Source organism: Phalangium opilio, unplaced genomic scaffold, assembly GCF_054372755.1.
Source record: "Phalangium opilio isolate 3A_F unplaced genomic scaffold, DU_Popi_V2 ptg000064l_1, whole genome shotgun sequence".
Taxonomy (NCBI): domain Eukaryota; kingdom Metazoa; phylum Arthropoda; class Arachnida; order Opiliones; family Phalangiidae; genus Phalangium; species Phalangium opilio.
In genome coordinates, this window is record NW_028324181.1 from 160,574 (window position 1) to 280,401 (window position 119,828).

Sequence of the window (119,828 nt, forward strand, 5' to 3'; positions counted from 1 at the left end):
GTATAAACTTAACTTAACTTGACTGTTGTAAACTTAATTGATTTATTAACTTGATTATTAAATAAATAAAATAATGGCCTACTCGGCGTTAGATAAGTGGCAATAAGTCGCAAGATGACTTGGTCCAATTAGCTAGCTGAACTTATATCTTATCTTAAACATGCAGGTCGCCTCGAACATCTGAGGATGAGGAGGATGATTCAACATTTAATAAAAGGGAAACCAGTCAAAGGAAGATCTGTTTGCTTCTACGGAAGACGATGGCGACACGCTAGCACCGCCAGAAACAGATGATCCATTGGGTAATTTTAACCGGATTCTTCGTCTTGAAGAAGAAAAGGAGGAAGAAGATACTGATACAAGAAAGAGAGCGGCCGCCTCTTCAGTATTGGGATTTTCTCCCTATCAACTATTCCCTCATAAGAGTATTCCTGCCCCTAAGGGAACATCAACTCCCTCAAATTTCCCTCCTCAAACTGGGATTGATTCCCTTGTTCGTCCCAAATCAGCGTCTGAAAGAGATAAGCCTAAAGTTAGTTTTTCATCCACATTACCTAATCCAAGAGTTAGAACTATCGGAACCCAAATTTTTCCGTCTCGACAAATCCCTCAATTGGGACCAGCCACTACCGACGAGGAATTAAGATCCTTTATATTACCCTTACTCCAAACCTTGGCTGATTATTCAACCACACAGCCTAATGCCGTAGCCCAGAATGTACCAATAAATAAAGCTATAGCTACTAGTTTGGATAAGTTAGTTAGGGATCTACCCTCATTAATAACTAGAAGTACAATTCCTCAGACGGGAAAAGTCCCTATTGAACCGCCAGAAAGGTTACCTTTTATGGGATCTTCTAGCGATAACGCCTCAGAGTTTTTAGCTGCTTTTGAAGAATATGCCAAATTTCACAAGCTATCTAATGAAGACAGGTTAGCGGCATTACCTCTCCTATTAAGAGGGCATGCCTTGTATTGGTACAGGGATTTAATCCGTCAATATGACGATATTTGTAATGCAAACCCTGCCCATCCTCATTTGGCTTGGAAAACATTTAAGAGACACTTAAAGGCTCAGTTTAGAGACTCCGAAGCTGACTTTAAGCTTAAAATAGAGATTTCCCATAGGAGTCAGAAAGATAAGGAGTCGGTAGAGGGTTTTTTCGGGGAAGTTATGAAGTTAAATTTAGGGATGACCCATCCTCTTTCCGAAAAGGATTTAGTTCCTATTATTAAAAGTAATCTGAAAGATGAACTTAGAACTCCCCTCCTTTTCTTGCAATTTACCACTATGGAACAGTTAAGGAATTCCTGTAAAACAATTGAAAAGGATATCGAAGTTAGGAAAAAGAATGCTGAAAAAAGGGAAAAGAGGAGATCACCCCCTAAACCTAAGGTTACAGCTGAGTTCTCGTGCCCAGCTAATAAGGGCTCCGTCCATAGTCAGTGTTCCCCCGGGCATTGTCAAAGCCCTTACAATCCTCCTACTTCTCCTAGATGGGAATGTCCCTTACAACCTTTAGACTCTAGAACCAAAGCTAGGGCTAACAACTCCAATAGAGTTCAAAGATCCTATACTAGATATAATAATCAGAGATCAAAATCTCCTGGTCGTCAATTGGCCTTGTCCTACACCTCTACACGTACTATCACTTGTTATAGTTGTCAGGAACCAGGTCATCTTGCACCCGACTGTCCAAACAAAATGATTAGCAAGTCGGGGGAAGCTCAGACGGGAGAGGTCCCTCGTGGTCCCTCTCCCGGTGCCCAATAAATTCCCCTACCAAGAAGCGTGTCCCGATCCCCCTGAGGATTGAATCCGTCAGGAAGGGGTCAGTTTATAAAAGGGTTACCATTCCCGTTACTTTTGAACACGCGACAGCTCACGCAGGGCTCCCAGCGAACCTATAATACCTATAAATACCTACATTTCTGAAATTAACCTATAAAAACCTATAATTTTAATTTTTATCCTATAATACCTATATTTTTGGTATTTTGGTTAAAATTCATTAAAGCTGCTGAATAAAAAATCCTCTACTCGAATTACTTGTTGAAATGACGCGGTCAAGTGAAGTTTCGCCTCCTCCGTAAATGGGGTGTTATTACTTCTTTTTGATTCAAGGTTACGTCGTCTGCTTTAGCGCGGGTAAAGACGGAGGACTCGTAGTCTTGTCTCGTACAGTATTAACGGAACGTTAACACGAAGGAGGCGTGCGCGGTCGTTCGTTGGGCACGCTGTTAATCCTAGGTTCTGTTTACCGAGGCTTGGACCGTAAGGTATGTGAATAATAATGACGAATTTTCGTGTTACTCTTTCGTTCTAGTTTCTGCATGTTTACATTAAACTTATTTAATTCATTGTTATAGCGTAGTCATAACAAGATGCCAAAAAACAAGTCGAAATTTTGTGAATCTTGGTTAGAAAGGAAGATTGGAAATGAAACAATTGGCGAGAGGTGTAGCCGCAGGAAGGATTCAGATTATTGCGCGTATTGCAAAATATGTAAAACAGACTTCTCAATTCTGAATCAGGGAGTCGATCAGCTCTATCAACATTCCTATGGGAAGAAACATATTAAAAAACTAGAAGAATTGAAAGGACTACAAAAAATTGAGCTTTCAAGCGATAAAGGTCTGCCAAAAATGTCGTTAAACATTGTTAGTCGCAAAGATGAATCTACAAAAGCCGAGATCCTTTGGGTGTTTAAAATAGTCGCCCAAGACTGGTCATTTTCATCTTGTGATGGAATAGCACCATTATTCTCAACTATGTTTAACTCAGTATCAGAATTATTTAGCCTTAGTTCTTCCAAAGTTAGCTATCTTATTACTGACGCTATCGGACCATACTTCCATAAAAATATGATTAAGGATGTCAACGATTCGCCAAATAGGTTTTTTACACTTCATTATGATAAAAACAAATTCCCAAAACAATAAGGAATTAATGATTGACTTAAGGTACTGGTCTTCCCGAGAAAACGAGGTTTCCCTGCGCCATTTACAAACGTTTTTCATGGGTCACGCTAAAGGAGTAGATTTGGCGGGGAAAATTATGGAATGTATAGATTCCAATGATTTGCAGATCAGAAATTTGCTAGCCCTTGGAAGTGACGGACCGAACGTGAATAAAACTGTTTGGAGGATTGTAAATGGCAAAGTGTTGGAAAGTAGGAGTTCTAAAATTGGATTATTGGATATTGGAAGTTGCAGCCTCCACACTCTTAGTAATGCGTTAAACAAAGGGTTGGATGAACATGGAAGAAGTGTGTCAGATTTGGCAACATCTATATTTTATTGGTTTTCTCAATCTTCTGCCAGAGAAGAGGACTTTAGAACCTGCCAAGAACGCGTCTCTGTACCTTTACACAGGTTTATCAAACATGTTGAGACGAGATGGTTAACGCTTCAACCAGCAGCAGAGAGACTGTATGAACAATTTCCGGCTTTACAGGAATATTTTCTGAAATTCCTATTAAAACCAGAACACAAATTAAGCGAAAACCAGAAGTATTTAAAGATCTGTTCCCAACTGAAGAAGCCCAATATGAAAGTCGAAATTTGCTTTGTCATCTCTGCTTGCGAATTGTTTACACGCCATTGCTAATTTTGCAAAAAAGGAACCAGTAGTTCACCTTTTGTACGAGGAGTTAAGGGATCTGATAATTGTAATATTGACCAGATTCATCAAAACTTCCGTAATTGAGAAAAGCAAAAATGCTCTCCACAAAATTAGCTTAACAGATGATCAAAGAATTTTTTTACCAACACCTGAAATCGGACCAAAGGCAACTCAACACCTCGAAAAAGTAAAAGATGGTGAAAGAAAGCTATTTCTGATCTCATCCAAAAAATGTTATTTGAAAATTACTGACTACCTGATAAAGAACACGCCAATTTCAAAAGCGATTCTTCGAAATTTAAGATTTTTGAAACCAGCCGAAATAAATAATCCCGTAAGCCTTGAGAGATGCCAAAAAATGGCTCAAGCCTTGCCATTTGAAGCAGATGTGAAATTCGCCTCTAATCTAGTTGACGAGTGGAAATGCTTCAATTAGAGAAAATAAAGTTGACGAATCTCAAAGAGTCGATCATTTCTGGCGAGAAGTGGGAAAAATTGAATCAAGCATGGGACACAAAAAACATCTTAACATAATGAAAGTAGTTCAAGCTTCATTATGTATTCCACACGGAAATTCAGAAGGGGATTTTCGGAATCTCAAAGATGCCTCACTGCGGATAGAACAAATATGTCTTTGGCGACCATAAACGCTTGTCTCACGATTAAGGATGGTATACGGCCATACAGAAGAGCGCTACACCTTTACCCCGTTACGAAAGAATTGATAATGAGTGCTAGAATTGTCCATTCCACATATCAAGATAGGCTCGAAAAACAAAAACAGGAAGAAGAAAAAAGAAAAAGAAAAATCGCTGAGGAAGAAAAAGAAGCAAATAAACAGCAACTGAGCGAAAGCAGATACAAAAGAAGAAAGAAGAAATTACAGATTTGGTTTCAAAAGTAAACAGTCTTAAGGAATCCAAGGTTAAAGAAGAAGAAGCTAGCGATGGTCTGTTTAATGAAGCCAATGCTAAGCTTAAAAATGCTATAAAAATTAAAGATATGACCGCAATCAAAGTAGCCCAAGCCATGTTTGAAGCGTGTGGATCACAACGTACCAAGGAAAAAGAAATTTCTAAAGAAATAAAGGTTGAAGAGAAGAAACTCGAAAAACGTCAACTCTCTGTTATTGATTATTTCAATTCTGCCAAGAAGCAAAAAATGTGATAATTATCCCTTCCTAATATGTGATATTTTAAGTGGTATGTAGTCAGGTTTTAACTCCATAAATTAAAGTGCAAAGTATTCACTAGTCCAACGTTCCTGACTTAGAATAATAGTTCCTATTATTTTTACTTATACCAGGAGTTCATAATAACCCCCCTTCGGGGGGGAAGTATGAAACTGGCCATAGAGCTAATGGTAAAAATCGCGAACAACAATATTCTGTCGTTGCGCATAGAAAGGATTAGCCTGTTTATGGACATACAACCTTACAGTATATCGTAGTGGTATCTATGCTCCTTGGTTTTCGTTCCAAAACTTCCGTTGGCTGGGATCTCCGTCGAAAAGAAAATGGCGATATGGTGGACGTAGAAACACGTTGCAATTCTTATATTAAAGATACTGGGAATAAATTTGTCCAAACCGTTTTAATTTAACCACGGGATTCTCACTCTCACATATCACAACAAAACATCATTGACGATCGTTTAAATGCTTTGTAGAAAACTAGAAACCCCGACTAAAAGCCAACTCTTTAGCCAAGGCTTAATTTCCACCTCGCCGACAAAAGCAGACGTGAGCCATTTTCGCTCCCAGAATCACAAGATAAAAATAGTGCTAAACCGGAAGTGTGTAAGTTAATGCGCGTGGGCGCTAAAAAATGGGGTAACTATTTCTTTGGGAGTTAAGCGGTGTATGAATCCGCTGAGCTTTACGGCGAAACTTTGTTGTTACGGGCTTTTTAACCAGTTTCGTACTTCCCCGTTATTATGAACTCCTGCTTATACTAAAATGTTCTGGCAAAAAGTCCCAGAATTGTAAAACATTAAGAAATGATACAAAATGAATATTTAACTAAGATGGATATGACTCATATTATTTATAAATCCCATATTTCCGTGTTTTAACTATATACATTAATAATTTTGAACATATAAACACCTATAAATTTATAATTTTGAACCTATAAAAAACCTATAAATTTATAATTTTGAACCTATAAAAAAACCTATAAATTTAACATTTTGAACCTATAAAAAACCTATAAATTTACAATTTTGAACCTATAATACCTATATTTTTTTGGGGTTATTGGCTGGGAGCCCTGCATTACGGCTCTAATTTGTCTTCAAAATTGGTGGAATCGCTGAATACGTCAATTTATGTACTAAACAGTTCCTATTTTTTAATAAAACATTCAATTGAAATGAAATCTGAAAAATAAATATCAAGAAATTTGAAAATTTTAACCAATAAGCCTCGAAATAATTAAAATAATTGTGGAAAATGTGATTTCAATAATTTTGACGTTTATTTGAAATAACGTACACAGAATAAAATCACAAAAATGGATTAAATTAAGAAAAAATAAGCGAGGCTGTTTTTCAATACTGTCATTGATGTTATTTAAATTTGTGAAAATTAGCAAACATTTATTTTGATGCAATTCTATAGTCATTGATTTTTAATGACAAAATGTTCAGTAAAAATTGCTCTTGCATTTAGTTCCTTTCACAATTTCTAGACTTCATCGTCCGTCGCATGTTGTTTGCAATTGTTGCAATTAAGCTTGGAAGGAATTTAAAAGGTATTCTTTACAAATATCTCTGGCATCTGTTTAAAATATTAAAAAGTGTTTTCCATTTCTTCTTTCAAACTATTCTTCATACTATATTCTTCATTTATGGTTAGTTTTGATACTGTTTCTAATCAATCATTTCGGAATGTTTTCTCTTCTAGCAGCAATACCCGAATAACTTCTTTCGATTGAAACCAAGCATTGTTTATGTTAAGTGTCTGAGTACCTTTTGTAGCCATTGTAGTGACTGTTTGCGTAGCTTTACATTCGGTGCCAATTTTCGCTGTTTCAATACTAATTCTATCCATGCAGGGTGTCATGACTTTATCTACAAGCGCAGGGTTACCTTCAGTTGGTTTTGATTTAATTGCTGTTTCTCTTTCATTATCATCAGAAGCTTGAACATGTACTAGATTTATATCGTCATGTACTGTTAGTAGAATTTTAGAATTTGAGCTCTCTTCAAGCTCGTTATGTAAAATTGTTCCAAGAATTGGTACTGAATGTGGTTTAAGTAACATCCTTTTTCTCCCTTTAGTAACAATAACATCGTCGTCACTAAAATGTTTTGAACAAATAACGGAAACTTTGTTCGGTTTCCACTTTTTACCACGATTTGTAGCCAGAATCCACTTTTCAGTAAGATCACCATTACCTTTATGTTGGGAAAAACTTAGCCAAATACCCCAGTCGCCCAAAAAGGCACTTTTTGTTAAGGTTTACAATACCTTTCGGAAATAAATGTAAACTGTAAGAACCATCTTGGGCTAGATTGTCACTACAACTTGAACATCCAAGAATGACGCATCGTTTATTGTATGGCATTGTAAATAGATTCTGAACACATGCTTATTACTTGCAACAGGTAGTTTAGTAAAGAAATTACTTAAAACGACTAAACTTATATTAAGATCAAGAATAAGGTTACAAACAGGACATTAATGCCGAAATTATACTATTTGTCGTCCCTTCTAAGAGAGAGCCTGAACATGTTTTTCCTAGAGATGTCGCTTGAAACAGAACAAACTTGCTATACCGCCACTTTTAAAATTATTATGTGATTGTTTCCTGCAATTTATGGCGTTATCCGAGAAAAAAATAAAGGAATATTGCAAATATAACTGTTGTTCTTTGAATTATCTTATTTTTTTTTTTGCTTTAAAACCACGGAGAAAGGTCTATAAATGTAGAAACTAAGTTTACCGTATTGCCCGGTTTCATTAGCAGCGTTCAGCTAGGTTTATCATAAAGGCGCATTGGGTTACGGTTCCGTATAAAAATTACAATTCGGCATTAAACCGAGATTTTGGTTGTGATTGCTGAACGCACTTACTCTTTTAAAACATTGCGTCGAGAAGAAGTAAGCGAATTTAGCTTTATACTTATTGTCATGGAATATGATTTTAAATGGAAAATTTTTAACAAATAGAATTTATTTTGCCTTTAATTACATTATTAGTAGCCTTTCAAGCACCAACAGCTTATTTCGAATGTTGTTTATTTAATAAGAACTGCTACTTCATGGAGTAAATTTTTATAAGTTTATTTAAAGTTTAAAATTTTACAAATTTGGGAGCTTTCGGACCGCGGTCCTTCCTCAGCCAGTTTTTAAAATGAACTAAAATAATTTAATTTTACGAGTAACCACTTTTTATTTTTTTACATAGGTTGAAGGTGACATTGCCCCCTTTTTTATATCGTTTTTTTATATCATTTTTTATTTAAGTTAAATCCTCCCCACCCGCTTATGTTTACCGAACCTTGATCTAAGTTTAAATTTCCTCTATCTTTAATATATACTGATTCTTTAAAACATCGTTTGTACCAATTAGTTTCCTGGCATAAAACCCTAGTTAAATCCCAATCAATTTGATGGTCGTTGTTTTGTTTTATATGGGTCGCCAGTCCATTGGTTTCGTCATATTTTTTACAGCATATTTATGTTCTGTTTGTCTTTTCTTTAGTTGTCGTTTTGTTTGTCCTATGTATTTTTTATCACATTTACATCTAATTTCATATATTATACCTGTTTTTCTTCATTTCATCTATTCTAGGTTTATTTTTAATTAATTCTGATTTTAATGTGTTCGTTGTTTTGTTAACTAAGGTAATAGTGTGTTTTTTTAATTGTCTGTTTGTCTTTTCAGATATTCCTTTAACATAGGGTAATGATATAATGTGTTCTGGTTTTTTCTTGGTTTTAATATTCTCGACATCATGATTGTTAAATATTTGATCAATTAAGTGGTTCGGGTATCCACTATTTATAAATTGTTCTTTGAACTTATTTTTATCGCTAAGTGGTTTATCTGATAAATATTCTATTCGTTTTTTAAATGTTTTTACAATGCCTATTTTTATTTTTTCGTTATGGGATGATCTAAAATTTAAAAATGATTTTGCATGCGTAGGTTTTTGGTACATAGAACATACAAATTCTTTGTTATCATGTTTTATCAAAACATCCAAAAAACGTAAACTTTTATTTATTTCCCCTTCAAATGTGAATTGAATATTCTTCTGCGTTTTGTTAGCTATTTCTAATAATCTATCTATTCTAAAGGTTTTTTTCTTAATTAGAAAAACATCATCCATGAATCTTCTCCAAAATTTTAACAGTTTATATTTTCACTTTGAAATCTTTTTAACGTCTTTTTTCAAAATATATCCCTTAAGCCTCGGTTCATGAACGCTGCTTTCTTTCATGGCTGCAGCTAAGGCTTAGGGGAAGTAGAAAGAAGGCAGAATATTAAAATTACGATACAGGCCCGTAATTAAGATAAATAAGGTTACAAGACTGTTAAAATTAATAAGTCTTAAGATTATTCCAGTGCAACCTTTTTCTTCCCTGTTTTTCAATCCCGTTAATATTTTTTACTATTAAAATCAGCTTCCATGAATGTGAAAATAGTCCGTGAGTGAAAGAAAGATTAGTACCAGAACAATAAATGTCTTTATTTCAAATTATAGTTAAGAAAATGGATAAACTATTTTATATATCGGAAAACTGTAATGTTAAGGTGCACCATGTGCACCTGAACACCAATGGACGTGAGGAAGGCGGAGGAGGGGGCGGTATTTCAACGGGGGCAATGGGGCCCCCTGGAAGTCGTGGGGGCCGCGGAGGCCACGTAGGCCGTGGCGGTCGTGTTGGCCATAGCGGTCGCAACGCCAGGGGCCGGCGTTGCAATAATTGCGATCGCTATGGCCACTTGGCGCTTGTGTCCCATTCGACCGAATCCCAATCGACCGAACGCGTTTCCCATTCAACCGAAAACAGCCCAAATGTGCGGTTTGGGGAAAATATATATCAAAATTTAAAAAGCAAACGTTTTCACTTTTTTTAAGGCTTTTTTTTCCTACAGTTTTCGTTGTATATATATATTGATGTTTGAAACGTAAAATTTAACTTTAAGAGTGATTGATAACTGAGAGAATTGCTAATAAAGGCGGCTTTCTTTACATTAATAATGGCTACTTGTTTCAATTGAATAAGAAAAAGGATAAAACTAGTTACTATAATTGTAGAAATCCCTCCTGTAAGGTTCGAATAATAGAAGTAACCTAACCTAACCAAACCAAACCAAACCAAACCTAACCTAACCTAACCTAACCTAACCAAACCTGACCAAACCTAACCTAAACCTAACCCTAACCTAACCTAACCAAACCTGACCAAACCAAACCAAACCAAACCAAACCTAACCTAACCAAACCTGACCTAACCTAACCTAACCTAACCTAACCTGACCAAACCAAACCAAAACCTAACCTAACCTAACCTAACCTAACCTAACCAAACCTGACCTAACCAAACCTAACCTAACCTAACCAAACCAAACCAAACCAAACCAAAACCTAACCAAACCTAACCTAACCAAACCAAACCAAACCTGACCAAACCAAACCTAACCTAACCTGACCAAACCAAACCTAACCTAACCTAACCTAACCAAACCTGACCAAACCTAACCTAACCTAAACCTAACCTAACCAAACCTAACCTAAACCTAACCTAACCAAACCTGACCAAAGCAAACCAAACCAAACCTAACCTAACCTAACCAAACCTAACATAACAGTAATGTTTTGGAAAAGGCATATTATTTGAGAAGTCAATGAAGCTAAACATGAACATTTCGGAAAAGGCGTACCATAGTAAAATGATTTGTAAAATATTACTAACCTAACATAACAGTAAAGTTTTGAAAAAGGCATATAATTTGAGAAGTCAATGAAGGTATAAAACATCAATATTTTGGAAAAGGCGTAACATTGTTAAATGATTTATAAAATATTACTAACCTAACTTAACCAAACCAAACCTAACCAAACATAACAGTAATGTTTTGGAAAAGGCATATTATTTGAGAAGTCAATGAAGCTAAACATAAATATTTTAGAAAAGGCGTAGAATAGTTAAATGACTTATAAAATATTATTAGCCTAACCTAATCTAACCTAACTTACAATTTCCTTCTCTGGGTTTGAACCCGAGCCTCTGAATTAAAAGCCTGATATTCTACCATGCTGCTGCGGTGATTCGAAATCCTCACAGACATTTAATTAACTAATTCTTTCAAATAAATTCCCATTCAGCAGAAACCCGCCATTGGGCTGGAAATTTAAATATATTCTCCATAAAAAACCAAAAAGAGGTTTCGGTCGAATGGGATTCGGTCCAATGGGATAATACCCCACTTGGCACGCGACTGTTGGAGCCGCGTTCGTGGTATAAAACTCGTTTGATACTTAAATGTCAAAATGTACAAAGTATTATTCAATTCTGTTGAAAGGGGTCCAAGATGGCCAACAAACTCCGTTGGCGGAGGTTCCGCGTGGGGAGGCGCCTACCCCACCTCAGGGCGCTGAAGTGCAGCCCCCCCCCCAGCCTCAAGGCGCTGGGGAGGAGCCGGTGGAGGAGGATATCTCCTTGGACGAGCCAGTGGACGAGGATGGCTCCGGGGACGACATGTCCCTGGATGAACTGGAGGCCAAGATAAATTCGTAAGCTTTATGTCCCAAAAAGAGTGGTAGGACCAAATAACAGTGGGTTGGTTTGCTTCAGATACAATTATGATTCGAAATCATTCTTTGAGATTTTGCTGTCCAGACCACTTTTTACAAATTATAATTTAAAATTAATATTAATTAAAAAGCAATATAACCGAAATTTCTAAACTCGCCCCACATGGCCATAAAAACCTTGGTAAAAACTACTCTATAGAACCTTAGGTTCATTCATACTTTATTATAATAACTGAATAAATAACTAAAGACTAAACTAAATATCGACTAGTATTTAGTACAAATTAAAGAAATTAATAATTACTTGCAAAGATGAACTCCAATTTCAGGGTCAAAGCCCTACGCTCGAGCGAACTACAGCATCGTAGTAGTGCAGAATGACTGACTTATAATTATAAGCAGTCTACCCTTATATAGTTAGGGAAAGGTCAAAGGTAACACAGGGTGTTAATCCTCTATATAAATCCTACACCCCTGGATTAGAAACTCGGGAGGTAACTAAACTATTACAGAAGGTTACAATAAATTAGTATTTATTAAATTCAGTCATAAACAGCGGCAAAAATGTCATAAAACATCTTCGACTCAAAATCGTCAATAGAGCCAACTGTACTTTGGTTCTCTCACCCTTTTTCGTATACCCTGTATAGCAGGTTTACTGTTTTCTCTTCTGGGAGGGAGGTTCAATTCTTTAAAAATATTTTGGATGTGATAACAATTAACTAATGGGCTAGTGTCTATCTCAAAGAATAAAATTTGCAGCTATTTATATCTCTTGCTGCTATAAAATTGCCTGCTGACTCGCGACATTGACATTAACCCTTTAGAAATACTTATCACAACTAAAACAATTACAGAATTGGACCTTCATCATTATAATTTAAGTCACAATTTTAATCCATTTCCTTACAGGATTGGCATTAACCATAAAATTTAATTTTTTTTTGTAAATAATTTCTTTTTTTTTTTCAAGTGTTATTTTTTTAAGTGATAATTTTTATTTTAAACTATAATTTTTTGTAATATTATAAATTATTTAAACTATATTTTTTCCTAATTACAATTGTTTAAAATTATTATTTTTTTTATTAGAAAAATGTTCTAATTTAATTTTTACCAAATTTTTTCATCAATAATTTTCTTAAAATAAAACAGTTATTTAAAAAAAGAGTCGATGTTTTTTCTCGCATAATCCCTGTGTATTTTATATGGTAATGTTGAAAGAACTGCGCTAATGTAAACAGCTGCAGTGTTCAAAACAAAATGAACTTTCTGGCAGTTCTCCCTCAGAATTCCGTTGTTGAAATTTTGATATGGTGAGAATATCATCCTTGATTTTTCACATTTAACTTTCTTTGAGCTTTACCGTAGGATTTCGATTTCAATTTTTCACACGGTGAATACACTACCGTTGATTAAATACCAATAATTAAATCAAGTACCTAAACAATACATAGCAATTTTGACGAATTAACAAACGGCAATCTGTAGCGTGGAATATCAAACAACGTAACCCTCCGTTTCTAACGTGGCTACATCGAGAGAATCTGTGATGTAAACATGAAAATTATTTGACTAATTAAATTACATAACGACCCTGTCATGAATTAAGTATAATCACTGTTGGTAACAAATAGTTTATGAAATGATAACGTAACATCACTCCGACTGGTTCAAACCAAATGATGTGGTCCTCTACGTTGGTTTAAAATTCAGAAATTATGTCACACGCCTTCACAATTTGTAAAGTTTTAGCTAGATTAACAAATATTGAAATCCTCATGTGGGCATGTTGAATTAACTACAGTAACGTAAACAACACTGTTTTAACTGTGGCAGCGAAAACACATTGTCATCTTTCCTCTGGCATTTTCAAGTTGCATTCTTCCCAGGGTGAAAACACTATACTGTAAATTGTTCTATGCATTAAAAATTTTGACAAATATGCCATTTTTACTTCAAATTTGAAGCGCCATTGAACATAACTACAATGTAAAATCTAGGGTTAGGATATGTTTCTAGTATGAAACGAAGCAGACTATAGAGAATTTCCCAAAACAGTGCTGGAAAGAGGAAAGACATTGTAAAGACCATATTACAGCGGCTAACTAAAATACAACTTAAGCCTTGCCCGTAAAGAACGTCGAAAAACTTACTTTAAATGATATTAAAACCTCTATTAACTGTAATTATTTACCTGAATTACTTTTCTAGACTAAAATTCGACCTGAGAACGAAGTAATTCTTATTAAGGATGCTATAGTTAATTGGGAAATACGTATAAAGGTGTTCAAGCTCGGATGAAATACCAAAGTAATTTGTTAGCGTCTACTGCTAAGAAATTAGGAAAATCAGCAAGAAAATCAACATTAGAAATTTATCAACGTAACTTGTTAGTACGCACAAACTTAAGACCTTCTAGTTGTCAACGAGAAGGAAATCAAGAAATAGGTTTAAGCGCGCTTTAAGGTTAGGCTGACTTCTGACCCAAAAGTAATCTTTTGATGTACTTTGTTAATTAGTTAAAGTACAATACTTAGACTTCATTAATTAAAAATCGAAACAAGTAAGTTTCCGATTTAATAAATGCTTGTTAATTTAGAAGTATTCCGAAAACTAACTTCGCTATAGTTTTTCCGTATGGCCGGCTTCAATTGCCTTAAAAAACCGAAAATTTTTATTGCTTTTTCTATGGGACGCTAACCCTAAAAACAGTGAATTTTCCTTTAACATTACGGAAGGGTGTCATGTCATATCTACAAGGGCCTACCGGCCCTGTAGAATTTCAAAGACAAATCATTGGAGTAAACAATGAAGTAGGTAATATGATTAGGTGAGTAATTAACAATAGTTTTTAACAGGGGGTAAACGAAACATTAATGATTATAGGCACGCGACAAAAAGTGCTGATAAATGTAAACTCCATGCTCAAGAACAATATCAACAGTTGTAATTTGAAAACCGGGCCCTAGGCCTAGCAGTGAACATAAAGTACTATTTTCCGCCGCAGAAATGCCACGCCCCGACACAGTGAAAGCAAAGAAATGGAATTTTCTTAATGAATGATTGCGTAATAATGGTGTTTCGTAAGTTTTTGCTTTGAGGGCATAAGACTGCGAGATGGGTTGTTGGCGTTTCCAAGCAAATACCAACATCAATAATTAAAATATCGGTGGCCGTATTGAGAACCAAGTCAGGTTTGAACGTCATCCACACACCAGAAGATGAACAGACAGCGTTAAAAACCGGTTCACGAAGTTTTGTGATCTGAGGGTCAACGATCGAATTGGTCAAGAAAGTAAGCATTTTATTTTGCCGTTCAATACGTTTGTCTAAGACGGAAGAGCATTGCTGAGAGATGTGGCTCAATGATTCAGTGCGGCCACAGCCAGCCCGACAAGACCGATCGCCCTTGTTGGCGGGCATCCCGCGACAAGCAAGAAGATTAAGCCTAAGTTCAAGTTTCTTAAGATGCATGCGCGCATCCACGATCTGAGCGCGATTACCCAGCTAGTGGTTAGAAACTGAGCCGTTGCTTTGGTTGAGGCCGGAGCCATACACCGTAGCCACAAAAGAAGCCAAAAACTCCGACTTCAGGCTAGACTTCGTGACACCAGTGGAACCCAAAATTGAATTGCAATGTCCAACTGAGCAGTCACGAAGCCAGACCCAAGGACCTCACGGATGAGGGGAGAGGGGTTGGTCTTCAATGCGGTAAGTCGGTTAATGGCATTTAACCCCCTTAAAAATTCCCTTCAATGGCATTTAAGGGAATGTTAGACATGAAGTTGAGAAGCCCGAGTCCACCTTCTTTAGCCGAGGTATAAAAGAAACCAGTTGGTGTGTAGTGAGGGAGACGTAAGATCTGTTTGCAAAATTCGCGAACAGTAGCATCGAGCCTCTAAAGGAGACCCTTAGTTAGTCGAGATAATTTTAAAATATGTGAATAACGGGAGAGTACAAAAATGCGCAACATCACGATTTTCTGTTGAAGTTTAAGACAACTTCTACCAAGTAGGTCCAGGTCGTGCTTGAGGTTAGCCAACTTAGGCGAGTTTTTCCCATTGTGTCCAAAATGGATTCCGAGATATTTGAGAAAGTCGCCGGCCGACACAGCTCGTAAAGCACCACCCCGGATCGTGAACGGGGCAGAGGCCGTAGGAACAAGTTTACCTGTTTTCCCGATTTTCCGTAACACCAGAGAAGAACATTTCTCGACATTGACTCGCAAGCCACGCGCTTCAAAGAACGTAGTGGTGGAATCGAGTAGAGAGCGCATCCCGAACTCGGATTCAGGAACAAGGAACAAGTCGTCAGCAAATGCAAGGACGTTGAGACGATGATGACCGACCGGGATACCGATATCCGCTGGTAGAGAGTCTAAGAGTGGCGATAGCGGATCACCTTGTTTAACGCCGCGCGTCATTAGAAATGGGCCGCAGCAAAGTGACCCGCACGAGATGCTCGTCGATGATTGCGCGTACGTATTGAGAATGTAGGTAATGGAACTCGGTTCAAGTGATAAGCCGGACAGCGCACGCGAAAGGGCATGGTGACCGACCGTATCGAAGGCCTTGGCAAGGCCAATCGAGACTACCGAAAGTGTCCGACGCCGCTTCTTAGAAGCATTAATCTCGAAATCCAATTACAACGTATTCGCCATGGCTCCATCTGTTGAGATAAAGGCCTGTTGAGATGGGTTGAGATTCAGCGAAGCACGAAGACGACTGGCCAAAATATATTGGAATAGGCGCACTAGTAGGAACAAGATAGTTATAGGTCGTCATTTCATAGCTTGTGAAAGATCGCCCGATTTGGGTATGAGAACCGTGCGGCACTGTTTTAAGGGAAATGGCAAATCCTTCAAAAAGAAGAAAACATTGAAGATGAACGCGAGGTCAGTGACGCGGAACGAGCGAATATCACGGAGGGATAACTGATCGGAACCCGGGGACGTCGATGACTGGCGCGAAAGTGCAAGCGATAATTCAGCGTCTAGAACCGGAAACTAAGTACCCGTTTTAAGAGTCTTCGGAGTAAACGACGCGGCATCCATCGGGGATGTCGACGAAAACAACGCGCCGAACGTAGACGCAATATCCGATTTGCTGGGAGTTAAACTAGACGCGTCACGGGGCTCTAAAATGAGCTTCGAAAGCTTCTTTTTCTTAAGTTTGTACAGCGATTGATGTTGGGCGAACCGACGCCACTTTTGGGTACGTGCGTTGCTATTAGTGATGGGTGGACGTGCCATGGAATTAGGTTTCCGTGGGAAACGGCTGGCGAGAAGGGAACTAAGGTCGTCCAGGACGGACGAATCGCCAGCTAATACAGAGACTCCAATAGCAAGGAGATCGGCAGGAGTTGAGTCGTCAGCCACATAGGACTCGAAGAACCCGATAAACTGTGCCACTAAAGGCAAACCGGTAACAACGCTAGGATCCTCAGAAAATGCAGCAACAGCTTCAGCTGTAACAGGAGATGAAGTACATCTAGAAGAATCTGGGTTAGGGTTAGGCAGAGGCGTAGTCTGTAATTCCTGAACAATAGCTTTGTACGACACCTCGCGTCGTTTCGCCTTAATGGCAGTTATTGGTCGCGAAGAAAACTTACACGATAGTCTTTGATTGACATTGTTAGTCTCGACCGGGAGAGATACTTCAAAGGCGGCTAAAGCACTAAAGCCCGTGTCTCATCTTCATGCCAGAAGCGATGGGTCGCGGAACGTTGATTCGCCAACGCGTATTCAGTAGGGTGCCACGAATGTTTGTGCACACCGAGACCGCGGAGTGTAGGGAAGGTAAAAGAACACTAGGCACAAGCGTATGACGCAGCGATGACATCGGGCGGAGAGATGGCCGTTAGGATCAACTTAGCGGTGGCCAAAGACGAAGAGCACGAGCGAGCATGCATCGAAACTCCGAAGATACTAGTGAATGTTTTGAGACATGCGCGACATCAGTAGAGTAACGACGCGGGGGCAATGCCGTGAGACAGCACATGAGTGCGCCTTTACTTATAGTCTACAAATTCCAGAGAGCACGACGGTTACGACGAGACCCCCACGAGAGGGTATACAAAGGAGACAGCTTTGGTGGAAAAATTTGAGGCAGCCATAATGGTTGACGCCAATAAGATAAGCGCGAGCGGTATTGCCGGACTTGACGAGTATATACATGGGTCTTACTGTCACTTGTCTCATGGTCAATTGCAAAAGAGGTCTTGTAACGGTGGTTATGCTCTTTGCAGTTGAAGCATTGAGGGTCGTCATTAGAGTGACAATTAGCGTATGAATGAGCTTCCCCACAATAGCCGCAAACAGGGCGGGAGTTTTGGGCAACGAGCGCGTGAGTGGCCGTAATCTTGGCAATTAAAACAGCGACGCATATTAAGAGAGTAATAGTTACTCCCGCCGTTTACACGCGCTTGGTTGAATTTCTTCACTTTGACATTCAGAGCACTGAGCAGAAATCACATTGCGTCAACACCGATCAACGGCCATCGCAATGCTTTGTTTTAATTAGAAAGTCGGATTCCCCTGGTCCGTGCCAGTTCTGAGTTGGCTGTTAGTTGCCGACCGAAACGGTCGCACCAGGCACGAGACCCAGCACGCCGCGCAGCTGAAATATTCCAAGGGAAGGCCCCAACGCTGGTCCGGGCTCAACCAAACCGTTACAGGTCGGTCTCGCCCAGTCCCGGTGCAGTGCCAGACCCGCTTCAGACCTCAGCCCGATCGGCTCAGCCCTCAGAGCCAATCCTTGTCCCGAAGTTACGGATCGGTTTTTGCGACTTCTCTTACCTACATTCTTCTATCGACTAGAGGCTGTTCACCTTGGAGACCTGCTACGGATATGGGCACGGTCCGGCACGAAATTCACTACCTCTCACTCGGATTTTTTAGGGCCGACGGGAGCGCTCCGGACACCGAAAGAGTCTACAAATTCCAGAGAGCACGACGGACACGACGACCCCCCCCCCATGAGAGAGTATACAAAGGAGACAGGTTTGGTGCAAAAATTTGAAGCAGCCATAATGGTTGACTCTAATAAGACACGCGCGAGCGGTATTGCCGGACTTGACGAGTATATACATGGGTCTTACTGTCACTTGTCTCATGGTCAATTGCGAAAGAGCTCTTGTAACGGTGGTTATGCTCTTTGCAGTTGAAACATTGAGAGTCGTCATTAGAGTCACAATTAGCGTATGAATGAGCTTCCCCACAATAGCCACAAACAGGGCGGAAGCTTGGGCAACGAGCGCGTGAGTGGCCGTAATCTTGGCAATTTGAAACAGCGACGCATATTAAGAGAGTAATACTTAATCCCGCCGTTTACACGCGCTTGGTTGAATTTCTTTACTTTGACATTCAGAGCACTGGGCAGAAATCACATTGCGTCAACACCGATCAACGGCCATCGCAATGATTTGTTTTAATTAGACAGTCGGATTCCCCTGGTCCGTGCCAGTGCTGAGATGGCTGTTAGTTGCCGACCGAAACGGTCGCGCCAGGCACGAGACCCAGCACGCCGGCTATGAATAAAGCCCTTTTTGCTCATGTCTATTTTAAACTTTAATCACAGATTTCGCTTACCATTTTACAAGCATAATAAACACTACTGAAGGACGCAAATATATCTGTGGTCGGTAACAGTGACCAATATAGCAATTTGCCTAATTAATCGGTTTGAACTTTATTTGCACATTTCTATTTGTTAATTTGAAATGTTGCGAGAAATTTGGATGGAATATAAGTAGATATCTCTTTCAGTAGATAATTTTTGATGTTGATATTTAAGATTCATGGAGTTAAAACAAGTTGGGAAAACCAAAATATTACCTCTCCGAGTCAAGACGACTACTTACAAATTTATTTACCCAGATATGGAAATGTTTCTTAAGTTAAAATTTATGAAATATTAAAGCAGTGTACAAAGCATAGCAAATATACTGTAAATCAGACGACATTTTACATCCAATAATGATATACTTGTGCACATTAAAATCATCCGATGGGGGAAAAACGGGAAATGAAGAGATAAAACTTTGGAGGGATATTACCTTTACGTGTTTGTAAAGGCCCAATTTTCTACTCCTTAACTGTATGCCCTCTATGTTCAAAGCCATATTCACAACAGGGTTGCCATGTAAACACTATCCTCTCGTTTCATCTCAACGATTTTCTTAGTTTGTCAACATGACTGTTAACGTTACATAACACCAAAGCTTATTTGTGGCTACACACACTGAAAGTAAATGCGTACCATAAAAAGCATGAAAACATGAAGCTATTATCCGATTACGATCAGACCTTTCACTGGTCTGGGCTGCGTTCAGCAGAGCTCACCAAAAAAGACAGCGGATTTTGGAAATGTTTACCGGTGAGGTCTGTCGTCATAGCTTTTCTCCGGTCATCGGCGATTTATAAATGACGCTAGCGCAATAAAGCGTGCAAGGTACCAAGGTTTAACAAAAATTGTATGATAACATATTTATAGAGATAGATAACAACTTTTATAATTAAAATTAGAAACTAACATATCTCTTAAAATTCTCGCGTGATCAACTGGTTTCACGCCAATTAAATAGCTATAGTCCCATAGAGCTATTTGTATTAATTCCTCCATGGTTTTTTCGCCAAGCTGAGAACTACGCGTTTTACGTCACGTCAATCAAAAAGCCGACTATTTTCTTTGAAGACCGCGCTAGCTCAGCGCGAACCACCGTGACGTCAAAATGTAGGACACTGCTATCAACGCTGGGCTCTGCTGAACGCGGCCCAGATTTCCACCATGATTATAAAATCTAAGCCTAATTATTTAAAAGTGTATTTAACTTTCGGCTCACTCTGAACCGTTAATGTCTCTGCATTACAGAAACGAAAACCATACCCAAGCGTTTACTTTTTGGTTCACTAGGCCTATTGACAAATAAAAGTTCATTCGACCAACATAGTAGCGTTGTGCTTGTATTCACTTTAGAAAGGATTATGCTATAAAGAGATGTAGTATAGCTTAAGTAATATATAAACATCCATTTTAAATAATAATATTAAAAACAATCTTTGGAATATCAAAATGAAATAGAGCTTTAAAGCTACAAAAGTACTAAATGCATCATAATTACGAAAAATATTTCCACATATTCACTTTATATTAAGGATAAAGGGAATATTATGGTTCTGTAGGATTTCTTTACACATCAAAACAAAACGAACTTCTAACGCAGCGCACTACTGTAACAACGGACGGACACACACAGACAAAAACATAGACTGCTTTTTAACTCTTTCCGTATTAATTTTGAATTGAGAAACAAGATTATCTTAAATATTAAAATAAATATAATTAATATTTAATATTTTCTTCGTTAGTTATTCGCCTTATTGAACGTTACATCGTTTTTAAAAAGAACAATTAAACATTCTTGAGAGACTTGACCAATATTGGCGTTTGAAATGAAGCATACGCCGGTTGCTTCGCTTTACTCAAATAGGTAGTATATAAGGGTGTCGAACTACAGCTAAAAGCAAGAACAACCGCAATTGCGAAAACCTATCGTGGACAACCCACCCTAGGGAGGCTAGACGTTTCTCGCAACCCTAGCTGATCGCCGCGAATGTCTTAAACCCAACGATGACGATGGAGTAGAAGCCAGGTGTGCAGACTGGTGTCCATGTGGGATGGACAAAAACAAAGACCAGAAGATGGTGGTGTAGAAGCCAGGTGTACAGACTGGTGTCCATGTGGGATGGACAAAAACAAAGACCAGAAGAAGGTGGTGTAGAAGCCAGATGTACAGACTGGTGTCCATGTGGGATGGACAATGACCAGAAGATGGTGGTGTTAGAAGCCAGTATGTACAGACTGGTGTCCAAGTGGAATGGACCAAAACAAAGACCAGAAGATGGTGGTGATTAGAAGCCAGTATGTACAGACTGGTGTCCAAGTGGGATGGACAAAGACCAGAAGATGGTGGTGATTAGAAGCCAGTATGTACAGACTGGTGTCCAAGTGGAATGGACGTAGACCAGAAGATGGTGGTGATTAGAAGCCAGTAAGTACAGACTGGTGTCCGTGTGGGGTGGACAAAGACCAGAAGATGGTGGTGTGAGAACTCAAGTAGAGGAGCCATTTCCGAACCTGTGAAAGCAGTTCGGAAATGGCGAACACGTTTGCTCCGATTTGGAAACTGCGAACGCGGTCACGTGGGTGTAACAACAGACACACACACAAACACACACACAAACAAACAGACACACACGATCGTTACAGAACCTCTCCGTGACATACGTCACTCGGAGAGGTAAAAACTGCTATCTCGACGCGCAGCACGATTAGATGCATTAAAATGCAAAAACAACACACTGACCTACCGCATACATTTTTAGTAAATAACATTTCTCACTACAGCTGTTTTCGGGGCTGACAGACGGCGATAAAGAAAAAGCCTTCGGAGTCCGGCCCCTTAAAGGGGGTAGTTTCGAGGGAACGAAATTCAAATGCAAGGCGCGTCCCTTGAATTCGTAAATACCGACGTTTAACGCAATTATAACATTGAAAACTTATACAATTAAGTTAATTTTAAGAAAACAAAGCACTACTTTCAAAGTCTAAACGACGATAAGAGAAGGCGAAGTAACGGCAAAAATAAATAGGGGAAAGTGTCGGACTCTCTCCTTCGTCTGTGACATGCATTTGGAGGGGTGAATGCATACTCGAGAAATCTGTTTCATCCCCCTCGCCTATTCACCATGTACCTAAGATAATTTGTGATATTGCGCGTGAAGAAATAGTGCGGTTTTTTTAACATTACCTGCTTTTGACTGAGGCTAAAAGTGGCCACTGCAGTTTATCGTCACAATTTAATTTGATGATGTACATGATTGCTTTATATTTAGTTTGCTAATATTGATGTTATTTACTAATATTAAAACGTTTTAACTCAGGGCCTAAGTTTAAACGAAATTCTAAAGGATTTTAGCGATGAGTTTTTTTTTGAATTAAATGATGATTTCAAGAACATCTGCGGCATTTTAAATTTAATTTCGGCTTGCTAACGTTTTAAACAAACTTCAACCTGGTTCAAACGAGAAAATAACGCTAAAGAAAATAGAACAGAGCGCGGAGTTCCGAGGTTGTGACTCTTCCTTGAGATAAGCCTATGCCAAATTCTCCGGTTTGGTGGCGTACGAGCGTTATTTTCGGGAAAAATGACATCATCAACTACAAATCTGATTGGCTGATACCATTTTAAACACCTCTCACGCGCTTGAGCGTCTCGAAATGCATGTCAAGCTAAGGCAAAGGCAGGAAAATATGGCAGTCCGACACTTTCCCCTTTTTATTTTTGGTAACGGGCAACGAGAGGCAAACATTTTTTTAAATGGCAAAAATTAACGGTAATCCAAAGGCTTAGCGCAATTTCACCGCCTTAAAAAAAGTGCCAAGTTTAGAAATAGATTGTGGGACAATAAAAAGGTGGAAAATTATGATATTAGGCTTATATTAAAGCTTGAAACCTACTTTATATTATATTTAAAATCCATCCATAAGCAAATCCTCAAAAAATATGAAAATGACAACGAAAAAGGACAAACTTTCAAATTTTTAACCCCTTAAAAAAATGGCGGCCGCAAACGGGGTGAAAAAGGCGAAAAGAGCTATCCAAATGACGATTTGGCCGGCCATTTGGCTTGCCAAATGTTTGGATAGGGTTTGAACCAAATGAAAAGGGATTTGGAGTTACAGAATACCGATTAGTGTCATTTGGGGATGAATCGACCCCAAATACAAATCATTTGGATTAGGAACGATCCAAATGCAGTTAGAGAATAGGGTCCCAGGCCTTAAAGTCGTCTTCTAGCTCAGTGGGAAGATTTACATCCCATCCTAAACTCCCAAACTTTTTGCAACAGCATCTTAGCGCGTATAGTGAACGGGCCCAAAAGTCCAATAGGATCAAAAGTTTGCGAAACCATGCTTAAGGTGTGGCGTCTTGTTTGCTTTAGGGCACCTGCCGCTTTTATTAAGTTTTTCGCTTGGCTCTATAACCCCGATATTCTCTTTCACCCACAAGAATCTTACAGCGTCTTTGTCATTTTTGTTTAAGGTAACTTGCAAGTATGCTTGCTTAATATACGCGAAAATCGCAATTTCATTTTTTCAAAATCTCAGTAGTAAGAGAAGAAGATCGGGATTGAGGTATGGGCCGGGCGCGAAAGGCAGTTTGTAGTATGGGAGGATCTATCTAGTACCGTTCTTAGTTTGGGGGTAGAGACGTTTTCTCTTATCACCCCTTGATGGGGCATGTAAGAGGTTCCAGGTTTATTTAAGTCTTTCTCATTTTATGGGACAATTTTTACAATCAGATTTTCTAATTGGTCGTTTATGACGTTTTTGTATTCCCTATAGTACACGGGATCTTTTTGAAACTTTCTTATCAGCCCCATTAATCTTTTTTGGGCAACGTTTTTGTTGTCATGGAGCCGTTCTTTATCCACCTTCCATGGAAACTTTACCTCATACCTTCAATTTTTGGACTCTATATCTTTCAGAAAGGTTTCTACAGTGGCGTCGTTCAAATTTTCTGTGACTTCCTTACTGTTTATACCTATTCCTTCTAGTTCTCAGAATTTTTTACTGTCGCGCTTAATTCCTTTATCCCAGCAAATGTTACTACCCCCGACGCCACTTCGTTATTTCCTGATTTCGTGGGTCCCTGCAATGCCCATCCAAAGGTGGTTTCCATAGCGACCATAGAGGGGCCTAATCTCTCTAGGTTTGTGGTACAAATTGTGCAATACAAATCCCCTAAACGCTAACGAAATAGACCATCAAACAGCCCGCGTTGATGAGCCTTTAACTGATATTTTTCACCTCGAACTGTTGGCAATTAAAAGTGCCATTGAGTGGTTAATAACAAATTCCGTCGCCTCGGCAGTAATTGATACAAACAGTCTGTCCTCTCTGATGGCTTTGCATAGTCATAGCCATAAAAATCGCATAGCTAACATTATTAAAACAGCCCTTCGTGACCTAGGCGACGTCACACTTTCTTGGCTGAAAGCGCACCAAGGCACGCTGGGAAACGAACGGGTGGATTTCCTAGCCTAGGAAGCTACTACCAATGCTGGTCAGTCCATAAACTTCCTACCAACGAAAACATCGACTAAGCGACTTTTACAGGACGAGTCCAAAGGTATTTGGCAAAGGCGGTGGACAACATCAACCACAGGACGACACACCTTTGCCATTTTAATACAGTCTCTCTCACACAAGAGCAGCCAGATTACTATAAGTCACAACTGCTTACGGGTCATGGCAAAAGTTAGCACCTACCTCGGTGGTGCTATCATTAGGAACCGTAACCCCTGGCATGAGTTTGTTGCTCGAAACAGGGGTATAAAAACTCTAAATAATGTCCCTATCTACTCCTCAATAAACAATCTTACAACGTTGCTTAACACCTTTCTCGGACATGCCTCTCTTCTATCTGGTGACTTTATTGCAAAAAATCACTTTGGGGCTCACCTCACGATGACAGCCGTGGAGACGCTGTTGTCGACTTTCTACTAACTAATGATTTATACGTCGCTAACCACAGCTCCTCCCCTGCAACATTTTCCACTTCTAACGGCAGCAGCTGGATAGGTGTTACTCTCGTTTCCGATGATTTACTGTCGCGACTTCATGCAATGCAGGTTTTAGATGACTTGGACAGTCTGAGTGACCATCGGTATTTTACTTTTGAGCTTACCTCTCAACATCGAGCAACTCAGTCTCTCTCATACCTATAATACGACCAACGCTGACTGGATCATTTCACTCTGAAGGCAGCTGAGTGTCTTACAGTTTTAAAGCCGCCTAATTTTACTGGAGCCGACGTTGAACCTTTTGCCCGGAAACTAACAGCTCACATCAAAGCTACTTGTGACGCTACTCTGAAAACAAAGAAATTCCACAGACATCAAGCTGTCCCATGGTGAAATACGGAACTTACCATCTTCCGGAAAAAGGTTCGGGCATGCCGACGTCGGTTTCAAGCCTCTCGGACTGTTCGGTCCCGTCAGCGCTACGGCATCATTTATAGAGAACAACTATCTAAGTACAAACGTTGTATCACTAAGGTGAAACAAGACTCATGGGCAACCTACTGCTCATCTGTGCCAGTCAGTAATCCATTCTCGCTTCCCTACAAGCTTGCCTGCAAGAAATATCGACCAAATCCTAAAATAGCATCCGTTTTTTTACCGGATGGTTCACGCACTTCATCGGTACAAGAAACGTACGACACCATTTTGAACACTCTATTCCCTGCGGGAGACCCAACAACAGACACCGCCACGCACTCCCTTATCCGCCATGCTTTTACCACACCTCCGACTACACCAGATGGTGTAGACGTTACCTGAATTACAGGAGGTTCTCGATCACTTCCCTATTGGGAAGGCCCCTGGTCTCGATGGCTTGACCATCGAAATTATACGTCGTCTATACAGTATCAGACCAGAAGTCTTCTTGGTTTTGTTTAACGCTTGTTTGGAACATCACTGTTTTCCCCGCGTCTGGAAAAAAGCAAAACTTCTACTAATTAACAAGCCAGGTAAACCTGAAACACTAAGCACGTCTTACCGACCACTCAGTCTCATGCCAATACTAGGGAAAGTTCTTGACAAACTAATCACAAATCTTTTGTACCATTTTCTGCATGTACATAGCCCATTTCATCGAAATCAATACGGTTTTCGTCACGATCAATCAACGACAGCGGCCCCTAATAAAGCAGTTAGCAAAATTAAAATCAATAGGGCTTCGCACGTCTATTATTTCCACCGACATTACTGGCGCCTTTGATTGCGTCTGAATTCCTGGCATTTTAGAGGCTCTCAAGCGGCGTCAATGCCCAAAAAACTTATACTGTATCTTTGGTTCCTTTCTTCAGGACAAGGAAGCCGTCCTTATAGACTCTACCATTAACATTACGCGCAACATATGACGAGGATGTCCGCATGGTTCTTGCTGCGGTCCACTCTTGTGGAACTTGGTAATTGATGGTGCTTTAAACATTCAATTTCCAGACGGCTCCGAGGTCCAGGCTTTTGCGGATGATATCCTCTCTTTGGTCTGGGCTAACAGTCGTTCCAAACTAGAAAACAAGGGCTATACCATTCTTGCTCACTTAAGCGCATGGGCACTTGATTTCAAATTGACCTTTTCAACGAACAAGACACAAGTACTTACTTACCTTCGCTCTACTCATTTCAAAAGGAAACCGCATACGCCTCGATACCCGATCTTTAAGCTAAATGGAGAATCTCTAAAGCACAATACTGAACTCAAATACCTGGCGTAATTCTTGACGTACATACATACAAGACGTTTAACTCGAAAAATTAACATTGAAATTATGTATTTGCTTAATACTGACAGAGAATATGTCGAACTGTCCTTTTAAAAGATTGCAAGATCTCTGCATCCTGTTAATAGGGATTAGGCTTGAGCTGTTTACATAGAATGTATCAGAGTTGATTCGTAAAAGTCGGGGAACATTAAAATTTAATTTTTCCAGTAGGGAGGGTATTGGCATTAAATTATGTAACAATTTCAAAATAAATTTGAAATCAGTGAGTAAACACAGACTTTTTATAGTAGGGAGTCCAAGGAGATTAAGGACACCTTCATAGTTATATTCTAAATTTTTAAGATAATTTCGAAAACAGTACTCAACAAATTTTTTTTGAACTCCCTCTATTTTAGCGAGAAGGTAGGCGATACAACCCCCCCCCCCAAGCAATCCAGCCAAATGTTACTCGCGATCGGACCAGACTTAGAAATAGGAGCCGAAAATGCGAAAGAGAATTCAATTTCTTAGTTAACTTGTATGAAACCGCGAGTGTTCGCCGGCAACGGTTTACACAGAAGTGAATATGTTCATAAAAATAAAGTCTGTGGTCAAACTGTACGCCCAGATCTTTAATAAGATCTTTTCGAGGAATTTTGTTTGAATCGATGAAGTAATTCGTGATCACTTTTCGGCAAATGCGTCTCGTGTAGGTCACATGGACTGATTTGACTGGATTTATTGGCAAGTTATTCTTAGAGCACCAAAGTGCTAACGAATCAAGGTCCTGTTGCAATAGTGCACTATCCGATTTACAATTTATACTCTTGCATATTTTTTTATCATCGGCGAATTGGAAAAGCTTGGAATGATGTACGGCAAATTGCAAATCAAAAATGTAAACATTGAACAGAAGTGGGCCCAATGATGACCCACATTATATTATACATTATTAATATAATTATTATACAGTATTAATATAATTATTATACAGTACGGGACCCGCTAAGTACGCCACCGTCGCGCTTCCGAAGATATCCGCTGATGACCTGAGGACAGTCCGCTCCTGCAAGAAGGTAAATAATTTACGAATAGAACAAAACGAATAATATTAATAGTAAAAAATAAACGAACAAAATAGTTATTTTTTCTTACGTAAAAAATCGGGCATCGTAAACGCGTCGTTAAGTTTTTTATTTTTGCGTCGCTCGTCAACGTTATCAGTTGCTCTTTGGTGTCCGTGGAAGCTAGTTGCTCCGTGTTAACTTCGCGCTTAATTTAATTTTAAATACTTACCCGTGACCAAGGCCCGTTTTACGGGACCCGCTAAGTACGCCACCGTCGCGCTTCCGAAGATATCCGCTGATGACCTGAGGAAGTTCAAGTGCCAAGAACAAGTTTTGGACCCTTCTTGGTTTTTTATTATCAGGTATTCATTTAACAATCTGACCACTCTATAGCAACTATATCCCTTTTTAAATTTGGGATCTTTTACTACATTTACGCGATTGCAATACCTAAATTAAATTGTAAATATAACTAAAAAATGGCGCCAAGTAAGGATCATTGCCACAAGTGTCAAAATCCATTCTATGGACAAGAACACTACGTACCTTGTCGGGTTTGTCTAGGTAGGGTTCACGGTAAATGTCTTAATGTTACGCGCGAAGAGGGTAGAGCTTTCTGGGATGGAGTAGACAGAGCAACAAGCAAACACGTGTGCTCTGTGTGTAAATCACAAAGAAACCAAGATTCACTGATCTCAAGTCCTCTTCCAAGTAAAGCTACTCAAAACAACGCTCAGAAATTATGCATAAGGGATCAGGATTTGGATCTGGCCTCAAATTATAACCAAAATGAACTGACAAGGAGTGCCGAAGACGTAGGACCGACGGATAAGGAAGTCGGAACTAAAACGAAAACTCAAAAAACTAACTGAACCACACTGAACTCTATCAAGTCTTTTATCTCAACGGAAACTAAACAGATGCAGAAAGATATGTCAGAATACATTGCTTCAGTTATGTCTGAACATTCCAGGAAGTCCTTGGCAAGTAACGATAAGCACACCGAAGTCATAAAAGGCTTTATGGAGGAACAATCAAAGGAAATTAAATCCTTGGTGGCAACATTGGATGTATTCGCAACGCAACTAAAAGTCCTTAAAGCGGAGCATATAAGGCTGGCGACGATTTCGATGGACTCTCGGAAGTGGGACGACGTCATGCGGGAGATTCATTCGTTACAAGCCGAACACGTAAACCTTTCAGCACTGTCGACAGAGGCTATATGTGCGATATCGGTAAACACAAAGAAATTGGGCAATATGGCCACTGAAATGCAGTCGTTAAAGGTTGAACATTCGAGGATTAGCAGTCTGTCAGTGGATATTCTTCAAGAAGTAAATGGACTTACTCAAGATGGTCAGACATCCCCTATGGCTTGCATAGTTCAAGAAGTAGAGGAGCGTAATGCTAACATTCAAAGCAAGAATCCAACATGGGTCGCGGTCACAAAACGAAAGAAGAAAAGCCATGGAAAGACCAGTATAGCGAATCCTAACAAAGGTGCTAAAATGAGCAAAAGACAGGAACCTGTCATAGTAGGATGTTTTGCTGGCGCTCCTTTCAAAGCAGCAGAAAAGGAGAAAATTACAGTCCTACGGAAAAAAGCAGTGTTTGTAACACGTTTCGAGCCCGCACTGTCTAGTGTAGACCTTAAAGAATGGCTCCTCGACAGACATGGTTTCAAGACAATTAAAGTTCTGAAATTCAAATCAAGGCATCATAAATTTTCGTCATTCTACATATCTTCCTCACACGTTGAATTTAACCGCCTTTTGGATGGCGCCACATGGCCGAGTAATATACATGTCAAGCAATTCCGCGGTAACCTTTACAATAATCAAATCGACCCAGAAAACGATGGAACAAGACCAACAAATAGAGCTTTTGCAGAAGACCAATTTGAAAGAAGCCAAAGCCAAGTAGAATCTTCCTCTTTTTCCAACGAGAATTCCACCACTGAAAATTGCGTTGGTGTATACGATACGTAAATAATGAAATAGTGTTGGAAATGTCCTGAAATCGACTGCGCCGTACTGTAACTCAAATTGATGACCAGTAATTCTTTAAAGGACAAACTCCTAATTAAATACCAGAATGCAAGAGGTTTAAGAACCAAATTAGATGCCCTACAATCTGGTCTATTAACCACGGAAGCAGACATTGTCTGTATCACGGAGACATGGCTGTCACCGGCTTTCTTCAACGCGGACTTTATACCTAAGACCTTTACCTGTTTTAGGGCAGATAGACCTCAGGACTCTGAACGCGCTAGAGGGGGTGGCTCATTAATTGCTATAAACAATGAACTAAACCCTATAAGACGGAATGATTTAGAATTAATAAGGGAATGCGTGTGGGTTGAAATAGCTGTAAATAGACGTTCCACATTACTAATAGGTAACCATTACTTCTCTCCGACTGCTCCGCAAAATGAAGTTATAAATTACCTTGAGGAACTATCTACAAAACTTAAGCTGCTAAATAAAGAGTTCCTCATCGTTGGCGATTTCAATTTGCCAGGGGTGAATTGGGAAATAGCGGATATCAGCGGATGTACTCCTGCTAGGAGGCTCTTAGCTGGGGCTGTAGTCGACTTTGCCAGCGATCTAGGGCTTTCACAAATTAATACGTACGCCAATATCAAGAGTAATATATTGGATTTAGTACGTACCAGAAGTAACTCGGCAAACGTTACGAAGGACAATACCTGTCTTACCACTATTGATAATTTCCACCCACCAGTTGTAATATCACTAATAAGGGAAACTACTAAGGAGTCAAGTCCATCGAACAAAATCCATATCTTTCCACAATACAACTTCAAAAAAGGTAACTACAAAGAGCTATATCGCCAACTGCGAAACGCCAATTGGTCCTATTTTGATTCTATTTCAAACGTTGATAATGCGGTGGAGGTATTTTCTCGGATGGTTAAAAATTGCATGGACTTATATATCCCTCAAATGGGAAATAACAATAACCGTAAATCTTCAAAATTTCCAATATGGTTTTCATGGGAATTAAAAAAAGCATTAACCAGCAAGCACTATTACCATCGGAAAATGAAGAAACGTAATAACACGGTCGATGTAGCTAAATTTAAAGAACTTCGGAGAAAATGCCAAACACTACTTGCAAGGGACAGAAAATTATATGGACAATCAGTAGTTGAAGATATTACTAAAAACTCCTCGAAACTTTGGGAATATACGCAAACAAGGCTAAAACCAAAGATGGATGATATATTACTGGACCATAACAACACTCTTGTATCAAATACCGAAGAAATTGCCGAACTTTTCAGAGCAAAATTTACTGAACCGCTACAAACCAAAAATATTAATACCATTCTTACGGATTTCCCTTTCCAAAACGCGAATAGCTTTTGCACGCTTACAATCCCGGGAGTAGCAGTAAACGCAGCTATTAAAAGACTTAAACCTAAAAAATTGACCGGTATAGACTTTTTCCCTTCACATATAATAAAAGGGTGTAACGAGATCTTAGCCCCGGTCCTAAGCAAAATCTTTAACCTATCTTTGAAGCTGGGTGAATTCCCAACGATGTGGAAAACATCCATTGTGGTTCCTGTGCACAAAAAAGGATACGTAGGCGATATAGGGAACTATAGACCAATATCGCTCATCCCTATTTTCTCCAAAGTCTTTGAAATGGTTTTAAATGACGCACTCTATAATTGGATCAGACAGTTTTTGGTCGACAGCCATCATGGATTTTGTAAAGCAAGATCCATTGTTACGAACTTACTCACATTTATGAACCATTCCGCTCCCATCGTGGCAAACCAGGGACAAGTAGACTGCGTATTGTTGGACTATTCAAAGGCGTTTGATCGCATGAATCATACAATCCTGCTATCGAAGCTGGAACACTACGGACTCGGTGGGCCTTTGCTCAAGTTATTAAAATCATACCTGCAAGATAGACGATGTGTGCTAAAAATAAACTCTAAAATAACAAAAGTTCAATATGAAACAAACATAGGAGTCCCGCAAGGCTCTGCTCTTGGTCCATTACTTTTCACAATTTTTATTAACGATCTACCTGCCCGTATACAAAATAAATCAGAATTAGCCACCTTTGCTGATGATAATACGTTGTTTCGCATCATAAAATCTGCTAGTGATTGCGAGCTTCTAAACCAAGATCTTAAAAAAATAGGCGTCTGGAGCGAAAGCAATGGATTACCATTAAATGCCACCAAGAGTAAAGTGGTCTCGTTTACCCGAAAAAATAACTGGATTAGGTACAATTACTGTATAAATGGGGTCTCTATTCCCAGGGAAAGTTCTACTTCTGATTTGGGTGTAATTATGGATCAAAAACTCCATTTTAAACTTCAAGTATCTAACATTAAAAACAAGTGTCTTAAAAGTCTCTACGCTATACTTAAAATAGCTAGAAATCTAAAATCGGCAAGGGTCTTTAAATTGTTATATTTTTCAATAATAAGATCAAAAATAGAATTCGCCTGTCAAGTTTGGTCAGGATGCAGTAATTACCTGATAGTTGTTGTAGAACGCATCCAGCGTAAATTTATACAGTTGTTATATGAAAAGTTTTTAAAAAGAGGTTACTATGACTATACAATAATTCTTAAAAACCAAAATCTACTAACTATTAAAAACAGATTTACCTATATGGATGTAAGTTTCTTGAACAAACTCATAACTTTTAAAATAGACTGTAAAATTCTGTTGAACCAAGTGCGGTTTCAAATTCCACATAAAAACCTTCGGCATGACATAACATTTTACATAGATAAAACTAATAAAACAATGCTAAATCCCATTAGTAGAATTCAAAACAAGATTAATATTAATTGCTACGCTTTTAAAGAATTTGACTTATTTGAACAGAGCCAAGTTCGCTTCAAAACTCTTTTTAAATATTGTGAAGAACTGTGACATAGGCGATTTGCTATAAGATATTTAATTCGAATCATAATGGTATCTATCGGATTTTAAGCATAATTGTCTGTTAAATTTTAGATGTGGATTTTAAATTTTAACTCTTTAAGTTTTAATTATATATTATAAATTTTAAGTGGGTAGGGAATTTATTGTATTTAACTGTAGGTAACAATGTAAAGCATTAATATATATTATATAATCCTGTATTACTGTAAAAAGTGGCTATGTCATGTTGTGGTCCAGGATTCAAAAATAAAATTCAATTCAATTCAATTATACATTATTAATATAATTATTATTCATTATTAATATAATTATTATACATTATTAATATAATTATTCAATTCAATTCAATTCAATACCAGTTTATTGTCTCTGCTATACAACATGCCGTTGGCACTTTCCATAGTACAACAGAGGTTTTATATTAGTTTTAAATTGTGTCACAATAAAAATATATAAGTAAAGTTTTAAAAACAATATACTTATGAAATAAAAGATAAAATTTATGAGTTGATGAAATGGGTAAGGCTTTGCACTTTAGCGCTCTGTCTTATTCTTTATACATTTGCTTTTGCGCATTTGAAAGTAAGTAAGTTTCTATGATAAGGATTCGTTACTTTCTATCATTGTCATTAAATTGATTGTTTAGGAATAATCTGGTTTTAGAATTTTGGAAAATATCGATATTATTACTGATTTTATTATAAGTACTTTGAGCCCTATTTAGCGGATTTATTCTATTGTCTTTTGCAATGAAGAATGTGTCTTTTACTCTTGTATTTTTGGAGTTGACCTTGAAATATATATATTTTACTAGTTCGGATGTGTCTGTTCTGTAATGTATGATGCTGTGTAGAAAAGATAGGTCGTTATATTTTAACCTGTTAGAAATGGACAATATTTTTTGATCTGCTAACACTCTTTCATACTGGTATTTTGGTTTCTTAAGGAAGTATTTGTTAAGCAACTCCACGTATTTTCTTTGCAGACGTTCCAATTGAGCTATGCTAGTACTTGAGCATCCTCCCCAGATACTACAGCAGTATTCTATTTTTGGCCTGACTATTGCCTTATAAAGGTTAGAAAAGACGTGCATACTGTTCAGATTTCTCGCTATAGCCAGAACACCGTAAAGCCTTCTCTTGCAATCGGATATTACATGTCCTATTTGTTCCTGGAAGAATAGTTTGCTGTCCATCCAGATTCCAAGATCCTTTGAGAGGTTTGTCCTAGTTATTTCCTTGTTATTTATTTGATAGTTATAAGAGATATTATTTGTTTTCCTGGTAAAGGAAGTTATGAACGTCTTTGCAGCGTTAAGTGGCATTTCGTTTGATAGACCCCATGCTCTGATTCGCTCTAGCTCTATTTCCAGTTCCTTACAATCGTTTGTAGAATTTATTTCTTTAAATGCCTTGTTGTCGTCAGCAAAAGCCTTTAACTTTACAGTCTTTGTTGTTGAATTATAAAGGTCGTTCATAAATATTAAAAACAACAGCGGGCCTAACGATGATCCTTGCGGAACTCCCCTGACTGTATTATAGTTAATACGGGTGAGTTGACCGTTGACTTTGATGTAATTCCTCCGTTCATTTAGGTAACTCTGGAGTAGTTTTAACACTGATCCTCCCATGCCGTAATTACCTAGCTTTTCAAACAATAGCTCATGGTTCATGCGATCGAACGCTTTTGATAGATCCATGAATACGCAGTTAATTTGCTTCTGTTGAGTGATCCGCGGTGCCACATAGTTCATAAAAGAGCTTAAGTTTGTTAGGGTTGACCTCCCTTTTCTAAATCCATGCTGATCTTCTGAGCTGTAACGTTTAAACCAGCTGCTGATGTGTTTATGGAGGACCATGTCAAATATCTTTGCAAATGTTGAAATGAGCGTAATTGGCCTATAATTATTGGCGTCGCATTTGGTTCCTTTTTTGTGTATAGGAATTATAATTGATGTTTTCCAGGTACTAGGGAAGGTGCAGCTTTTCAGAGACAGATTGATGATATGTAGCAATAAAGGTATAAATATATCTCTACATCCTTTCACTATGAAACTTGGAATTTCATCTGGGCCAGTGGATTTTTTCGGTTTAAGTTTTTTTATTGCTTCATATACGTCTTCAGCCTTGACTTCCAGATGCGTAAAGGGCTCAGCTGCCGGTTTGGAGGGATCCACCAAGTTCTTTTACACAGGACCTGTTGACTTGGGTTTCCCGTTGCCGAGGTTTGGAGTCCGGGCCTCCAATGTTTGTAAATAAGTCGCGGAAGATTTTGGCAATGTCCTCGCTGTGTGTGATGTAATCACCGCTTTCATCCAGCAAAATTGTTCGCTCTTCGGTTTTCTTTTCAAACCTGCAGTTCACATAATCCCAAAGCTTGGCCGGCTTGTCACGTAATTCTGTAATGATACTTTTGCTCCTTTTGTCCCTGTCTTGTCTAAGTAATCTTTGTGCTTCTTTACGCTTCGCTTTAAACTTTTCCATGTCCGCAGTTGCTCTGGATCTTTTATATTTCATGTGCTTGTATTTCTTCTTTGACCGAGTGCTGTAGGATGGACACAGCCATGTTTACATCTGTCGAGCTCAACAGAGTGGACCAGTCTCTATTTGATAGTCTTCTATACAGGTTTTCGTAGTCTCCACGCTAGTAATTTAATATTTGTTTCTGTGCGCTTGTGCTGGGATGTTGATTTTCTATATAGGCTTTAATTTGCAATGGTGGATGATAGTGGTCAATCGGGAGCAAAAAGCTTTGGTCGTTAGAAGTTACAATGTCTATGTTTCTAGTTAATATAAGATCCAGTGTGTTTCCTGAGCGGTTTTGGTATCTATTCATTTGTTGCATGTTTAATGCGCAGATGAATTCCATTACCGTTTCAGCTTTCGGCTTGACCATACCATTACAGTTGTTGAATGTCTGTGATTTCTAGTTGACACCGGGTAGGTTAAAGTCTCCCATCATGAGAATATTTGCTTTGCTCCCCGCTAACTTTGCTAGCAATTTGGCGAAATAATTCTTGTAGCACTCATGATTTAGGCTCGGAGCAAAATAATGGTTGCCAATTAGAGTGTTGGTTCCAGTGCCCCCTACTATTTCAATCCAGACACATTCCTCTGTTAGTTCTAGGTCCGTTCTTCTGGTTATTTTCAGAGTTTTGCTTCCTATGATCATTGCACCACCTCCTCTATTGCTGAGATTCTCGTTCTCTTTGCGATCCGCTCTAAAAGCTACCATATTATTAGGAATGAAGTCCGCACTAAAGTGTGTACTGTTTAGGAATGTTTCTGTGAGACATATGATGTCAGTCTCGCATTCCAATAGATTGGCATAGAGGGTGTTAAGCTTGGTCCTCAGCCCTCTGACATTCTGATATTTAATATTCACATATTGTCTGAATCGTTTCTCCATTATGGTAAGCAGAATATCTTTGATATCTATGTTCTGTATGTTCTGTGTTTCGGCTTCTATTGTATGTCGACATCGTCTTCGTGTACCACCGAATCAGTAGTGTCTGCAGATTTCCTTGTGTCGTTAAGGATAGCAATCAGCCCAGGGCATTTTTTATTGTTATTGACCTCCTCCGACTTTTTCGGAGTTGTTTCGTCCAATATTTTGTCTCTGGCTCCATCGTACTTCCTGTTTTGGCGTAACCATCCCTTATATACCGAATAAACAGAGTTTACCGGCCAGGATTCTGGATTGTTGAGGAGCTCAAATTCGCTGCTTCCCACCGCAACGTGATAGGAGGCATATGTTGGAAAGCGAGTTTTCAGTCTAGTAACGATTACAGTTTTTAAGTCATATTCGTCCACTAGCCAGTTTTTAAATTCTTGTGTTGTGAGAGCCGGGTCTATGCGTGAAACAAAGAACGCCTTTTTCCTGATTATTTTCGTATTTTCAGGGAGGGCCCTCACTATGGTAGATTCCTTTTTCCCAGTGGTTATGACTTTAGTCTTCTTTGGGCGATTGTTTTTAGGCATCTGGTTGTTACTGGATTTTGGCTGATTACTAGATTTTGACAATAGATCTTTGGAGGCGGCTTCCTTGTAAGTTAGCATTGGAGATGTGTTGTTCCCTTCAGATAAGGCTTCTTCTACTTTCATGTCAATGAGGCTCATTTGCCCCGTTATGACAGAATTTTGAGTTTTCAGTTCCTTGAGTTCAGCCATTACGCCATCTAGTTTACCATTAACTTCTGGATGCACAATTAGCAAGGGGTCTTTAGGAGATGAACCGTTGTCCAGTGATCCTTTTATACCCTTGAGACTTGTGGATATGGATTTGTTTTGCAACTTTAAATCCGAAACTTCGCAGCCAATAGTTTGCAGTGCATCCATGATTAAATTTTGTTTATCCGTGGTTGGTTGATCTGGTCGAGTCTCGAATGCACGATCCCTCAGTTCCTCTATTTTCTTTACAAGTTTTGGGTATTGCACACGGACAACGGATCCAAGATCTTTTGTCGTATTTTTATGAAACTCATTTTCGTCATTATGCTTCGCAAGTGAGCTCTCCCTCATACCTTCGAGTTCTGCCTTAATTTCAATGTTCTGTTCTGTGATAACTGCAACCTCCTTTCTCAATGAGCAGATTATCTCGATACTCTGGTTGTTTTCTTGGTCCAGTTGTGTGTTAGGAGTAGGCTTAAGTTTAGGATCATTGATTGTTGTAGGTGTAGTAATTGTCTGCCTAAGAAGCGTAACTTCCTCCATCAGCTGTTTATGTTCAATTTCCATAGCTTTGAATCCCAGAAGAAGATCCTTCATAGTTCTATTTTGGTCACATAATGCGTCACTTAGGCATTCCGGAATGAACTTAGTAAGAAAACTAACTACTGCTTTACCCGCGGGTTTAAGATCTGTTTTTTCCTTAAGTGTTTTACCAGAAGTTTTGTTGATTATATGTGTTCTTGTTTTGGAGTTATTGAAGGAGAGCGATGGCGTTCTTAGGTTACTTATTGGAATTTTCTTTATGTGCTTATGGCTCATGGACCCTTGAGTAGGTCCACTTAAGAGCGTAGTCTGTGCTGTGCTGTTTGGACTCAGGTTAGGTTCTGAGGCAGTCACAGTACCCGATAGAGATGTGTCGCAATAGCCACAAATAAAGTCACTGTAATCTACATATACGTGCTCAAGGCAGCCTGTATGAACCCTAAAGACACACTTTGTACATTTTATACTTTCCTGTCTTATCGTTACAAATTGGGCAAGAATGTTTATATGGAGCCATACTATTATTCATTACCAGAAAGAATGCTTAGAATTTTGAATTTTGCTATACCAATCGAAAAACTAAAGAGGGTCCAAAACTTAAAAAAAAAAAAAAAAAGTTTAAAATTTGATAGACTGATAATCTAACCGTAGTCCGCGGATTCGAAAGAATGACTGATAAGGTTTTAAAATTTAATCGCGACTTTAAAAAAATCAAATGTTTTTTAACCCTATCTCGGTGTATACACGTGGCGGAATAAGTTTTTAATTTATTTTTTTTTAATTTTTAAACTTTCCTTCCCTAAGTTTAAACCGGTAACTGTTCTTGCTTTGAGAGGTAAGTAATTGAAATGTTGACTTATCTTCTTTTATTCCAGGTGCTTCCAGGACAAGGCAGGATACGTTGGCAGTTTGCGCGGCACGGAACCCGTAGAGTGGGCCTTGGTCACAGGTAAGAGTACTTTAAAACTCCAGGTATAACTTTAAAATTTGATAGACTGATAATCTAACCGTAGTCCGCGGATTCGAAAGAATGACTGATAAGGTTTTAAAATTTAATCGCGACTTTAAAAAATCAAATGTTTTTTAACCCTATCTCGGTGTATACACGTGGCGGAATAAGTTTTTAATTTATTTTTTTTTTTAATTTTTAAACTTTCCTTCCCTAAGTTTAAACCGGTAACTGTTCTTGCTTTGAGAGGTAAGTAATTGAAATGTTGACTTATCTTCTTTTATTCCAGGTGCTTCCAGGACAAGGCAGGATACGTTGGCAGTTTGCGCGGCACGGAACCCGTAGAGTGGGCCTTGGTCACAGGTAAGAGTACTTTAAAACTCCAGGTATAACTTTTTATTATACATTATTAATATAATTATTATACATTATTAATATAATTATTATACATTATGTCAAGAACTATCGCCCTATCTCACTCCTATGCACGTTGGCCAAATTGTTCGACATGGTCGTTCACACTAAATTGCAGGCATGGTTCCGTTTCTTCCCTAATGATTGCCAACACGGCTTTCTGCCGGGAAGAAGTGTGGACACAAATTTATCTGCCTTTATGGATTTTGTGGCCCCTGTTGTTGAAGACCGTGGTCAGGTCGACGTGGTATACCTTGATCTGGCCAAGGCCTTCGACCGCGTCTCCCACTCCTTTCTCTTGGAAAAGATGCAACTCTTAGGAGTAAGCACTAGCTTGCTGGGTTGGTTTCGTTCCTATCTTTCTGATAGAGTTAATATAATTAAAATCAATGGCGATGTCTCTTCAGTTTCTTATTCTGTACATTGTGGTGTGCCGCAAGGCTCCTCTCTGGGGCCGTTGTTGTTTAATATTTATATTTATGATTTGCAATACTCGATAAAACACTCTACACTCATAGCTTTTGCCGACGATCACAAAATCTGTAAAAATATTGTCTCTAGGGTAGACTGTACAAAATTACAGGATGATTTAAATGCCGTTGCATCTTGGTGCATTAATAATAACCTACCAATAAACCCTTCAAAATCGGTCCATGTGACTTTTACGCGACGAGTTTGTAGAGATTCGCTCCACCTACTCCATTGCCCAGTCAACCATTCCCCAACGAATACTCGTAACAGACCTTGGTGTAACATTTGACCGTGCCCTTCTATTTCGAGAGCACATAACTAACACAGTTAATCGCTGTCGGCGAACTCTAGGAGTTGCTCTAAAAATCTGCCGACCCTTAAGGTCTTTAAAACACTTCCGGTTACTATACCTCACATTAGTTCGTTCTAAGGCTCTATATGGTTGCCTGGCCTGGAGTGGGTGTAGTCTGCATCTTAGAAAACGGATCGAAGGCATACAGAGAAAGTTCATTTTTTATGCTCATATCTTTTTCCTAAGACACATGGAATACAAATACGAAATACTATTGGATCACTTGAACATCCGTAGTCTACATTATTTAATGGAAATTATAGATATTAGATTTTTGCATAAACTTATCCACAACAAACTTTCTGTAAATGATTTATTAAGCAGGCTGTACTTCTTAGTGCCACATGCAATAAGAAAAACTACCACATTTTATGTACCTATAAAACACTTAAATCCTATTATACGAATGCAACAAAATTATAATCGTCACTGCACAACAATTGATATATTTTGTGAACATATTGGAAAAATTCGTTAAGTTCCGTTAAATTTAAAGAATATTCCTATGTCAATCTGTTTAATCTTAATCGTTTAGACCCCAACCATTTGTAAATTTACTTTGATTTTATGTACTATACTTATCGCAATGTGCGTAATCTCGTGAACTACGTAAGTAGTTTTTTTTATGCACAATAAACAAACTTTTCATTTCATTTCATTATACATTATTAATATAATTATTATACATTATTAATATAATTATTATACATTATTAATATAATTATTATACATTATTAATATAATTATTATACATTATTAATATAATTATTATACATTATTAATATAATTATTATACATTATTAATATAATTATTATACATTATTAATATAATTATTATACATTATTAATATAATTATTATACATTATTAATATAATTATTATACATTATTAATATAATTATTATACATTATTAATATAATTATTATACATTATTAATATAATTATTATACATTATTAATATAATTATTATACATTATTAATATTATTACTGTTATTAACGTTATTAATATCATTAATAATAATAAATAAAGATTTAATTGAATTATTAATATTAATAAATTATATTTTATTTTATTTTCATTTAACCAGGTCTTGCCAAATAAGCAAGAGGGCGACAAAACGCTTGAAACCTTTTTAGCACGAGAAATAGATGGCATCCTCCAAATAATCGAATTAGTTAAAGCAATGAGGAGGGACATAATTTTAAACAACATAAACTTAGAGGATGCTGCCACTGTGGCCCTACCAACAGTAACCGGGCAGAAATTCAGTTTCCTTTTTGGGCCTCAGTGGATGTCCACTCTCCGACTATTGGACGATCGCCAATACATGAATTCAATAGAGAAAGGGCCACAAGCTCCAAGAGGACGTGGTGGGAGGGGCCGAGGAAGGGGCCGAATGGGCCATTACGGCTTTGCCCCATACTAAAATAAAAAATTTGTTTATGGAATGAATAAAATATAAAAAAGTTGAAGTCAGTCATCATGGTGTCTTATCAAATCCTACATTTTCATGATGGACTATAAAAGATTATTATTTTTACACGCATAATCTTTTAGATTTAACTTTACACATTTATAATAAATCTAAATATAATACGATTCCTTCCAATTCAACTAATAGGTATCAATAATAACATTTCACACTCAAGGAAATTGCTGTATGTTGAAGGGCAATAAAGATTAAGTAAAATTCAAATGTTGTGGGCCCCATTTATTTGAGAATAGTTGCTCGCAATTAACTTCAAATCGCGTTTAAATTATTCAGCGCAATCTCATATGTATATGTACTAACTTTGATTGAATTCCATCCAAAATTAAGTTAAATGAAAGCGTTTTGGTAAAATAATGTCTCCGATGTACCCAGGTTATGAAAATTCAAAAGTTGTAGGCACCATATATTTGAGAATAATTGCTCGCAATTAAATTTAAATCGCGTTTAAATTAATCAGCGCAATCATTAATGTGTATGTATCAACTTATTTTGAATTCCATCCAAAATTAAGTTAAATGAAAGCGTTTTGGTAAAAGAGTGTCTTGTAGGCACCCAGGTTATGTAAAATTCAAACGTTATAGGCACATATGTTTGAGAATAATTGCTCGCAATTAACTTTAAATCGCGTTAAAATGAATCAGCCCAATCTCAAATGTATATGAACCAACTTATTTTGAATTCCATCCAAAATTAAGTTAAATGAAAGTGTTTTGGTAAAATAGTGTCTCGTAGGCACCCAAAGCCTCTTAAAGGTGTTCGTACTACCTCATTGCCAGTTGATTTGAAGGTAAAAAAACCACTATTTGAAACCCACAAATGATTTTTAAGCAGTAAATAATGGTTTATTTTTAGGTGTTAATTGCATTGTGGTTTTAGGCACGACGATCGTACTAGCAGCTAGATGTGGTTCAAAACATTTCCTCGGTGTTAGCCAGTCTAGCGTGAGTCGTTGCATACGAGATGTAACGACAGCGATCAACGGGGCACTTGTACATAAGTACATCAACTTCCCGTGACTGAAGTGCAAAACGCGGCCAAAAATGCGTTTTCAGGAGGAATGCAACTTTCCCGGAACCATAGGCGCAATCGATTGCACCCACGTTGCAATCGTTCCACCACCGAACAACAACCCAGACTTTCCGGAATACATTTTTGTAAACCGAAAGTCTTACCAATCGTTGAATGTTCAATTGGTGTGCAACTATGACTTGCTGATTCTATCAGCAAATACCAACTTTGCGGGTTCGTGCCACGACTCCCACATCTACCGGTCGACAGCTGTGCAGGAGTCTTACCTCAATGGCTCTTTAAACGACTCTTGGCTAACCCGTACGAAAATGTTCTATGATCTTTCCATAAAATTATATAGAATTCAATAGAGTACTTAAGGGTCTCTATTCAAATTGATATTTCTACAGGCTTATCTATAAAATTTCTATATCTTCATTTTATAGAATTTTTATAAAACATGCTTTTTTCTGTAAGAGTTATGTTAACATTCTATAAACATATTTTATAGAAATTTTATAAATTCAAATATATATATTTTTCATCAACTTCCTATAAGTGTTATATTAATATTCTATAAACGCATTTTATAGACATTTTCTAAATTTTTTTCGTGAGCTTCATATAAGAGTTATGCAAGTTTTCTATAAAAGTATTTTATAGAAATTTTATAAATTATTTTATCATATTCTTCAACAACTTTCTATATTTTATTTGCTAATTTTCTATAAAAGCTTTCTCAGAAAATCCTGTAAAGGCGTTTCAATCGTGATTCCACTGCTTTCTACAGTACCGTAATAGAAAGGCTGTACAATGTATAAATTGTACAATTTATACGTTTTCTTAACATTTATTTATCATATGATTTACTTTTCTATAAACTAAGCGTTACGATCGACACTTTCCATGCCGATTTAAAAATAATGAATTACAGCGTGTCATAGTAATTCGTAAAACGTATATTTTATTTTATTTAGTTTATATTTAACAATAGGACATTTGGTTAGATGTGTAATTTCATTAATCACATTCAATGACATTTGGAAGTTCTGCGACAATTCCTTTCCCTGCAATATCAGACAAAATTACGATTTTTTCGACAACATTAGTTACTGGCCTTGCCATTAATTGATTTATTTCTTTGACTGAAATTAACCTTTTCCCTAACATATGCCGGCAGTAGATTTAACAAGTGTCTTCACTATGACCAAAAATAAACTTTACTTGTATGTACATAGTCGGATTATCTGTTCGAATTCGCAAGACAGAACTTCGTAAAATCCTTTTATAATTCCTAAAACGTCTTTCAAATTAAAAACAAGAACTCCGGCAAAGCGCTTAACCCTGACGCAGACCTTAAACCAAAACGAGAGCTTCAAGCAGCCGTAGAGGTTCAAGCAGCCGGAGAGGTTCAAGCGGCCGGAGAGGTTCAAGCGGCCGGAGAGGTTCAAGCGGCCGGAGAGGTTCAAGCAGCCGGAGAGCTTCAAGCAGCCGGAGAGCTTCAAGCAGCCGGAGAGCTTCAAGCAGCCCAAGAGTTTCAACCAGCTCAAGACCTTAACCCTGACAAGGAGCTTAAAGCAGCCCGAGAGAGTAACACGGAACAAGACAAGAATAAGAGATAATGAGTAAATGTAGGTCAATATTTGAAGCCTAGTATTACGTATTAATTACGGTGATGTAAAAGACATTGCATGTCGTAATGAGTGAAATTTAATTTTAAAAACTCTTTTCATGTTAAAAAAATGTTAAATATTACAAAACAAATACATTTAATAATAAAGGAAATTTAAAACAAGTTTCATATTGGAACAAAATTAATAGTTAGAAACCCTTGAAATTTTTTTATTATTAAAATATTAATTTTAATAATATTCTGAAAAAGTTACATATTCTCAGAAAGCTAAACATTTTGATAAAAAAAGTAAACATCTTTAAAGAAAGTTAGATATGTTGAAAAAAGTTTAATATACATAGATTTAAAATAAAAGTATTACTAGTTTCAATAATGTTAAAGTTTGATATTTTTAAAAGCTATATTTTTTGAAAAAAAATCATATATTTAAAATAAATTTTTGATATTTCGAATAAAAAGTTTGATACTTAAAAACAATTTTCATATTCTAAAAAAATAAGTTTGATATTTAAGAAAATTTTTTTACTATACATTGATTTGAGATAATAGTATTATTAAATTCAATAATGGTAAAGTTATGTAAAAATGTTTTATATTTTGAAAAAACTAGTTTGATATATTTAAAAAAAATTGTTTGTTATTTTTAAAATAGTTTGAAATTTAAGAAAAATATTGATCTTTTGATATTTTTAATAACAATTTTGATATTTAAAAAAAATGTAAAGTATTATTAATTTCAATAACATTAAGTGTTATCTCAAAACTATTTTTCACAAAGACATTAAGAATTATCAAATTTGTTTTAAAACAAAAAAGTACAAAAATATGCATCAGAAAACATTACGCCAAGCGCGTTCTTTGAATGGTTCTAAAATTTTCATTTAAAATTTCATTTCAAGTTCCTATTTTCATATTGTTTGTCATAAGGCGTAGTTCCTTTAAAGAATCCTAAGATATTGTTATTAATGTCAAAAAAAAATTCAAAATATCTTATATTTTTGTTTATTAATTGCCAAAACGAAAGTTTTATTAAAGAAAAAAACCCAAGTTTCCATTGCAAGTTTTTTGTTTTTTTGCGGTTTTTATTTCACAATTATTTTAGTCCTGAAGGAGAAATCCTACGGATTGTAAAGTTAAAGATACGTTTCTCTTAATTTTTCCAGCCTCCATCGTCGTAGCCGAGGGTTTTTAGTTACTTTAATTAGAGAATTAATAGGATAGTATTTTACTGAATGGGCTTCCGCCTATCTTATATTGTTTAAGTAATTAATCTTTCAAAGTGAAATAAGTTTTTGAATAGCCAGGCTTATTCCAGTAGCTTGGGGGTCGATTAGAAGCGGGCTAACATATTGTACTAAATTTGTAACTTGAATGTTTAATTACGATAACGGAGATAGAACTATTAAACCTAAGCGCTTTTCGTATTTTATTTTTAAAACGAAAAAGTGTTTTATTAATAAATTCCAATGGGTTTTTTATACATGGCGCAGTAATGTTTTCAAAATTTCAAAATTTTCGTTGGCTTTTATGACGTCACCGCGCTTGCACGTTTGTTCTCAAAGCGGGACAAAGGAGGGTGTGGCTTTTATCTTTAGCTTTCTCTTTTATCCGTATGTTATTAGAATTATAATTAACTCTAGCGTAACTAATTACAATTTTTATATTTATATTTATATTTATATTTATAGCGCCGATTTTGGAACCGTAAAGACTCAGGACTAAGCTGCCGGGGTATTTCGAATACCTCGAAAGATGGTTAAGTTATATTTACCACCCGGGTCAAACTAGGATTAATTACTAATGTTTAATTAATTTCAATGTTAATTACGGCTAGAAAAAGAGTTAATCGAGATCCGGGTAAACTAAAACGTCGCCTGGTATGTTCGTCAACGCGTGTTTCTGCCCTTAATATACGAGAAGACGACTGATTCGGAAACCGCCATCGATATCGGATAAGACGTTGGACGTCTAAGCCAAGGTTCGCGGCTTCGAATTTAGCAAGTAAGTGAATAAATCTTACTATTAATATAAAAAAAACGTCTTGGTTTGTACCAAGGCCGAAAAGAACAAACGATATGTGTGAGGTTTATCATTTGACTGAAGTTTCATATATTGCAATTTTTTTAAATTGTTATTATTCCTTTAATCCGTAATCAATATTTAATTCAATCAACTGATTTTACTGTTAATCGATCTATTCCCTCTAAATTAATTTAAAAAGTAACATATCTACGCTTTTTCAAGAATAATTCCATTTTCCGAAAACATTTTATCATGAAATTAATTATTTTGAAGGGAGTAAGTGTTGAGAAATCAATATTGAAAATTTGAAATATTATACTAAGTGTCTAAAAAGAGCAAACGGACTTTGATGTAACTCGAAAGTAAAATGTAAATATTTAATAATAGACTTATATATAGTTGTCGCGAATTTATACATTTAACTTCGAAATACTACATTTCTTTGTCGCGACCCCAATGGCAGCATCGCCCTTGTGTTTTAGTTCCTCTGTATGTAATTTCCAAAATGGTGTAAACACTAACACCATTTCATCTGAAAATCGAATTCGATGTTTCGCTCATGTTTTGAACATTGTCGTCCAGGATTTACTTACATTTTTGAGGTCGGTTGCCACTCATGAGAGTGAATACGATTCAAATTTAACGCAACCAAACGAATCTGCTGAAACGACCACAATAACTATTGGTTCAGCAGTGACTAAAGTAAATGAGTTTGTACCCAAATAAACTTAAAGTACTTAATGGTTGCGCGTTTAACAGTAGTAGTGACGGAGGACTCGTAGTCTTGTCTCGTACAGTATTAACGGAACGTTAACGCGATGGAGGCGTGCGCGGTCGTTCGTTGGGCACGCTGTTAAGCCTAGGTTCTGTTTACCGAGGCTTGGACCGTAAGGTATGTGAATAATAATGACGAATTTTCGTGTTACTCTTTCGTTCTAGTTTCTGCATGTTTACATTAAACTTTTTTATGAAATGAAACTGGAGTTTAATGTGCATAAAAAAGTTACAAAATAACTCACGAGATTATACACAGACGGAAATAATTCAAAATATACAAGAAATTAATTTCAGAGTAACATACAATATTAAGCAGAATTAATCAAATTTATACAGAATTATATATATTAAGCAGAATTAATCAAATTTATACAGAATTATATATATTAAGCAGAATTATTTAAAATTATACAGAATTTTAAAAAATTAATCAAAAATAAATAAAAATATACTGAATTAATACAAAATATGCAAAAGCCTGCATATACATTGAATTAAGGAAAAGCTGAATGTATTAGTAAAGTTAAGAATTAAATGTTAATATTGATTTAAAAACTCGAGACGGATAAGGCGCTTGGTATCTTGCAGGGTGTCAGAGAAAATGTCAATTACGTTATTAAATTTATTGCATGTAATTTGCATTCTAACTAATGGGTTGATACTATTTCGTTTTATGTAGAAAATGGCAGGGCTACGCAAATTTTTGTGAGTTGAAAACTGAAGTGTCATTAATAGATCAGATAGGGGAATTATGTTATGTAATAATTTAAAGAGAAAGGTAAAATCGTCCATACTAACATAATCAGAAATTTTTAGAATATCAAGAATGGATAACAATGAAGTATAATAATTCATTGTTGTAGCGTAATCATAACAAGATGCCTAAAAACAAGTCGAAATTTTGTGAATCTTGGCTAGAAAGGAAGATTGGAAATGAAACAATTGGCGAGTGGTGTAGCCGCAGCAAGGATTTAGATTATTGCGCGTATTGCAAAATATGTAAAACAGACTTTTCAATTCTGAATCAGGGAGTCAATCAGCTCTATCAACATTCCTATGGGAAGAAACATATTTAAAAACTAGAAGAATTGAAAGGACTACAAAAAATTGAACTTTCAAGCGATAAAGGTCTGCCAAAAATGTCGTTAAACATTGTTAGTCGCAAAGATGAATCTACAAAAGCCGAGATCCTTTGGGTGTTTAAAATAGTCGCCCAAGACTGGTCATTTTCATCTTGTGATGGAATAGCACCATTATTCTCAACTATGTTTAACTCAGTACCAGAAGGATTTAGCCTTAGTTCTTCCAAAGTGACGCTATCGGACCATACTTCCATAAAAATATGATTAAGGATGTCAACGATTCGCCTAATAGGTTTTTACACTTCATTATGATGAAACAACAAATTCCCAAAACAATAAGGAATTAATGATTGACTTAAGGTACTGGTCTTCCCGAGAAAACGAGGTCTCCCTGCGCCATTTACAAACGTTTTTCATGGGTCACGCTAAAGGAGTAGATTTGGCGGGAAAAATTATGGAATGTATAGATTCCAATGATTTGCAGATCAGAAATTTGCTAGCCCTCGGAAGTGACGGACCGAACGTGAATAAAACTGTTTGGAGGATTGTAAATGGCAAAGTGTTGGAAAGTAGGAGTTCTAAAATTGGATTATTGGATATTGGAAGTTGCAGCCTCCACACTCTTAGTAATGCGTTAAACAAAGGGTTGGATGAACATGGAAGAAGTGTGTCAGATTTGGCAATATCTATATTTTATTGGTTTTCTCAATCTTCTGCCAGAGAAGAGGACTTTAGAACCTGGCAAGAACGCGTCTCTGTACCTTTACACAAGTTTATCAGACATGTTGAGACGAGATGGTTAACGCTTCAACCAGCAGCAGAGAGACTGTATGAACAATTTCCGGCTTTACAGGAATATTTTCTGAGGGTCCTAATAAAACCAGAACACAAATTAAGCGAAAACCAGAAGTATTTAAAGATTTGTTCCTAACTGAAGAAGCCCACTATGAAAGCCGAAATTTGCTTTGTCATCTCTGCTTGCGAATTGTTTACACGCCCATTGCTAATTTTCCAAAAAAAGGAACCAGTAGTTCACCTTTTGTACGAGGAGTTAAGGGATCTGATAATTGTAATATTGACCAGATTCATCAAAACTTCCGTAATTGAAAAAAGCAAAAATGCTCTCCACAAAATTAGCTTAACAGATGATCAAACAATTTTTTTACCAACACCTGAAATCGGACCAAAGGCAACTCAACACCTTGAAAAAGTAAAAGATGGTGAAAGAAAGCTATTTCTGATCTCATCCAAAAAATGTTATTTGAAAATGACTGACTACCTGATAAAAAACAAGCCAATTTCAAAAGCGATTCTTCGAAATTTAAGATTTTTGAAACCAACCGAAATAAATAATCCCGTAAGCCTTGAGAGATGCCAAAAAATGGCTCAAGCCTTGCCATTTGAAGCAGATGTGAAATTCGCCTCTAATCTAGTTGACGAGTGGAAAATGCTTCAATTAGAGAAAATAAAAGTTGACGAATCTCAAAGAGTCGATCATTTCTGGCGAGAAGTGGGAAAAATTGAATCAAGCATTAGACACAAAAAATATCATAACATAATGAAAGTAGCTCAAGCTTCATTATGTATTCCACACGGAAATTCAGATGTTGAAAGGGGATTTTCGGAATCTCAAAGATGCCTCACTGCGGATAGAACAAATATGTCTTTGGCGACCATAAACGCTTATCTCACGATTAAGGATGGTATACGGCCATACAGAAGAGCGCTACACCTTTACCCCGTTACGAAAAAATTGATAATGAGTGCTAGAATTGCCCATTCCACATATCAAGATAGGCTCGAAAAACAAAAACAGGAAGAAGAAAAAAGAAAAATCGCTGAGGAAGAAAAAGAAGCAAATAAACAGCAACTGAGCGAAAAGCAGTTACAAAAGAAGAAAGAAGAAATTACAGATTTGGTTTCAAAAGTAAACAGTCTTAAGGAATCCAAGGTTAAAGAAGAAGAAGCTAGCGATGGTCTGTTTAATGAAGCCAATGCTAAGCTTAAAAATGCTATAAAAATTAAAGATATGACCGCAATCAAAGTAGCCCAAGCCATGTTTGAAGCGTGTGGATCACAACGTACCAAGGAAAAAGAAATTTCTAAAGAAATAAAGGTTGAAGAGAAGAAACTCGAAAAACGTCAACTCTCTGTTATTGATTATTTCAATTCTGCCAAGAAGCAAAAAATGTGATAATTATCCCTTCCTAATATGTGATATTTTAAGTGGTATGTAGTCAGGTTTTAACTCCATAAAAAATTAAAGTGCAAAGTATTCACTAGTCCAACGTTCCTGACTTAGAATAATAGTTCCTATTATTTTTACTTATACTAAAATGTTCTGGCAAAAAGTCCCAGAATAGCCCTTTTCGCATGTCGGAGGGTAAAAGTGGGGGAAAATGCGAGGCGCATGCGTGTTAGTAACAACGTGGATAAAATAGCAGACTACGGTCTTAGCCTCCGCCGATTTCCTCATTATTTTAGAGGCATCAACTTTGCCATTAAATCTGATCATTTTTGATACGTTTTCTTGATTTTTTTCTTATAAATTTGGAAAATAAGTGTAATAAAATTCATTTAAGCCAGTGGTTTTTTTAGTTAGTTCAATTTTGTAGGATTGTTCAATTATTTTTCTCATATGATTCTTAAGCCTTTGCACTATGCCTGGATGCTGTGTTGTGATAGTGGGTGGGATTCAAGAATCAGTCGTATAAAGTAAAGAAAGATGGTAAAACAGTGGAAATTTAATTTCACAGAATTGTTGTGAAAAGGAGAACGAGTTATAAATCGAAAATGTTGGAACTCCAAAGACGGGGATATGTAACATGAATTCCGTTAGTGGGTACCGGAGCCTGGTCGGGAATCGGCGGCCCTCGCGGGGAAAGCGCTCTTTTTTTGCGGGGTTGCTCTCGTGGTTTTGCCCGGCCCTGCTTGGTTACCGACATTATTTATGAAGCCGACACTAAGCCTTGGTTATTAAGGGAAATATTTTCGATATTATCATTTTTTAAAGCTAAAATGTGCATGTGTTTTCGCCAGTAGGATTTAAATACAATTCCCATATTTTTACAAACTTCTTTAAGTTCCAATATTTTTAGTTTATCATAGTTTAGATTCAAATTTACTCCGTTATCTACAATCCCAGCTATTTCTCCGTAGGCCGATGGCGTCGTCTGCTATTTTATCCACGACGCACGACAAGCGCATGCGCGCATAAATTTGCGAAAAGGTCTATTGTAAAGCATTAAGAAATGATACAAAATAAATATTTAACTAAGATGGATATGACTCATATTATTTATAAATCCCATATTTCCGTGTTTTAACTATATGCATTAATAATTTTGAACATATAAAACACTTATAAATTTACAATTTTGAACCTATAAAAAACCTATAAATTTACAATTTTGAACCTATAAAAAACCTATAAATTTATAATTTTGAACCTATAAAAAAACCTATAAATTTACAATTTTGAACCTATAAAAAACCTATAAATTTACAATTTTGAACCTATAATACCTATATTTTTTGGGGTTATTGGCTGGGAGCCCTGCATTACGGCTCTAATTTGTCTTCAAAATTGGTGGAATCGCTGAATACGTCAATTTATGTACTAAACAGTTCCTATTTATTAATAAAACATTCAATTGAAATGAAATCTGAAAAATAAATATCACTTGTGTTTACTACCAAAGTCATTCATATATTTTACAGTACGCATGGACTCTGTCTGTATGTAACTGCTTTATCACCTGTTTAGGAATACTAAACCAGTTTTGATAATTATATCAAATTGACAACAGATAACGAGCACTGATAATAGGATCTCGGTTTATAGGCGGTTGTAGATAAACAAATTAATCAGTTTATGTAACCGACTTTCATATGTTTTGAGGTTTGTATAGCGGTTACGTGCAAAACAGATATAAGTTAGAAGCACTATGTCTGTTTAAGTTACAAATCATTTTATTATAATAAAGTGCCCTCGTCATTAACTAGTGTTTATGACCAGCATTTCATAATCCATTGCAACTTATTTTCAAATAATCACCATCTTTCTTCGGGAGCTATAAAGTCTGTCAAACGAAAGAAGAGCCCTGAGAAATTTGTCCAAATTGGTGTCGCTACCATCGACCCCATAGTACTTTATCAACTTGTTTTGTTTTGTCAATAGTCGTCTGTAAAATAGTCTGCTATATACAGATACTTTAACTTATGTCATTAAAATATATTGCAATGCTAGTTCAACAAAGATAAAACTGGTGTCTTGTCGTTAATTTTGTTTTATATTCTTTAATACTCGATGATCGTAAAAAACCATGAAACATAAACGTATTAAATATATATTGCAAAATGTATTGGTTCTATTGCGATTAAGCCTATCTGTATATAGCAGACTATATTACAGACGACTATTGACAAAACAAAACAAGTTGATAAAGTACTATGGGGTCGATGGTGGCGACACCAATTTGGACAAATTTCTCAGGGCTCTTCTTTCGTTTGACAGACTATATAAATTTATCACTCTGGTGAACATTAACAAGATGACCCAGTGATATTACACTTTTTCCCGCCCTCTAGTGACAATAATTAGTATTACTTTATTCATCATAAGATGCCCCCGTCTAATTTAGAATTTTCGGGTTTTATTCATGGTTTAATCGATCAAGTAATCAAATTACATTAACCTAATCATTAGGTTACTTATATAGTTTGATGTTTTTATTTAATTGGAACAGTGAGTGTTTGCAATCAATAAGCGAGACACAAATTTCATCCGTTTACGTTTACAGGCCGTCCCGCACAGTTTATGAAGCCCTTTCTGATAATACTCAGAAGTTTTCCCAACTTTTTCTAATCAAGGAGGGAAAAATTTAAAAGCACTACTTCGTTTATCTGATCATTTGTTTCGTTGTGAAACTTTCCGTAAGTCTTAAATTGGTAAGGTTGACAAATAAGACATTTTAAAATTTGATATTGCTCATTCATTGTAGAAGCCAAACTAGGCCCTGAAACTGTTTTAAGGGAATTTTTCCCTGAAGAGGTTGTAGTCGTTTACCACAAAGTATCCGCGAAATATCCTAATTGGCTAAGTATATCATGATGATGTAATAAAATATAATTATTTGTACAATTTTGACGCCTCTTAGAAAATATAAGAGGTTCCAAATATTCCGCCAGAAAACTCTGAAGAGCATTCGACATTACCAAAAGCACTACTTCGTTTATCTGATCATTTGTTTCGTGGTGAAACTTGTCCGTAAGTCTTACGTTGTTAAGGTTGACGAATAAGACATTTTAAAATTAGATATTGCTCTTTCGTTGTAGAAGCGAAACTAGGCCCTCAAACTGCTTTGAGGCAATCTTAAAACCCATTTCTTTTTTGCTTCTACTGGTCCTTTATTCTACCACCTAAATAAACTTCATCGTTGGTCAAAAAGACCATATGATTTTGGAAACCCTCTTTTTACTATCCCTTTTCTTTTACATAAAGAGAATTAAGACTTATTTCGGGACCATCATTCTTGACTTCACTTAACTCGAGTTAGGAACTAAATTTTATCGGTTTCTATGTCACTAAAAAATGGATCGAAACGGAGAAACTCACTTTTGCACCGCTGGACCAGATTGGTAAGTAATAATACCTTTATTGCGATTTTGTTAAATTTTTATTCTCTCTCTCTCTCTTAGTTATTTGCACGGAGTTGATACTCCATTTTCCCGCTCACCTTTTCACGAATTAGAAACTTTATTTCCTTTAAACGGCTTCCCTTCTCCACCATCACCATCATCAGCCGTTGACGAAAACAACGTTATTTTCACTTTAACGCCTTGGGTTAATGGACCCGGACAAACCCTCGAAACTTTAAACTGCCATTCTGTCATGTATGTATTAATTTTTTTTATTTCATAAATCGAAATTACAATCACATGCGCGTCCTCACATCAATCACGCGCTCTAAAATGTTTAAATAATTTTTCATCTAGTGTCATAGCCCAGTTTTAGACGTATCTCTCCGGTTCGAGACCATTTATCAACGACGAAGAATATGTAGAATCGCTTTTGTCGCAATTAAACCGCCTTATAGATCATAACAAGGTCAATAACAACCAAAAGTAAGAATTATTTTTTTTCTATTATAGTTTAGAAACCTTTTTCATGCTATAACGTGTTTTCTCTAAATTCTTTTTTATCAGTCAATTTGCTAACAATTGTAAAGGCTTCGCGTAAGTTTCACATATATATTTTTCCCGCCTCTGGATTTAATATTGGTTCCTAGTTTATTTCTTATTTTCCCGATTAGCGCACAATTGGAAATGATCCAGTTACGCGGCTTCCGCGCCAGGATGCAAATATTACATATTACAAATAAACATTCGTCAAACCATTCGCCATGGCCAGCTTGACGAATGTTTATTTGAAGGCCTCTTTTGCATCCTGGCGCATTGCATTAAAAATATTAGTTTTTTAATGCCACTTTTTATTAAAAACAAAATATTAGTTTTAAAATTTTTAATGTGTTGGTTCATAAAAAAATGTTAAAATTGCTTGTTTTTTAAAAAAAAGAAAATAAAAACACTTTAAATTTGTAAATTGCGCTTTTACTTCACATTTTAGACTTACATTCCTTGTAAATTGCGCTTTTACTTCACATTTTAGACTTACATTCCTTGTAAATTGCGCTTTTACTTCACATTTTAGACTTACATCCCTTTGTAAATTGCGCTTTTACTTCACATTTTAGACTTACATTCCTTTAAAGTTTATAACCGTATGGTACAGTTTCGAATTTATCAGGTAAAATTCTTACTTTATCTAATATTATCCTGTATACTTTAGTTTCATCGTGAGATACTACAATATGATTTGGTAATCTTCTAATTTGTTTCGGAATACGTATTTTAAAATCAGTAGTTTCATTTTCTTCAATTTCTACGCCCAATAAGGCTTTTAGATTTTTTTATATTTATAATTTTTTTCGAATTAGTGTCTAACCTAAATCCTTTTACTTTAGTAATATTATATTTTTTCCCAGAGTCAGGATCAAATATTGTCATGCTATAATTTTTAGGGCCACCGCTTACGAATAGTTGGCAATATGCTCCCTTGCCAAAACATTCTAATTCACTTTTAAGGTGGAAGTTCCCGATTATACTCCAAAAAAGAGTAAACTAGTTCCCATTTTATTTCAAAAGCAAAGAAGCTATCGACAAACTGTTTTCTCGATAATTTTTAGTGAAACCTTATCTTGTTCCCAATATAAAATTGAGAGTTGGACTTGCTTCAGTTAATTAATTAAAATTATTTTATTAACTATAATAAAATGAAGCTCAGTTCCCGTTTAACTTCGTTTCCAGTGAACCAATTTTCAAAATTTAAATTTCAGATAATCTAGCCTAAATACATTCGTTTCTTGCAACAAAAACCATAAATTTGTATTTAATACTTAATTAGTTATTAACGAAAAACCACTTTTTTGTGATGAAATAATAGGTGGCACCATGGTCGCGATTTTATATTTTGGTTTAGGAATATTTTTTGGGGCGTGGACTTTGGTCCAGGACCAACCCCACCCTGTTATAGACCCTCGCTGGTGTTGCCTGTCAGTGAAAGGGTACCAAAGACCTTTTTCTTGAAAGGAAAAAAGAATAGGCCAAACCGAGACCTTTCCCGGTTTGCCGTATTCTTTTCCACTGAAAAGAGATATGGTTTGAAGTTTCCCCCCTCAAATAGAAGAAGTTCGGGTGTTCGCCGTTAACTTAAAACGTCGCTGACTCCAAAATGACGTCAAGAAAATAAAAAATAGGAGTAGTTTCAAGATCAGTGGCACCGTTCGGACCCCATTCCCAATTACGAAACCCCTTACCACCCCAGACTAATGGGTCCGCGCCCCGCGGCACAAGAAAAATTCATTGACAGGTCGTAAAAGCTATTGCCGTCTCTGTATGTTTAGCCTGCATACATGCTTTTGCTATATTGAGATAGCAGTTCTATGGGGTATTTATCATTCCTTCGTATCATAAACCCGCGATGACTCTTTTCTTAGTCCAAGAGCGAAAAATGTTCAAAATATCGCAAAATACCTAGCAGAAAAACACTTCTAGGCCTACGACAAAAATTCTAGACCCACACATTCCGAAAAATAATCCGTCGTACATCACGAAAAACTGAAACTAAAGAGTAGACGCCTCTAAAATCACACTAACTGGCGTGAAATAACAGCACTGGGTAGCCTAATTGCGGCTCGAATAATACATATTATATTAATCACATTACTGAACCTTGCTCAAAATCAATTTACGGTCTACAACTTATAATAAAGATTTCTAGCTTTTCCGATCAGAATATCAATTATTTTTTTTCGTTTGAATTTATTTCTAAAGAGGTTTCAATTGCTCTATCCTCTAAACATGTTCACTCAGACGTTAGTGTCCCCTACAGTAATTTAGCGTCTCGTAAAAAAAAAGAAAGAAAAATTCTTCAAACTTTGAGGGAGGATAGATACCGATTCGACTGATGGTAGTGAAGGTTCCGGGACAAAAGGTCGCGGCGCCTTGAAAGCTCTATTTTTATTAGCCTTCTCTCAAACTAATTTCTTCAAAAAAGTGAACTGCGAGGACTCCCCAATAAAGAGAAGCTAGCTTCTTCGCCCACTCTTCGTTCCTGAACTTGCATCTGTCAGCGAGAGCTTTTTCCAAGGGGCCAGTCGCTCAGCTTATTCGGTATAAAATACTGTACACTTTACTTCTTATCTTTAAAACCGCTGCCCTTTGCAGTGCTAAAATAATTACGCGTAAACCGTACAAAGATTTTGAAAGTTAATAGCCCCATTTAGGAGAAACTAACGTATCCCCCTTCCAATATATTGTTATCACCCTTCCAATATATTGTTATCACCCTTCCAATATATTGTTATCACCCTTCCTAGGAAAAGGCCGGGGGTGAAAAGGTTAGAGTTGTACAACTTAGAATAAAACTTTTGAATGTCTTTACACTCTTCCGGTGTCACACATGCCACACGTCTTTAGACAGAGCAAATCAAGAAAATATCGGTTACGAGAAAAGTGTAATTTTAGTTTAAATTTTCAAATTTCAAGCTTAGCTATAATTTTATATACTATTTAAGTCTCCCTTCCTAATTACAGCGGTGATATAGCGTAGGTAAACGTAGTAATGGCTAGGTTTAGCAAAACGCGTTACCCATCAAAACCTCTGTCACGTAAAAAAAAATTGAGACTGAACAGAATGAAGAAGCTGTAAGTAAAATAATAAAATTTAGGATGTGCACTAATAACATAATATTAATTATTAATATTTTCCTTGACCCAGTGATGCTGAAACTAGTACATTATCAGCGGAAAATGCTGAAATGCCTGAAATTAGCGCTCTTGGTCTCACATCAGTGGAATCGGAAGAGGTAGCTTTAAAAAATATTGAATCAACACCAAAGTCGAGGAGGGAAAATAGTGATGAAACAATTACAAACACTTGGTTTGAAGACCAAATAAAAAATAACTCCAGCGAAAATGAATCTTCATTTCTACCATTGATAAACGAGCAGTCCACTCCAGTTTGTCGTAATATTGAAGCGCGATCAAATGAATTATCAGGAAATAGGATTGTTGATATAAAATGGCTGATTAAAGAAATTCGCGAACTTGAAAAACATGATTGCAAATTTTCAAGTAACGGAAAGTTTGAATTTCACAAGGAAAAAAGAAACGGCCTCATAACGGACCTAATTTTTAAATGCGACTGTTGCAAGGACGAGAAAATGGTTACGTCATTTCCAAAGGTCGCAGTTGAAACAGAAGTCAACAAACCGCTGACTCTGAACCATCAGGCTGTCTGGGCTATGCCAATATGGATGAGGTCTTCTCTGTTATGGGCATTCAAAATATGAGCAAGCAAGCATATTTTAAAAAGGAGAGAGAGATTGGAGATGTAAGTACATGTTCTATCTCTTTGAAAGTCGTTCTATCACTTTCTAAATAGGGGGTAAAAATCAGTGTCAAGTGTAGTGGATAAAGCTTTATGTTATTATTTTAGTTCTGGACCACGTCATTGAGAGGTTAACGGTAATAGTTAGTATAGGGCGCTGTAGGTTAGCTGTGGCATAGGGGCTAGCCACCACCCCTCTATGCATTGTAAATGGACCCACCTGTAAACAAGCCACAGGCTTAGTGTGGATATCCCTTCATAGACAAAAAGCTTAGAAAAAAAAATGGCACTTGCAGGAAAAATGGAAAAAGAGCTGGCCACACAAAATGGTGACATAAAAGATGGCATTCCTTACATTAGCGTTATAGTGGATGGTGGATGGTCACATCGAAGCCACGGACATCGATACACTGCTAAAAACGGAGTTGCGTGTATAATTGGGGCGAAAACCAAAAAATTATTGTATATCGGGGTGAGGAACAAATATTGTTGTATTTGCGCCATGTCCAAGCGCGGAGAAAAAGTAAGGGAACACCGTTGCTTCCTGAACTGGACCGGTTCGTCGCCAGCTATGGAATCGGATATACTAGTAGAAGGTTTTAGCGAAAGTGTAAAAATGCACGGCCTGCAATATAGAACAATTATAGGAGACGGAGATTCCTCCGTGTACTCGGAGTTACGAGCAATGGTGGATTATGGTGTACATATTGACAAAAGCGAGTGCGCTAATCACGTGGTTAAAAACTATAGATCAAAACTTTACCTAATAAGCAAAACGAACAAAAATTCTCTTTCCAAAGCTCGGGTCGTAAAAATTGGAAAAGCTGTGAGAGCTGCTATTTCCCACGTGGCGACAGAAATGGACGAGGAACTATCTAAAGTTGAAGACGCGAGCACCAGAAGCCAAAACTTAATAAATATCCACAAAAAATACGCCGAGAGGTTGAGACGAGATATTCGTAATGTTCCCAGTCATACCTTTGGGCGACATTCGAATTGCCGAGATTATTTTTGCGACAAATCGGGACCCGATCACACTAATTTACTGACGAAAACCCTAGAAATGAAGTTAGGCGAAGCATCTCAGCGAACTCAAAATTTGGCTTCCTCTCTTCTTACCAATGAAACAAACAATCTCGCTGAAAACTATATGTCACTCGTGGCTAAGGCTGTGGGAGGCAAGCAAGTGTGTTATAGTAGGAGAAACTCATACCCTACCAGATGCACGGCAGCCGGGCTTCAACAAAGTTTAGGGCGATCCTGGCACGTAAAATTATTGCGGGCTTACTCCAATGAGACACCTAGCATTGCTATCAAAAAACACGCTCGAAAATCGGAGAATCAGAAAAAATACAAAAGAACTTCGCTTTCGAAACGTTTCGAAGAAGCGAAACTGTTTGAATCTGAAACCAGAGATTCGGCAAGTTATGGAGAAAATTCGAGGAAGCCAGACATAACCCCAGATGAATTTGAAAGAAGAAAGGAAGAAATTTTAAAGGGTTTGCAAGTGGACCTTATTGAGCAAGACGCTACACAAAAACGAACTGTAAATCAAGCTCAAAGTGAAGAGTGGCACCTTCAACGGGCCAAGAGAATAACGGCTTCAAATTTCGGTACCATAGCCAAAAGAAAAGCCAAGACCGGCTATGGAAAATTAGTAAAGAGCCTCCTTTACCCGAAGATGTTTTCCAATGTGGCATGCGCATACGGTAAAGAAAAAGAAGACCAGGCTTTTACCGAATACAAAACTAAAAAAGAAGCCGAAGGGGTGAAAGTAGAAAAGGCCGGGTTCTTCATAGATACCGAGCATGGATTCTTGGGCGCCTCTCCCGATGGACTTGTTGGCGATGATGGAATTATTGAAATTAAATGTCCATATAGCGCCAGGTTTATAAATCCATTGGAAGCCCCTGACAAAATTAAAAACTTCTGCTCAAAGCTGGTGAACGGAACTCTAGTCCTAAAGAGGAATCACGATTACTTTTATCAGATTCAAGGTCAGCTTTTCATAACTAGTCGAAACTATTGCGACTTCATCATTTGGACTCCAAAAGGTGCCGTGATAGAGAGAATTTTAAGAGACCCGGTTTTTTGGAGAAAAGCTTTCGTAAAACTTGAAAGATTTTTTTATTTATGTATGCTGCCCGAATTAGCGGACCCGCGTTATCTACGCTCAATGCCAATAAGGGAACCTGCTGTTTCTAGCATTCCCGTAATTAAAAGCCCGAAAAGAAAAAGACAAACTAATAATAAAGACAAGACAAATGCCAAGCTTCGGAAGTAAACCACAAGAAATAAAATTGGCATTGTGGTTTCTGATTCTTGAAACCTCGTTTTTGATTGATTAAATTTATCAAACTGACTTGTTATGTCAAAGAACATTATACTTATACTACAATGCATTTAGGACACTTATCTTATTTTGTTTTACGTTTCTTGAATAAATTTGAAACTCTGTTGGATGCACGAAACCAAGAGTGCTTTTCCAGAAAATCTATTTCAATGTTCAATTTTTCTAAACTCGGTTCCAACCGGAATTGAATTGCACTACTTTCTTTCCTTTGAGATTTTACATTATGTATTCACAGGCCTCAGCTTTTCAAGTTCCCTCAATTCCTACATCAAGCGAGTATAGCAAAAGCCACAGGAAAAACTCGAGTTGGACAATTTTTACACACCCTGCCCTGTCTGACAAAGGATAGTTCTATTTGTATTTGCAATACCCCTGAAGCATAATGCTTTTCTAAGCCTAAAATTAGTCAATCGCTTCAGGCGTAGAGTGAGAGTCACTCTCATCCCCAGACCCCATGTTTTCAATTACGAGGAATGGATAGTAGGATAGACATCATAGTATTATATTATTTTTCCAAGATAACCTGGTATTTACCCTTACATTCCTTTCGTCAAAGCGAGATTTTCTTGGTAGTTAGTAAAAGCTATAGCAACTTAACAGGGAGAGACCACGCCTTTTTTAAGACTTCTCCCAATGAAAGGTGACAATGTTAAATTTATAAATAGACTCGAGACACTTTTACAGATCATTGGTTTGAAAAAGGACGGTACTTTTCATAATTATTTGCATTTATAATGAGCATTCCGGTGGCCCTCCAGCGCCATCTAGTTTTCAAAAACGCCCGATTTAAAGTGCGACCTTCCACCTTAAGTTGTCCCAAATACTCTCACGTATGTAATAAAGGGTCTCCGTTAGTAATGAGTCAGTTTCGCAATAGTAGACGGGGCAACACTTCAAATTCAAAAATGTCGGGTATATTCTCGAGTAATATTTTGGGGTGACCTAACACGGTCGGCGGATCCGTGTTTTTTTACGCTCTCGTCTTTTTTTTTGGTGGGGATATTATTTAAAGATATAAATGAAGACCATGATATAAAGTGCAAAGTTATTTATTTTCTTTAAAAGTATAGGTTTTAATATTAAAGATACATTTTCAATTTTCATTTTAAAATGTATTTGATTTATTCTAAAATAATTTCTTCTATCTTCCTAAGGAAGAAGATAAATTTTAATATTATTTTTAAATCTTACGCAAGGCATTAAGTTGTTCTTTGATATACAAAGCGTTAAGTTGTTTTCTAACGTAGAGTTCCAAAACTAATCTTTCGAGATCTTTAGTTTTAACTTTAAAGGTATGATAAAGTTCTTCGGTTTTTTCCATGGGTTTTTCAGGTGTTTCTTCCTCGGTTTTAATGTCGTTATTTATATTTCTGGTGTATGTTTCTGTTTCATCAAAACTGAAGGGTATATTTTTTGTCAGGCGTCCTCTAATAAAGTTGCATTTGGGGAAATGTTTTAAATGTTCTTCGTAGGGATTATCATCGGGTTTCCATGCTAATAATATTCCATCGCATTCGAAGCACTGTACTAGATCGTCGGTATGTAGGGAATAAAATCCTGCTCTGCTTAAATTTTTTATATAGTTTCCGTCTTGAGGCCAGGAGTTAAAAGTACGATATCTTTGCAGCTCTGAGTATGATGAGGAATGAAAATGATTATGGAAATATCCGATTTATACCTCTGCCAAACATTCCCCCCTTTTTTTACATCCCCTCTCACATTCCAAACATTCCTACCCCCCTCCACATTCCTTAATATATGCAATAAAAGAAAATAGTATTAAAAAAGGTGACGCATTTAATTTTTAAAAATACAAAAGAGAATACAAAGAGTATTTTTTAACAAAAAGATTAAGTTATTCTTTACGGGCGCGTTTCAACATGTTTGTCACAATGATGTCATTTTTCAAACCATCTCGTCCAAACTGCTTCATGAATGATTTGTGGCTCTTTCTTTTTGTTCTCTGTATTATATAAGCAATACAATATAGTTCGCATGTCGAACTTGACAAGTTTTGTAGTCTTGTTTTTGTTAAACGACCATTATCTAGAATTTCTTTTAACAAATTCTTTAATCGAGGGGAGAAAGGTCCCTAAAGCCAATGAGTCAAAATAATAACCACGTCTGTTGCCATCAAAGTAGACGCTGACCCAGTGAGATCCGTCTTTGTAGTGATTGTCTAAATTTATTATAATGGACGAAGGAAACTTGTCAATTTCTTTGGGTAATAAATCACTTGGATAAACCATTATGAAATGTGGCGTGAATGTTAGAAATCGTGTTATCTGTTAGGCATTCATTATATCTCTTAACAAACGATTGACACGTTTCTATTTTTATCTATTTGTAACAAAGCCTGGAATTTGGATAGTACGATGCAGCTTATTGTAGTGGGCGTGGGTTTTTCAAAACCTAATTCTAATACGCATGCCAATGTTAGTGTACCAAGCTCTCATGTGACTGTGAACACTAGGCCTATAACAAGTACCACGTTAGTGTTAGGACAACAGCCTGTGGCTACCGCAAGCAGTTATCCTTCCACAAATCCTTTTGTTAAAATATCACCTATTTCGAACAGTTCCTCAGTGTTAGGCCAACCGACATCTTCTGGTCCTTCATACTTTGTTCCTCAAGGAACTTTACCAGTAGTGGGTCAGGGTTCCGTAGCTTCCTATGGACCTTTAAATTCAACCCCTATTAATCCATTTTTTCCTGTTCCGGCACCCGATCCATCGTATGCCAGGTTAAGTGCTAGACTTACCGAATTAACGGATTTAGTATATACGTATGTAGCTTCTAACGCCACTAACAATTTGAGTGCTACTGCAGCTTCAACTATGTCACAAGGTGTTAGGGTAATAAAACCTGATTTTAGATTCAACGGTAATTGTGCAGAGGCTGCCAATTTCCTGTATCAATTGGATGGTTTTCAATTGCTACATTCATTAAACGACATTGATCTTTTACGATTAATGCCTACTTTAATGGTAGATGGAGCACGTGTATGGTATCGGCAGGAGAAGATGGAGGAGGAAATGTCATTACTTAATTTTAAGTTAAGATTTCAGGCTTACTTCATGTCCGAAGATAAACAACGGTTTATGAGGACTGAGTTAGTCACTACAAAACAAGGTCAGGACGAAAGTGTCGCTCAGTTTATTGAACGCGTGCAAAATATGAATTTTGCCTTACGTAATCCTTACGGGGAGTTGGAATTACTTCCCTTATTGGAGAAAAACTTAGATCCTGACATTAGTGTGTACTTACAAAGAAATTACAACACCATTTCTGAGTTAAGCTTACATGCGCAGACTGTAGAATCACGAAACAGGGCTCGTCAGGCCAAAGTAAAATCTAGTTCGTCCAAAAGTGATAGTTCACATAGTATGTCCGCCACGTCTAGTAGCTCTAGACTGGTATGTCACAAATGTGGGAAAGCGGGACATATCCGACCTAATTGTCCGCACTTTAAGAGAGAAAAACCATCTTCCCCTTCTAAAACCAAGGCACCGCAACCTAGTAAGAAGAAAATGGGAAACTAGATAGCAAGGAGGATAGCAGAGGGTCCCCTTCTTGCGGTTTCAAAATCCCTCCTAATTCTTATATCCTAGCTTCTTCTAGCGTTAACCCTCAGACTAATTTATCATTTACCTTGCCGTTAAAATTTCCCCATACTAGACTTATACTAGCTAGAGTAGACCAGGGACCCTATTCTCTAACTACATTTGGATCGTTCCTAATCCAAATGATTTGGATTTGGGGTCGGCTCATCCCCAAATGACACTAATCCGTATTCTGTAACTCCAAATCCCTTTTCATTTGGTTCAAACCCTATCCAAACATTTGGCAAGCCAAATGGCCGGCCAAATCGTCATTTGGATAGCTCTTTTCGCCTTTTTCACCCCGTTTGTGGCCGCCATTTTTTTTAAGGGGAAAAAATTTGAGAGTGGGTTCTTTTTCGTGGTCATTTTCATATTTTTGAGGATTTGCTGATGGATGAATTTTAAATATAATATAAAGTAGGTTTCAAGCTTAAATATAAGCCTAATATCATAATTTTCCACCTTTTTATTGTCCCACAATCTATTTCTACACTTGGCACTTTTTTTAAGGCGGTGAAATTGCGCTAAGCCTTGGCTTACTGTTAATTTTTGCCATTTAAATGTTTGCCTCTCGTTGCCCGTTACTTCGCCTTCTCTTATCGTCGTGTTTTTAAAGTTTAGACTTTGAAAGTAGTGCTTTGTTTTCTTAAATTTAACTTAATTGTATAAGATTTCAATATTATAATTGCGTTAAACGTCGGTATTTACGATGTTAAGTCTCTGTCGCGTTTCTTAGGCTTTACGGGATGGCATAGTAGGTTTGTACCCCATTATGCGGAGATAGTAGCTCCCTTATACCGTCTTAAGCGTAAGAACATCCAATGGGTCTGGAGTGAGCAATGTGAAGAAGCCTTCTTAAAATTAAAAGCCGCTATAGTACATGCGAATGAGCATCCTGTTTACCATTATGATCCCAGTAAACATACGTACCTAACCACAGATGCTAGCAATATTGGTTTGGGCGCTATGCTTAGTCAAAAAGAGGGAAATGTAGAATACCCTATAGCTTACGCTTCTACCCTGCTTAATGCAGCGGAAAAGAATTATTCCACATATGAGAAAGAATGCTTAGCTATATTTTGGGCTATTAATCGATTCAAGCATTTCTTAGATGGGAAGGACTTCACAGTGATCACTGATCATAAAGCTCTACAATGGCTGTACACACGCACTGACCCTTCATATCGCATATTACGTTGGATCATGTATCTGCAGACTTATAAATTTAATGTAGAATATCGTAAGATAGTAGAAAACGTGGTCGCGGACGCGTTATCTAGAGATATTCCTCCCGAAGGCTATGTGTTAGGAGCTATACTTAGGCCTAGACCTAATCAGAACGCTATTCCTCCTCCATTGCCTCCTGTCATGGATACCTTTAATTTAGCGGATATTGCGCGTGAACAGGCAGTGGATCCCCCTATTCAAACTTTAAGGACAGACTTAGAGACTAACGATAGGATCAATCCCCTATTCGAAGTCATTGATGGTTACAGTATGGTAACATGCCACGTAAGATATACCTGCCTACTAGCTTGAGACCACAAGCGTTACATTTATTCCATACACATATGACTGCGGGACATAGAGGTAGAGATAGCACTTATGAACGTGTTAGATTCAGATATTATTGGCCTACACTACGTAAGGACGTCGCCTTATTTGTTGCCACTTGTCTCATGTGTCAGCAATATAAGGGACGTAACCGAAAGACACCCGGTTTAATGCATTCCACCGTTGTCGAACAACCTTGGGATTTGGGAGCGTCTAATACCTTTAAGGAATATTACAGCTGAGACAGTCAGTAAGACTCTCAAAAGTCTTATACTGCGTTGGGGAGCCCCTAAAGCTATACTTTCTGACAATGGGACGCAGTTTGTGTCCCGGGTTTGGAAAGATACATGCGCACTCTTCAACATAACTTGCACCTACACTACCCCCATCACCCTCAAACAAACGCTACTGAAAGAGTCAATAAATCCATAGCCATTATGCTAGGTATTTATGTAGGTAACGAACATCGCCATTGGGAACGAAATCTTGATCTCTTAGAGTTTTCTCTTAACACTACACCTCATGAAACGACAGGGCGCACTCCGTTCTATCTAAATCATGGTAGAGAAGCTCGCTTACCCTGGGAAATAGCTTTGGAGCCTTTCCATCCTCCTGATTTAACCCAGGTTGGAGAGAATTTAGAGACTAGAGTTACCCAGTTACAGGCCGATGTTCAAGCCGTTAGGACTCATATAGATCGTATGCAAGCTAAGCAACGATACTATTATAATCAGCGTAGGGAAGATTGGGACTTAGATGTAGGCTAGTTTGTATGGAAAACCACACACCCCCTGTCCCATGGTACTTCTTATTTCTCAGCTAAGTTAGCTCCCAAATGGGATGGACCATATCGCGTCACTAGAGCTAGCCCCCTCGCCACCACCTCGGAGACCACGCGGAGTGGTAGGGCCAAGGCCCAAGACACCGCCGCCACCTAGACCACTCTGCGTGGTAGGGCCAAGGGCCAGGACCCCGTCACCACCACCATGCAAACCCTCTCCCGAACCTCAACTAGAATATCAACCTCTCCCGGGCATATATTATCCGTGGCAAGCTATGCCCCGGCGTCAACGGGGACTTGTAAGTGAACCTTTTGTTTTACGTTACACTACGGTATTACAATTTTTATTTATTTAAAGCTTAGTATATCAAATAATAAACTTCCTGGTGGGACTAGCCGAGGTCGTGGAGAATGACGCTTTTATGCACGACCTGCTTAATCAAGTACGGCAGGTCGTGTATAACAACTGCGTTTTTATACCCCACGAGTAAGTTTTCATGCATCATTTTATGTTTCGTGTATCTAAATTTTAATTTTTCTCTTTTAGCCTCCTGGCCCTCAACTGTCGCGGGTTCCGGTGAGTTAATTTTTTTTATTAGTTTTTGTTATCCAATACTTTATTTATTAACCTTCCTCTCTTTCTCTCTCCCAACAGAGTCACGCAGGAACTTGCGCAGTTGTTGACGTACCGCCGGGTGCGTTTTCTAGAAGTCCCCGCGGGCCATGCACGAGTGTACGAGGGCCGGGACGATGTGATGTTCGAGGGGTTCCGTACACTCGTGCAAACCCTCTCAATCGATTGAGTGGGGGAGGGATTATTGTAAAAAAAATAACTGTAAATATTTTTTTGGATTTAAAATAAATTGTTTTTGTACTTTATTTACTTCTTTTTATTTTTGTACTTTATTTACTTCTTTTTATTTAAAATAAGTTCCTATCAAAAAAAATCGACAAGTTTAATAGTTTTTCCTACACTTTAGTTATATCTACTTTTATATTTCGTAGGCTTAAAATTTAAAAAATCATTTCTGTGTAGTATTAGTTATATAAAATGGAACATTTTTTTCAGTTTTAAATTCAATTTATTTTGAAACATCAATCCAAAAAAACAAATTATCAAATAGACAAATTTAAAAATGCGTTAACATGTGCATTCTCTCTTTCAAATAAGTTATTTGACCAGAAATTACCGAAAATACATTATAATTATAAATTTACTTTCAAGATTTTCTTCTTCAAGTACATTATTAAATTTCATTACCACCTGGTAAGACGTTACGAAATTGGTGAAGTACCCCACGACTGCGTCGAATTTTTCGGGTTGACCATCTAAACACGGTATGCGATCGTGATCGCCATATAAATTATCATAAATATCATTATAAAATTCTATAATAATATCAGCCATGTGCGTGAATACAATTTCATGGTTACTTAACTTAATAAGATGCTCCTTAAAGGCGTTTGAAACTCGATTCAAGGTAGCCGTTTCCAAACTGTCCAAAACAGTGGAATCATCATTTAGTAAATCTTTAATGTGACACGTATTATGATACGCCACAACAGTTGTTTTTTCATTTGCGTTATCGTTCAAAACGATTTCAAAGTTATTGGTTTCGTGGCCCGCCGTCCAGCCTGCTAATACGGATAGTCTGGGTATCAACTTCTCCCAGGTACTTGTTAAAATGGCGAAACTTTTTACCGACTGCTTCCTACATAAGCGAATCTCGGGGTCAAGGGTGCCGTTCACGAATCCCGTTGTCAGGAACAACTCTCTAGAAATGTGGAATCTACCGTTGATTTTTCGTTCGTTAGTTACGCCAATCTTCCTCTTACCAGCTTCTTGATTTTCCATGTTGCACGTTTAAGGTCTTCACGAGTAATGATACTCTCCTCTCTCGAGTTCTAGGGTTTTTATACTAAATTTCCTACGTAGCTATCGCGAAATATCTATTGTCCTTGACTGTTCCATTGTTAGACTGTAGGCGTATTTTTATGTCAAAGTTCTGAAACCAAAGATTAAGGAATTCTAACATTCCCAAAATCAATAATATAAAGAATACAATAAGTAGTTTTTGGGGGTTAACCTCCAAGATCCGACGAATTCTTGACAACCTTTCTGTACTTGCCTCCATAACAGCTGACGAGTAAATTAATAACACAATAGTAAACCTGACCTATTCATCTATTATTACCCACATTCCTTAGCTAGACCTGTCAATATTTGATTGATTGATTGACGAAATATTTTCCTAACATCTTCAAAGACCTAAGGTCATTGTTGAAGAACCCCCTTCCTTCTTCGATTATAAGCGTATTTTTATGTAAGTTTTTGAAACCGGGTATTAAGGAAATCCAGCACTCCCAAGACCAATAAGATAAATAGCACAATAAGCAGTTTTTTTATCTCCAAGATCCGACGAATTCCTGACAACCTTTGTGTACCTGACAGTTGAGGAGTAAATAAATTACACAATAGTAACCTTGACCTATGTACCCTCTTGCGAAATTCTAGAGCAGAGCGAGAGATTTTTTGAACATTTTAATATGTATGGCAGGGAAATAACTCTAAATAAAAGTGATGATCCGGTGGATAGTATATGTACTATTACGGAACACGTATTAAGCGAATACAGAGCAACAGATTACGTGCAAATAACTTTACGAAGTCTGGGTATAAACTGTCGTTCGGAACTTGAATTATCCTTTAAAAGACTAGATCAAGTAGACCCTTCTTTCCTCTTTGACCAACTAGCCGAGTTACTTTATGATGATGAGATCGAACATTTTTTTCAAGGACCCATAAAAATGATATTTAGTGTAGGCAGAATACCAGAAGGGTATGGACGTTCTAATCGTCGTCAACTCAAGCCATTCAGTATTTTTTCAAAGGATCGAAGGGGGATTCGACGAATCCCAAACACTGATAATCTCTGTTTAGCACGTGCCCTTTGTGTTACAGTCGCTCATCGTGTCTACATGAACAACAAAAACAACACCGAGTTAAAAAAAACCGTTACAAGAACATATCAGAAACAGTCCCCCGATTCACAACTCAAAAAACACCCTCTTTAGATCTGTGTTAAAAGGCTGGAGTCGCTGTACCAGAATGTGGTACCCCCGATTCATTCCAGAAATTTAAAGTTTATTTATCCTCCTATTCTATATTTGTTTATAAATTCGAAAACAGAGTTCCAATTCTAATTTTAGGCAAAAACGACCCCACAGATACCAGACCACGCCTCTTTCTACTTAATGAGAATAATCACTATAACGTCATAACAAATTTAAAACCATTGTTTAGTCACGAACACTTTTGCGAAAAGTGCCTCACACCTTACTGGCGTGTTCAATCTCATAATTGCAATGACTTTTGCTTTAAATGTATAGGTCCGACTGTTTGTCATGGACGTGAAAAAACATGCGACTCCTGCCTAAAATGGCACACTTCAGAAGTCCTTAAGGGTAAAGGCTTTAATTTTTTAAATGAGCTTTATCATTATTGCGAAAATGACACTCTACTCTTATTTTTGGGGTGTTTAACCTTTCGGTCACTCCTACTTAAAGTTACTAGCGTAGACCCATTTAATTGCGGCTCAGTTACCCTCCCAGGCGTTTGTTCCTATGTCTATCGTAAAAATTATCTCAAATCCAACACCATTAGCATCATCCCATCAAACTACTACAGACTTGGCGAAAATCAATCTTTTGGCGCTATTGAATGGCTAGAATGGACGTCTCATGAGAGAAACGTTCTTATTCAATCCTCTTTTAGAGGTAAGGAGGTTAAAATCCAAACCCTAAAGGTAGATGGTTATTGCCCCACAAACAAAGAAGTGTTCGAATTCATGGGATGCTACTATCATGGCTGTAAAGTTCACTTCCCTATAAACAGAAACATGATTTTACATGGCGACCCCACTCAAACATTAAATACGAGGTACACAAAAACCGAGAAAAAATTTGCAAACTAGAAGCCCTCCACTACAAAGTGAATGTCAAATGGGAATGCGAGTGGCAACAGGACAAAACAAATAACACCGAAATAAATGATTTTTTAAAACGCAACGATATTCGTATTAAAACAGACAAAAGATTGAACCCACGTGATGCTTTCTTTGGAGGTCGTTGTAGCGCTAACAAACTGTATCATAAAACAGCTGGTACAGAAAAAATGCACTACGTTGATTTCACCAGTTTATATCCGTTCGTGAACAAAACGGGTAAAATTCCTATTGGACATCCTCAAATTATTTTAGACAATTTCCCCGATATCTTCTCTTTTGATGGCCTTCTCAAGCGCGATGTACTTCCGGCTAAAAATCTCATACATCCGGTTTTACCCGCTCGGATAAATGGTAAGCTCACCTTTCCCCTATGTTACACCTGTTGTAAAACTCAATTTCAAGGTCACTGTTCACACACACCTGATCAGAGAGAGCTGCGGGGTACCTGGGTTACCGACGAGTTGAGATACGCCGTAGAGCGAGGATACAAAATCACGCGCATGTATGAAGCCTGGTCGTACAAAATAACGAAATACAACACAAAGACTAAACAAGGCGGTCTTTTTAAAGACTACGTAAACGCCTTTTTAGAGTACAAAACTCTGGCTAGTGGTTTCCCTGCCGATTGTATCACCCAGGAGGACAAAGAAAACTATGTCAGGAACTACAAAGAAGTTGAGGGGATAGATCTAGATATAGATAAAATTGAAAAGAAAGAACGGTTGAGATGCCTCAGTAAGCTTATGCTTAACTCTTTTAGGGGGAAATTTGGACAGAAAACTAGACACGCCACAACAGACATTATAAAAGACGCCAAGACTCTATATGAATTGATCTTCAACCCCGATAAAGAAGTAAAAAGTCTCATGACTTTAAATGACAACACCATCTTAGTTAAATCAGAAGACATTGCCGAGAATGAGATGGCTCATAAACACACTAATGTCGTCATAGCCTGTTATACAACAACTATGGCACGCCTTCATCTTTCAAAACATCTCGAGAAGGTAGGTGACCTCTGTTTTTATATGGATACCGATAGCCTGATCTACCTTTCACCAGATGGCGTCCCTATACTCCCAACGGGTGATTATCTTGGCGAATTAAAAAATGATCTAGAACCCTACGGTAAAGACGCATATATTTGTGAATTCGGGAGTGCAGGCGCAAAAAACTATTCCATGAACATTTACGATCCCGCAACAGAAAAAGTTACCTATATAATTAAAGTTAAGGGATTCTACTTAAATTCATCAACCGAGAATCATGTAAATTTTGACATTATGAAAAAATTATTAGACGTAAACAACCTGAAATGAATTCTATCCAAGTACGCATTGGCCCCCAAATACGTCGCCTGCCCAATCATACCCTCATTACAATAGATCAAACAAAAATATATCAAGTAGTCGTCGACAAAGTCAGAGTTTTCCCTGATTATACTACCACACCATATGGTTATCAAACCAATTGAATTTAAATTTGAAAATATTGATTTGGGTGTATATATATAATTTTTGTATATTAATTAATAAGTTTGCAGACATTATATTATTAATTTTTATTAGTTTTATTACACTCAGAATTAAATTTGCCATTACTGTGAAATAATTTCTTTTCTTAATTTATGAAAAAATATCATTAAATAATATCCCCACCAAAAAAAGACGAGAGCGTAAAAAAACACGGCTCCTCCGACTTAACAGTGGCCGCCATCTTCTATGCCATACTGGCTGCATACTCTCTGATAAATACAGTAATGAGTCAGTGTCGCAATAGTAGCAGGCTTGACCAACTTGTTCTAAAGACTCGAGTAAATGTAGCCTCGCCATTGCTGTAGTGTATGAGGCGACTACTACAACATTCGTGTGTTTGTGTTCAATTTCGCATCCTTCGGTAGGTATATATTTTACTAGAAGCGCCTTTTCGTTTATAGTCATAATACTTCTAACTTGAATTTCGGGATTTAATAATAATTCGAATAACTCTCCGCAAAACTTTGCATTTTAGTAACCCTTCAAATTCAAAAATGTAGGGTGTATTCTCGAGTTATATTTTGGGGTGACATAACACGTTCTTTTAAATTTATTTACATAGGGATATATAAATGGGAAATCTAAATAATGAATCTGTTCGGTACCCCTCCTTTCGTGGAATGTTTTCAAGGTATTTACTCGACCTCCGAAAAAAGTATCTTTAGGATTCAAGGGTTCTTTAAATTTAGTTAATAAGTTCTCGTTCGATAGAAAATCGTTAATTTCGGGATTATTTTTCTAAATTCCACTCGCATTCCCAGATCGTGGTCAATTTTATAATATTTTTCGATTTCAGTCTATTAATTACTTTCATTGTACGGATCCATCTAGTATTTAAAGTTTGGCATGGATCACCCGAAATAGGTTTATGTCTATGTAAAGTGAAGCAAACGTTTTTACCCCTGGAACCAACATCCGAAAAATTCCAACACTTCATTCTTGTACATCCCGTCTACTTTCATATTAAGGACTCTAGCTTCTTTCCCCGTATACGCCGATTGAATAGGAATGTTTTTATTGCTTAACCATACTAACCATTCAATCGCCACGAGAGAGAGATTTTCTTTAAGGCGGTATAAATTCTTGGGTATTATACCTTTCGTATCTTTTTTTAGAAAGGTTTTCCGATACACGTGACTACAAACCCCTGGCATTGTCACCGCCCCGCATCGAAACGGATCTACACCGACTCTATCTATTAAAAGTTTACGTAATATCAGGCAACCTTTTCTCAAGATAGTGTAACATGGCTGCCAGATTCCTGGAGTTTCTACTCCTTGGATCTGGCAGGGTGTTATGCCTCCATGTTACATGCTCCTCCTCATAGCGTAATCTCCGTGATTTTTAGTTAAGATAGTCAGTAGTCAGCTCTCAGACAGAGAGGTTGTTCTTTTGTGTGTAACTGTAAAGTGTACGGTTAAGTTTGGTTTATCCCGTTTTGGTTTACTTTATATTAATAAAGTCTTAGAAGATATTCTTCTAATTTTGGATATTTAACCTAAGTTGTCTTTATTCTTTTTAATGGCCCTCGGGAGCTTTCTCCCTTAGTTAAATTATTCTACGGAGGGTTACAATAGTCACTCGAAAAACTCAACGGTGCCTTCGATATCAAAATTTATCTACAACCGTTCGTGGATGAAGAAGTCTTTCGCCTTGAAGTTTTTGACGAAAATGTGCTCTTACAATGGGGATACCATCAGGACTCTAGCTCCGTACGAGTCAGCGCCCCTAAAAACTCTTTGATCGACGTCATAAATAGCGCTCATCACTTGTCTCTGTACTCTAAAATAAGAGTACGGATCCAAGGCTGCCAATCCTACTCCCACCTGGTTTTCCGCAAATGCATTTGCATCCGCAGAAACAGACATAGTGACGGCTTTACTAACCGATTGATGCAATTGCTCAAATGTAGCGCTTTCCCCATATGCCAAACCAGGTTCTAAGGATTCCGCCATTGACGGTGGGGGAATTCAGCAAGGGTAGCGAAAGCCTTCCCCCTTAGCGTTCTACGGTATGTCGGATGACACTACCGTAGGACTCGCTGAATTTGTACCGACTCAGACTCCGGTGTTTCTAATCGGTGAGAATACTCCGATAAACAATGGATGTACTGAGTCAATGGTTCATTTTCTCCTTTAGTTCGGTTATCCAACTCAATTTGAATGCGCCTAGAGTAATTAGTAGCCTGATACTCTTTTCTAAAACAATCTCGGAATTCCGAAAGGTTTTTGAAAGCGGCTGAACCCCCCACAAATTTAAACCAGCGATCGGCCGGCCCTTGTAAAGACAAAGGGATCACGTGAAAAAGGATATCCTTATCACTATAGCCGGTCGCTGATTGATACCGCAGAAGAGCCTCGAGGAAATCCATCGGAGATTTCTCATCTGCGGGTCCTAAATAGGTTGGAGCGTCTACTCGCAACCTTACCTGAGGTGTTTGCGTTGGATTTCCAGCACTAGCTACCCCACTACCTGAGACAAAACCTTGAAAGGCTTGACGCAAGGCATCACTAATAAGTTGGCTCATTCACTGAGCCGGGTCTCCGGACTCAGTGCCTTCACCATTATTAGCGGAAGCCCGGATCTAGTTTCCGGCATAATTCAATATAGTGGTATCACTATACTAAAATCACTAATTTCTGAACTAAACTAACTTTCAATCAACTAAATCGGCTCGCGACCACAACACTCTTTTAAGTTAAACTTAGAGAAAAATTAAACTGAGTACATGTATTACTCTATGTTCTCAAAGCCCCACGTTGGGCGCCAGTTTGTAAGCCCCACAAAACTGGTAGGCTTACCCTAGAGTAATACAGCACTGTTTCAATACAATAATTTATTTCAACTCACCCAGTCATCTTTTTAATTTAAAAACTAAAGTATACAATTTAACAAAATAAAAATGGAAGAGCTCTCTCTTTGGTGAGCAGCCAAAAGATAACCTCCTGGTCCCCGGCCCCTCTTTTATAGACACAGGGTCTCGAGTCGGGTATAAGGGTTCCTTCCCCTTTGACTTTTGGTCAAGGGGTTAAGTCTCTGCAGGGATTCCGACGAGGACAGTTGCGCGGTGCAATAGAACTTTCTAGACCGCCCTGGTAGTTTTACAAGCGTATGCTCGTTCCGCTGCCAACCCAAGCTCGCTAATTTTAGCGTTATGAGGAGCAACGGCCTACCAGGGGTAACGCCATTTCGCGTTTGCGATGTGGCCGTTACAATGCCCAATCGTTATTTAAACTCTAAACATGCTTGCTCACTGTGTTATTCGAAAGGGCATACCGCGGAAAACTGTCCCTTCGAGAACGAAGATTCATTGATTATAGATGTCCCAAAGGAAGAACTTAAAGACTTAATCAATCCTGCCGGAGAGGGCTTTAGCAATTCACCCTCTAATCTTGCCAGTCAGAGCTCTCACTCTGAATCAGTGGACACAGTTCCTCGACAGGAAGTGGACTCAGATCCATTCCCTTACACCTTACCTGACGTTGCCACCGCGCCAACCGGGTCGATACGAACCCGTAATGGTTTATCAAAAATTTAGGGCATCCGTCCTTGAACATTCTGCTTCCATTACGGAAGAACCTTTATCAATCAACGCACCTCCTACTCCGCTCCCACTTACTCCTTCCAAACAATGGAAACCCCAAGTGGATGTAGACATGGACCAAGAAAACTGGGAAAGATTCGGATCCATAGGATGGATCCGAAAAGTGACCATCTCTAAACTACGAATTCCGTCCAAAATACCCGAAGCAAAACATCCGTTGATCTGAACTACAGTAGTATGCTGGAGGTGTCGTAAAGTAGGACACCATGTAGTGTCCGACTGCCCGGGGAAAAGAAGCAAGGAAGCAGAAGAACGAAGGGAAGCCCGCAGGATTGCTCGAAAGACTCAAAAAGAAAACAAACTATCAGAAAGCAAGCAATGAAAAAAAACTGTTAAATACTCAATTTTAAACCCCTGCCAAAACATTCAGGGTTCCTCGGGGTTACCGTTTTTTATTTCATTTTTGTTATTCTTTGTTATGATAAAAATTGTTCCTAAAGAGGGGGGGGATTGTAACATGGTTGCCAGATTCCTTGGAGTTTCTACTCCTTGGATCTGGCAGGGTATATATGCCTCCATGTTACATGCTCCTCCTTTTCAAATCTTCTGTGATTTTTTCAAGTTTATTTTTTCTTTCCGTAGTCAGCTTTCGGACAGAGCGTTTTGTTCAGTTAACTCGTTAATATAGTAAGAACAAGTTCAGGTCAAAATTGATTAATAAATAGTTTAGAAGAGTCTTCTTCTATTTTTGGATATTAAACAATAAGTTGTCTTTAATTCTATTTTAATGACCCTCGGGAGAATCTCTCTTTTTAGTTAATTTCTATTGAGGGTTACAATGTTTTTATTCATTTTTTTAAGGAGATGGTACGTTTTATCCACATCGGATTCGTCATCCGATTTGATCTAAGACCGGAGATTTCGTCAATTGACGTTTCCGTATCGTATTACCTCAATATGCATTGGCTCCTGGGACCCTATTCTCTAAAAATCGAAAATCATTCGGATCACTCCGAATCCTTATGATTCGGATCGGCCTCATTCGGAGTGGACCGAAAAAACCGTATTCTCCAACCTTATCGTCATTCGGATACTTCGAAAATTTTCTCTCAATCCAAATGGACGTCACTTCCTCTTAAGCCACGTGTTGTTATTTTCCATCGCGTGAGACTACATGTGGTACTTTTCCACGCCCACTTCTTCTTTATTGGTCAGTTTTATTAGGCGCGCTTTCAAATTGAAGGGATGGACACTTTGGTTTTTCTCAAGGAGTGGAAAATTTGGGAAACAGGTCTTTGTATAGGGAATATATTCAATACAAAGAAAATTTTCTCTGTTTCGATTTCTTTTCTTAAGATACAAACACGAGCTTCTTTTTCGGTTTAAAAATATCTATTTTTAAATTTCACTTGAACATTAATTTAAAATGGGTGTTAAAGTACACGCCAAGCAACAATTAATTTACGTGGAGTTTTTAGAAGCTCATAGAAATTTTGTAGACATGAAATTTAGCGCTACATTTAGTAGGGCTAAGTACGAGGCCATGTAGGAGGACTTAGCCTCCCAATTAAATAGTTGCGGAGTTGGGGCGACGAAAAATGTTGAAAAGTGGAAGAAGGTATGTTAATTTAAATACATTTTAATATAAATTTTAACATAATAACTCCGTTAGTGCTTTACGGCATGGAAATCCCATGTAAAAGTCAAAGCCTCTAAGGCCAATATTGGCAAGACTGGTGGTGGGCCACCTCCGGAATCCATTACGGATTTAAAAGGGAGGCTCATCCAAATTTTTGGCAAAGGGTTGGTCACGGGCCTAGAGTCTGTTATTGACGTTGGATTCCCCGAAGTTCCTACCCCATCAACTTCATCCCTCCGTTCTCCTGCGGACAACGGTTCCTCGAAGGAATCCACCTCGTCATGTGTTCCGTTAGGTGACAACTTCGAGGTTGATGTGGCACCGATTGTCACAATGGAGGTTGGAGAACCAACCATTACTACTCCAACCCGCCGCGAGATTTCCGGTGGAGAATCTAGCGGAAACGATGAAATGGGTTTTGTGCCAAACTCCGTTGCAGATTCTGCAAAATGTATTTTTATATAGCAAATAATTTGGGCTAATCCTGACATTTACTAACAAGAACAAATTTATAGAATTAAATGAGGCAGGAAAAGAGAGAAGGGCCGAAAGCCGCAAAACGCCCTAGGGCAGCGGAGCATTTGGGTGAGACCCAATATATATAGAATATGGAGGCATGAGGAAAGCCCTTGAATATATAGCCGCGTCCCAAGCAAAAGTGGCTGAGGCGGTAACGACGTTGGCCAATGCCTCAGTTATGCAGGCTTATGCCTCAGTTTAACCACGGTTTAAACCGGTTAAAACCGTCCTGGATAAAACCTATTTTCCCCATATTTTCCGGTGGCGAACTGGTATTAAAATTTTCCTTTCCAAAATAGGAAAGACAAGGCGCATTTTATCGTTTCAGACTCTTAAATCTGTAATATTCTTTAGTTTTACTTTTTTTTTGGAAAATTGTATCTCTACTATGAACGATTAGGATGCGAACCGCACAGATAGTATTTTTAATTATTTTTAAAATTAACTGTCAATAAATTAAGTTTAATTTTAAATAACTTTCAATATAGTTAATAGTTATAGGACAAGCCTGGGATATAGGATGTCTTATGTCTGTGTTGTAAGAGTTTTAACAGTTTTTCCTGGGAAAAACCTAGTTTTGGACGAAAAAACCCAACCCTGCTTAAGGGACAGATTCTGAGCATTGGCAAAGAAAAAAAACCAGCCCTTTTAAAGGCTACTCGTCAATAATATACTGTCGAAATAAAGGGTTAATTTTTTTTTAAAAATTAAGTCATCACGCATGATGACTTGACCGTCAGATCCCTTGTGTCGAGGAGATTAGTAAAAAAATTTAACTCTTTATTTTGGCGCTATATTGTTCGCCAGTGACAATTAAAGTTCCGATTTGGTTCCAAATTCATGAAAGCAATCCAAGTTGCGTTAAATTGCGGAAATTTTGTGTCTGAAAAAAATTTGCGTTTGGTTCGTATTCACGAAGACAAAGTTGCGTTTCGCAACTATTTATGTAACGCAAACTGCGCAACTTCATTTCGACCAATTAAAAGGAAGCGCGCCTTTTTTAAGTTAAGCCTACTTTTCAAAAACGAGAATGGCGTCGGTCGAAGTTTCTTTAATCCAGGGGCACGAAAGCTCCAGGTATCTTATTTTTAAAGATTTTTCCGAGAGTCAAGGAAGTCAAATGTAATCGTGAAAAAAAACGTAAAAAGTGAGAACCTGTACTAGGTTTCAAAATAAATAAACTTATTCTTTATTAAACAAGCAATGAAAGTGTCTATTTCTTTTTTACAATATTTTATTTTTAAAAATCTTCATCGTCCCAATCAATTATAATCGGAGGTGAAGATATTACAACTTTTTTTTTCCGGTTTTCTTATTAACCAAAGTCGAGGGTTTCTTCTTCTTTTCCAATAACTCAGTCTGGCTTCTAGTTTTAATTAGTTCTTGACTGGTATTTAGTTATGTTTGCAAGGCAAAACGGGGAGAAGAAACTATTTGTCGTTTTAGGATTATCTGGCCTCCAACGCCGAGAACATATGTTCACGATCCTGTTTTAAGAAATTGGACAAAGGAGTACGGTGAACATATCGCATTGGAATATAAGTGGAATAAACCATAGCGGCTCTGACATCTGAAAATTCTCCTAAAACATTGGAAGAGTTTTTGCGGCCACTTCAAATGACCGAACGGGTCTATATTGATTGCGTTACAATAAATCTTAAGTGAAAAACCATTCTCTTGAAGAGATCTTCTCTGGAAGTAAGCGCGAATGCCTACAACCAAGACATTCTTAGATTATGGAGAGCCAATATGGACATTCAATTTGTTCTGGATGCTTACGAGAGCATTATGTACGGCATGGCTTACATTGGAAAATCACAGCGTGGTATATCCCAATTACTTATGGAAGCTATGAGAGCCGCAAGACAGGCGGCTTCTACTGTTAAAGAGAGGCTAAAAGTTATCGACAACAAGTTTCTCAGTGGTCATAAAATTTCCGCCCAAGAAGCGGCATATCTATGTCTGCAGATAACCGTGGCTAAGTCTAGTAGAGCTACCATCTTTATCAACACAAATATGCCAGAGTAGAGAGTTCATATTCTCAAGCCAAAGAGTCAGCTTGTACCAGAAGATAGTACAGATATTTTTTTTGGAAGGCCTAATCGGTTGTTACCGTTTAAGGCCAGATGATAAGGAATCAGTCTGTTTGGCTGAAGTTTCAGCTTGGAATGAATTCAATAAGGAAAAAGGCCGAGGTCGGCAAGTTTCAAGTCTAAACGAAGATGAACGACTTAATAGCGAACCCGAATCTAATGTAGCTTCGGTTTGGATCTCTTTGAACCATGGCCATGGGTTTGTACGCAAACGTACACAAGCCAAAGTCCTCCGATACAGGAATTACAGTATCGAGAAAGATACCTTCTTTCTACAGAGAGCAAATTCTCTTGTTCTATCCTTGGCGCGACGAGATCACAGATGTTTTGGAAAAAGATTTCAAAGAAGTCTACGAAGCGAATCTGGAACTGATTTCGCAGAAAAGAAAATAATTTGTAAATGAAACTTGTGAAGCAAGGGTACAATTCCTCGAAAAAGAACCCCTAGTAGACGTGGCTAATGTGCAACCAATACTGGAACACCAAGATAAAAGAGATCGCCAATACACGATCAAATTCAAATAAAAATGAGTTATTATACTGCATTTTCACTTGTATTGTACGGCAGACATCGGACGAGAAAACCCCGATTTCCGTGTACCAGATTACACAGTCGTGCAAACTGTTCGTATAGTAGAGGACAGAGAGTATGTCAAAATGGTACAGGGTCTAAACGGAAAGCAGGGAGAAGAATTTGGCTAAATTTTTTGGCATTTCAAAACTAACCCCGACCAGTTTCTCCGCCTATTTGTCACTGGGGTAAAAGCGTCCTCATTAACGCCGTTTGTGAGAGCGTCACTAGGTAATTTCACAATCAACCTGGGGCTGACAACTCCAACATTATTGTCTTGAAACTAATTTGTAATTGTCATTCATACTTAACATATTCAATTAATACGCGAACGCATGCGCGCCCAGGGTCGTCAACCCAAAAACTTGGGGGTGGGGAGTCACCAAACGGCACGCGTGTGTGGAGGGGAAGTGCGGTAGGCCACCAGGAACGCGTTGAAATCATTTTGAAAACTAAGGACATCATCCTGCCTTTCACTGTAGTAGCATCTTTAAGCTTTTAACAAGGACTGTCACTATTCGAGATGGTAAGATTTCTACTGTTAAACCAAAGACTCTTGTACGGACAACCAAAGAAATGTTGGGGGGGGGGGGGTTTCTAAATGTCTCCAAAAAGAAAGACACCTGAAAATCTTTAAACCAATGACAAGGTTTCTGATAATTTTGTCCGCGAAAGGTTTTACCCTTGTACGTGCTAAATACATAGAAGTCACGTGTTTGATCTTGAACACGCCTTGACTCTAGTAAAAAGTATAAAATGATGGGGTTGAGACCCCAAAAGGTACCATTTTCTCTCGAATTGCACCAAAGGACCACCACCACCACCAACAAGAAGAAGATCAAGCCATGGATCTCTCTTCAACAAGGTAAGAAATCCTTTTTCTAAAAAAACTTTTTAGAGAAGACTTCGAAAATCTTTCTCTCTAGGACGCGCTTCATTTGGTAAGCACCCAATAAATCTTTCGGTGGCTGGACTTTCACCGGATGAGTAGAGTAATTATCGTACAGATCATTGGCTTCGCCTTCTTAAAGTTTTTGCAACAAAGCCTCGGGCTGTGTTAAAATTGCGTAATTGTCTTCTGCAAGGTTTGACTGATCCTCACTTGGCACGCCAATATTCGACGTGTTTTGGTCACCTTGCATGTCTTGACTGCTATCCACTACTTTGTTTGTAAGCGTATGCGAAGCATGTGGCACCGCATCACAACTTACGATGATCAGCGCTACTGGATCTATTACGCTCAGCAATTCATCGGGAATCAATGAATTTTCCCCGCCATCAATAGTTTGCGTCCCACAAATATAATCCTGATTTATTGCCGAAATATGCAGCCATCGCCTAAGAATTTCCGTAAACAATGCAGATAGTGGGTCTCATGCAACTAAAACAAAAGTCATTACATTTATGCGGTTGTATTCGCCAATAAGGGATGAGGCACTTTTCGCAGAATCGGTCCCGGTCAAAAAGTGGCCTTAATTTTGTAATGACGTTATAATGGTTATTTTCATCGGGGTCGTTTTCACCTAAAATCAAGATAGTGTAACATGGCTGCCAGATTCCTTGGAGTTTCTACTCCTTGGATCGTGCAGGGTATATATGCCACCATGTTACATGCTCCTCCTCCTATCAAAATTTTCTGTCATTCTTTTTTTTCTCTTCAGTTAGTTAGTCAGTATACAGCTCTGAAAGTTGTTTTGTTGTGAAACAGTCAAAGTGTATGACTAGTTCGGGTTTATCCCTTTTTATTTTGATTTTCAAGCACAAATAAAAGTTAGATTTATTTCTACTATTTTTGGATCTAAAACTGTAAGTTGTCTTCAATTCATTTTATGGCCCTCGGGAGAATCTCCCTATTTAGTTAATAGCTATGGAGGGTTACAGAAATGGCGCCCGAACAGGGACTCGATATGACTAGGCCTTAAGCCTTCGTCAGTCCCGTAGAAAAACTGTTTATCACTGTCGGGTATATCCGCCCCCCCCCCACGTGGTAAATGATTGAAGATAATTAAATTAATTCTAGATTAATCACTATTAATTTACATAATAAATTAAAAATAAAAGTATCTTCGTAATTAATATACTGAATTTAGATAACTTACATGATTATTTGTATAAACTTGAGTCTATTATTTCTAGGTGGGGAGCTCCTAAAGCTATCCTTAGTGATAGAGGGGTACAATTTACTTCGAAACTTTGGCTTCAAACTTGCAGAGCTTGCAGAATTAACCCGAAGTTTACCACCCCCTATACACCCAAGGGAAATCCCACTGAACGAGTTAATAGAGTAATAGGTGAGCTTATATCATTTAATGTAGGGAATCATCATGATAGATGGGACGAATCCCTTGACCTTCTTCAATTTGGCATAAATTCTGCACCCCATGGAACCAAGGGCAGATCCCCTTTCTTTTTAAATTTAGGGCAGGAGCCACGTCTCCCTTGGGATTTAGAAATTGAAGAACCCATTCAGGACCCTGATGACCCCAGTCGTACAAAAGCTTTAAAAGTTCTTAAGGAACAATTAGAATTCAGCCAAAGCTCACCAGAAGAAATACTATGACCTCCGTCATGACCCTCTAGTACGACAGGTCAGCTTATGAAAAAGCTCAGTCCCAAATGGGCAGGTCCCTTTAAAATAGTAGCAAAACATTATCCCGTAGTTTACAAGTTAGAAGATGCTAACTCAGGACAGAACATTATCCCGTAGTTTACAAGTTAGAAGATGCTAACTCAGGACAAAACATTATCCCGTAGTTTACAAGTTAGAAGATGCTAACTCAGGACAAAACATTATCCCGTAGTTTACAAGTTAGAAGATGCTAACTCAGGACAAAATGTAGGGAAAGTCAACCTAGAGCATCGGAAACTCTACTGGACTAATGTAGCTGTCTTCGACAATGCCGAAAATGCCCCCACTTCACAATCGAACGTTGCAGATAATCCTGAGTCTAGTCCCGCAACTAACGGTGGTACCATGGACTACCCTCCTGCGGCGACTTCCTCAACTACTTCATCTGAATCATCATCCTCAACTACTTCATCTGAATCATCATCCTCAACTACTTCATCTGAATCATCATCATCTTCTACTTCACCGTCACCGCCTCAGGACGGTCTGGAAGTCGATCAACTGATCATTCCTGCTATTTCAGATGTCCCTCATACGTCGACATCAATTACTTTAGATGATCAAGCAGCGGATCAACAGATCCCTCCTGAAATTCCAGATGATTCACATCAACCAACGGACTCTGATAGTGAACCGGGCATGGCCCTTTTTGAAGACCCACCTCTCCTACTCCATACTAACCACGATATGAGAGCTTTCCAGCTCATTCATCCCACTAATGATAGTCCGCCTTCTGCGGCAGGGGAGGCTTCCCCGTCTAATCATGAAAAATCAGTCGCGGAACCAGAGCTACACAAGTCAACTTCCAGTTTTACAGAAGAAATTCTAACGCCGGAACACAAATCAACGTCTAGTTTTTCGGAAGAGATTCTAACGCCTGAGCAACCTTCTGAAAAATCAGTTTCGGAACCGGCGTTACACCATTCACCTTCTTCAGGCTTTTCGGAGGAGATATTGGCTCCTGAACAAATTTCCCAATCGCAATCCCAATCGCTGCGTGCGTCTGATAGTTCATCGACCACGTTATCAGAGTCTATAGAACTTCTAGATTAAACAGGGCTACCTTACCCGATATTTATTTAGAGCCTTTTCCATTGGGATGGCGAAGAGAAGTGTGTAAGAGGGCAACGGTTTGGCCAGGAGGTAACAAAGTGGATATCTATTACCGACCTCCCGACAATAAAAGATTAAGATCACCGTATGAGGCCCAGGTTTACCTCCAGAATAATTACGTCCCGAACCTAACAAGGGAACATTTTTGTTTTTCCCGAGAGCCAATCTCTATTTTCCCATGGGAGTTTATCTCCCAAGCCAATAAGAGACAATATTAATATTGCATACTTTCAGATGGCTTCTAACACCTCTAGTCCACTTTGGAAATTTGAACTCCCAAAAGAATTGAAAACAAATCAAAGGAGTCAACAAAAAATACTGAGCAAAACGGAGCAATCCGTAATGATTTAAGGGTACTGCCCGAAAGAATCAGATAAAACCATTCAATGCCGAAATTGCAATGAAATTGGCCATGAGGCCAAAGATTGCTATATGCCCAACAAGTACATGAATTCGAACGATTCAGGTGCATTAAGGACATGTCGCTATTTCCTGCCCATTTAAAGACGATGAAGAGGATATCCTCGTATTGGAAGACTCCAGAGAGGAGATGGAGCAAATTGCAGCTCCTCAGTCCGTTCCGGACCAGTCCCCAGGGTTTCACCCTTCTACACCTCCCTCTTTACCTCAGGGCGAAGATGACCCTAGGTCATTAGCTAGGTTCCTTCCTCACCCTCCTCAGTATCGTCAGACGGAAGTTAAAGCGCCTATCATGGTGTTTCATAAATTCAAGGCGGAAATTCTTGCAAAGTCAACCGCCCCAACAGTAGACTATTCACCATGCCAGTGGATCCCCCTAGATTTAAACAACGAAGACGACAGCGAGGAAGAAAGGAATTGGGAGCGTTTCGGGACGATGGGGTGGACCCCAAAAATTCCACCTAAAATATTGCTTCCTTCAAAAATAGCTGATGCAAAACACCCTCTAGTTTGGTCTAAATCAGTTTGTTTTCGTTGTCGGAAAATAGGACACCACGTTGTCTCCGATTGCCCTGGCAAAAGAAGCAAAGCTTCCTTAGAAAGAAGGGAAGCTCGTCGACAAGCCCGATTGCAGAATAAACGAAAGGATGCAGAACAAAGAAAGGACATTGCTCCAGAATAGGAAAAAAAACCAATTTTTGTGATAACCCCTGCCAATAATTGCAAGGTCCCTCGGGGTAACCTTTTTGTTTTGTCTTGTTTCAAATATAATTACAGTTCCTAACGAGGGGGGAAGTAGCATGGCTGCAGGTCCTTGAAGCTTCCGCTCCTTGGATCTGGCAGGGCTCTTGCCTCCATGCTACATCCTCCTCCTCCCTTTTCTTACTGCGATATTTTGCAACTAGAGTTTAGTTACGGTTGGCTTCTCTGAACCATGAACCACCACAGCCAACAAGACGCCATGGACCTTTCCTCAGCATGGTAAGAAATACTTTAAAACTTTTTAAGACAAGACCTAAAAAATCTTTCTCTATAGTTATGTTCACGGAGTAGATACTCCTTATTCCCCCGGCGAGTCTTCAGACCCCCGAGGCCCCAGCCTACCCCCAACGCCCTCACTGCGTCGGGCCCTCTAGGCGTCCGCCCAGCTTGCCACCAACACCACCGCCCAGCTTGCCACCAACACCACCGCCCAGCCTACCACCAACCCCACCACCGAGTCCAGACCCCCTGCCCCCGTATCAACCTCTCCCGGCTATCTACTACCCATGGTTAGCCATGCCTCGGCCAGGAGAGGCCGATTTAAACATCAACAGTGACTTGTAAGTGGACCTTTTATCTTTGGGCAATACAACGCGAAATTATAATTTCTGTTTATTCGTTGTTTAATATATCAAGTCACACTGTACCTGGCGGTACTTGCGGAGGTCATCGGAGATAACGATTTCCTAGATGATCTGCTGAACCAAGTTCGGAAGGTCATGTATAACCATACGATTTTCATCCCCGATGAGTAGGTATTTTTAAAGGTATTATTCCGCAAAAATTTTAAACTAAATTTTACAATTTTTATTACAGCCTCCTGGCCTATAATTGCCGAGGGTTCCGGTAAGCTAAATACATTTCTTCCTCTTATATACACAATATTAACAAGTAATAACTAATTTTACTGTCTCATGTAACCCTCGAGCTGAGCCAGTTGGCTATGTACCGCCGGGTGCGTTTTTTGGAGGTTCCGCAGGCTGCTGCACTAGTGTATGAGAACTGGGATTAAGTACTATTCCGAGGGTTCTCTGCACTAGTGCAGTTACTCAACCGGCCGTGATGGGATAAATTTTTAAAAAAATTTGTAAATTTTTTTTAAAAAATAAATTCTGATTCATCGTATATACGTATTTCTCCTTATTTAAATTAAGCTTATATTTTTACCTTCAAAGTTTAGTTTTTTTTCTAAACTCTAATTTCATAGGCTTAAACAGTAGAAGATAAGGGAAAAAGATAGTTTAAGATGTATGATATGTATTTAGAAAATATAACAGTTTTTTAGGTTCAATTCAATTTATTTTAAACACCAAAAAAACAAATAAGTAGATATAGATTAAAAATGAGTTAGTAAATGCATTCTGGTTTTTAAATACGATATCTGACCCGAAATTACAGAAAATAATTTATAATTATAAAAGTAGTTTCCAAGATTTTCGTCTTGAAGAAGATTGTTGAAATTCGTCACGACCTGGTACGACGTTATAAAGTTGGTGAAGTACCCTACCACTGCGTCGAGTTTCTCGGGCTGGCCATCCAAACACGGTATGCGTTCGTAATCCCCGTATAAATTATCATAAATTGCGTTAAAAAACTCTATGATAATATCGGCCATGTGTGCAAACACAATTTCATGGTCATTTATCTTAAAAAGATGCTCCTTTACAGCTCCCGAAACGCGGTTCAGGGCCGCTGTTTCCATACTGTTCAAAACAATAGAGTCCTCCTTTAGCATGTCTTTAATGTGACAAGTGTTATGGTATGCCACAACCATTGTCTTTTCATTGGGGTTATCGTTTAACACGATTTCAAAATTATTGTCTTCATGGGCGGAAGTCCAGCCCGCTAATACGGGCAAACGGGGAATCAGCTTTTCCCATGTACTAGTGGAAATGGCGAAGCTTCTTACCGATTGTTTCCTACATAGGCGAACTTCGGGATCCAACGTACCGTTAACAACTCTTTAGATATATGGAATCTCCCGTTAATTAGTCACACCTATCTTCCTTTTGACAGCTTCTTGATTTTCCATCTTGTAAGTTTAAGGTCATCTCGAATAATGATACTTGACTCTATTGGGTCAGGGGTTTTTATACTAAATTTCTTACGTAGCTATTGCGAAATATCTATTGTCCTTAACTGTTCCATTGTTAGACTGTAAGCGTATTTTTATGTCAAAGTTCTAAAACCAGAGATTAAGGAATTCCAGCATTCCCAAAATGAATAAAATAAATAGTACAATAAGTAGTTTTTAGGGGGTTGATCTCCAAGATCTGACGTATTCTTGACAACCTTTGTGTACTTGACTAAATAGCAACTCAAAATATACAATGGGAATGGGGAGAGCGTAACAACCTCCCGCACCTAATGTTAACGGACCCTTCAACGTGTCAGAGAGAGTTATTTTTACAATTATTTTATTATGCCCTCAAGATCGCTATTGATCCCCACCCTTGGCTGGAGTATGCACCGTTAAAGAATGTATCCCAAATTCTTAATCGGTGTGAAATTTTGCAGAAATTAAAAGTGTTTTTGGTGAAACAGAGTAGTTTTGATAAATTTAGCTAAAATTTAACTCAACGTTTTCAACAATTTGAAATGTTTTTCAAATGATGCGTTTCGTTTCGATAAAATGTATCCTAAGCGACTGATTTCGTTTCGATGGTTTATTCATTTTCCTATGTATTCCTATGGGATTTTTGGAATTTTAAATGATCGATTTCTTTTCGAAGAAATGTAACGTAGTTGATCAAAAACGTTTCGATGGATTTTACTTCTAACACGAACTGCATATCTTAGTAGAATTTAACTCAAAGTTTTTAACAATTTGAAATGTTTTTCAAATGACGCGTTTCGTTTCGGTACAATGTAACGTAGAGGGCTGATTTCATTTCGGTGGTCTATTCAATTTCCCATGTATTCCTATGGGTTTTTAGGAATTGTAAATTATCGTTTTCGTTTCGATGAAATGTCTCGTAGTTGATCAAAAACGTTTCGATGGATTTTTACTTCTAACACGAGTTTGTATTTTAGTCAATATTCATGTGTACTTTAGAGAATTCGTTTCTAATAAACAACTTGTGCATGGTGAAATTGTTTTTTAGGTAGTATTATATAAATGCCAATATTTTAACGAATATTCATGTGTAGTTTAGTAGTATTCTGCTATAACGTTCGCATGTATTGTATACAGGGTGTATCTGAAATGGACGTAGGAGCGGAAGTATTTGGGTTCCTGGGGCCAATATAAGACGAAACTGTTCTATGACATTTTGTCGTACGCCAAGCCATTTGGAAGTTACTTGAACCTAACACTTGCTAGTTTGCATAAATCACAGCATGTTGACTTCGTCTAAAACAGTAGGAATTAAGTTCAAGAATGATGATTATTGCAAATTAGTGGTTGCCAGCTAAAAGAAAAAAAGCCTCATAGCCATAGAGTTTATCGTAAATTTTTAAGGAGTAGAAAGTTGTACAGTTGGTGACTCATAAAGAAACATCAATGTAAAACAACATGTTACGATTTAGTGTGTTGAAACTACTGACCGATACTAACGGTAAACTGACAGCGATAAGTAGCGCAAACTAATAAGGAACACCGACATTTTGCTTCATTCTTCAAACAATCGAAAGGTTGCATTTAGTTTAAAGATTAGGTTAATGTTGCAACTTATCGAAATCGGTATTCGTGAATAAATGTTAGTGGGCGAATGTTTGGGATGGGATGTTGGGCAACGCCTGTTAAAACTGAGCAGTAAAATGCATAATTTGCAAAAATTAACCCTTATAAAAATCAACAAATAATGATGAAACCTAAATGTTGAAAATGAATTGAACCCTTATAAAAATCAACAAATACTGTAGAAACCTAAATGTTGAAAATGAATTAAAACTTTTTATGATTCAAAGTGACCAAAAAAGGGAACATTCCTTTCTCCAAAAAATTACAGTGAGGGAGTAATGGCATTTTTCTTGGTGCCTCACCCGTAACAAATTAGGTACGCTATGTTGAATAGCGTACTTAGGAGTGGGCTTCATAAAACCTAGCATTCCTTCTCAAGGTCACACACTACTAACTTGTTCAAGAAAGGGTTGAAAGGCTCGTGATTGGCCTACACTGATTACGAGGTACCACCAAAAGTATTAGCATACATTTTAAGAAGAAATTTTCGTTCTTCACCTCGGAACCGAACGGATGACCGCAAATAAAACTAAAGATAATTTGAGAAAAAAAAAAGTGGAGGGTTAACTTATAACTAAGAAAAAACTTCGCAAATAAATTAATAAACGAATAAACCTTAGTAAATTTGCAGACCACCCTAAAACTTTAGACTTATGACGTTTACTAACTGGTAGCAATCCGCCAGCGTTGAGAACGACAGGAGACATACGTGCAATGCGAGATGCAATGTAATGTACCCATAAGAAAATGTACATTCTTACTCCTTAGAATTATTCTATGAAAATTGCCATTAAAAACGGTAAAAAAGCTACTTCTTTTAAAGGTTCAAAGTGTTGTAAAGCATGTAAAAAATAATTTACTAATTTAATGGAAGCAAGACGTCGCCGGATATGTAATCTTGTACACAAACCAAAATGAACGCTTTTACAACCTTTCGATTGTTTGAAGAATGATGCAAAATGTCGGTGTTCCTTATTAGTTTCGGCTAGTTATCGCTGTTAGTTTCCCGTTAGTATCGGTCAGTTGTTTCAACAAACTAATCGTAACATGTTGTTTTACAATGATATTCGTTAAGATTCACCAACTGTACAACTTTCTACTCCTTAAAAATTTACTCTATGGCTATGAGGCTTTTTTTTTGTTTTAGCTGGAAACCACTAATTTGCAATAATCATCCTATCTTGAACTTAATTCCTACTGTTTTAGACAAAGTCAACATGCTGTGATTTATGCAAACTAGCAAGTGTTAGGTTCAAGTAACTTCCAAATGGCTTGGCGTACGACAAAATGTCATAGAACAGTTTCGCCTTATATTGGCCCCAGGAACCCAAATACTACCGCTCCTACGTCCATTTTAGATACACCCTGTATAAATCACGTGTGATTTAGTATTATTTGTATGAAATTCAGTATTAATTTCTAATAATCCACTTGTGCATGGTAAAGTTGTTGTCTTTTTTTAGCTTGTGTTATATAAAGGCCAGTATTTTAATGAACATTCATGTGTATTTTAGTAGTATTCGTATGAAAAACCGGTAGTAATATTTCTATGAAAAACCAGATTTTCTTGCTCATTTATAGCCTCATTAAATGCTCTAAACCTAACACAAACTCTGATTCTTCCGCCTATGCAACTAGAATAACCTAGCATAAGGATCTACCATAGAATAACCAGCATAGACCAATCATTCAGGATCTAACATAGAATAACTTAGCATACGCCTATCTTTTTTCAGGATCTACCAAAGAATAACCTAGCATTCAATTTCGAGTTGGGATAGTTAAAAGTCACGAAGCTCAATTTTTAATAATTGTTTCTGTTTTTATTTTTGTAAAAGATAGTGGCTATCCATTAACTCCATGTATTTTGGACCCCATAATAGGGCCCAAAGAGAGTACCCCAGAATTTCGGTTTATGTCAGCTTTTTTAAGGCTAGATGTACCATTGAAAGGTGTAATGGATTTCTAAAGCAACGCTTTCGGTGTTTGCTTAATGCTAGGGCTCTCCATTGCAATCGGAAATTTGCGGCACATATCATTATGGCATGTCTTGTTTTACATAACATGTGTATGGCGAATGGCTTTTGGGAAGACATTGACGTAGAAGACGACGATGCCCCAAGCAGCCCCATATGTGTTAGAGTGTTAAGAAAATTAACAAACCGAAATTCAACGGTCGTCGTTCGCTCGGAAAACTTCATTCTTTCAATTAGCACCTGTTAATTTTGTTATAAATATGACAAAAACAATACAATAAAGACAACGAATGTTTGAGAACTTTGAATACACCTATCTAAACTTAGTATATTTCGTAAACTTTTTAATTTAATCCTTAATAATTTCTTACACATTATACAAGCCGTCGATATTTTGTATTTAAATACGGAACTTTGTGTAATAAAATGGTAAGCGCAAAATGACTAGTGCAAATGACTAGCAACGGTAGTACGTAGACGAAAGCCATTTTAATTTACTCGTGGCCAAGCGTCCGAGTTAAATTTCACCTTCAAAAAAATGGTTAACACCATACAAGTCATGCACAACATGTACATTAATGAAATGGTATGCAGGGAGGGAAGGGGTGTCGTGGAGTTACATCTCCCATACTTCCCGAATGTAAGGAAACTGAAGGAAAAATTCTGCAAATGCGGTGGGGTGATCGAGTTGAGTAATATAAGAAACTTTGATTTATAAATAAAGAGAATGAAAATATAATAAATAAGTGGGTGTGCGTGCTGTTAGGTGCAGCTATGGGACCCGAGATCCTCCACGGAGAACCGAGCGCGGGGGGAGATGTTTCTAAACCTTTTCGTGAAATCGATGGATGTAACAACATCGTTCCCTTCCGGAGTTCCTGTTGCACCTTCCCAACCTCAGGAATTCACAGTCACCGTACCATCAATGGCACCACCACCAACTCAGTCGCCACCCCTAAGACGGTCTAGGGGTCAAAAGAGACCAAGATTCCAACAACCAACAGAGGACTCTAGACCGTCCCAAGAGGATGGATTGGTGGACGGTGACGGCCTTTCAAGTTTATTTTGAAGAAAAATGAAATAAAAAAAAACAATTTAAGAAAATACAATATTTTTCCAATTGGATAAAAAATTTCTATTTGTTTGTTTGCTAGAGGCAAAGCATACATTTTCTTCTTATAATTAGTAAAAAATTGATAAAAAATCACTTGATTTTCAACACCACCCACCCTATAAAGGTCAAGCATAATCCTGATACTGCGTCTACACCTATTAATTTTCCTTATCCATTGCTTATTAGGCAGGAAACCAAAAGTGATCACATCCTTTGATTTTAACGCCAACATGCTAAAATTGCTTGCTTCACTTTTTCCTCTGGCCGAATCAGGCATAACCAACACTCTACCATTTCATTTCATTTTAAAACTTGTGTTCTTGAGAGTAGAAAGTTCAAAAAAATGGAAGACTTCCCAATTCCAATTAAATCTGGTTCATCCGACCCGTTTTCTAATTGTTGTTCATGTCGGTCTGTGTACTGGAGCCCATGGGCGCCTAGGGTATCCATGCAAGGCAAATGGTGTCGAGTGCACCGATCGATGTAACTGCGGAGTTGTGGGCAAATAGGTGCTAGTTTGCAAAAACCAGCAAATTCCTAGCACCTCACGCGCCCCAGACCCTCAAATTATTGTGGGAAGAGCAGGACAGCCAACTCGGGACCTCATCGAAGAATTGGAAAGAGGTAGCGAGAATTCGCATTCCCAATTAATATAAAATATGGCCAGTTTGACGGTCCGGGACATTTAGTGTTGCGACCGCCGCATCAAGCGTGGCATAGCGTGAAAGTAGCCTAAGTCATTCTTTGTTAATTGGCCAGACTTCTTTAAAAACCATTTTAACATTAAGCATCTGAGGATAAATATTTCATGCCCGCATGATTTCAATGACAGCCCCCTTTATTCAGTTTTCATATGATGTAAGGACAAAATATAAATTTTATTGCCCACCCCGTCTCCTAAAAAACGTTTAAGGAGTCGCGGTGCCCGTTCAAGACGCCAACGAGACTCCGTGTGCCAACCGGCTCAAAAAGGGCTGCGACAAGCCCAAGACCCGGCGATATATATATATTAAATTCAAAGGTAAACAACATTTTTTCTAGGATGTTATCAAACCTGGATAATAAAAAGATCATTATATGTCACCTAAATTTTGGTCTCAATTATTTCTTGACCTGCTAACCATAGCTTTTTAAGCCAATTGGTGACAACTTTCCAAAATGAGTAAAACAGTTGTGGTAGAATTCGACTATCTTTTGGGAAAAACCGAAAAAAACATAAACGGCCGACATTTATACCGAAAGAATTATCCATCGCTACCGGAGAATCAAAACCCTCAGTCATACCACGTCGACCCCGATAACAGAAGAACTAATTTTTATAATACAAAATATATCCATGGCATTTCTTTCCGAGATGGTGACGTACCTTCTTATACTATCGGCATGTTTTAATTACGCAACGCGAGACTTAGTCAAATATTTTTCTAAAGGAAAAGAAAAATGCGCGTTTTTAGATGAAACTTTTAAAATTAAAGACGTTATTGATTTAAAAAAAATTTGTTGCCCTAAGGCAACAGAAATTGAGGATGAGCCCCCCTTAAATGCTTATTTCCCCCATCGAATTCTTTCGCATCGGGTAAAACCATTCGCTTTTGAGAGAAGCGTCATGTACGCTTTATATTGGTACATAAGTAAAGAAAATATTCCCATTTAAATTTTGTTTTTAATTGTTTATTTTGTTTTTCTCAATTATTTTGTATTCGTTTTAGTAATTAAATTTTTTTAATGTATATATCGATCTTATTTATTTAAACATCATACACTTTTTAACTAACTTTCTGACAACACTGTAGTGAAGTAGCAGCGAAGTGCTCCTTAAATTTCTGTGGCTCTTTTAGTTAAAACTATGCATTACCCACAAAACCCAGTAATAGACGAAATAGTAGGCCAAATAGACCATACGTTAGCGTTAGAAACTAGGGGTTCTGCGTTAAACCTTAAAGACCTTGGGACTGGGGAATCGCATTTTTTAGGCCGAGCAAATCAGGTGTTGCCAAACCATTTTAAAATGTGGACATAAGAGGTTCCATTTAAAATTTTATACCCAAAAAACGAAAACAATCCTCTTTCACGCGACTAACATCAGCTGCTGACGTCAATGATTGAAAAAAAATCATCGGTCCGTCGACTTCTTTACAGTCCCTCTATTACGTTTATTAATGAAACTTATTATCACGCCAATAGAATTACTCCATCATAATTGGCTTTGGTAGCGTGAAGTAAGGGTAAAATTTATGAAAAAAGTAATAGAGAGACCTCATGGAATTCCCCCAATTTAAGAAAGGACAATAAATTCCAATGTATCTAAAAAACTGTTAGCCAAACTCTCAAACACCTATTCGAAAATTATTTTGGTTTGAATAATTTTGATAAATTTAGTTTTCAAATAAATTATATATATTAACAATATATATCTAGGTCCTCAACCTAATCGCATCATTATGGAATTAGTGTCCAAGGGCAGTTGCGCTCTGAAACCCTTTAACTTTAAAACTTATTATTTAAAGATTTTGTCTCTGTACCTCGATAACGAACAAATACCATCGAAACCTTTGTAACGGTGAGCCCGTTACAAGGGTTCACCACCAGGTGGAGCGACCTAAAGAATGATACCAGGGATCCCCGCTAGACGGCCCGGAAAGCTGAACCTTAGACCTGTCGTCTGCTCGACTCCCGGATTGGCTGTTCCCCAGAGGCCCGAGGGGATATATTCAAACGTAGACCGGGAATCGGGGCAGTTGGAGAGGTACCGGCATCAGAAGCAGTTAATAATACTTTATAGACTAATTGATTTTATTTACTTAATGATTGTTATTTAACGGATTGTATATTTATTGTTACTAACGTATTGTATATATAATTTAACCGGATTTACATGTTAAAAAATACATTGGATTTCACTGAAATTACGTAGTCGTGTGTTTCCGGGTCTCAGTGGAAAGCGGGCGATTACACCTTGCAGCGGCCTCACCTCTGAAGCCGTTGCAGACGATGACGGAGGGCTGAGCACCCTGTCCACTTTTGGGACTATGTTCAGCCCGCCGCCATCTAAGCTCCTCCTCCTTTCTTATCCTTTAACCCCTGTTCTAAAATCAAAACCGAGGCGGTAGGAACGCCGGTTTTGTTTCTAAGAGTTAGTTCGCCCTTTTTGTTTCTGCGGGACAGTTCGTTTTTTGATTCCCGAACAATTAGTTCGTTTTTGTTTCTCACGGGACCAGGCACGGGTCCAAACTCGGTTTAAAGTATTTTCGAAAACGAATTAAATTGTACTCCGCGTAATACCGCGATTTCCAAATTTGGATCTGGTTAATTATGAAGTTAAAAGAAATCGAATCAATAAAAATTTACTCAAAGAGCAACATAAGGTATGTTTATTTTCCTTTGGATTAAATTCCCTTACGGGACGATAGTGACGGTTTTGAGTTAGGCCTACACAACTCCCCTCGCTATTGTACACAAGGGACTTGTAGCGCGACCCCTCCTACGACCGGCCGATAGTTCTTTTTCCAAGGGGGATCCGTTACAACCTTCTTTCGGTAAAAACTTGTATATACAAGCTTATCAAACATTGTTCGCGGGTACCGGTATTCATTATAAAGACGACGGTAACGATATTACTCCGAAAGAGTTTGCCAACGGGTTAACTTTGTACGCTTTTGATCTGACACCGGACCTATCGACTAGCGAAACGAACCACTGGAATCCCTTTAAACAAGGACAATTAAATTTGGACATAGGATTCGCTAAACCTTTGCCCGAAGCTGTAGTCTGTATTGTATACGCCGAATTTCAAAGAATGGTTCAAATCGATAAAAATAGAAACGTAATTGTAAAATGTCAGCAACTACAAGCGTAAACATGATTCTCGCCTTATCAGAAATGCTCAACATTTTGGGTGTTTTCGAGTCAAATAGATAACCAAAGGTAACCAGACATTCCGCATCGTTAATTATAAATCTAGATCAGCATGACGAAAAGGGCTCTCACCGGGTCTCGGTTTTCATAGACCGAGCTCGTATAGGGTACTATTTCGATAGCTACGGGTTGCCACCATTTCTGCCTAGTATAAGATTTTTATCTTCAAACTGCAGAAAATGGACTTTTGGTAAACGACAACTTCAGAGGCTAGAAAGTAGCGCATGCGGGCAGTATAGCGCCCTCTATCTTATTCATAGAAGTAAGAAGAAAAGTACAAAAGCTTCCTAAAAGCTTTTACCGCAAATCGAAAAATCAACGATATGAAAATTGCTAAACAATTTCAAAATCATATACGCCGACTAAAAAAGTGTAAAAGGAGCTTATTTACAAACAAATTAGTGGAATTGTGCATGCTTTGTCACGCAGCCGTATCTAAAGGGTTGGTTCAAAAATTCAGACCCGTTAATGGCTTTTTTCAGTCGTAAATGAGACTATTGCAGGGTTATCTAATCTCGAGCGACTGATTATTAGCCTTATTAGAATTCCCTTCATTCAAATACGAGATCTTGGCTGTGATTCGGAAAAAGGGTTAAAGGGCACCGTTGATAATGTTCCTTGTAACGTGGACACGTCCTGTTCCGTTTTACCAAGACTGCCTGAGAACACACATACAATACAAGTGAAAATGCAGTATAATAACTCATTTTTATTTGAAATTGCGCGCCCTTAGCTTATTTTAACTGCGCTTAAAGAATGTTTTCACTTGACCGAAAAAAACTACTTTGCAGCTGGACGTCAAACGCAGATTTGCTTTTTACGTTGTCGCCCAGCGTTATAGCGTTTTCACCTAGCGTAGTTCCCGCAAATAACGGAACCAAGGCTTAACAGATAAACTGAACACCGCACTAATTGCGGTTTCAAATCCCAGATATTTGCAGCGACAAAGGGCACGTTTCAAATCCCAGATATTTGCAGCGACAAAGGGCACGTTTCAAATCCCAGATATTTGCAGCGACCAAGGGCACGTTTCAAATCCCAGATATTTGCAGCCCCCAAAAAATCCCAGATATTTGCAGCGCCAAAGGGCACGTTTCAAATCCCAGATATTTGCAGATCCCAAGAAATCCCAGATATTTGCAGCACCATAGGGCACGTTTCAAATCCCAGATATTTTCAGCCCCCAAGAAACGTTTCAAATCCCAGATATTTGCAGCCCCCAAGAAACGTTTCAAATCCAAGATATTTGCAGCCCCCAAGGGCACGTTTCAAATCCCGGATATTTGCAGCCCCCAAGAGCACGTTTCAAATCCCGGATATTTGCAGCCCCCAAAGGCACGTTCCAAATCCCAAATATTTGCAGCGACAAAGGGCACGTTTCAAATCCCAAATATTTGCAGCCCCCGAGAAACGTTTCAAATCCCAGATATTTGCAGCCCCCGAGAAACGTTTCAAATCCCAGATATTTGCAGCCCACGAGAAACGTTTCAAATCCCAGATATTTGCAGCCTCCAAGAAACGTTACTTGGAGGCTGCAAATATCTGGGATTTGAAACTTGCCCTTGGGGGCTGAAAATATCTGGGATTTGAAACTTGCCCTTGGGGGCTGAAAATATCTGGGATTTGAAACGTTTCTTGGGGGCTGAAAATATCTGGGATTTGAAACGTTTCTTGGGGGCTGCAAATATCTGGGATTTGAAACGTTTCGCGGGGGCTGCAAATATTTGGGATTTGAAACGTTTCGCGGGGGCTGCAAATATCTGGGATTTGAAACGTTTCGCGGGGGCTGCAAATATCTGGGATTTGAAGCGTTTCTTGGGGGCTGCAATTATCTGGGATTTGAAACTTGCCCTTGGGGGCTGCAAATATCTGGGATTTGAAACGTTTCTTGGGGGCTGCAATTATGTGGGATTTGAAACTTGCCCTTGGGGGCTTCAAATATCTGGGATTTGAAACGTTTCTTGGGGGCTGCAAATATCTGGGATTTGAAACGTTTCTTGGGGGCTGCAAATATCTGGGATTTGAAACGTTTCTTGGGGGCTGCAAATATCTGGGATTTGAAACGTTTCTTGTGGGCTGCAAATATCTGGGATTTGAAACGTTTCTCGGGGGCTGCAAATATCTGGGATTTGAAACGTTTCTTGTGGGCTGCAAATATCTGGGATTTGAAACGTTTCTTGGAGGCTGCAAATATCTGGGATTTGAAACGTTTCTTGGAGGCTGCAAATATCTGGGATTTGAAACGTTTCTTGGGGGCTGCAAATAACTGGGATTTGAAACGTTTCTTGGGGGCTGCAATTATCTGGGATTTGAAACTTGCCCTTGGGGGCTGAAAATATCTGGGATTTGAAACGTTTCTTGGGGGCTGCAAATATCTGGGATTTGAAACGTTACTTGGAGGCTGCAAATATCTGGGATTTGAAACGTTACTTGGAGGCTGCAAATATCTGGGATTTGAAACGTTTCTTGGAGGCTGAAAATATCTGGGATTTGAAACGTTTCTTGGGGGCTGCAAATATCTGGGATTTGAAACGTTACTTGGAGGCTGCAAATATCTGGGATTTGAAACGTTTCTTGGAGGCTGCAAATATCTGGGATTTGAAACGTTTCTTGGGGGCTGCAAATAACTGGGATTTGAAACGTTTCTTGGGGGCTGCAAATAACTGGGATTTGAAACGTTTCTTGGGGGCTGCAAATAACTGGGATTTGAAACGTTTCTTGGGGGTTGCAATTATCTGGGATTTGAAACGTTTCTTGGGGGCTGCAAATATCTGGGATTTGAAACGTTTCTTGTGGGCTGCAAATATCTGGGATTTGAAACGTTTCTCGGGGGCTGCAAATATCTGGGATTTGAAACGTTTCTTGGGGGCTGCAAATATCTGGGATTTGAAACGTTACTTGGAGGCTGCAAATATCTGGGATTTGAAACGTTTCTTGGGGGCTGCAAATATCTGGGATTTGAAACGTTTCTTGGGGGCTGCAAATATCTGGGATTTGAAACGTTTCTTGGAGGCTGCAAATATCTGGAATTTGAAACGTTTCTTGGGGGCTGCAATTATCTGGGATTTGAAACTTGCCCTTGGGGGCTGAAAATATCTGGGATTTGAAACGTTTCTTGGGGGCTGCAAATATCTGGGATTTGAAACGTTTCTTGGGGGCTGCAAATATCTGGGATTTGAAACGTTACTTGGAGGCTGCAAATATCTGGGATTTGAAACGTTTCTTGGGGGCTGCAAATATCTGGGATTTGAAACGTTTCTTGGGGGCTGCAAATATCTGGGATTTGAAACGTTTCTTGTGGGCTGCAAATATCTGGGATTTGAAACGTTTCTTGGAGGCTGCAAATATCTGGGATTTGAAACGTTTCTTGGAGGCTGCAAATATCTGGGATTTGAAACTTGCCCTTGGGGGCTGAAAATATCTGGGATTTGAAACGTTTCTTGGGGGCTGCAAATATCTGGGATTTGAAACGTTACTTGGAGGCTGCAAATATCTGGGATTTGAAACGTTTCTTGGGGGCTGCAAATATCTGGGATTTGAAACGTTTCTTGGGGGCTGCAAATATCTGGGATTTGAAACGTTTCTTGGAGGCTGCAAATATCTGGAATTTGAAACGTTTCTTGGGGGCTGCAATTATCTGGGATTTGAAACTTGCCCTTGGGGGCTGAAAATATCTGGGATTTGAAACGTTTCTTGGGGGCTGCAAATATCTGGGATTTGAAACGTTACTTGGAGGCTGCAAATATCTGGGATTTGAAACGTTTCTTGGGGGCTGCAATTATCTGGGATTTGAAACTTGCCCTTGGGGGCTGAAAATATCTGGGATTTGAAACGTTTCTTGGGGGCTGCAAATATCTGGGATTTGAAACGTTTCTTGTGGGCTGCAAATATCTGGGATTTGAAACGTTTCTCGGGGGCTGCAAATATCTGGGATTTGAAACGTTTCTTGGGGGCTGCAAATATCTGGGATTTGAAACGTTACTTGGAGGCTGCAAATATCTGGGATTTGAAACGTTACTTGGAGGCTGCAAATATCTGGGATTTGAAACGTTTCTTGGGGGCTGCAAATATCTGGGATTTGAAACGTTTCTTGGGGGCTGCAAATATCTGGGATTTGAAACGTTTCTTGGAGGCTGCAAATATCTGGGATTTGAAACGTTTCTTGGAGGCTGCAAATATCTGGAATTTGAAACGTTTCATGGGGGCTGCAATTATCTGGGATTTGAAACTTGCCCTTGGGGGCTTCAAATATCTGGGATTTGAAACGTTTCTTGGGGGCTGCAAATATCTGGGATTTGAAACGTTTCTTGGGGGCTGCAAATATCTGGGATTTGAAACGTTTCTTGGGGGCTGCAAATATCTGGGATTTGAAACGTTTCTTGGAGGCTGCAAATATCTGGAATTTGAAACGTTTCTTGGGGGCTGCAATTATCTGGGATTTGAATCTTGCCCTTGGGGGCTGAAAATATCTGGGATTTGAAACGTTTCTTGGGGGCTGCAAATATCTGGGATTTGAAACGTTTCTTGGGGGCTGCAAATATCTGGGATTTGAAACGTTACTTGGAGGCTGCAAATATCTGGGATTTGAAACGTTTCTCTGGGGCTGCAAATATCTGGGATTTGAAACGTTTCTTGGGGGCTGCAAATATCTGGGATTTGAAACGTTTCTTGTGGGCTGCAAATATCTGGGATTTGAAACGTTTCTTGGAGGCTGCAAATATCTGGGATTTGAAACGTTTCTTGGAGGCTGCAAATATCTGGGATTTGAAACTTGCCCTTGGGGGCTGAAAATATCTGGGATTTGAAACGTTTCTTGGGGGCTGCAAATATCTGGGATTTGAAACGTTACTTGGAGGCTGCAAATATCTGGGATTTGAAACGTTTCTTGGGGGCTGCAAATATCTGGGATTTGAAACGTTTCTTGGGGGCTGCAAATATCTGGGATTTGAAACGTTTCTTGGAGGCTGCAAATATCTGGAATTTGAAACGTTTCTTGGGGGCTGCAATTATCTGGGATTTGAAACTTGCCCTTGGGGGCTGAAAATATCTGGGATTTGAAACGTTTCTTGGGGGCTGCAAATATCTGGGATTTGAAACGTTACTTGGAGGCTGCAAATATCTGGGATTTGAAACGTTTCTTGGGGGCTGCAATTATCTGGGATTTGAAACTTGCCCTTGGGGGCTGAAAATATCTGGGATTTGAAACGTTTCTTGGGGGCTGCAAATATCTGGGATTTGAAACGTTTCTTGTGGGCTGCAAATATCTGGGATTTGAAACGTTTCTCGGGGGCTGCAAATATCTGGGATTTGAAACGTTTCTTGGGGGCTGCAAATATCTGGGATTTGAAACGTTACTTGGAGGCTGCAAATATCTGGGATTTGAAACGTTACTTGGAGGCTGCAAATATCTGGGATTTGAAACGTTTCTTGGGGGCTGCAAATATCTGGGATTTGAAACGTTTCTTGGGGGCTGCAAATATCTGGGATTTGAAACGTTTCTTGGAGGCTGCAAATATCTGGGATTTGAAACGTTTCTTGGAGGCTGCAAATATCTGGAATTTGAAACGTTTCATGGGGGCTGCAATTATCTGGGATTTGAAACTTGCCCTTGGGGGCTTCAAATATCTGGGATTTGAAACGTTTCTTGGGGGCTGCAAATATCTGGGATTTGAAACGTTTCTTGGGGGCTGCAAATATCTGGGATTTGAAACGTTTCTTGGGGGCTGCAAATATCTGGGATTTGAAACGTTTCTTGTGGGCTGCAAATATCTGGGATATGAAACGTTTCTCGGGGGCTCAAATATCTGGGATTTGAAACGTTTCTTGTGGGCTGCAAATATCTGGGATTTGAAACGTTTCTTGGAGGCTGCAAATATCTGGGATTTGAAACGTTTCTTGGAGGCTGCAAATATCTGGGATTTGAAACGTTTCTTGGGGGCTGCAAATAACTGGGATTTGAAACGTTTCTTGGGGGCTGCAATTATCTGGGATTTGAAACTTGCCCTTGGGGGCTGAAAATATCTGGGATTTGAAACGTTTCTTGGGGGCTGCAAATATCTGGGATTTGAAACGTTACTTGGAGGCTGCAAATATCTGGGATTTGAAACGTTACTTGGAGGCTGCAAATATCTGGGATTTGAAACGTTTCTTGGAGGCTGAAAATATCTGGGATTTGAAACGTTTCTTGGGGGCTGCAAATATCTGGGATTTGAAACGTTACTTGGAGGCTGCAAATATCTGGGATTTGAAACGTTTCTTGGAGGCTGCAAATATCTGGGATTTGAAACGTTTCTTGGGGGCTGCAAATAACTGGGATTTGAAACGTTTCTTGGGGGCTGCAAATAACTGGGATTTGAAACGTTTCTTGGGGGTTGCAATTATCTGGGATTTGAAACGTTTCTTGGGGGCTGCAAATATCTGGGATTTGAAACGTTTCTTGTGGGCTGCAAATATCTGGGATTTGAAACGTTTCTCGGGGGCTGCAAATATCTGGGATTTGAAACGTTTCTTGGGGGCTGCAAATATCTGGGATTTGAAACGTTACTTGGAGGCTGCAAATATCTGGGATTTGAAACGTTTCTTGGGGGCTGCAAATATCTGGGATTTGAAACGTTTCTTGGGGGCTGCAAATATCTGGGATTTGAAACGTTTCTTGGAGGCTGCAAATATCTGGAATTTGAAACGTTTCTTGGGGGCTGCAATTATCTGGGATTTGAAACTTGCCCTTGGGGGCTGAAAATATCTGGGATTTGAAACGTTTCTTGGGGGCTGCAAATATCTGGGATTTGAAACGTTTCTTGGGGGCTGCAAATATCTGGGATTTGAAACGTTACTTGGAGGCTGCAAATATCTGGGATTTGAAACGTTTCTTGGGGGCTGCAAATATCTGGGATTTGAAACGTTTCTTGGGGGCTGCAAATATCTGGGATTTGAAACGTTTCTTGGAGGCTGCAAATATCTGGAATTTGAAACGTTTCTTGGGGGCTGCAATTAAGGTTTCCCACAGTTCAGTTCAAACAGTTCAGTTTTCGGTTCAGTTCAGTTATTTTCGGTTTCAGTTTAGGGACTAAACTGATTTGATTGCTTCAGTTTAGTTTCAGTTTTCACATCTCCAAACTGATCAGCTTTCAGTTCGGTTCGGTTTATTTCTTAAACTGAACTGATAAAAACTGAACTGAAGAGATAGTTAACAACTCTTTCGAACTATCGCGAGAAACGATATCAATACCTTCCCGCAAAGATTAGTAGAACAATAGAAAACTCAACTCTTCTCTAACCGCCGTACTTGACTCGGGAAGCACAAAGAACATTACAAGCCCTGACATCATCGCAAAATTTGACCTCCCCATTCGCGAAGCTGGACCACTACAACTTCGTGTCGCGGATGGATCTCTTATAACACCAGAAGGGGCAACGACTATCACCCTCCAACTCGGCTCCCAATCATATTCCATCGACGTACTCATTGTCCGAAACTTCAAATATGATATCCTACTTGGTCTCGAGTTTTGTGAGGAGCACCAAGTCTCCATTGATTTCGGACCTCGCACGGTCTCCATCAAGGGCGATACGTTTCCCTTATCCAAGAACATTCTCACCCACCACTCCATCGCTCGTTGTTCCTCCGATACGACGGTTGCGCCACTTTCTGAGGCCATATTAAACATTATGGTAACCGGTGCCCAGGGTACGATGCTCGTCGAACCTGCCACTGCTACCTATGACCGCTACGGCCTCCTGCTTTGCAAAACACTGACCACATTCTGTAACGGTTATTCATCAATTCGGGTTGCCAATCCGCATAAGCAGGCCATACATCTCAACCGCAACACACACATTGGTCTCGCCCACGACATCATCGAACTCAATCTTATGGACGGCTTGGATCCCCTACCGCCATCGAATGCCCTTCCGGCCGACCTCGACATTGGCACCCACCTGACCCATGATGAACGAAACCAACTCCTCGACATGCTCCACCGATACCCTATGGTATTCTCAAAGTCCGATACGGATCTCGGGCGCACCAGCCTAATCCAACATCAGATACACACACGCGACGCCGCCCCGATTCGATGCCATCCATACCGCAAGTCCCTCAAAGAGCGCGCCATCCTAAAGGAAGAAGTACGGAAACTCCTTAAAGCCAACATTATACGAGAATCTTGCAGCCCCTGGGCTGCTCCGGTCGTTCTCGTACGAAAGCGAGATGGCACCTGGCGCTTTTGCGTCGACTGGCGCAAATTAAATTTAGTTACAAAAAAAGATGTCCACCCTCTGCCTCGCATTGACGATACGCTAGATCGCTTGGCAGGGGCTACACTCTTCACTACGTTAGACCTGGCTTCCGGTTACTTTCAAGTTGAATTGGCCGAGGAAGCCAAAGAAAAAACTGCCTTTGTAACACCGGACGGACAATATGAATTTAATGTGTTGGGCATGGGCCTGTGTAACGCGCCCAGTACCTTCCAACGCTTAATGTACAAGACCCTGGGCGGTCTCATGTGGGACGTTGCCATGGCCTATTTGGATGACATTATCATCTTCTCGAAGTCCTTCCCCGACCATCTCACCCACCTCAACCAAGCACTCTCCTGTCTCCAACGCGCAAATCTGAAACTAAAAACCAGTAAATGCTCGTTCGCCAAGACTCGGATTAAATATCTCGGCCACATAATCGACGGTAATGGAATCTACCCTGATCCAAAGCTACTCGAGGCCGTCGAAAAGTTTCCCCGATCGAAAAATGCTAAACAAGTTCATCAATTCGTTGGCCTCGCCGGATATTACCGTCGGTTTATCAACAATTTCTCCAAAGTCGCTCGGCCACTCACCAACCTACTCAGGAAGGACGCTGCGTTCCAGTGAACTCCAGAAGCAGAACAGGCGTTCCAGCACCTCCGAACTCAATTGATCGAGCAACCTATTGTCCGCCACCCTCAGTGGGACCTTCCGTTCGAAGTCCATACTGACGCCTCAGCCTTCGGGGTTGGCGCTATCCTTAAGCAAAAGGTTAACGGGGCAGAGCACGTTATTGCTTACGCCAGTCAACTTCTCAACACTGCAGAACAGAATTATAGCCCCACCGAGCGTGAGTGCTTGGCTATCTTGTTCGGGCTCAATAGATTTCGCCCCTATATCTATGGACAACCAGTCACAGTGGTCACTGACCACCATGGCCTCTGCTGGCTCACGTCGGTGAAGAATCCTAACGGTCGTCTCGCCCGCTGGTCTCTCACGATCCAAGAATTTAATCCCATTATTAAATTAATCAAAAATGTCTTGATTAGAATCAAGACCTAAAGAGTATCGATAAGACTGAGGTTATCACTTGTCTGAAGGATCAGATATTAATTTTTCTTTTTAATTGAAACTTAAATGCATGCTTAAGAAAAAACAACGTTCCATTACCGTTTTCGGTTGAAATAAATTATTTTACTGCTAATCAATTTCAAAAATTTACTTATCTCGGCTTTTCGACCACAATTCCATTCCCCGAAAACATTTTATCATTACATTAATTACTTTTGGGAGAGTACGTGTATGGTTTAGCGTTCCTAAAGACGTTACATCCCCATTCGAGACCGGCACGCTTTGCAGTGGAACATTTTAATTATTCTAAAGCCAATGGCGCCAAATTCAATAGGGGCAGTAAGATTTTTACTCGCGGTTTTTGCAAAATGATGTAATATCAAGTGTACTTTAGTCAGCCGCCGTATTGTTCTCTCTCATAGTTCAGGGCATGATCAGTGTTACTGCCCAATTTCTCTCTCTAGTTTCTAACAATGGTTAGAGACTATGTGACATGGCACGGCACAACGTAATATACATTTGTAAATTCAAAGTAGCACAAAAGGAAAAAGAATCCATTTTTTAATATTTTTGTTTGAAATAAATAAACTCATTAGTTATAACTAATATAAAGTCAAGGGAATGGCACCGGTAATGAGCAGCAAAAAGAGAGGAAAGTTTGCTTCAAGTTAGCAGAGGGACATGGTAGTGAAACATGTATAAAGGGGACCATAACTTTAGCTCAATCAGACAATTATTTATAATGATACTTCAAAAAAAACGTATATCATTAAAAGTTTGTATTCTTTTTGTAATTAACATAGTACAATTTTTTACAATCATTTATTGAAACGCGAGGCGCCCCCCTAAAAATTCCAGAAATAGGACCAAATTGACAATTTTTAAAATTTTTTAAAAATGCTGATTTATGTCCGTTTAACATTCGCTCAAAATTGCCATAAGTCCAATATGAAATTCGGATATCCTTAAAATTTCACAAAGACGATCCGAGATTGTCAATTTCAAACTTTTTTTGTAGCATAAACTTTTTGATATTAAGCTTAAAACCTTAAACAAAATATAGCCAGGGCTACCCTAAAAGTTCACAAAGATGATCCAAGAATGTTAATACGCCTAAAAAGTGCCATCTTCAAAATATGTAGCCGGGGAAAAGAGAGCGCGATCGAGTGGGCTATGCTAGTGGTTGGAAATCGCTGGGGTTGGGACAGGGATAAGGGAGTTGAGATGGATTGGAAATGATGATGGGCGACCTGCAGAACCGTATCTCTCCCAATGTACCTCGCGCACGCCCCTACCCTTGGTAGGCGATTGCTAAGTGCTGCCGCGTAGCGCCATTTTATTTGTATGAGAACTAGCTTCTATTTTGAAGATAGAGGGAGCGCCCTTTACAATTTCGTCCAGTACGACCCTACCTAACCGCTGAGGATGCTGGGAGGACTATGGTGCCGTAGGTGTATATGGAGTATCCTATGGAGCAAATGTTTACGAAGGAGAGAAGGGGCAAATAGGACTATTACATAATCAAAGGATATGCCCGTATATCTAATATAACCAGAGTTACGAGCTTCCAAAACTTAGTGTAATGTTAATCCTATGGAGGAGGCAAAGTACCTTCAAGTACATACAAGCACCCACAATTACCCACAAGTACCTAAAAGCACCCACAAGCACCCACAAGTACCCACAAGTACCTACAAGTACCCACAAGTACCTACAAGTACCCACAAGTACCTACAAGTACCCACAAGTACCTACAAGTACCCACAAGTACCTACAAGCACCCACAAGCACCCACAAGTACCCACAAGTACCTACAAGTACCCACAAGTACCCACAAGTAATCACAAGTACCCACAAGTACCCACAAGTAGTCACAAGTACCCACAAGTACCCACAAGTAATCACAAGTACCCACAAGTACCCACAAGTACCTACAAGTACCCACAAGTACCTACAAGCACCCACAAGCACCCACAAGTACCCACAAGTAATCACAAGTACCCACAAGTACCTACAAGTACCCACAAGTAATCACAAGTACCCACAAGTACCTACAAGTACCCACAAGTACCTACAAGCACCCACAAGCACCCACAAGTACCCACAAGTAATCACAAGTACCCACAAGTACCTACAAGTACCCACAAGTAATCACAAGTACCCACAAGTACCCACAAGTACCCACAAGTACCTACAAGTACCCACAAGTACCCACAAGTACCTACAAGTACCTACAAGTACCCACAAGTACCTACAAGTACCCAAAAGCACCTACAAGTACCCACAAGTACCTACATGTTACCACAAGTACCTACATGTTACCACAAGTACCTACATGTTACCACAAGTACCTACATGTTACCACAAGTACCTACATGTTACCACAAGTACCTACATGTTACCACAAGTACCTACATGTTACCACAAGTACCTACATGTTACCACAAGTACCAACAAGTACCCACAAGTACCTACAAACACCCACAAGTACCCACAAGTAATCACAAGTACCCACAAGCACCCACAATTACCTACAAGTACCCACAAGTACCCACAAGCACCCACAATTACCTACAAGTAATCACAAGTACCCACAAGTACCCACAAGTACCCACAAGTACCCACAAGTACCTACAAGTACCCACAAGTACCTACAAGTACCCACAAGCACCTACAAGCACCCACAAGCACCTACAAGCACCCACAAGTACCTACAAGTACCCACAAGTACCTACAAGTACCCACAAGTACCTACAAGTACCCACAAGTACCCACAAGTACCTAATAGTACCCACAAGTACCTACAAGCACCCACAAGTACCTACATGTTACCACAAGTACCTACAAGCACCCACAAGTACCTACATGTTACCACAAGTACCTACAAGCACCCACAAGTACCCACAAGCACCCACAAGCACCCACAAGAACCTACAAGTACCTACAAGTACCCACAAGTACCTACAAGTACCCACAAGTACCCACAAGCACCCACAAGTACCTACAAGTACCCACAAGTACCTACAAGCACCTACAAGCACCTACGAGCACCCACAAGCACCCACAAGTACCTACAAGTACCCACAAGTACCTACAAGCACCCACAAGTACCTACAAGCCCCCACAAGTATCTACAAGCCCCCACAAGTACCTACAAGCCCCCACAAGTACCTACAAGCACCCACAAGTACCTACAAGCACCCACAAGTACCTACAGGCCCCCACAAGTACCTACAAGCACCCACAGGTACCTACAAGTACCCACAAGTACCCACAAGCACCCACAAGTACCTACAAGCACCCACAAGTACCTACAAGCACCCACAAGTACCCACAAGTACCTACAAGTACCCACAAGTACCTACAAGCACCCACAAGTACCTACAAGTACCTACAAGTACCCACAAGTACCTACAAGTACCCACAAGCACCCACAAGTACCTACAAGTACCCACAAGTACCTACAAGCACCTACAAGCACCTACAAGCACCCACAAGCACCCACAAGTACCTACAAGTACCCACAAGTACCTACAAGCACCCACAAGTACCTACAAGCCCCCACAAGTATCTACAAGCCCCCACAAGTACCTACAAGCCCCCACAAGTACCTACAAGCACCTACAAGTACCTACAAGCACCCACAAGTACCTACAGGCCCCCACAAGTACCTACAAGCCCCCACAAGCACCTACAAGCACCCACAGGTACCTACAAGTACCCACAAGTACCCACAAGTACCCAAAAGTACCTACAAGTACCCACAGGTACCCACAAGTACCCACAAGTACCTACAAGTACCCACAAGTACCTACAAGTACCCACAGGTATCTACAAGTACCCACAAGTACCTACAAGTACCCACAAGTACCTACAAGCCCCCAGAAGTACCTACAAGCCCCCACAAGTACCTACAAGCCCCCACAAGTACCTACAAGCACCCATAAGTACCTACAAGCAACCACAAGTACTTACAAGAACCCACAAGTACCTACAAGCACCCACAAGTACCTACAAGCACCCACAAGTACCTACAAGCACCCATAAGTACCTACAAGCAACCACAAGTACTTACAAGAACCCACAAGTACCTACAAGCACCCATAAGTACCTACAAGCAACCACAAGTACTTACAAGAACCTACAAGTACCCACAAGCACCTACAAGCACCCATAAGTACCTACAAGCACCCACTAGTACTTACAAGTACCTACAAGTACCCACAAGCACCTACAAGTACCCAAAAGTACCCACAAGCACCCACAAGCACCTACAAGAACCCACAAGCACACACAAGCACCTACAAGAACCCACAAGCACCCACAAGCACCTACAAGCACCTACAAGAACCCACAAGTACCCACAATCACCTACCTACAAGTATCCACAAGCACCTACAAGTATCCACAAGCACCTACAAGTATCCACAAGAACCCACAAGCACCTACAAGCACCCGGGCAAAGTACCTACAAGAGCTCAAACGCCATGTTTTTCATGATAATTACCAGTCGTAGGTAATCTTGTTAACTTAATATATATGTGTGGGGTACTTTTCCAACTTAACTTGTTAGCTAACACAAGCTTAGGTTCTCTTTTTTTTTTTACCACTACGAAAATTGGACCAAATAGCATTAACCGTGCTAACATCATAAACTGACTATTATCCATGCGAAAATATCGCAGATTGGGGTAGTTTTTAAAATTTAAAATTAACATACTTAAAATTAATTTTTCTCAAAAACCTTAAAAATGGTCCTAGAAAAAGGTTTAAATTTTGATATAAAACCGTTCCCAAACGTAACAAACGAATATTTCATGTCAAAAAGGTGGCCACAAAGTGGCTAAATTTGAAAAAAACTCCATGTTATTTCTATGGGAAAATTTAACTTTTTCACCAAAAACACTGACAAATTTATGCAAATGAAAACCACCCTTAGCAACTTTATTTTTTATAAAAAAAACTAATGAGTGGATCTTTTTGAAATTTTAACCACATATTGAGGGCCCGAATTGTAGTTCTGTGGAATTTTTTCAAAGCAGTTAATATGATACAAAAAAAGTTATAACCAATCAAAAAACCATCCTTATACATTAAAGTCGGTATGAAGTCTTATCTAAGAGAGCTATCGCTCTCCTAGAATATAAAGACGGCCGACTCCATCAAGATGCTGACGCGCTGTCACGCGCCCCAACCGACCCACCAGCAGCTATTTCCGCCCCGCTGAACCTGACAACGCCACACCATCCGGAACCTAGCGTCGACTTAAGGTCTCATGATATCCCTGCCCTCCAGCGGGCAGACCCGTTCTTGGCACCCATAATCCAATTCTACGAAACGAACCCACCGAACCCTTCACGAATCATTCGTCGACAGGCCCGCTGCTTTCAATTACATAACGGCCTTCTTCACCGCAAGCTACGCACTTCAGAAGGCTTCAAACTTGTCATAGCCGCCCCGCAAGAAATCCGTCTCTCAGTTCTCCACGCCCTTCATGATGACATCACCGCCGGCCACCTCGGCCTCCGTCGTACGTGGGAACGGGTGCGGAATCGTTTCTTTTGGCCAAAAATGCTGGCCCACGTAACGAATTACGTGAAATCTTGTCACCAATGTCAAACTCAGAAAATCTACCCGTTCAAACCAGCCGGTCTCTTACAACCCATTCCACCAACCACTAAACCGTTCCAACGAATTGGCCTGGATAAGTTAGGGCCGTTTCCGGTTTCTGGTGACGGCAACGTTCACGTCTTCGTTTGCACCGATTATTGCACCCGGCCTGTTATTGCCGCCGCTGTGCCACGCGGAACGGCCGAAGAGGCTGCCAATTTCCTGGTCCAGAAAGTTTTACTGCAATATGGCACCCCAAAGGAGCTCATAACAGACAGAGGAACGGAATTTGTCAATCGCTTGGTTAGCGAAATTACCACCCTCTTTAGCGTAACACACCGCCGGACCACTGCCTACCACCCTCGCACTAATGGGATAGTCGAACGTTTTAACAAAACATTAGCGAACATGCTTTCCCATTATGTCTCGGACTCCCATAAAGATTGGGATCGCTTTCTCCCATACCTCGTCTTCGCATATAATACTTCCCTTCACGAAGTCACTGGCTATACACCGTTTTTCCTCCTACACGGGTTCGAAGCTGACCTCATGCTGGATGTCGCCTTGGACCTTCCTTCCACCGTACTGCAAAGCCAGAAAGGAGTAGAATCTATTCTTTATGCGGAGAAGGCGCGAACCATCGCTGCTCGGCGCCACTCGGTGGCCCAACAAAAGGATAAAGCCAGGTTCGATAAGACTCGACGTGAACACAACTTTGAAGCCAACGACCTCGTCTTCCTCCGGACTCCTCGGAGAATACCCGGGAAATGTGAAAAATTACTACACCCTTATGCCGGCCCTTACCGCATTGTCCGGCAAACCGCACCCAACGATTACGAAATCTGCGACTCCGAGGGGAAGAAATCCGACCTAGTCTCGGTAGAACGACTTAAACCCTTCCATGCCCGCGCCACCTGTTGGACACCCCTACCCACCCTCCCTCCCCGCAAAGTTACCTTCAACGACAAAATCCAAACCAAAACTTTCTCCCCCTCCACGGCTCCTTCCCCCCTGTCTTCCCCCCTCCCCTCGTGACCCCTGCCCCTTCGCCGCTCGGCACGGCACCGTTCAAGCCCCGACCGTCTTTGTTATGCTCCCTAGCTCAAACCACCCCATCAACACAACTTCGACCGTCATTGTTATACTCACTAGATCTCAGTAACGCTCCACACACAAAAAAAAAAAAACGGATTTTCGAAAAACACCCATTCTCTGCCTCTCGGACGTACCATGCGGTCACATCTTCGTCTACGGAAAACCGCCCATGAACAGCGGCGCTCGCGGCTCGGACGCTCTCACCCATGCTACGGTCAGCCTACGGCCAAAATCCGCCGCCGCAACATTCGCCGCCGTGCGATCTCGTCAGTCCCGGCTTCGCCAAACGCCCCAGGTCCCGATCTTCGCTGCCTTCGACCCTACCACCCGGAACTTAACAACGCCACGTGTATCGATTTCCAGCTCCCACCATGCATAGTTGACGCTTACCTCGCCTTGCTTATCCACTCACTCCCGGACTCCTTGACCGCTTTCGCGTTTCCAACGAGCTTCGCCGAGAAATTGTTCAACTCTACGCTAGCCGAGGCCCGCCACGACTCGGCCGACGACCTCGACCTTTTTGCCAACAGTACGCTCCTGATCCCAATTCATCGTTCCGGTCAATGGTCCCTCGCTGTCGTTGATCTCCTCGCCGGTACCATCCGCCACCTTAACCCGATGGGGACCACGGGTATTCCTGTGCTACACACGATACGCGCTTTCCTAACCAACGAAATTAGACTTCGTATACTTTTGGACCTGGATTTCACTGACTTCACACTCTCCTCTCCCGTCGTTTCCCGGCAACTCAACGGTGCGGATAGCGGCGTTCTCGTCTGCGAATACGCGCGCCGTTCTCTTACCACCAACGACCTCGTGTTCAACCCCACAAAGTGCAACGAAATCCGCCATCGCGTCTCTACGGAACTTTTTAACCGAACCTTGTCATGAACCGAAATCCGCCATCGCGTCTCTACAGGACTTTTTCCGAGACTTTAATCGCCCATGTGACTATTTATTATTATTAATTTCTTTTGATTATTATCCCATTTTTTTTTTATTATTCTTTTGCTGTATTTTGTATTACGTCGGGACGACGTTTTGTTCTACGGGGATGCTGTCGCACCTACCGACAGACATCAAGCCAAATATAAGTTAGCTACCCAAAAACCCCGAGTCTCAGCCGAGCGAGCCCTATAAAAGGCGCCTCGTCCCGTGCTAACGCGGACTTCTCTCCCCGAGCCCGATCGAAGAGGATAAAGCTGGAAAAGCTCAGCCCTTCGTTACGGCCAAGGCACGGGAAGCATCCTCCCTTAGTTCGCGGGTAGACTTAACAAAACACCGTCCCCTCTCACGTTTATATTGAATAAAAACATATTATTTTCTTAACCTAAAAGCCGTACTCCGCCTCTTATATACTACCGTGACAATATACAACTTAAAAAACATGTGATAAGGTAAAAAACGATAACATATTAGTAGATTATATTTTTTCCATTATTGGAGGAGTTCCAACACTGCCCAGGGCTCTGCGGCCGAATTCAGCTGCCAAAGAAATCTCCTCCTACCTCTCCTAAGCTCGCTCATTGGTCGATCCATATCAAACTTGAGGCTTTTCATTGGCGGTGGCGGTTTTGGGGCAAAACTCACTTACGACTTGTGAGAGGTTGAAATTTTCGAGCAGACGACATTGACACGTGTCAAAATATACACCAAATTCAAAGTAGTAATTTTAGAACTCGGCAAACCGTTCAGCATCATGAATCGGTTCATTGACCGGTTTTTTTGCTTTCTTTTTCCACCGGAACTTAGCAGACCACACTTCGTCGTTGCTAATGGCGGTAATGGCAGGTAATGGACTATATTGTTCTTGGTGTTGTTGACTTTAGAAAGAAAGACAACTAAATTATTGTTTTAAATAATGTTAGTTTACAAAATATAAGGGTTTGCGTTGTTATAATTTAAAAAATATGCCTTTGTTTTGTGTCGAACTCTCCCCGAAGTCGAAAAGGATTTACACCGAGGCTTATGACGAAGAAAGTCCTCTGTAGACTGTAGTAAGTAGTAAAGAAAGATTTTATTGTTTCGGTTATTGGTTCTGTAAGATAAGTTTCAAGCAACAGAGGCACGCTAGTAAATGATTGGAACATGAAATGAGGCACCATCCCATTGTTATTGTTATTGTTATTGTTGAAGGGGATGACGCGTCGCCGCGTCGAGCACCGATACCAAGGGTATATAGTGCGCCCCGAGCTGGTTAGACTGCGAAGAGTCCTGTTGCCTAGATGAATCGGAGAATCCGATTGGCCGAGACAGTAGAGAACTGGTGAGGTTCCATAGTATGCATATCAAAATGCTCAAACCTCATGGCCGCGAGGTAGTCGCAGCTGCAGAGGATATGGGAGGAGGTTTCCTCTACCTCCCGGCAGAACCTACAGAGTGGGTCATCAACGATGCCCAATAAGTGCAGGTGTCTATTCAGCCGGCAGTGTCCAGTGAGGAGACCGGTGACCAGCCTAATTTTGCTTTTGGTGAGGGCAAGCAGTTCCTTTGCCCTAGTGATAGAAGGACCCGGGACAAACTCCTTGGCTTGTCTCTGCCCATCCATGTCAAGCCAAAGCTGCAGTTGAAGTGCAGACATCCGGCAGTGAATCCTATGGCGAATGATGCCATGGGGGATGGGAACCGCAGGCTCAGGTCCGAAGAACTTCGCCTCAGCCCCCCTTTTGGCATACATATCAGCCCTCTCATTGCCCAGGTATCCGCAGTGCCCTGGCACCCACAACAATTGAACCTTGTTGCGGGCAGCCAAAGAACCCAGCAGATCCAGACAGCTGAGAACCAGTCTAGAATCGACAAGGCACTGATTTAGTGCCTTGAGGGCGGCCTGACTATCCGAATAGATCTGAATCGTCCGTCCGCGGTAGTTTTTCTTGTTGCAGAAATCCGCGCATAAACAAATGGCCATGATTTCCGCTTGGAAAACACTGGCAAAGTTGCCAAGACTCTCGTAAAAACCAAACTTCTTGGTCAAGCATTAGACCCCGGCACCAACACCAGAGTCCGTCTTAGAGCCGTCCGTGAACCAGACGGACTCCCCCCCCCAGTTCCAAGGACTGGGGTAGTCTCCCAAGCAGCGCGAAAGGGGAAAGTGCACGCTGAAGGGCTTGTCGAAGTGGTATGATATAACAGACTTATCTGAGACCATCGCAAGTGATGGCTCAGAACTGCTAAACTCACTGAAAAGCTTGGTGTGACTGAAGTCCCATTGCTTGGGCTTCCACCAGCCGAGGTTGTTGAGCCTACAGGCTCCCATAATAGCTTCTTCCTCAATAAAGAGGTGAAGGGGAAGCATATTAAGAAGGATTTCCAGAGAAGCTGTGCGGGCTGTCCTCATGGACCCCGTGATACCGATGCACGCCAGCCTTTGAAGCTTGCGTAGTTCATCTTGGGCTGTCTTAAGGCGAACCCTGGGCCACCAGACAAGAGCTCCATAGGAGACCACTGGCCTGATGATCCTAGTATAAATCCAGTTTACAGCGCTAGGGCTTAAACCCCAGGACTTGCTGACTGAACTCCTTAAACGCCAAAATAGAATTTTGGCCTTCTTGATGCTCAGATCAAGATGGGATTTCCAAGTAAGCTTGGCATCAAGAGTCACGCCAAGATACTTGACCTCGGAGGACTTCTTTAAAACCTGTCCAAAGAAGGAAATATCGTTGAAGAGGTCATTGGTCCTTTTCCGGGTAAACGGTATAAGGACAGTCTTGTTGGGATTGACGGTCAGGTTAACTCCCCTACACCATTCCTCAACATCATGCAGGACAGATTTCATCATTGCAGCGATAGTCACAGGGAACCTCCCTGTAACAATCACTGCGATGTCATCCGCATAGCCAAAACAGTGACACCCCCCCCTCCCCGAGTCGACCCAGCAGCTTATCCACCACCAGGCACCAAAGAAGAGGGGAAAGAACCCCTCCCTGAGGACAGCCACGGTCGGTGGAGATCTCCAAGGATTCCCCGAGAAGAGACGCCGTCACCCTAAGATGCGTGAGCATGGATTTTATCCAACGACACAAAGTGTCGTCAATACCAAACCGCTCCGTAGCGCGAAGGATAACTTCACTAGAGACCCTATCAAAGGCTCCCTCAATATCAAGGAAGATGGCCAAAGACATCTCCTTCAACTCGATGGCCCTATCAAGGCAGTTCAAGATGCCATGAAGCGCCGTCTCTGTAGATTTGCCTTTCTGATAGGCAAACTGAAAAGTGGACAGGGGTGTGTGGGAAAGAACACCATCCCGCAAATACCTGTCCACCAATTTCTCTAAAGTCTTTAGGAAGAAAGAGGTAAGACAGATAGGTCTAAATGCCTTAGCCTCAAGATAGCTCGTCTTCCCTGGTTTGGGAATAATGATAACCTTCGAGCGCTTCCAGATATCTGGAATATGCGCCAGAGCAATGCTGGCTCTGAATATCCTGCACAGATAAGGGCCAATGGCGTCTATGCCTTCCTGGAGGAGAGCGGGAAAGACACCATCTGGGCCAGGGGACTTATAGGGCTGAAACGAGTTTACAGCCCACTTAAGTCTAGAGTATGTAACTATCTTATTGGCGATGCCCCAGTCCGCCCTGTGTGCTCTCCGAAAGAGCACGGGGGGAGCGTCGGTGCTTGTGAGGTCAAAAGCCTTGGAGTCCGGAAAGTGTACCTTGAGCATATGCTTAAGAGTATCAGTCCCTGACTTGGTAAACTCACCTTCTGCCACCTTGATGGTGCTGAGCTGGTGAGTGTTATCATGAGCCAGGATGTTCATGATCTTGGTAGTAGCGGGGGCATCAGAGATGCTACCGCAGAAGTCCCTCCAGGAGTTCCTCTTGGCCTCCCGGATGGCTTTATTATACTTGTTGAGGGTCTGTCTATAAATAGTCCAGTCCCCAGTCCTCTTAGCCCTATCAAAGAGCTTACGAGTAAGCTTGCGAAGCTTGCCAAGTTCCGTATTCCACCAAGGAACGAGCCTCGGCCGGCTGGCAGGCTTCGCCGGACAATTGTGGTGGTAGGAATTGATAATGGCTTGTTGCATGAGATCAACTGCCAAATCAAATTCCAGCACCGAGGAAAGCTTTGGAGCATTACCTCTGAGTAGGAGGCAAAGTTCCTCCCTGTAGCCGGACCAATCGGTCCGACGGGGGTTGCGCAGTTCCGTCTTAACCGAAGTTGACTTGACCGCGACCGAGAAGCAGATGTGCCTATGGTCCGAAAGAGACGGTTCATTAGACACATGCCAATTAGAAACCGACAGACTGATATTGTCTGTGGCCAGGGTGACATCAATGACCTCCTTTCTGTTAGAAGTAACGAAGGTTGGCTCATTGTGCCTGTTGAGAATATGCAGGTTCGTACCGACCAGATATTCAAGTAGTTCATCACCACGTCTGTTGCAGTCACTACTGCCCCACGTGACATGGTGGGCATTGGCATCACAGCCCAAAATGAGCCTGTCCCCCTGCCTTTCACATCGGTCGACAAGAGCGACGACCTCCTGTGGTGGAGGGGAACCCGTGGCATCATGGGGAAAGTAAGCAGACGCCATGATAAGGCCAGTTGCCACTCCAGAAGAGGAGGGCATTACCTTAATCAGAGCAGTATCCCTAGTGAGGTAGTTCGGAAGCGGAAGGATGTCAAGACCCTTCCTGGTCAGAACACACGCCCTGGGGTTGGGTGAGGTAAAGTCATAAGAGATATTACCTGCATTCTTTAAACCAAGGATTTTACCATTATGAATCCAAGGTTCCTGAATGAGGGCCACATCCAGGCCCTCTAAGGAAAACCTCCGGCATAAAACTGCCGAGGCTGCTTTGCAGTGATGCAGGTTGATCTGGATCACCTTGATGCTCATGTCTTAGGAAGAGAGGCGGCCCCGGCTACTTGCTTGGCGGTAGCGCGGAGTCCCGATCAGCAGAGGGCGGCACCAGAATATGCTTGGACCCAAGAAACCTAAACAAAGCGATTAAAAGGGAACCTTATCCGACACCGACGGCTCAGGAGATCTTTTCAAGCCTGCATGGAGCCGAAGTATTTACGGTACTCGACGCGCAGAGCGCATTTTGGCAGGTAGAGTTGGACGAACCAAGCTCATACCTCTGTACCTTTGCGACACCGTACGGGCGATTCAGATTCCTACGTCTGGCACAAGGAATCTGTACATCATCAGCGGTCTTCCAACGAACGATGCATCAAATATACCCACCAGAGGAATTCCCGTATACGATGATATCTACGGACGATTTTCTCATCTCGACCACCAAACCATCCCACAACAGGAGGCTTGTAGCAGTACTCGAGCGGGCACGACAAACGGGGCTCACATTCAGCACGAAAAAAATGCAACTTGCAGTCGAGAGAATCACGTACCTGGGAACAATCATTACACCAAGGGGAATAGAGATTGACCCAGCACGAGCAACGGCAATTCAAGCAATTCCAGCACCAAGGGATCGGGCAGCATTACAACGCTTCCTGGGGATGGTTAATTTTGTGGCGAAATTCCTCCCAAAACACTCCACAGAAGCCGCACCCCTCCGAGCACTATTAAAAAAAGACGCCACATTCAGCTGGGACGCCAACACCGAGCGCACATTCCTCGACCTGAAACGATTGATAACGACAGCTCCAGTTCTCACATTCTTTGACCCGCAACGTGCCTCCACAATCTCAGTAGACAGCAGCGCCAATGGAGTGGGCGCAGTACTCATGCAAGAAGGTCACCCCCTCGAATATGCATCCACTTCATTTACACCAACCCAAAGGAACTACGCTCCAATAGAAAGAGAGCTACTGGGAATAGTATACGCCTGCGACCATTTCCATTACTACGTCACAGGGACAAAATTCACGGTAGAAACCGACCATCGACCACTAATCAGCATAGTCCGCAAACCACTCCACATGCTATCACCCAGGCTCCAACGTTTGGTACTGAAACTGACCAGATATGACCTGAAGGTGGTCTACGTGCCAGGAGCGAAACTATACGTAGCCGATACCCTGTCAAGGGCACCGCAACAAGCACAGGACATCGACACAAGGGAACTGGAAGGCAAGTTCATGGTGATACATGCAACGACAGCACTACCAGCAGAAAAATACGATACCTTCAAGACTCATACACGGCAGGACGAAACAAGTCAAATGCTCCGACGCTATATAACAGAAGGATGGCCAACAGTTATCAACAAAGTACACGCGGCATTGAAATCCTTCTGGCCGATTCAAGAGGAACTCCATATGAAGGAAGACCTAATATACCGTGGAGAACGCCTTTACGTCCCGCCAACATTACGAAGAGAAATCCTTCAACAAATACACGTAGCGCATCAAGGGATCGCTGCATGCATTGCAAGGGCTAAAATTCACGTATATTGGCCACAAATGACCGGTGACATCACGGAGTACGTGAGGAAGTGCGATACATGCCAACAAAGGGCAAGAGCAAACACATCCCGGCCGCTGCATCCGCATCAGATACCACAACGGCCATGGGAAGTCGTTGGAACGGACATCTTCCACGTCGGCAATAAAACCATGATCATCCTTGTCGACTACTTTTCAAAATTCGTGGAAGCCGCGGAATTGCAGACAACCAATGCGGAAGCCGTTACAAGGTTCATGCACCCACACTTTGCCCGACATGGAGCCCCAACAAAGCTGGTATCGGACAACGGTCCACCTTACAATTCAACAGAGTTCAGGAAATTCTTGACTCAGTGGGGAACTAATCACGTAACGTCGAGCCCGTACCACCCCCAGTCGAATGGAATGGCTGAGCGCACGATTCAAACGATCAAAAACATGCTCATCAAGGCGCAGGCAGAAGGAGTGGACTTACAACGCGTATTGATGGAATACCGGACAACGCCGATCGGTGAACTACCCTCACCCACGGAGATGCTGATGGGTCGGCGGATACGAACACCACTAACAACATCCACAAAGACCCTGAACCCAACTTTCCCGACACAAGAGATAAAAACATCGCTACAGAGAAGACAGGAAACGATGACACAAAGTCAGAGACACACCAGGATGATGAAGCAACCGATACTCGAGACCGGTACTGAAGTCTGGCATGAAAGGGGCCCTCGACAATGGGAGAGAGCCACGATAATAGCACTCGACCAAACACCACACTCTTACCACATAAGGACGGAACAAGGACAAGTACTACGACGGAACAGGCGACACCTCAGGATAAACTTCAATAAACAATCACGCGCCAAAACTCCGCCGGAACAAATCCACATGGAAAACCTCCCTAGCAACCGACACAAAGAAACCTCGCCGGCAGCGATAACACATCGGCATAAAACCAGAATCTTCAGAGGCAGGCAAGGCAGAGAAGCTAGAGGGAGTCGAAGAGTAGCAGATCGACAAGCAACAGAGGAGGTACAAGG

At 39.5% G+C, this 119,828-nt stretch overlaps 2 protein-coding genes and 3 long non-coding RNA genes across 10 annotated transcripts; 3 read left to right on the top strand and 2 right to left on the bottom strand.

Moving 5' to 3' along the window:
• Positions 1 to 38,122: 38,122 nt before the first annotated feature.
• LOC149662016 (uncharacterized) lies at positions 38,123 to 40,916 on the top strand. The gene is made up of 5 exons (XR_016368688.1): positions 38,123 to 38,134; positions 38,214 to 38,267; positions 38,330 to 38,403; positions 38,693 to 38,766; positions 40,730 to 40,916. It is a non-coding gene; the product is annotated as an uncharacterized LOC149662016 (long non-coding RNA).
• An 11,493-nt stretch (positions 40,917 to 52,409) lies between these two features.
• LOC149662017 (uncharacterized) lies at positions 52,410 to 53,237 on the top strand. The gene is made up of 3 exons (XR_016368686.1): positions 52,410 to 52,591; positions 52,660 to 52,925; positions 53,160 to 53,237. It is a non-coding gene; the product is annotated as an uncharacterized LOC149662017 (long non-coding RNA).
• Positions 53,238 to 53,414: 177 nt separating this feature from the next.
• On the top strand, positions 53,415 to 53,892 carry LOC149662018 (uncharacterized). The gene is made up of 2 exons (XR_016368687.1): positions 53,415 to 53,551; positions 53,654 to 53,892. It is a non-coding gene; the product is annotated as an uncharacterized LOC149662018 (long non-coding RNA).
• A 13,065-nt stretch (positions 53,893 to 66,957) lies between these two features.
• On the bottom strand, positions 66,958 to 73,967 carry LOC149662019 (uncharacterized). 3 transcript variants are annotated; one of them, XM_089842393.1, is made up of 3 exons: positions 67,735 to 73,967; positions 67,601 to 67,673; positions 66,958 to 67,533 (listed from the first exon to the last, which is right to left on the bottom strand). In XM_089842393.1, the coding sequence occupies exon 1, from the start codon at positions 73,965 to 73,967 to the stop codon at positions 73,467 to 73,469; it is 501 nt and encodes a 166-aa protein (XP_089698519.1). In that variant the 3' UTR covers positions 66,958 to 67,533; positions 67,601 to 67,673; positions 67,735 to 73,466. The 3 variants fall into 3 exon arrangements, with proteins under 3 accessions (XP_089698519.1, XP_089698517.1, XP_089698518.1); XM_089842391.1 differs by having other exon boundaries at positions 66,958 to 67,673; XM_089842392.1 differs by having other exon boundaries at positions 67,601 to 73,967.
• A 42,239-nt stretch (positions 73,968 to 116,206) lies between these two features.
• LOC149662020 (uncharacterized) lies at positions 116,207 to 117,033 on the bottom strand. 4 transcript variants are annotated; one of them, XR_016368690.1, is made up of 3 exons: positions 116,714 to 117,033; positions 116,512 to 116,624; positions 116,207 to 116,327 (listed from the first exon to the last, which is right to left on the bottom strand). XR_016368690.1 is itself a non-coding variant. In XM_089842401.1 (3 exons), exons 1-3 carry the CDS (start codon positions 117,002 to 117,004, stop codon positions 116,322 to 116,324), a joined length of 345 nt encoding a protein of 114 aa, XP_089698527.1. In that variant the 5' UTR covers positions 117,005 to 117,033; the 3' UTR covers positions 116,207 to 116,321. The 4 variants fall into 4 exon arrangements, 2 of the variants coding, with proteins under 2 accessions (XP_089698527.1, XP_089698526.1); XM_089842401.1 differs by having other exon boundaries at positions 116,779 to 117,033; XR_016368691.1 differs by having other exon boundaries at positions 116,242 to 116,294.
• Between the last annotated feature and the right edge of the window lie 2,795 nt (positions 117,034 to 119,828).

Excerpts from the sequence above, each read along its gene's own strand:
- LOC149662019 (XM_089842393.1), bottom strand. The coding sequence starts at position 73,967 with ATGAGCCAACTTATTAGTGATGCCTTGCGTCAAGCCTTTCAAGGTTTT.
- LOC149662020 (XM_089842400.1), bottom strand. The coding sequence starts at position 117,004 with ATGCCCTCCTCTTCTGGAGTGGCAACTGGCCTTATCATGGCGTCTGCT. Across the intron at positions 116,625-116,778 it reads ACTACTTGAATATCTGGTCG|GCACATCTGCTTCTCGGTCG; the intron begins GTACGAACCTGC and ends TTCGGACCATAG. Across the intron at positions 116,295-116,511 it reads ACTTTGCCTCCTACTCAGAG|ACAGACCCTCAACAAGTATA; the intron begins GTAATGCTCCAA and ends GACTATTTATAG.